The sequence below is a fragment of the Lynx rufus genome, unplaced genomic scaffold, assembly GCF_022079265.1.
Source record: "Lynx rufus isolate CCGP_SWC_20201006 ecotype Redwood Valley unplaced genomic scaffold, mLynRuf1.p SCAF_8, whole genome shotgun sequence".
Classification (NCBI taxonomy): domain Eukaryota; kingdom Metazoa; phylum Chordata; class Mammalia; order Carnivora; family Felidae; genus Lynx; species Lynx rufus.
In genome coordinates, this window is record NW_025814896.1 from 25,938,289 (window position 1) to 26,079,320 (window position 141,032).

The 141,032-nt window shown below is 50.9% G+C and overlaps 4 protein-coding genes across 4 annotated transcripts in view; 1 reads left to right on the plus strand and 3 right to left on the minus strand.

Moving 5' to 3' along the window:
* Positions 1–6,563: 6,563 nt before the first annotated feature.
* Positions 6,564–18,927, minus strand: BPIFB6 (BPI fold containing family B member 6). Its single transcript, XM_047067735.1, has 15 exons — positions 18,828–18,927; positions 17,404–17,503; positions 16,263–16,367; positions 15,642–15,791; positions 15,420–15,483; positions 14,918–14,978; positions 14,029–14,120; positions 13,061–13,237; positions 11,959–12,012; positions 11,159–11,332; positions 10,319–10,386; positions 8,872–8,917; positions 7,950–8,013; positions 7,214–7,290; positions 6,564–6,602 (listed from the first exon to the last, which is right to left on the minus strand). Exons 1-15 carry the CDS (start codon positions 18,925–18,927, stop codon positions 6,564–6,566), a joined length of 1,371 nt encoding a protein of 456 aa, XP_046923691.1.
* A 7,732-nt stretch (positions 18,928–26,659) lies between these two features.
* Positions 26,660–45,353, minus strand: BPIFB2 (BPI fold containing family B member 2). Its single transcript, XM_047069151.1, has 15 exons — positions 45,245–45,353; positions 42,411–42,504; positions 40,481–40,585; positions 39,474–39,620; positions 37,616–37,676; positions 36,219–36,279; positions 31,947–32,038; positions 31,519–31,704; positions 31,243–31,296; positions 30,559–30,729; positions 29,664–29,731; positions 29,434–29,479; positions 28,615–28,678; positions 28,225–28,301; positions 26,660–26,701 (listed from the first exon to the last, which is right to left on the minus strand). Exons 1-15 carry the CDS (start codon positions 45,351–45,353, stop codon positions 26,660–26,662), a joined length of 1,377 nt encoding a protein of 458 aa, XP_046925107.1.
* A 3,580-nt stretch (positions 45,354–48,933) lies between these two features.
* SUN5 (Sad1 and UNC84 domain containing 5) lies at positions 48,934–66,179 on the plus strand. The gene is made up of 13 exons (XM_047067947.1): positions 48,934–48,998; positions 50,770–50,828; positions 51,020–51,094; positions 51,988–52,054; positions 52,964–53,025; positions 56,284–56,333; positions 57,694–57,728; positions 58,289–58,397; positions 62,672–62,750; positions 63,661–63,776; positions 64,279–64,446; positions 64,943–65,029; positions 66,054–66,179. Exons 1-13 carry the CDS (start codon positions 48,934–48,936, stop codon positions 66,177–66,179), a joined length of 1,098 nt encoding a protein of 365 aa, XP_046923903.1.
* A 21,829-nt stretch (positions 66,180–88,008) lies between these two features.
* The window catches only part of EFCAB8 (EF-hand calcium binding domain 8), a 66,498-nt gene continuing 13,474 nt past the window's right edge, over positions 88,009–141,032 (minus strand). The window contains exons 5-26 of the mRNA XM_047068247.1: positions 139,404–139,539; positions 136,305–136,410; positions 136,002–136,086; positions 135,339–135,463; positions 132,345–132,418; positions 129,123–129,253; positions 121,863–121,930; positions 121,393–121,544; positions 119,829–119,966; positions 119,260–119,373; positions 117,847–118,074; positions 117,018–117,088; positions 115,827–116,031; positions 114,753–114,965; positions 113,502–113,636; positions 104,254–104,475; positions 103,554–103,691; positions 96,916–97,084; positions 91,326–91,458; positions 89,950–90,154; positions 89,766–89,864; positions 88,009–88,835 (exon numbers count right to left, since the gene is read on the minus strand). Coding sequence (XP_046924203.1) covers positions 88,410–88,835; positions 89,766–89,864; positions 89,950–90,154; positions 91,326–91,458; positions 96,916–97,084; positions 103,554–103,691; positions 104,254–104,475; positions 113,502–113,636; positions 114,753–114,965; positions 115,827–116,031; positions 117,018–117,088; positions 117,847–118,074; positions 119,260–119,373; positions 119,829–119,966; positions 121,393–121,544; positions 121,863–121,930; positions 129,123–129,253; positions 132,345–132,418; positions 135,339–135,463; positions 136,002–136,086; positions 136,305–136,410; positions 139,404–139,539 — 3,373 coding nt within the window. The 3' untranslated portion in view covers positions 88,009–88,409. The remainder of the gene's footprint in view (positions 88,836–89,765; positions 89,865–89,949; positions 90,155–91,325; positions 91,459–96,915; positions 97,085–103,553; positions 103,692–104,253; positions 104,476–113,501; positions 113,637–114,752; positions 114,966–115,826; positions 116,032–117,017; positions 117,089–117,846; positions 118,075–119,259; positions 119,374–119,828; positions 119,967–121,392; positions 121,545–121,862; positions 121,931–129,122; positions 129,254–132,344; positions 132,419–135,338; positions 135,464–136,001; positions 136,087–136,304; positions 136,411–139,403; positions 139,540–141,032) is intronic.

The following is a 141,032-nucleotide window of genomic DNA, read 5'->3' on the forward strand; positions in this document are numbered from 1 at the left end:
GAGCTTTGTTTCCTGGACCTGCTTTCCCATTGGCTCATGAGACCGTTTCAGAAGGTGTGGCTGACTGGGGATCCCCCCATTAACAGGCCCCATTTCTCTCCTCCTCCCTGGCCTCTATCCTTCCATGTTGGAAGGAATGAGATGGGAGGTGAGAGCAGGGCTAACTTACTAGTTTCATAGCATGGCACTTGTCTTTATGGAGTGACTGCTAATGCGGTCACATATCCATCTAACCCCTCATGTAATCTCTGCTTAAACCCCACTTCCCACTGCCCTTGGGATACAACCCAGGCTTCCTGCCATTCCCCACTAGGTCCCTGACTACCTTTTTGACCTTCTCGGTCTTAAACACCTAAGCCCCTTTCCACCTCAGGGCCTTTGCACATGCTGTTCTTGCTGTTAGGAAGGCTCTTCCCCTGGTTCTTTGCATGGCTGACTCTTCATCCCAGGTTCTGAATAAATGTTGCCAGCTTGGAGAGGCCTCCCTCCTTTACCTTGTCTAAAGAAGCCTGTTTGCCACTAAACATCGCTTGGCGTATTTATTTTAAGGTGCTATTATGCTATCATACATTATGTGTTCGTGTCCTTGTTTGCCATCTCTTTAAGCTCCCCGAGGGCAGAGACTGTATCTAGGGCTTCCGTGCATGATGTGTGCTGGATGGGTGTTTGCTGAGGGGGCAAGAGGGGATGGAAACCCAGCTGCACTTCACTAGCCCACCGTTTGCCCTGGCACAGGCTGTGTCTGCCCAGAGAGGGCGCTTTTCCTCATCTGCACAAAGGTACATATGGGTGCCATGTGCACCAGGAGCAATCTCAGCAGTGTCTGTCTTCTGTCTCCAAGACTCATCCCAGAGTGGCTCCCTGTAACCTCGGGGTCCCTTGCGGAGGGAAACAGTCCCACAATGGGAAACCAGTTGGTTTCCATGGCTTAGAGAAAAATGCACACCCCAGAGCCCTGTCCATAGGACATCCCTGCCTTTGCCCCATCTGAGCCCCAGTTTTCCCGTCTGCAAATGGGCTTTTTCTCCCGTCACCCTCCAGGCAGCCCCCAGTGCCCTCCTATGGTGAATTCGTTCTGTGCCCATTATTCAGATGGGATAGCCGGGTGGTCGCAGGGTCAATGGTTGGGGATCTGGATGAGGCTAGGGCTGCTGCAGGCTGCCTTACCCACACCTGCAGCTCCACGAGGGGTGGGTGGAGGCTCCCAGCCTCTTGCCGGCTCCTCCACCCTCTTGGGCCCCGGGGCGGCCCTTATATGCCCACATCAGCTCTGGGGACACAAAGGGGCACAGCCGCCAGAAATCCGTCAATGTGTCATGTCAGAAGCAAATTGCGGTTTTTCCTGAGGGCCTGGGCTAAGCCTTCCTTCTGGGGGGAGAGAAGGGGGAGCGGATGGGGGCTGGGGTTAGTGCCCAGGGGCGGGAGTGAAGGTCTGGGGCTGTGGAGGCAGCCACCTCCTCCCAGAGCTGGGGGCAGGGTGGGGCGTTCCGCCCGCCTATGGAGTCTCCCTCCAAGGTTCTCCAAGGGCCCCTGATGGCACAGAATCTACCCTGCCTCCCACCTACTCCAACTAAGGCCAGGGGAGAGAAGAAAGGAAGACCCCTGCCACCCCTACCCCAGGCCTGGCATGGAGATGGCCATGGGACCTGGAGAGAGGAACTCTGCACCAACTTGGGGGAGGGGCACCAACTCCCCCCCCACCCCCCACCTCCCAAGGCCCCGTGTCCCCCGGGCTCCAGAACAGGCACTTTTCCCCATTCCTGAGGCTGGTGCCAATGATGGTGGAGAGAAATTCATTCATTCATCCACTCATCCATCATCCATCATCCATCATTCATCCATCCATCCATCCATCTATTCACTCATCCATTCATTCATACGTTCATTCATACATTCTTCAGCAGGCATTTGTGGAGTAACTACTACTTTTTAGGTGCTGGGGACACAGCAATAAACAGGAGAAACAAATCCCCACCCCTGAAGGAGATGACCGATAGAAATACAAGGCAATTTTAAATGTTCTAGTAGCCACATTTTTAAAAATAAGTATTCATTTCTGAGAGAGTGAGTATGAGCCGGGGGTGGGGGGAGGGGCAGAGAGAGAGGGAGACAGAGGATTCAAAGAGGGCTCTGCGCTGACAGCAGCGAGCCCGATGTGGGGCTCGAGCTCACGAACCTCGAGATCATGACCTGAGCTGAAGTTGGACACTCAACCGACTGAGCCACTTGGGCACCCTCACATTTTTTAAAAAAGTAAAAACATACAAGTCCACTAATTTTATTGTTTTTTAAATTTTTTTAACGTTTATTTATTTTTGAGACAGAGACAGAGCATGAACGGGGGAGGGTCAGAGAGAGGGAGACACAGAATCTGAAACAGGCTCCAGGCTCCGAGCTGTCAGCACAGAGCCCGACGCGGGGCTCGAACTCACGGACCGCGAGATCGTGACCTGGGCCAAAGTCAGCTGCTTAACCGACTGAGCCACCCAGGCGCCCTGAAGTCCACTAATTTTAATAGTACAGTTTATTTAACCCAATATATCCAAAATATTATCATTTAACATTTAATCAGTATAAAATTATTGATGAGATGATTTATAATCTTTTTCTCATAGTGTATCTATAAAATCTACCAACAGCACACCGAATTTAGACTCACCACATTTCAAGTGCCCGATTGTCTTTTAGGGATATTGCCACCCTATCGGACAGTGCAGCCCTGGAGGAAACAGATAAACCCGTGATACAGTAAGTCAGAGGCTAATGACAAAAATACAGCAGGGGTGGGATGCAATTTTCAATATGGTGGTCAGAGGAGGGCTCGTACCGGAGCAGGCATGACTTTTGACCTGCAGGCCGAGAGGGAGTGGGCCCAGGATGTCTGGGGAAGAGCCCACCAGACACAGAGAAGGGCAAGAACAAAGGGTTGCGATACTGTGTTCCAGGAACACCAGGGAGGCCTGTGCGGCCAAAGGGCAGTGGGGAGCATATGGCCAAGGACACGATGGGGCCCTACAGGCTACTGTATGGACGTAGGGTCTTAGGCTTTTGTGTGCCATTCTTCTCCGGGAACTGGCTTAGGCATCCCCTCCTCCGGGAAGCCTTCCTGACCCCCAAGCTGGCTGTGATCCCACAGCCCCCTGGGATTCCCTCTGTTAGAGTCTGTGACCTGTAGGGCTGTCGCCTTGTTTCTGGGTGTTTGTAGGTCTGTCTCCTGCATGGAGCTCTGAGCCGCTGCCTGGTGAGATGGGAAGGTGGGATAGTATTTGCCTCATTCACCGCATAATCTCAGAACCCCTGCCTGTACAATGTTCATCCTGATGACTTCAGACGCCGAGCCAGGTTACTCAATCACATCACTCTTTAAAAATCAACTTTAGGGGTGCCTGGGTGGTTCAGTCAGTTAAGCGTCTGACTCTTGGTTTCAGCTCAGGTCATGATCTCACCGTTTATGAGTTCGAGCCTCACGTTGGGCTCTGTGCTGACAGCTCGGAGCCTGGAGACTGCTTCTGATTCTGTGTCTCCCTCTCTCTCTGCCCCTCCCCTACTTGCGCTCTCTCTTTCTCTGTCTCTCAAAAATAAATAAACATTAAAGAACAACAACAACAACCTGAATCAAAGACCTGCTTCCTTCTCTCGCTGTGACCTTGAGCCAATCACACACCTTCTCTGGACTTCGTTTCTTTAAAGGAGGATGATGCATCCTGCTACTGAGTGTGGTGTGCGGAGGAAGGAGGAGACTCACACTCGGGCAGACAGGATTCACGTCCCATTCACACACACGTGTGCCCTTGGGCCGCTCACTTCACCCCTCTGAGCTTCCACTTCCTCATCTAGGGCTGGGAGAGTCTTGGAAGGTGAGCCATGCCCATGGGTAGAGAACCTCCATCCTTACCTTCCCAGGGGGTGGGGTCACAGCACAGGGCTCCCCTTGCCAGCCCGGCCCCCATGTCTGCCCAGGGTAACTGACCACTCAAATAATGTTGAAATCAGAGTGGAGGTGAGAGCATCTGACCCCTCTCTCATTTCCCAGATGGGAAGACTGAGGTCCAGAGAGGAGCTGGCACACACAACGTACCCTTGGTCGTACCAAGGTGAGAGCCCAGGCCTCCTGACTCCCAGAGATCTGTGCCTTGGTTTCTCCACCTGAGCATGGGCCTGGGGAAGGTGGCAGCGAGGCTCCGGTGGCCACGAGCGTACCGTATGCACATCCAAGGGCGGGACTGGGGGAGTGGAAGGGGCGTCTCTGGCATATCCAGGGAAGAGTATCAGCCACCCCAGGATCACACAGGCCTCTGTATCTGCCAGGCCTGCCTCAATGCTGCCATTGTCCCAGCGCTGGGGAAACGGTGGGTGATGGGATTAGGCCTGCGGCAGGAGACAAGGAGACACAGCCCTGGCGTCTGGGCCTGGGCCAGGGAGGACCCCTTCTCCTCCCTCCCCTCTTCTCTCCCTCCCTCCTCTGTGGCAGGCATGGGTCGGGGCCAGGATGGGACAGGATGGACCTGTCCAGGCCCCACAGGCTCCGGGAGTGCTGGCCTCCTGACCAGACTCTGGCCACGCCATACCACCCACAGACACCTATGTGTGCCCAGACATGGACCCCCCACCGTCACAGACCCACCCAGACCCCCCACATACAAAGACTCATCCCCGAGAGGGGGGATAGAGACATTCTAACGGACGCATGCACCAACACCGAGAGATACAGACACATGGCCACCACCCCAGTAATTTCCAGGACTGGAGTACCAACCAATCTCCCCTCATGTACATTTTTTTTCAAAGTTACGGATTTTTTTTTTTTTTTACCTTCTAGCAAAAGACACTGATTTTGAGGGTCCACATAGAAGACACTTGTTTTAAAATGCATTGTTTACTTTATTATGTATAAACTACATTTTCTTTTATTTTTTCTTCCTTTCTTTTATTTTTAATATCTTTTTTAAAAATGTTTATTTATTTATTTTTAAGAGGGAGCATGAGTGGGGGAGAGGCAGAGAGAGAGGGAGAGAGAGAGAGAGAGAGAGAGAGAATCCCAAGCAGCTCCGTGCTGTCAGCACAGAGCCCGACGTGGGGCTCGATATCACAAACTGGGAGATCACAACCTGAGCGGAAATCGAGTCAGACACTTAATCGACTGAGCCACCCAGGTGCTCCTTTATTTCTTTATTTTTAGTTGAAATATGCTTGGCCTATTGCCTTGTGTAAATTGAAGTGTCCCACATTTGCTATTAAGGGGAGTTGATTTGGAGACTAGGATCAGTGCCAGTCTCGGGAGAGGTGATGGGGCAGATATGACAAATATTGGGAGCCAATCCCCCCACAAGTGTTGTCTGTGAGACGTGGAAATGCCCCCGGCACAGACCGCGTCCACAGGAACACACAGACACACAGACATGGGTGGACAGGACACCGGAGGTCTTTTCACACGCAAACCTCTACAAACGGACCTTCCTGTCTGCATACACGGCTCAAACTGCCCCCACCCGTGGGCTCTTCACACACTGACCGGGGCTTGAAAACACACAAGCTGGCGCTTGGTTTTGCACAGTTAGCACCCCTTCCCTGACCCTGACCAGACACACCTGTTCACATCTCTTTCGGCCTCAAAAACTCATCTGTGGCTAGTGCTTATTGAGCACTTACTGTGTGCACAAGAACTTTTCATCGCTTGATTCATTTAATCCTCACAACAATGCTGCAGAAGTTAGTACCGTCATCATTCCCATTTTCCAGGTGAGAAAACAGAGAGGGAAGTGACTTGCCCAGGGCACACAGCAGCAAGGAGGCAGAGCCAGGATTTGAACCCAGACAGACTGGCTCGAGAGCCCAAATTCCAATTCGAGCCCTGTCCTTTGACTTGCCAGGTGGCACTGGGCTAGTAGTTCTACTTCTCTGAGCCTCAGTCTCCTCATCTGTGAAATAGGTACAGTCCTCACCTCCCTTAATTGTTGTGAGGATCGGAGGGGGTGACACAGGAGAGCTGGGAACACACTGGGCTTCTGCAGGCTCCCTGTCGTCAGAGCCACCCTCAAGATAAGATTTGGGGCAAGTAGCTGAGACGGGCTGTGAAGAGTTTTGCTATTTGCTAAACTGTGTGACCTGGTAAAGGGAGCTGGCCCTGTGCCTCAACTTCCTCGTCTGTAAAGTGGGAATGGCAATGGTTGCCCTTCTCTCATAGGGTTATTGTGTGGATGAAATGAGATAGTACAAGTAAAGCCAGAGCATGGCATTCAGCAGGTTTTCATGAGGGAGCCCGTGCCTGCCCCCCAAGGCCGTGACCAGCATCCCTCAGACTCCAAGCTGGTCTGATACCCCAAAACCCACGGAGGGGGAAGAAAAGGCAGACGTCAATTTATTACAAATAAAGAGATCAAACCATCAGATGTTTGTGAGGATCTTTCTCCTGTTTATTGACAAGGCCCAGCCCGGCCTGCCCCGCCTACTCCTCTTCAAAGGAGGTGTCCACTGGTGGGAAGGGGCCAGGCCCACCGGCTCCAATCGGGGGCTCCTCCAGAGGGCACAGCCGGTCGGTGGCACGCGGGCAGACCCTGCCCCCGTCAGTCCAGCTTCAAGTCGAGCACCAGCACCAGGGCATTCTGGCAGGAGGCAAAGGGCCAGGTGGGGATGAGTGGCCGTGGCAGGGGATAGGACCGGTCGGGCTCATGGCCAGGAAATGGAAGCCAGGAGCAGAGGCTAAACTAGACCCGCCTGTGGCCCTTCGTGTCTCCGGGTGTCAGTTTTCTCAACGGTCAGGTGGGGACAGCATCCCTCCCTCTCGGAGTGGAGAGATCAAGTGAGAAAAATGTACATTTAATGCTCCAAGCACAATACTTGGCATGTAACGTAAAGCTGGTATTTATTAAGCACTTACTGTATGCCTTTAGGTGAACTATCTCAATAGCTCTCTGAGGTGGGTACACCCCTATTATCAACGGAAACACGGAGGCATAGAGAAAAGTGAAGTAATTTGCCCGAGGTGACGGAGAAGGAAGGCAGCAGAATCCAGGTTCCCTCCTGGGGAGCCCCTGGCCAAAGGGGGCCCAAGTCCTGAGGGGCAGAGTCTTGCTCAAGGGAGTGGTAGGATCGTACTGATGGCCACTGCCCTCCTCAAGCCTCCTCCCCCCAGGCTGAGAGAGGAAGGCTTTTGCTCCTGATTCATTGGCCAAACGTGTTGACTGACACGGCTTTTCTCAGCTCCTTTCCTCACCTCTACTATGTCCAGCTCCGCCAGGTTGTAATCTATGTCCAGCAAGTCTGGAAGTGGGAACCCGACTTGGAGCACATCTGAGAAACACAGTAAGAGTCATTTCAGCGACTGCTCTGTAGGTGACTACTCCTTAAAACCACTCCTTGGCTGTCTGGAACAGAGTAGTGGGAAACAGCACGGTGAGTGAAGGATGACGTCTGCCAGCCGCACAGGCACAGAGCACATAAGCCTCACCACCGTGTATTTATACCCCAGGCCTGGGTCAAGATTGGACCCATGGCATAGGGTCAAGGGGCAAGGGTCCCAAGTTGTGGGAGGGGCCTTTGTCCCCAGGTAGGTGACATTAGACTACATCAGCCTTGGGGCGCCTGGGTGGCTCAGTCGGTTGAGCGTCCGACTTCAGCTCAGGTCACGATCTCACAGTCCGTGAGTTCGAGCCCCACGTCAGGCTCTGGGCTGATGGCTCAGAGCCTGGAGCCTGCTTCCGATCCTGTGTCTCCCTCTCTCTCTGCCCCTCCCCCATTCATGCTCTGTCTCTCTCTGTCTCAAAAATAAATAAACATTAAAAAAAAATAGACTACATCAGCCTCAAAGACTCAGCAGTGACTATTCACTCCCTTTTAGCCTCCCTTATCTGGGGTCAGTGAAAGGGCCTTGAGAGCACCCAGGTGGCATCCCTTCCTGCTTACAGTGCTTCTTAACAACCAGCAAAATCAAAGCCCACAGGAGCCCTCACCATTGACGACTGGGACATACGCCTCTTGGAGATAATCAGTGATGAAGCCAGTCAACTCCTTCTCCTGGGGGTGAGAGAGGAGAGGGAATACTCACATCCATCGTTCACTTCACTTCACTTCACTTCATCCAGTGTGAGTAACTGGATGGAAAAGTAGGATGTTGAAGTAGGAACATCTGATGCTCAGATTTTCGCAGCCCTCACTTCGACTGGGTGTGGGGACCACAGGAATGAATATTAGAGACATCAAATAATTTGTCCACCTAGCGTCAAAACTGGGCTGGACCCTGCTTAACTGTAGGCTGATGCCCTATACCTCCACTTGGTCCTTGTTGAGTGACATATGGGCCTGGGGTCATAGTGCAGGAGGAATTCAAGACACCGTGGGTGACCTGTGGACTTCATTTTGCTCCTACAGAAAACTCAGTAGTTTCAATCAGTCATTCACTCACCACCACTCTGTACCTCAGTTTCCCCATCTGTGAAAGTGGAATGTAATAGCACCTATGCACAGGGATTCGGCGAGTTTGGGTACAGCCCAGAGCAGAGTGAGGACTCAACAAGTGCTGTTGTTATTATTGTTGACCAGCTGCTCAGGTTCCATCTTGGGCCCTGAGGCTACAAAGACTAATAAAAATGACAGCCGGGGCCCGACCGAGCCAGCCTCAGGCTGCTGCTATGCATGACAGTGTTATTAAAACCAATCCAGGGAGATGTCCAGAATCTATCCAGAAAAGGAGATGGACTCAGAGAGGCTAAGTGACTTTCCCAGGGTCACACAGCACGTCAGCTGCCCCAAGCCCCACAGTGGTCGCTCTATTCACTCTGCTTCCATTTCCGGGCCCGTCTCCGCAGTGCCGAGGGAGAATAGGCACAGTCTTGCCCCCACACCAGGTCAGGCAGAAGAACTTGAGATACTTACACTGAAGGCACCAATCGAGGAGGACTCCCGTGATAGGCTCAGTAATCTGCATGGGGTGTTGCGGGGGACAAGGAGCAGGCAGCACAGTCAGAGCCACTGCCCCTGGCCATGGATAAAGGGGATCACAAATACCCACAACCCCTTTCTGAGGCAGAAGTCCCTGTACAGCCTTCAGACCTGGTGCTCATAAGCCTCTGCTTGGATACTACTTATGACGGGACACTCATCACCTGTCATTGTAGCCCATATTATTTGCCACAGCTCAAATCACTTCCTCATCTCATCGGTCCTGACTCTTCCCTCTGGGACCCCCAGTCACATCTATTGCTCCTGCCCAAGGCCAGGTATGCAGAGGTTTGCTGCCCAACCAGTCAGCTCCAGATCCTTGCAGGGCACAAGATTAGGACCCTTCACGTGACCTCCTTCCCTGCACAGCCTCCAATAAGCACTAATACATGGTGGCACCAGAACAGGCCACGTGATGGTCGTCTGGGGGCTTTATCTTCCCAAATTCTATTCTTTATTCCAGTAACAGACCTTCCATTTTCCACTCTCATTCCAAGGCCTACAGAGTCGCAGCGTGAGCACATGACCCAGACCTGGCCCATCAGAGCATTTCATCTCTGGTGTCAGTGATTGGTTTAGGATTGGCCATGTGGTCCATGCTAAGCCAATGAGAAGCAGTCTTGGTAATTTAGTTAGAACTATTGGACAACAGGCCTCTTTTGTTGTTGGCCTCTTTGCCACCACCTGGAGGGGAGAGGCTGCCTGAGAATGTAGCCAACAAAGTGGACAGCAAAGGCCAAGGGAAGAGGGAGATCCTGAGGACTTTGGGCACCTGAGATCTAGCCATGCCTGAAATTAAGATCTACCCCTAGAGTCTCCAATCACGTGAGCCCAAAGATTCCTTTTTGGGCTTAAGCCAGTTAAGTTGAAATTGTCTCCTGCACTGAAAGAATCCTGGCCGAATACAAGTCAGATCAAAGATTAAGACAAATATAACAATTAATGAGTAACTGGATGGAAAACTAGGATGTTGAAGTAGGATAGTGAGTATAATATACGTAGCCACTGCTCCCATATAAATGTTAGCTGTTGCTAGCATGACAGGCTTCCAGGAGGAGGTGGCATTTGAAGTGGCACAGGGAAAAGCCTATTAAGGGAAAAGGGGACATGGACCCACAATCAGACGTGCTGTGCAAGAGCCTAGTGGGAGCACTGGTGGGAGAATTTGAGAAAGGACTTGAGGACCAGGCTAAGATTTGAGAAAAGATCATGCAGGTAACAAGCTAGTGAGGATTCTAGGACAGGGGTAGTGACCAGAGCAGCCTGGCAGTGTGGGCCATGCTGGATGGACCAGTGGGAGACTACGGAGCAGAAAACCAAGCACTGGTGGTAATGCCCACGCGGGAGTACAGGGACGCCGGCACAGGCAGCAGACTCCTACCTGTCCAGAGAGGTGAGCATCAGCAGCCGGTCCTCACGAACTGAGTACTGGATTTTCAGGTTGAAGTGCTGGTGGGTGGCGGGTGGGGACAAAAGCAAGGAGAAGGCAGTGGTAAAACCAGGGGCCCCACCTTCCCAGTACCATTGCCTTAACAAAGTAGAGGTCTTCCTCTCTGCCCATCTTATCTGCAGGAACTGAATCCAGTAGTCTCCCCTTGCCCCCAGCCCAGGCTCCTTATCTTCTCTGTAGCTGCCCCAGGACAAGACTCTCAGAATACCTAGCACATTTGTAGGTCCTTGTGCACACCGCATTATTGCTTCAGCCTTTGAACATCCTGTGATCTCTACCTGGAGTGCTCTCCATCACCAGCCTCCCCAGCATCAACCCTTTCCCTGGCCAGCTCCTGCTCAACCTTCAAAACACAGCTCAGGCATCACCTCCTCTGGGAAGTCCTCTGTGATTTCCTCAACTAGATTTGGGATCTTCCAAGGATCCCATAATCCCCTGGGTGAGCCCTTCTCTGCCTTTGTAGATGCTAATGAAGGTCGGGGGGGGGGGGGGGGGCGGGGAGAAGGGGGGGAGAACAAAAGGAGAGAGGAAGGAGAGAGAAAGGAAGGACTGAACTCTTGGCCTCAGTTTGTTGATCTTTCTAGCCATTCAAAGGTTTAGTGGCAGAGCCAAGGATCAGACGCCAGGTGACAGTTCCCAGGAGGTTAGGATCACATAAATGACAGTAATTAAGGATTCTTCAATCCATTACTTGGCTATTAACTAAGATCCTACACTCCAGTCTTGAATAGCCACAAGGCTGGGCCTAAATGGGGAACAGATTCTACTCACAGTTTCCAGGAGAAAGAGGGATACAGGAGCCTTCCCTCGCCTCCGAGCAGCAAACATCTCCAGGGTGCCATGGAGGTGCAGCAGGCTCTTGCCTGTCTTCATGGTGACCTTGGGGGGCTTGTTTATCCTGATCTGGGTCACCAAGGGCTTCGGCTTGGGATAGGCCTTAGCTACCTACAGAAAGCAGGAAATTCTCCTCAGGGAATGCCACCTCAGACTGGTGGCTTCAGTTGAAACCAGGAGTCCCTCCTGAAATAAGGCGATTTGTACCTTGGACACAGGAAACATGGCATGCAAGGGCTGGAATGTGTCTATCAGGAAATAAACAAAACAGACAATCTGGCTATTTCTTATTGGACATAGAAAGTAAATCTCACAAAACCTGAGCTGCTTCTATGCTGGACCCAAAGAGCACTTTATGGAGACGTTGGGATGATTCCACATCAATCAAGGGAAATGTGGCCTTGGAAAGCTGCCTCCCAAGGGTGCCTGGGCAGCTCAGTCAGTTAAGTGTCTGACTTCAGCTCAGGTCATGATCTCACAGTTCACGAGTTCAAGCCCTGCATTGGGTTCTGTGCTGACAGCTCAGAGCCTGGAGTCTGCTTCAGCTTCTGTATCTCCCTCTCTCTCTGCCTCCCCCTCCACCCCCAACTTGCACTCTGTCTCTCTCAAAAATAAACATTAAACAAAAAAAATTTTTTTAAGAAAAAAAAGAAAAGATGCCTCTCAAATCCCTTGTCCCTTCAACTGGAAAACAAGGCCAAGTAGGCACGGTGGTCATGGCAGGTCAGGGCACTCACTTTAGGGATGAAGCCAGCCAGTGTCTTAGTGGTTTGTGGGGGCAGCTTACCAATCTACAAAACAAAATCAAGGTTAGGACTACTAAAGCCCTCCCCCACCCTTCCGAACAGAGTCTATAAAGTATGCCCTCTGAGGTTCCCTTCATCATAACCTTATTACTCTGTGATTAAGTAGATAAGGAGACCCTGGCTAGCCCAGACTGTGGCTTATACATCCCAATGCCCATGGCTCTTAGCGTAATGTCAGATGCTGAGAAAATGTTGGATGAAAAAGTGGCAGACAGATGAATGGATGTGACATATGAGAGGGGGTAGGTGGACAGCTTTGTGGATGGCTAGATGAATGGGAAATGGATAAACAAATGAGTGCTGAATGGATGCATGGATGGATGGATGAACACTTATTTAGGAGAATGAATAATAGATGGACAGGTGGGGGGTGGATGGAAGGATGAAAGGAATGATGTATGGGAGGAGAGTGGATATGAAGGTGTGGAATGGTCTGATAAACAGGTGGGAGAATGGATGATGAATGGATTGATTGGTGGGAGGATGGATGAGAAAGTACATGGATGGATGGTGGTTACATGGATGGGGGGATGAATGCCTCGATCAGTGATGACGGATGAATGGATAGATGAGTAGGAGGATGAATAATGGAGAGTTGGGTGGATAGATGGGTGTTTGGGTGACCAAGGTCAGATACATGGACTCACTTATTCAGTAGTACCAGACCCTGTTCTAGGTATGGATGGCATAAAGGGTGGATGGATACTAGCTGGAAGGCTAGAGTCTACAGCATGAATATATGATAGCGAGATGAGTGAATGAGTGGCTGATGACTGGATAAAAAGAAGGTGGATGGATGGCCAGTATATGAGAGTTGTAGGTTGATGGATATATACCCGGCTGTGTCAACAGTTGGAAGGATAGATGAGTAGATGGTGGTTACGTGGACAGAGAGATGGTAGGTTTTGGGGCAAACTGATGATAGAAACCCAGATCAGTCCTGGCATCTCCCAGTCTTGGTGTTGCCCATGGCCCCAGGATAATTCTCAGAATAGACACACCGGGCAAGGACTGTCATTACAGGGCAGCTCACCTTCATATCCTGGATATTCACATTAAAGGACTTCTGCAGAAGGGCAAGCTCTGTGGTGAGGAAGGTGGCCGAGAGCAGCAGCTGTGAAGAGCCTTCAGCATAGCCCTCAGGGAACTCGAGGGCCTCCCCGGCATCAGCAAGCTGGATGGTGTTGCCCTCTTGCTGCTGCACCACAGGCTGTGGGACAGCGGGGAGAGACATGCTTAGCCTTGGCCATGAAGAACTATGGCTGCGGGCAAGGCTCTGTCCTCAAAACTAAATCAGCCTCCAAGTTGGCAAGTCCCTAGATGGGAGAGCCAAGAGCAGGCTACCCTCCCAGTGTACAGATGGGCAAACTGGGACCTGTGAAGATAAGGGAACCAGTCACTAATCGATGGTGGTTGCTGATGGGATTGCTTAAGTAACTTCATTTAGTCTGACTGACCAGTTGGAGCACTCATTGATACAGACCTGCTTTCTGTGTATTCTCAGAAGAGGTAAATAGCAAACAACGTGGGGCCTGGAAGAACCACACCGGAGGGAGACTTCACAGGGAGATGACATTGCGGGATTTTTCTTCCCATTCCTGGAAGAGGCATCTCACCTAGTCACCTGGAGATCTGGAGACCTGAGTGAGGACCCAACTCTGCCACCAGCTCACAGTGAGACCCTAACCAAGTCCTGCCTCCTCCCTGGGCCCCAGTGTTCCCATCTGTACAACTGGGTGGGCCACTCATTGGGAGAAGCAGACAGCCTCGGAGAAGGTGCATGTGTGGGGTCAGCAGTCCTGGAAGTCAGCTCAGGACGAAGGGTTCATGTTGAGAGCAGAAAGAGGGAGAAGGTTTCAGTTTCGGGGAACACTTTCATGGCAGGCCTGGTCTGCCAGGGCCCGAGGAGCCCTCGCACCATCCACAACCCAGTCCAGCCGCCTCCCCTGGCAGAGGCAGGCTGGTGAGAGCCCTGTCCCCTGGTGGCCCCCTGGCACTTACACTGAAGGCTACTTGGAGATAGTTGGCTGTGGTGGTTGGCATGGATGTCAGGACATATTTGACGATGCCCATCTGGCCCACGGGCATGGGAGCTGTGCAAAAGGAGGTTCTACTCAGAGAGGCACCAACTGCGGGCAAGCCATAGAGGCTGGCACCAGTCAGCTGCCACCTGAGCTGGCTTGGGTGCCAGGAACCCTTGCCCTCTGTGTGACCCAAGGCAAGTTACTTGATCCTCTCGGGGTCTTAGTAATTCCATCTGTAGGAGGGAGACCATGGTGGCTGGCCTGGAAATCCTCCTCCCACACACCTCTCTGCAGGCACAGAGCTTGAGAATTCCCGAGGGGTGTTGTGGCTCAGTTCCCACAGTAGACTGGCGTGATTAGGATTACTGGCTCTGTTTTACAGATGAGAAAACTGAGGCTCAGAGGAATGAAATGATTTGCTCCAGGCCACACTACTGAGCACACGAGCCAGTTTTCTTCAGGCCCAGCCATTGGGCTCTCCTCTCACCTGACTAGGGAATCCTATGAATCCTGAGAAAACAGAGGCAGTAAATCCCCTCGACAAAGGAAAGAGTTAGAGGTCACCACTATAGGATTACTATTCAGGGTGTAGGCTTTGTGGATGAGCCTACGATGGCTGCTGTTCTTGGAGTCTAGGGGGTGAGGGGTAGAACACTGGATGGAAGGCGGAGACAAAAAGCCCAGAGTCCCTCAGGGCCTCAGGCCTCCCATCTGGACAGTAGGCAGATGGAGGGACACCATGACCTTAGACCTCCTCAGTCCCAAGCCTGGGCTTGGAGCAGGTGCTTGAACGGAGAACGGGGGCCTCAAAGTCCAGCCATCCTGATGTCCCCATGTGTGAGCGAGGCATGGCTAGGGCTACCCACCATTCAGGTTGGCCCACTTCCTGTTCACATACACCAGGACCGCGTCGATGGCTGGACACATCTGGAAGCAGAGAAGGTACTGGGCTGAGGGGGCCCCTTCATGGAAGGTCTCACTTCTCACAGCTGAATGGTACTCCATGGGGAGACCCAAGAGCCCTGGAGGGACAAGGGCTGAAGGGGAAACCGAGTCTACACATCACATGGAAAATCAATGGCAGAACCTGGACTAGAACCCAGAGCTCCTGACCACAGCCTGAAAATCAGTAGACTCATTCCCCAATGAGAGGAATGAGTAATGGAGGCGGGGCGGGGGGGCAGGCTGTGGTATGTAGTCTGCCATTTTCTCCTTCTGTGCTCGTGGCAGACATCACCAGAGACACCAACAGCCTCAGAATCCTCCTCAGCTACCGTCAGTCAGTCAGGGTCGCAGCCAAGGGAAAACGCACTCGCCATGGTCTGAGCACACCTATGGATGTGGGTTGACACTTGCCCTGGTACTCACCAGGCTAGGAAGCACTTTGTGTAGGGTGCTGTCCAGGAACTTGTTGACAACCTTAGGCAGCATGCTGGACGCAGAGGATGGGGACAGGGCACAGATGGCAGGAAATTAGGCACAGGACATTCAGGGACACAACTGGGGAAGTGCAGTGGCTCGGGAAGTGGGAAGCTGGGCAGGGGTGGTAGCGTGGACCCCAACTTCCTCCCCAGCCACAGAGCCCCTCACTTGCTAGGCAGGTTGGTCTTCACGCTGACCAGGACGACCTCACAGCCCTCACTCTTGAACGTGGGGAGACCCGTTTTCTCATCCTGCAGAAGCCGGTTGGTGGCTGTGATGTTCAGAACTACGATGATCTCCATGTTCCCACCTATGAAGCTGGAGGAGAGGGCAAGCAGGCATCATGGGCATCTTTGCCACTGTGGCCACTCTCCCTGTCTCCTCTTTGCCCTCAGTCTCAGCAGCTCTGGGAGGAGGAAAGGGTGAGGCACCACCCCCACAGGATAGAAAAGAAGATGGATTCGCCCAAGGTCACAAAATGGGTCTTTCCTGTTCCCTCTTGCTTTGGTAACCTCCTACACATCCTTCAAAACCCTACTCAGCTATCATTATCTCCCCCAAAGCCTTTTCTGATTCCCCTCACGCTGCCAGTGCTTCCTCTGTCCTAGGCTAGTCACTGAGTCTGTGATCGTCTGTGCTCAAGTCTGGTTCCCATCAAATGCAGGAACCCAACATGCACTATCTCAGACCACAGTGCCCAGGTGGCTCCCAGTAGGTATGCAATACATGTACATGTAAGAGTAAGACGAGGCATCTCCCTTCCCTCCCGCCCTCCTCTGCTGTACTCACCTCTTGCCAGTGATGGTCAGGCCGGTGGACACACACTGGAAGATGCCCACCCCAGGTAGGAAGCTCAGTGTGATGACAGGCAGCTGCACATCCTTCACCTTCAGACTGGGAGGCAACAGACATCCACAGCAATGAAACCAGGCAGGTGAGAGCCAGGCTCTTAACCTACTCCTCCACCCCCTGGCTGGGGAAGTCTTGCGTTAATCCCCCCATCCCATGTCATACGGAGAAGCCTGCCTGGCCATTGAGAAACACAAGGGCTGGACACGAACCAGTTTGTACACAGGAGTACTTGTGTACGACTTGGCTGGGTGATCTGGGGCTGCACCCTTCCCCTTGGTGGGCCTCAGTTTCCCCACTGGCAAAATGGGGAGGTTTGCCTGGATCAGGGCTTTTCAACAGTGGCACCATTGACATGTGGGCAGAATAATTCTTTGCTGTGGGGGGCTGACCTGTGCCTTGCAGGATGGTTAGCTGTATCCCTGGCTTCCACCCCTGGAGGCACCATATGCACCTCTGCCTACCCTCTCCAGCAAGTCGCGATGACCAAAAATGTTTCCAGACATTGCCGAATGTCCCTTGGAGGCAAAACGCCCCTGGCTGAAAACCACCAGTCGAGATCCAGGATAACAAAGACATGGCCCGTCTAATCCTCCCCTCCATTCCTGAGCTCTTTGGCAGACATTGCTAATTGATCACAGTCTGTGCCACAGAGCCCACCCTCCCCAGCACCTCATTCCAGGCAGCCCCTACCAATCCATCCCACCGAGCGCTTGCAATGGAACCAATTTGCCTCATCATTAGATGGTGGTTGATACCTTTCTGGCTCTGTCATTTGAGAAATTTTCCTTCAATTTCACGTGCATTCAGTGAGTCCCGGCTGCATGCAGGGAGCTGGGATTTGACTTCTCAACCTTACTTCCTCCTCCCAATGCTCACAAGAGGCAGGAATTGTCTCCAGTGGATGACTGACGCCCAGGTAGGAGCAGTGACCTACCCAAGGTCACACAGCAAGCCACCGGCAAAGCAGGGCAGAGGCCCCAGGCCCTGCCCCAGCTCTCCCTCCTGCCTTCTCAGGTCCTGGGCACAGCATTCCCCACCACCCTCTCCCTGCCACCCCCAAAGCCCTTCCCCTTCTCACTTGGTGATGCCCTTGATGGGTTTCATTCCCGGCCGCTTCTTGCCCGCCTCAGCTGCCATCTGCTCCAGGATATGGCTCTCATCCATGGCACTCTGTACCTCTGGAAAAGGGGGGTATCCAGGGAGACACTTAGCTGGTCTCCCCGCTACTTTCCTGCCCTGGGCCAACCTCTCAGGCATCCCAGGCACAGGCCACTCACAAGTGACACCACTCTGTGCCCAGAGTCACTGTTCCCCACCCTGGGCTGGGTGATCCAGAGACCCAGAGAGGAATCATGCTTGACCCCTGTCCTCCTCCAGCCTCACAGGGGAGACAGTTGCCAGCAACGACAGTAACAAGTGACAAGGGCCATAATACACTGGGGCAGCTGGAGGAACCACAGGAGGAGTTTGGGCCAGCAGAGAAGAGCTGGGGAAGGCTTCCAGGAGGCGGTGCCATCTCAGTTGGTCCTGATAGGAGCAGGAAAGATAGGAATTTTCACCAGGAAGCAAAGAGATAAAGGAGGCCACTGCCGGCAGTGGGCATACAAAATGCAAAGGTGGAGAATAGGGAAGAAGGTGGCCGGGTGAGGCAAGGGTGAGAAACCCAACATGGCTGGAGGGTGGGGAGGGGCATGACAGAGACTGGAACAGTTTGCGGGGGGGGGGGGCGTATCAAGAGGGGGCCCTAAACCCCAAGCCAGAGTGGTGACCTTATCCTGTGGCCCAGCCACTCTCAAAGCCGGGGGACTAGGGAACTCGTCTGACAGCTTGTTAAAGATGCAGATTCTGCTGGTTCCCCAGGCCAGGAGGCCCCAACCTTGAATGCCACCATGCCAGAAACAAACACCTGCACAACGGTCATAGGCCGATTCCCAGAGAGGGGACGAACACGGAGCCGGGAGAGCTGTCACCACCTCTTTGCACCTCCGTGCGACTTCATTTCCCTCAAAGTCATGGAGCTGGGAGGTGGGAAGTAAGTTTCACTAAAGCCCCTCCAGGAGGTTTTAATCTCACATTTCATTTCATCTGCCCAAGTAAGGACCGGTCACCCTATTTTACATTTCTTTACATTTTATATTTACAGATGAGCAAACAGTAACGCGGAGCAGTAACACTTTGCCTGAGGTCACACAGCAAATCGGTAGCTGAGCTGGGATTTGGCTCACGTCTGTCTTCCCCACAGCCCTCTTAGGCCACCAGCCCTGCAGTCGGGGCCAGGAGAGGCTCCGGGGAAGCAGGGTTTCTTGTTCTGCCTCCAACTTGCGGAGGGACCTGGGCCAAGTCACCCCATTTTCTCTGGGCCTCAGTTTCCTCCTCTGTAAGATGGCAGAGTAATATCATTGCCGCTCACTTTGTTTTGAGGCTCATAGGGGGTTCACGGCCAAGCAAACATGAGTGATCGCTACCTGCCCCTCAGCCCCGGCCCCGGGCCCGCCAGCTTACCGCGGTTCATGATGTCCAGGCCCAGCCGCAGCAGTGCCCCGGGGTCAGCTCGTGTGTGGGTCAGCAGGCCACAGAGTGCCAGAAACAGGATCCGCAGCATGGCTCCACCTGTGCCGTGGGGCCTGAATTGGTTCCTAGACCCTGGTCCCCTAGACCCTGGTTCCTCCGGGGACCTCCTGTGCTCCAGAAGACAACAGGCCCCCTGGATGGTCTTGGGGGTCCAGGGGCCTCTGAACTCCAGTTCAGCAAACCTTATTTCTGACTTCCAGAGGGGTCGAAGAGTGTCCTGATTGAACACGGGGCCTCTGCGTCACCCCAGGAAGGTCACTTCCCCCTCTAAGCCTCAGTTTCCCCATCGGTCGGCGTGATGCGTGTTCTGACCAGCCCACGTAAAGGGGGTGGTGGGAGGTTCAGCTGCAAGTTTGCATGAGTCCAAGTGCAGCTCAGTGCCAGGCAATGCTGGGGCCACAGAGGGGACTGGGAACTCCCAAGGCAGCATGGGAACGGGGGCCCTCTGCTCCCCCGACCCTGACACTACAGCCAATGGCACCCCCACTCCCTCCAGCTCAGTCTCACCTCCAGAAATCTCAACTTACAGCCCCTTAAGACCCCTTGAGATGAGACATTACCACACCAAAAGAGAAACTGAGGCACACACCCACAGTCCCACAGGCAGTGAGTAGACCTCCTACTCCAGGCCCTTCAAGGTGCCCAGAAAAGCCTCACCCCCAACCTGGGCCCCCAGAAACCCCTCCCTCTCACCTACTGAGACCCGAAATGCTCCCAAGCAGAGGCCAAGTGTTTATTTCAGGTTTGAGCTGTGGCTGAAAAGAATCCAGAAGGGACCGCAGGGCCTGGCCCGTGTCACCCAGAGACGGGGAGCTCTAGTTGGACTCCTAACAGCAGGCTCGGCCACTGAGGGCTGCGCGGATCCAGAGAGAGGGGCGCCTACCGGGGCCGCCTCCCCAGTCCGAGCCCATACCTGCGTTCATTCATTTGCCTCACATTTATTGAGTGCCTACTATGTGCCAGGCAGGCCAGGCTACAAGGTACACGTGACAGAGAGAGTCCTGCTCCTCCTGAATCTTAAAGAGAAGTGATAGAATGGGATAAAATGCATGAGTTGTGTATGTGCGTGCGCACGGGGCATGGGGTGGGGTGCTCAGGGAAGGACTCTGAGGAGATATTTAGGCTGAGATCTGAAGGATGAGAAGCAGGCAGCTTTTAAAAAGCCAGGGAGAGGGCGCCTGGGTGGCGTAGTCGGTTAAGCGTCCGACTTCAGCCAGGTCACGATCTCGCGGTCTGTGAGTTCGAGCCCCGCGTCAGGCTCTGGGCTGATGGCTCGGAGCCTGGAGCCTGTTTCCGATTCTGTGTCTCCCTCTCTCTCTGCCCCTCCCCCGGTCATGCTCTGTCTCTCTCTGTCCCAAAAATAAATAAATGTTGAAAAAAAAAATTAAAAAAAAAAAAAAAAGCCAGGGAGGTGGGGCACCTGGGTGGCTCAGTCGGTTAAGCGTCCAACTTCGGCTCAGGTCATGATCTCGCAGTCCGTGAGTTCGAGCCCCACGTCGGGCTCTGTGCTGACAGCCCAGAGCCTGGAGCCTGTTTCAGATTCTGTGTCTCCCTCTCTCTCTGCCCCTCCCCTGTTCATGCTCTGTCTCTCTCTGTCTCAAAAATAAATAAACGTTAAAAAAAAATTTTTTTTTTTTTTAAAGCCAGGGAGGGGCACCTGGGCGGCTCCGTCGGTTGGGCATCCAACTCTTGACCTCCACTCAGGTCCTGATCTCAGAGTTCGTGAGTTCGAGCCCCACTGTACTGACAGTGTGGAGCCTGCTTGGGATTCTCTCTCTTCCTCTCTCCCTGCCCCTCCCCCACTCTCTCGTGCATGCTCTCTCTCTCTCTCTCTCAAAATAAATAAACAGTAAAACAACAACAACAACAACAACAACAACAATGACCGCCCCAGGGAGACCATTCAGGCCTATGATCACAATATTTGCTAAATGAAAGTGTGATCTACTTCTCTCTCATCCCATTCAATTTGTAAAGCTCTATCTGGGCTTGAATATAATCACTCTTGGTGTTTCCTTGACCTCTATGGACACACACACTCGTGTGCCACGGGCATGTGCCGGGTACATGCATGCCCAGTGCCAAGTGTCTTTGAAAATCATCCCCACGGGAACTATGAAGTTTGGTGTCAGGGTGTCAGAGCTGGTAGGGGCTTGGTGAAGGTCTCCTCCAGCCCCAGCCCCGGCTCCCAGCTGGGGAGACTGAGCCCCAAGAAAGCACCACCTCAGTCTCCACATTCCCAGGCCAGACCTATTGCCAGGCAGTAAGGCTACTCGGGCAGGATTTTTTTGCCCTTGGGGTAAAAACGTCGCGCAGGTATTTCTAGGACAAACGGCCAATGCCAGGGTTTTGTTTCTGACTTTGCTTGACTTTTGCCTGAGCTGTTCCATCCTCTTAGAATGCCCTCCCCCCACCCATCCACAGCCCGCCTGTCCATCAAGTCTTAGTTTCAGTCTTTGCCTCCTCCGCCGGGAAGCCTCCCCTCCATCCCCAACCACCCTCAGTTTCAAAGATCACAGCTTGAACTTGATTGTATTCTTAATCCATCCCCCCCAAGATGAGCGTTCCCTGCTGCCCCCACCCCATCCTTTGCTCACACATTTTCCTCCACCTGAAGTCCCTTCCTCCCTCTCTTTGCCTGACAAATGCCTAGCTGCCTGCTCCCTGCCACTGTTGTCCCAGCTCAGTTGTGAGTTCCTGCAAAGAAGGACCTCCATGGTCTTCCCTCAGCTTCAGATGGAGCCCAGGGAGGCCCCTCAGGTCTTCTGTCTCCTTGATCTTGCCTAAGTCCTGCAGCATCTGAAGATTTCAATGTCCAGTGGCTTCCTGTTAGGTGGGGAGCACTGGGTAGCCGTCAGGACATAGATCCAAGCCCTTGCTGTGTGATCTCAGGCAAGCCCCTTCCCGTCTCTGGGCCCCAGTGTTCTCAACTGTAAAAGACATTCTCTGGGGAGAGCTCCACAGGTGGGGCCTGTCCTTACCTTGCTGAGCCCAAGGATATCCTGCAGATGACCGACCTCTGCCTCCTGACCCAGGAGCGAGAAAGTCCTTATATTCAGGAGCCTGATTAGCTGTTTGGATAATTAAGGGCTTAATAAGGCCCAGATAATTATCTAGAGGTCCAAAGAACAGAGCCCTGATGTTCACGTGATGCTTCAGTCCGTTCCAATGTAAATAGCACAGAGGAGGAGAGTGGCTGGGGAGCCTGGGTGGCTGCATGAGGGTGGGCACTGGGGAGGGGATGCGGTTGCCTTAGCAGGCCACAGGGCTCATGCTGCCCCCTCCCCTGGACTCAGCACCTCCCACCAGGCTGGACACATAGTGGGCACTCATCTGTTTCTTCCACATTGATTGAGAACCTACTGTGTGCCAGGCCTACTAGGGGTGCTGCAGTGAACAGGGTGTTGGGGCTCCTCCTGGAGCCTGCAGTGGGAGACGGGCATGTGACAAATGAATAATCATAGAGCCAGGTCATTCCTGGGGAGGTAAGGGTGGTGGAAGCCACTGAACCAGGGGGATGGGATAGGAAGGGAAGAAAGGGCTTGACATTAGAGCCAAAGATTCCTGGGGCAGAGGGTGTTGGAGCTGATGCCTGAAGGGTGAGCAAAGCCAGCTCTTCAAGGCAGTGGACGGGTGTCTCAGGCAGGTGCCGGCGATGCAAAGGCCTGGTCAGCATTGCCTCGAGCATCTGAGACTCATACAGGGCACCGGGAGCTAATGGCCCAGTGGGGTATCATCAGAGGGACCCTCCTGGAGGAAATGCCAGGAGCTGGCAAATACCAGGTGAGCTTCTCTCGAGCTCCAAACCTAGAGGACAACGAAGGTAGAGTGATCCCAGGGCCACACGCAGGCTGGCCACGGAGCTGGGGCCGGAACCCAGACCTTGGGTGTCCAGCCTCTGGTGTGCTTACCATGAGGCCCTCAGGGGGCCTGGCTGGGGGCCCCTCGAGGGTGAGGGAGAGTCGCAGGGGGCTGCTGGAGGCCTGAGGTTTTCCTCATCTACCCACAGGGAGCCCATAGGTCTGAACGTTGGAGGACGCTGCTGTGCCCAATGTGCACATGGGGCCACTGAGGCCAGAGGGGGCAAGGGCCTGCCCGAGGTCAGCAGGACTGAAGCCAGGTTGGGACAGGAGGAGAGAAGGGCCTGGGCCGGCCCAGCCAGGCTTCACCCTGATCCGAGCCCTGAGCTGGAGGAGTCAGTCTACAGATAGCATCATTTTATCCCTGCTGATCCACCCCCAACAGACAGAGGGACAGACAAGCCTCACCCGCCCTCCCCCTGCAGTGCAAATCCGCCCTGGTGTACCTCAGGTCACCTGGCTTTCCTTGCCTCCCCCTAGGGCCATCCCAGGTACTGTGGGGAGAGTGGGAAGGCTGGAGAAGCCCCCTGCCTAGTGTCAGCGATCTGGGCCCCAGCCCCAGCCACTGTCCCCGCAGTGTGGCCTTGGCTGCTGTTTTATCCTCTCTATAATTGTGAGAAGAATAACAATACGCTTTCCGAGAGGGAAAAGGACCTTCATGTCATCCCCTGTCCCCCCAAGTTCAAAGTAAACTGGTCCTAACTGACTTCCAATGGCCAGGTAGGAGGCAAGCTCCCTAAAAATGAAATTATTGTAAGGAAGCAGAGAGTTTTTCCTGGGGCTCTGGGTCGCCATGTGGCTTCAGGGTTCCCGCGGGGAATACTGGTCCAGCAAGCTTGTGGCTGGACCTCTCAAAGCCGCTCTGACCCAGCTTTCATTCAGCCAATAATAAAAGCAATAAGAGGGCCGTTTACTGCGCCATGACCTGCGCCAGGCATCCTGCTAAGTGTTTGATCTGCACTAGAGCATTTAAACCTTAGGACCACCCTATGAGACGAGCACTTTGGCAATTTTCTCCATTTTACAGATGGAGAAACTGAGGCTCAAGGTCATACAGCAAGTGATGGCACAACCAGGAGTTAAATCTGGATCCAAGGGACTCCAGATCCCAGGCCAAGACCTTCCAAGGCACACCCAAGAAGGCTCCCGCCTGCCCGTCTGACCTCCCTTCCACACACCCCAGGATCGCCCTGCCTGGTCCCCTATAACACCCGCCCACCACTGCTCCAAATTCAGCCTGCTTCCTCCAGGGAATCCTCCCAGCCCCCCTGCTCCCCCTACGTCTCTGACACAGAAGACTGGGCTGGTTCTGAAGTTCGGTGCCATCTTTCCCCTTCCTGGAGATGCTTTGGGGACACAACAAAGGTGGCTCCCCCATTTACCTATGGGGCTTGGTCTCCACGCGGCTTCTTGGGGCTGGGGGCTGGGGCAAGCCCGGACCAAGCATACGCAACGGTCAGCAGCTCACTAACCACACATTTATATGCACCTGCCGTGCTAGGCTCTGTGAGGGAAGCCACAGGCCCCAACGACAGTGGTCTGAAATTGAAGGACGTCAGAGTCACCAGGGTGGAGGGGTTTGGGTGTGGCCAGGGGAGACTGCATTTGAGCTGGTGGACAGGGGCAAACTGGTTCAGATTCAGGTGTCCCAGGGGGAGGAAGAGCAACGGCTCAGAGAGAAAGTGTGTGCAAGGTGTGTGGGGGGGGCGGGGGGACGCGACCCGTGAAGGAGCCAGACCAGACCTGAGAGGGCGCAGGCTCGCCTTCTCTGCCCCACGTGTCAGCAGTGACTGTCCCACTGCTCTGCATGCACCCTCCCCCACTCAGATTTGTTTCAGCGTTTCGCCTTTAGAGTGAGTGTGCCCTCAGCTGCGGGCAGGGGAGGGGCGTGCAAGAGGAAGGGGCTTCCTGCACTTAGTCGTGTGGCCGCGAGACCGTCCAGCTGGCCCAGAATGTGACCCCCTCTGCCACCCTGCAGCCTCAGCCTGGGACAGGCTCTCTGCAGCCCTTTCCAAACAAACCAGACCGCTTACCTCACCCCCCACCCCACCCCTCTGGTGCATCCGATCTGAAAGCCTCTTGCCCGTGCCAGGGCCCGGACTCCCTCTGTAAGCACCCACATGTGTCTGCATGCAGCTGCCACCTCCCCAGTGCTCATCCCTCCTCTCGAAGGAGCATCTATTGTAGAACCAGGCACATCATGGGTACAAACAAAGGCCTATCTGGGTGAGGAAGCTGATTGGATAAATGGGTAGATATGTGGATGGACAGATGGATGGAAGGAAGGAAGGAAGGAAGGAAGGAAGGAAGGAAGGAAGGTTGGATCACTGGACTGGCCACTTAATAGATGGACCCTATATACCGAGCTTACAATCCTTTTCTAAGCTATTAACTTTCTCTCCTGGTTGGGTCTGTATTCTTAAAATTTTTGCCTTTGTCATATTCCAAATCACCTAGCCCTGGACTGGGCCCATTTTAAGTCCAAATAAAAGTAGGATTAATGAATGAATTCACTAAGCAAGCAAATGAAATAACAGCCGTGCTGTCCTGAGCACAATCGCGAGGTTGGATGTCAGGGTCGGGCCTTCCCTTTTCTCAGCGCTGCCCGTGCCCCTCCCTACCACTCAGGCCCTGGGGTCGCTCCAGGCCCCTCCGCCTGTCACACCGAGTCGGGATGAACCTGTAACCCTTAGAGGGTGACCTGTTAGTGTCACACTGTACCAAAGGTCTTGGTGGGAATTCAGGCCTTTTCCCGCAGAGAAATAAACAGAATGTGAATCCCGTATATCTAGGCAGGAAGGAACACTCTGTCTGGCTAAGAGCTTAGCTTATCAAGGGAAGAAAATCACATGGCTTTGGCTTGCCAGGGTTCGCGTCCCTTGGTCTTCCCTAGGCCATCTTGTCGTGCGTGAGCCGCTGAGTCTGAAGAGCTTTCAAAGGGAAAGGACTTAGACACACTTGAGGCCACAGGCCCAGGAGGAGGCAAGTCCCCTCCTTCCAACGGACCCTTCCTGTGTCCCGGTAAGCCAAAGACAGAGACGCCGCCCAAGAAGGCAGTGCACTCCCTGTCACCTGAGGCTTGTGACCCAAGGACACCCCAGATGGGGTTCTGGTGATGGAAGAGGGCACTGGACATCTTATTCCTGGAGTCCTGGAAGGGCCCTCTCCTAGAAGTCTGCCACCATCCCACTCTGAGACTTGCCATGTTCCTCTCCTTGCTGGGCCTCAGTCCCTGCATCTGGCAAATGAAACCCCACGGCCTGCCTGCCTGACTCATGAGGCTCTTCTGAGGTGCTAGGAACAAGATGGGACTTGACACTGTAGAGGGGAAATGCCACCAGCTGAGGACACAGTGCTTAAAGTGCCACTATGACATTGGTAACTGCCAGCCATCTGTGCTGCTCTCCAGGGTCCCCTTTCAAAATATGAGCTTCCCGGGGCAAGGAGGTGAGGGAGTCAATAGATACAGTCAGCAGAGATGTGGTCACATCCTCTTCTGTGGCTTTGGTGGCTCCGGGGACAAACAGGACCCAAGAATCGGACGTAGGCAACTAGCCTCAGGTTTGCACAGAGTTCACTGGGTCTGGCTGGAGGTTGCAGCGAGAAAATGTTTAATGCGAGAGGGGACAGGTCTGTACAGCCTGGAGAAATGGTCTGTGCTCACAGGGATGGAGGAGGGCGGGGGAAGAGGGGAGGGAAGGAGGGTGGGGGAGAGGGAAAGAGGGAGAGGGGAGGGGGGAGGGGAGCTCAGGCACTCAGTGGAGATTAAACAGCCTGGCTGGATCATCTGGCTTGTCGGTGATGGCTAAATGTGGCTTTGCCTCAGTTTCCCAAGTGGCTTGAGGCAAGAGAGACCTTGAAGCAGGCAGCCGGCCCACTCTCAGCTCCCCTGGTGGTCCCACCTCAGCGCTGGTATAGGAGTCCGCTGGATATCACGACGTAGCCCTGGAGGGCAAGGAAAACCATGGGCCAGGTCACAGGCCACACGAGGGCCAGTAGGACCTCCAGCCGCCCCATCAGCCTGGCTTTGAGCTCATGTTCTGCCACTCTTGCTGCAGGTATCCTGAGGGCCGTCTTTCGCCTCTCTGGGACTCAGCTTCCTGCTGTCACTTGGGAGTGGCCACTCTATAGGCCTACAACGAGGATGCAGCCAGGGCACATGGGCAGAGCCCCCAGCATGGGGCTGGGGCTCAGTGCGTGCTTGTGGATGCCGTTGGGACCAGCTTCTCCACGTCCGGGTCTCCCCGGGAGAGCCAGACGCCTTCCCTATATCCTCCCTCCCTGCATTGCAGAACCGTGCCCAGGGCCTGCCGGTCATCCAGTCATTCCTTCCACAAATCTTCATTGAGCCTCTGCCGCAAGCCGAGCCCTGTTCCACGTGCTGGAGACAAGCCAGACCCAGGCCCTGCCCACCTATAGCTCATACATGGTCCGGTGCAGTAGCCATTATTAAACTAAAGCCAATTAAAATTACATGAAATTTACAATTCAGCTTCTTAGTTGTGCTGGCCACATTTCAAGTGTCCAACAGCCACTTGTGCCCAGCGGCTGAGAGCGGCTACCGTGTTGGACAGTGCAGATTTCCATCCTCACAGAACGTGTTTTTGGACAGTGCTGGTCTAGAGACCTTTGACTTTGGACCCAGTTGGCTAGATTGGTGAGCACCCCGGCGGGTGGGTCAGCCACTGACCTTGCCTATCTAGGAGAGTCTCCGGGAAATTTTCACTAATAGCCCAAGTTCCAACATGTGATAGTTGTTCCTTTTTTGGGGGGTGGGGGAGTGGGTCACCCAAGTGCCTTCAGACCATAGTTCTAAAGCAACATGGGCATCATCCCTGGGAAAACATCAGTGGTCCCACTCGGAAGATGTGAATAACACACACAGATGTTGGGCTTGAGGGACCTTGGCTAAGCTTTCTGTCCTTTGTACGTCTTGATGAGTGAATAGAAAGAATATTATCATTTATATCTCAGGTGACATGGCACGAAGTTGTAAGGTCTCACCCTGGGCAGTGAAGATGGAATTTCACCCTGGGCCCACAGTTTCCCATCAGGGAAGGTGATTTTAGAAGGGTCTGGAAGCCCCTGTCCCCCATCCAGCCTATGGAGGTTTGTGTATAAAACCAGAAGAAGCTTGCGTGTGTCATCTTCCACAGACACCAAAGAGGCTGTGCCCCCAGCCCAGGGCATAGATTGTGGGATAACTGAGTCCCCTAATGTGTCCTGGCATATTTGTTGAGGACCCTTGTACCAATGTCTCTAAACATCCGAAATTTTCCGTCTCGTTACAGCCAAGGATTCATGGCATGGTCTTGACAGGAAGAGAGGACATCCCAGGCCTGGCTGACCCAGAGACCCCACTATTCATACTGGCAGGAAAGAAGGGTGGGAGGCACCCCTGACTCGCTGAGCCCAGCCTTCCCCTGAGGGTGGAGGAAGCCCATGTGGTCACATCCAAAGGCTCTCACCTCGTAGACAAAGACCTCAGGGTCGACGTAGTGGAGGTTGACCATGTTGGGGAGGGCAATCCCCATGCCCAGGAGAGCTGCAAGAGGGGAAGGAGAAACAGGTCAGCCAGGGGGCCACAAGGGAGCACCACCAGGAGACGGCCCCGTGCTGAAGTCCTCACATGCCTCGTGACTGAGTCCCACAGACAGCCAGGGAGTGGGAGCCATTATTATTAGACCCATTTTACAGAAGGGACACCTGAGGCTTAGGGAGGGGGAAAAAAACTTAAAAACGCCCACCCTCATAACCTCTGAGCCCTGGCGGTGGGTAGGGGGCTAGAAGGGAACCTGGAGCAGAGGAGGGTCAGCAGGGGACCGTAGGGGTCTGCTGGTGTGGAGGGCGGGGCTCACCGTTGAGGTGATCCAGCAGGGGCTTCTTGAACACAGCGTCCATGAGTGGGTGCACTTGATCTGTCTACAGCCACGTAGTCGGGGAGGCCGTTGGCCCGCTCCAGTGAGGGGCCGAGAGAGATGGACAGATGGGCCACACATGAACACGACGACAGACACAGACAGGCACACAAATGGCAGAGGCATGGGTGTGGGGAGGAGGGCAGGTCATCCCAGTCCCGCCTCCAAGCAGAGCCCAGCTACTCCTGGGGTCAGGACAGCTTTCTGAGCATCTGGCCCCCAGGAACCGCTCTCGGGAGAGGAGACAGACCAGCACCTGGCTGACCCTGTGTGCCCAACAGGTGGCTAGCAGACTGCCCGATGCCAGGGGACCGGCTGCCTTATTGGTGCTGACCAATGGACAGATGGACTGATGGTGGATAGACTGATGGACCGTATTGACTGACAGGCCGGCCAGCAAAGGACGGCGTGGTGGCTAACGACCCGGCCACGGCACATGACTGAAGGAGCAGCCAACCCTGTCCAACGCTGGCTTGTCTGATTACTGACAGACTCAGTGATTCTTGGCCTGACCGGTCATCGACCACCAGGCAGTGACAGGCAGGCTAACTGATGGGCCCCACTGAAGAATCGAGGCTGACGGACCGACTGACCAGCCGACAGACAGCCTGGGCAAGACAGACTGGCCGCTGTCCCCAGGCACCCCAGGAGGAAGCTCGATCACGGTGGTTCGTACAGGTGCACTCATGTGCAAGCACACGGCTCAAGGCCTGCCCAACCCAGTAAGGGGGTCTCTGGAGACCCCAGCCCCACACTCACATCAATAAAGCCCACATTGGAAGAGGCCACGGCGAGCTGGATATCCCTGGAAGAGAAGCAGGAGGGTTAGTGCTGGGGCCTAGTCCCCCCGCCCCGCCCCCACCGTGTACCACGTGCTGCATTCCAGGCTCCCCTGCCCGACACTGATGGGTGACGCTGTGACAAGGGGCTGCAGGCCCATTGCACAGAGGAACACACTGAGGCTGCTGGATCCAAGAGGCCTTCCTTACCCCAGCACAGATGTGGTCCCCCGAAGCTTCAACTTGGACACAGAGAGCTGGAGGCTCAGGTTCACAACCTGGCACGAGGGGAGAGCAAGGTCAAAGAGCACAGAGCCACGTGGGAGTCCTCAGTTGGCCACCAGCTCCCACCCCTTCCCTGACTGATTCAGGTGTTTGTGGAGCCCCCAGAGGTGCCGGGCCCTGCACACAGCCCTGGGACAAACACAGTGTGAACGAGACAGACCAGGTCTCTGTCCTTGGGAACTCTCACAGGCCAGGGGAGGTGAACAATAACCAAAGTAACCAGACAAGGGCCTTGCAGAGAGTGGCAGGTGCTGTGAAGGCAGAGTGGGAGCATGGAGAGGGCTGGTGGGGCCTAGCTTTCTCAGGGTGGTTCAAAAAGCCTGCCCTGAAAAGGGCTGAAACGTTAAAAGAAAAAATTTTTTAATGTTTTTATTTATTTTTGAGACAGAGAGAGACAGAGCATGAGCAGGGGAGGGGCAGAGAGAGAGGAAGACACAGAATCTGAAACAGGCTCCAGGCTCTGAACTGTCAGCACAGAGTCCGATGCGGGGCTTGAACTCACAGACCTTGAGATTACAACCTGAGCTGAAGTCGGACGTTTAACTGACTGAGCCACTCAAACGCCCCCAAAAAAGGGCTGCAACTTTTAAGCTGAGACCTGAAAGAGGAGAAGCCAGCCATGCCAAGAGCTAGGGGAAGAGTGTCCTGGGCACAGGGGACAGCACATGCAAAGGTCCTGTGGCAGGAATGTCATGGCATAGTGAAAGAACAGCAAGGAGCCCAGTGTGAACAGAGCAGAGCAAGTGAGGAAAGTGGTGCCGAAGTGGGGTCTTGGGTGTCACCACCCTCCCAGCCAGCCCCACCAGCTCACATCACTCACCATATCAAAGGAGAAGAGGGACCGGAAAGCTGAGTTGGAAGCCACTGCCCGGACCTCCACGAAGGGCTGCAGCTGAAGCGTGGCATTGTGGGTATGGAGTGTGACCACGGGCGTGGCGCCCAGCTGCACCTTGAGCGCCACAGGCATGGGCTTGGGGAACCAGCGGGCTACCTGGGGACGAGGGGAGGGAGAGAGGGAGGAGGGCACCTAGGGGCAAAGGCTGGGTGGACTCTCCACTCCTCACCCCTCCGTCTCTGCTCAGATGTGACTGGGTCTCAGGCCGGCGTCCTCAGGGACGCCCCGCCTGAAGGGGTGGTAGCCTTGTGATCTGTGCCAGGAGGGACAGGAATTCAGGGGCCGAGGGAGCTTGAGAAGGCTCCTGGACCAGGCTAGGGGTCGGGGCCTCCCCTAGGAGGTAACCCCGAGCTTGGTCTTGAAGATGAATGAGAGAAAAGGAAGCAGAAAAGGCCTTCTGGGCAGAGGGCAGTGCCCGGATGAGGGCATAGGAGGGAAAGAGCATAGGAGCTGGGGGCACTCCTCAGATAGAGCAGGTGCAGCTACAAGGACAGGCACTGAAGCCCGCATGGGGCACATATGAGCCAGCAGAGACCCCACAGCCAGAGACTCCCCCACTCCAGTCCCAGCTGGGCCTCAGCCCCCGAAATGACCGAAAATGTCACCAACCTCGGGGATGAGCTGGCCCAGCACAGATGTGTTGAGTAGGTTGTCACCCGACTCCTGAAATCAGTCCCCACATCACGACAGGTTTGAGGGCAGCCACTCCCCAAGCGAGACCAGCTTTTGCCTCCCCGTAACCCCCATTTAACCTTTCCAACAGCCAACCCGTGGCCCCAGATCTCGAGCTGCCCCACCCACGATTTGACCTTTGCGGGGCCTCCCCAGGCTGGGCCACCGGGCGTGCCTGTCCCACGTGCCCTGGGCAGCAGGTCCGACCCTCACCAGCTGCCCTGTGATGTCCAGGTTGAGGGCACCAGCCTTCTGCAGCAGCAGGAGGACAGAGTCAAACAGGTCCCGGGAGAGACCCACGGTTGCCATGGTTCCATCGGCACCCACGTGCAGTGGCAGCACAAAGGGGGTGGCGTCCACGGGCAGGACAATGGGCTTGCCCAGTAGGAAGAGAACGGCCTATGGGGTTGGGGGGTGGTGAGAGGGAGAAAAGCAATGGGGCCTCAGCGGGTGGTGGCTCCATCACAGAACCTGGGGCTCTGAGATGCCACCCACCTATATGCCACATGCTGTCCAGCCTCACACCTTTGCCCGCATGCCTTGCTCCCGCCTGGAAGGCCATTCCAGCTCCTCCTCCCTCCTGTAGTCCAAAGATGCCAGAAGCAACAAGCCCAAGGACTCCGGGCTGACAAGGCACTTACGTTGATATCCAAGGAAATGTAGTCCTTAGTGATGTTGGGCACACTGATCATGGAGTAGCGAATCTGGGACTCTGGACCCACAGGATTGAGGCCTAAATGAAAGCGGGATGAAGAAGAAAAAATGGCATCCTTAGCCTTACCTACCAATGCCTCTTCTATCCAGAAAACTCAATTATCTGACTACCCAGGCCAAGAAGCCGAGAAGGTAAGAAAAAAAAAGGTCTCTGAGTAAGTGAACTTATGTCACAAAATGCACGCACCCAAGATTCAGCCACTTACAGCCTGTGGACTCTTACTTTACACACAATTCTAACAGTTTTGGTTTCTCGCTTTCCGAATCAATGGAAGACTAGAGACCCCAAGTCAGAAGGAAAGGGAAGGGTCACTCTAGGCACAAATACCCCCTGAAGAAAGCAAGAAGGGACGGCAGAAAAAGAACGGAGCTCACATGTGTCAAGGTCTGGACACTTGACTTACACTGTCCCATTCAATCTTTACCACGAGCCTGTAAGGTTAGGAGCCCGTTTTACACACACACACACACACGCACACACACACACACATATACACACACACACACACACACACACACACAGAGTTTGGTGAGCTCAGTTGTGCCCAGGACTGTATACCTGTCTGTCTCTCTCCACCTGATCACACAGCCTCCTACAGAAAGTCCAAAGGCACATGCCCCTGGGACCATGCACTGTGGGAGCAGAGCAGTGCTGCTCCCCAAGAGACCCTCAGGGAAACTTTTGTTCCAATTACAGTCCAATTGCTATAAGGCAAATTCCCCCAAAGCTCAGAATATTGTGACTGGGAAGGTTGCAAAGGGTGAGTCACTCGTGGGAGCCACATCTCTGGACACGGCTAGGCTAGCCGGCGTGGGAGGTGAAGGCTCAACCCTGCGGTCAAGAAAACCCAGCTTTTAGCAATAGGTCCTCCAAGGCTCTGAATGACCAAAGTGTGTGTGTGTGTGTGTGTGTCCATCAGATTTTGGTCTGATTTTCTAATGTCTCCTCTGGATTTAATTTTGTTTCCTCAGTATTCTGGAAATTTCTTGTGCTTGTAAAAGCAATATAGTATGACTCCATTTCTACAGCTCCGTGGCCATCAGAAGATTGGGGTGGGTGGAGGGGGGCAGCCCAGAGGAATCTGTGGGGCTGGCGAGGTGTTCTGTAGCTCAAGTTTGGAGGTGGTTACACAATTGTATGCATTTGTCAGAACTCAGAGGACTGGACACTTAAAAGAGAAAATTACTGTATGTTTTCAAAATGAATAAAAACATTAAAAATGTTTAAATCCTGCACTGTGGACATACAGAAGGGTTTTTTTTTTTGAAAGATGGAAAAAATATAGCCCAGAATCTCAAATTTATTTTTGTCGGTATTTTCTCCTGCAGAGACTAACTCCCTGCCATCTGTCCTCCCCTCAGCAAAGCTGCACTGAAGCCGTGTGTGGCTTTGGGTCCTTCTGTGGTTTCTTTACAGGGTGGCGTTATAGCTTAGTCAAGAGCACAGCTCTCAAGGCAGGCTGCCTCAGTTTCTCCATCTGTAAAACGGAGCTAATAATACTACAGTAAATATTAGCTTTTATTATACTGTATTTTGCCAGGCATGCTGCTGGGTGATTAAATGCCCTTTTAACGTTTATTTATTTTTTTGGGACACAGAGAGACAGAGCATGAACGGGGGAGGGGCAGAGAGAGAGGGAGACACAGAATCGGAAACAGGCTCCAGGCTCTGAGCCATCAGCCCAGAGCCCGACGCGGGGCTCGAACTCCCGGACCGCGAGATCGTGACCTGGCTGAAGTCGGACGCCCAACCGACTGCGCCACCCAGGCGCCCCTAAATGCCCTTTTAAGCTATGCCTTTTAATGGCTCCTGTCACTCCACGCCGTAGGTGTACGTGACTTGTATAAAGAGTCCCCTAGGGCTGGACGTTTAGATTTCCTTTACCAGATTTTTTTTAATTCCTCAAAGAAAAGGGCAAGAGCTGGTCTTTGCTATGAGCCCAGCCACAAGCATCTTGATGGCACTAACTCCACGAGGGAGAAGGGAGGGACGAATGTTTGTTGAACCTACTGCCCGCCAGGCACTTACCCTGTGCTGTCCCATAGCAGCACATGGGAGAAATAGGGATTTTGAGCCCCGTTTGTTTGGATTGAACTCGTCAGGCTCAGAGAGGTGGAGTGACTTCCTGAGACCACACAGCATTTGAGCAACAAAGCCAGGATTTAACTTCATGTCCTTTGGTTCCAGGTCCAGTTTCCTTGATGTCTCGGTGCCTCCTGTTAAGGTTAGTATGGGGGGGGGGGGCTGCAGCAATGAGGGGAGGAGGCCAAATCAAGGACTGTTCCCTGCGGGGACGGTGAGTCGGGCCATGACGTGTGGGCAGAGCAGTGGGTGGACACGTGCGGAGGAGAAAGCCAGCGTGAGCCAGCTCATGGGTGGTTCTAGCACCGTGCTGAGGATTTTAGACTCGGAGCCTCCAATTTCCCGTCTAGAAACTGGGGGGACGGAGGCCGCCTCACGGGACTGTTGTTGAACGTTTGCCCAAGAAAGCCAAAGCTACCCTGATACGAAAGTCTTCACTGAAGAACCCACCACAGATAAACATGGACCCTGTCGGCCGTCCCTCCTGGCCTGACACCAGCGTGCCGCCCTGCCTCCTGTCCCCGCACACCTGTCCCACGCCGCGCGTGACAGCTAAGAGGTAAAGCCCTGACTCCCATTGCAAGGCGTATCTGCCGACAGTCAACGCCTCTGGATTTTACAGAGGCAGCGATGGTGACATGGGGAAGCACTAGAATCCCGGGCAAAGTGCTCAGATAGAGGAAGGTGTGCTTCCAACAGGAGCATCTTTAAGACAGGTTTGCGGGAAAACGGAGGGAGCCCTGGATTATGCTCAGGCTCGGGAGAACATATAACCCCCAGATCAACAAAGGATGCACTCTTTGACCCCACCAGGGCAGGGCAGGTGATGGCCAGAGTGGGTTTTTTTTTTTTAATGTTTATTTACTTTTAAGAGAGAGAGAGAGAGTGGGGGAGGGGCAGAGAGAGAGGGAGACACAGAATCCGAAGCAGGCTCCACGCTCCGAGCTGTCAGCACAGAGCCTGATGCAGGGATCGAACCCAGAGCCGTGAGATCATGAGCTGAGCCAAAGTCAGACGCTTAACCGACTGAGCCGCACAGGCGCCCCACCAGGGCCAGCGTGTCATTAATGCGGATCAACAACCGCTGGAACAAAACGAGGCCTGCCTGCTTTCGCAGCTTTTAGCTTTGTGTCGTAAGAGCAAGTCCTGACCCAGCCTTGTTCAGGTCACTACTGCAGCCACGCTTCCACGTGGACCATGCACTTGTGGCTCCGAGCCCTGGGAGCCCGGCCGTGGTAGCGGAGGCAGGCGTGGGGGGCAGTGGGGATGTGACCAGTGTTGGCAGATGAACACCCCAGCTCTTGTCCCTCGGGCAGGATGCAGGCACGTTGGCCTCGGCCGCCAAGAGCCCCCCCCCCCGTGGCATGAGCCCCAGTTGCCCACCATAGCGCCTCTGCTCAAGAATACACCTTCCTTCCCCTCCCACAGGCACCCCTCCCCAACCAGTACCCCTAGAACCCACCCCATTCAGGCCACATAGGCTAGCAGCTTGTCTCAGGGTCTGCTTGGCGGGGGGGTTACCCCCACAGGCCTCGCTCCTAGTATACTTCCAGTACTCCTGCATATGAAGACCCCTGGAAAAATCAGAGGCCGACAAGCCAGACGGAAGATGGAGAGGAGAGGGAGGCTCGCCTCTGGATGGGTGGATGGCGGCTGAGAAGGCAAGTGGGGGCAGGGGCACTTGGGAGCAGGCGAGCTTGAGTTCACGTGCTGAGTCAGAGAAGCCTGCCGGAGAAGGTGTCCAGCGGGAAATAGAATACACTAAGCCCCAAACTGCCAGTGGAAAGAGTCTGGCAAAGAACGTGGGAGATGTGGGAACAAAACCAGGGGATAATGGGGTCTCTGGTCTCCAGGCAGGGGAGGAGGCAACTGCAGACTGAATGTACTCCCCCGCCCCCCCCCCCACACGCATGTGCACACCTGCACGCACACGGCAAACATTCGAAGACATGACTCTAGAATTTGGAGATTCCCCAAGTCCATCAATAATTGTTCAGTCATCCTACGGTTGATCTCCCAGAGGTCAGCCCTGACTGGGGGGCCCTTTGAAGGGTCTTAGGGACCCCAGAAGGGGCTCAGAGGCCCCAGTACCCTCCCCCTGGGCCCCAGTTCTTACCAATTAAAGTGCCCAGGTGGACGTTGAGGCCCTGCACCAGGTTGGAGACACTCAGGCACAGCTGTGGCAAGACAGAGGCGGAGGCTGGTTAGGATGGCACTGGGGCTGGAGGGGTGAGGCGGGGAGGGTCTAGGGTCCCAGTCTGGAAGCCTCCTCTGGCCCACCAAGGTCTGGAATCCCTTCCTTCCTCGGCCACCCAGTGGGCATCTTCCAGCACCTCTCCTGGGCACTGAGGATTCAACGAAGTTGGGGCCCATGAGCGTCGAGGAAAGAACGGGGGCAGTGGGACACAGCAGGAGGGGACCACAGCTGGGCCCAGACAATCGGGTCAAGGAGCCTGCTGCACTGGGGCCCAGAGGCCAGCTGGGGGATGGGTGCTGCACACGGTGAGGGCAGGCAGTGGTCAGCGAGCAAGTCCAGAGTTCTGGGCACAGTGGGCAGCCAGAGAAATGTATTAAGCCGGGGTCAGTGTGATAGAAGGTGGGGCAAGGAGAGACCACAAGGCCAAGGGTGGTCACAGCCTGGTCCAGACAGAGCTGCTGGGGCTGGACCAGGGGAGACCAGGTGGCAGAGGAGAGGGCCAGGTCAGGCTGTACTGCCTTCAGCCCTTGGGCCTCAGTCTTCCCATCTGCAAGACGGGAACACTGGGGCCCGCCTCTGTTGGGTGTGGGATGGCACCGAGTGGGTTGATTTGGGGTTGTAGGAACCAAATCAGGAGATGGGGTGGCATGGGAAGGGGCAGAGGTGGAGAAGCGGCCTGCCCTTGGCAGTGCGACCCTAGCTCCAGAGGCACTGTCTCTGACCAATGACAAGGGTGGAAATAGCGACAGGAATCACAGCGCTCACTCTGCCAAAACTGTTCTAAGCTCTTCACAGATGTTAATGTGCTCAACTCCACCCTACCTGGCCGGAGAGGGAGGTTTACTCTCTGTGCTGCACATGTGGAAATGGGGTCCGAGGGAGGTTCGGTGACTTGTCCGAGTGTCACAGCCGGGAAGGAGGGGACCAGGATTCAAGCCCAGGCCACACCTGGCTCCAGTGCCCATGCTCTTGTCCACCTTCCTTTGGTCTTTTTCATAAGCCCCACGGCCCCTGATAGCACTGCCTCCCCGCCACCCTCCGGCATGGAACTGGGGCTGGCCCAGGAGCAGGGGCCTCCCTTCCCCGCAGCCCCCAAATCCACCCTTATTTCGTCCTCTCTGTCACTGCCCCAGACCTTCCCCTCAGCCTCTTTCCTGCCCTCGTGGGAAAATTGGAGAAGTCCCATGGCCTTCTATTTTAGAAAAAGCACTGACAGTCCCAATGCCCCCATGCCTACAGTCCCCCATTCATGCACCACGCCTTCACGGGGAAGCAATGGCCTGGCCCCGGGGAGATCTGGCAGGAGGTCTATTTACCTTGTTCCGCAGGACAGCTCTGACGTGCTTCTGCACCAGGGCCAGCGGCCCCGGGGCCACGCTGAGGGAGAGTCACAGAAAACACTCCTGAGCTCCGGGGCGCCCATTCCGGCCCGTTTCTCCCGGCCCACAGTCTCAGAGACAAGGGTGTCCCCTGAGCCAGGGGAGCCAGTGAATCCCACTCCTCACTCCCATGTGCCAGACGCAGTGCTGGCACCATTGTCCCCGCAGATGAGGAAACTGAGCCTCAAAAAAGAGGTCACTGGCTTGGAGGTTCGGAAGTGGCCAAAACGTGATTATGAGGTCAGGCTCGGGGGAGACAGAGAAGACGCCGTGAAAGCCGGACTCAGCCCCGTCCTTGGCCCGCTGGCTTCATGGCCACTCTGAGCCCAGGGAGCTGGGGGTGCTTCCTGCTCAGGCTCCAGTTCTCGGTGACACAGCCAGGAGAGTCCCTTCCTCATTCTGCGCCTCAGTTTCCCCTCTGAACAATGGGAGATGGGTCTAAGTTGTTTCTCAGCGGGGATCCATAGGACTATAGTTCTTCGGGGTTTTTTACTTTAAGTTTTTATTTAAATTCCAGTATAGTTAACATACAGTGTCATATTAGTTTCAGGTGTATAAGTTAGTGACTCGACACTTCCGTACATCACCCCGCACTCCTCAAGGCAGGTGCACTCCTTCCTCCCCATCACCTGTTTCCCCCCCACGCCCCCTCCCCTCTAGTAACCATCAGTGTGTTCTAGTTAAGAGTCTGTTTCTTATTTTGACTCTCTCTCTTTTTCCCTTTGCTGGTTTGTTTTGTTTGTTAAATTTTACATATGAGTAAAATCATATGGTATTTGCCTTTCTCTGACTGACTCATTTTGTTTTGCATCCGTGTCATTGCAAATGGTAAGATTTCTTTCTTTTTTATGGCTGAGTAAGATTCCAGTGTGTGTGTGTGTGTGTGTGTGTGTGTGTGTGCTATATCTTCTTTATCCATTCATAAATGTTGATCCAAGCCTCAGCCCAAGCTCACTGAACTGCACCTCAAGGGAGGTCAGAGAAGGACAGCTGTGTTTCTAATGTCTTTAACTTCTGGGCTTTCCTCTCCATGAGCAGCCCCTGCCCGTGAGGACGGCGAGGGGTCATGTGTTACACGTGGAGATCATGGGACCCAAGATGGGCAGACTTATGCCCAGCCCCCTCTGGGGGGAGAAAGGCCAGTCCCAAATGCCCACCCAGCTCACATGTGAGAAGGTAGACATCATGCAGGAGGTGAGTCAGGCTACGGGGGTTTGAACGCACTCCGCCGTTTGCCAGCTGTGTTACTCGGACAAGTTACTTAACTGTTCTGGGTCTCCATTTGTTCTCTCATAAAACAAGGGAATACTTACATCTTCCTGGTAGGACTACTGTGATGTCGTGAAGGGCTTAGAACCTGCACAGCACACAGCAGGTGCTCTGGAGGTGGGAGCCCCTGTCAGCTTTAGATGCAGCCCTGACTCACAGTGAGGTTGACGGGTCCCAGCCCCCTGGGCCTCAGAATCCCCATCTCTGCAGGGAGAGACCTCTGAGGTCCCTAAGAGCCACGTTAGGCCAGTGTCCTCCCTGAGCAGTATGGTAATGGCTGTGCATCGTCATGTGCTGTGGGTCGGGGGGGAGCGCAGTAGAGGGGACATGACCTCGCCGTGTGGCCTTGGGCAAGTCCCTTCCCCTCCCTGAGCCTCAGTGTCCTCAACCATAAAACAGGTGTGATACTGGGGGTCTCTTAAGCCCCTTGGGGCAATTGGGTGAAAGCTTGAGCAGGAAACTCGAGAAATGGTACCACAGGCTGGGAAGCTGGGACTCTGCAGCCCCGCCCTCACCAGGCACTCACCTGGAACTGCCATCGGACACATTGGCGTTGCTGAAGAGCGGGAAGCAGGCAGAGATACTGACCACGGGGGTCCCGATGGAGCCCTGGGCCACATGGGCATCGGCCAGCACTACCACGGGCAGCATCAGCTCCAGGGGCTCTGGGACTCTGTGGGACACCATTCCTGAGCCCCAGCGGCACCACCCAGCAGAGCCTACCCTACAAACCCCCCCCACCCACGGCCCGAGCCTGCCCTCCACTTGACGCAGGCAGGTGTGAGATGGCCCCGCCTGGGGCAGGCTCAGAGCCCTCCACACTCCACTCAAGGTCACAGCCATTGCAGCAGATGGCTGCAGATGGCTTGAACTCTGGTTCCTCATACCCTCTCACTGCGAGACCCTGGGCCAGTCACTCCCCATACTGAGCCCCAGTTTCCTCTTCTGTGAAATGGACATACGCGTGACGGTGCCTATCTCTCAGGGCTGTGCTGAGCTTTCTAAGAGGTGGCCATGTGAAAACACCCTGCGTGGAGCCTGGCCCACAGCAAGCACTCATACGGTGTTCGTGTCAGCGCAGAGGGGTTGAAATAAGAGATCCCTCTGGATGCCCACGCTGATGGTTTGGAAATCAAACACACATAAAGTGCCTGGGACACGGGGGTAATTCTGATAGCTACATCTACCGAGCACCTGTAGGAGGTGTGATTTGAATTACGGCAACAGATCCGTTCACTGTGTCCCTCACAGCCGTGCTGCAGAGTTTCATCCCACTTCACAGAGGAGGAAACTGAGGGCTGCAGGAGTGAAATGGCTTCCCCGGGGACACAGCTGTTGAGCAGGGTCCAGGTTCTCAGAAATTCTCTCATCATCTCGCTCCCCAATTGGAGGGTGGGGAAGGAGCACTGGACAGGAAGTGGAAGGCTTGGGTGCAGGTTCTGGGACTTGCTAACTCCCCTCCCCTCACACTGCCCCTTGGAGCTTCCCTGAAAATCCTGCTGCCCACCCCTGCCCCCAGGGAGATTCGCTCACCGAAAGACCTTGAAAGTAAAATTGGCTGCTACCAACAATCGCACCCCGAAGTCAGCAACGAATTTCAGGTGGAAGTGAGGCACACGGATGTTCAAGGTCTGGATCCTGTAGGGTGGGAGTGGAGGTGATGGGGTGGCCTCATTAAACTTTGGAATCACCTCTGGGGTGGGTGTTCTGAGCCACGCTGCTGATGTTATAAAGAAGGACTTTCTGACTGTGGGAACCATGGCATGAGGAAGAGGTAGTGAGTTCTCCACCCTAGGGGGCATGCAAGTCACTATTGGACAACCAGCTGGTGGGGAAAGGATGCAGAGAGGATTCCCAGCCTTGGGCAAGAAGTGAGTGGGATGATTGTTCGGGTCTTGGAGAGATTTTGGTTTCTGGCAGAAGTGGGGAAGTCTTGGAAGGTGGGCTCCACAGAAGGCAGAAACTCCCCTCCATGGCATTCTAGTCAACAGCTTTGGCTTGTAGCCCTCCAGGGATGGGAAACTCATTCCCTTCAAAGCTGCCTATTCTGATTGCTAGCACTTTTTTTTTTTTTTTGAGAGAGAGAGAGCAAGGGGTCAGGGCCAGAGAGAGGGAGAGAGAGAATCCCAAGCAGCCTCCACACCCAGTGCAGAGCCTGGGACTTGATCCAGGGACTTGATCTCACAACCGTGAGGTCATGATCTGAGCCGAAATCAAGAGTCAGACGCTTAACTGACTGAGCCACCCACGTGCCCCCTCTAAGCACTTTCTAGCTATCTTTTCCTTTTTTTCCTAAATGAGTCATGTTTTCCCTCGCACAGTTGGAGGTGGGAATTCAGACAATACAAAATGACATAAATTTTAAAAGTCACATCAAAACTCCACCCTCAAACAGTCTCACTGTTAGCACTTAGCTGACATCTTTCTGTGACTCTCTTTGGGACACAGGCTGACCTAGAACCTGCTTCTTTTCACTTGACCCCCGCCTTGGCTGGCTTCCCACTTCTACAAACAAGGACACGTGTGGCCAACTATAAAACATTAAGGAATCCCTGACTCTTGGGTATTTATGTCGTTCTCAGTTCTCCACTGTAAGCCAAGAGCAGTGCCCCAGGCCTACCCTAAGAGTCTCAAACTGCGGGCCTCCACACCAGCTGTTCTAAGTGTTTTTTGGTAAGTTGCCATCATTCAAAATCGAGAGATTTTTTTATGAAATTTTTTTTAATGTTTATTCTTGAGAGAGAGCAAGAGACAGAGCATGAGCAGGGGAGGGGCAGAGAGAAAGAGGGAGACACAGAATCTGAAGCTGGCTCCAGGCTCTGAGCTGTCAGCACAGAGCCGGATGCGGGGCTCAAACTCACAGACTGTGAGATCATGACCTGAGCTGAAGTCAGATGCTTAACCCACTGAGCCACCCAGGCACCTCCAAAATTGATAGATTTTAAATATATATATATATATATATATATATATATATATATATATATATGACTTCTCTTGGGTATCCAGAGATCTGGCAATAGTCAATCTGTTCCCACATGGATGGGGACAGTTGGCCCAGCCCCTGGGGGTGTCTGAGCTTGAGATGGCCCCCATCCACCTCTGCCTTTGAGTCTCTATTCATTACAGGGCGTGTGGGGGTACTTAGGCTCAGACTTGTGTCTCAACTCAGTGTCTCGCTTTTGGAGGAAGTAGCCAAGGGTCTTGCCAGCCCTGGGGACCCAGGAGCTACAGTCTTGGCTCCTGGGGGCAGAGATCTGCTAATTTAGAGGCCCCAGGACCACCCCCACCCCCATGTCTCCACCTTGGTCCCAGCTCCTCAATCATCTTGTGACCACTCGCCTGAAGGGTGGGCGTACCTGATGGGGGAAGCCCCCCTCGAGCTGGTAGGGAGCACTCCCCAATATGTGGGGCACTCATCTAGTGGACTAAAGCATTTTTCCCAGGAGGTGGGAGCACTCACCTTGTGGGCTGATGCACCTCTCCATTCCAGTCCAGGAAATACGGGACTGTGACGTTCAGGGCCTGCTGGAGCGGGGCTTTCCCAATTTCAGACACTGCAGGGCCAGAGCAGGTGAGGTCAGACTGTCCTTGGGAGCTGCTGAGCAAGACCGCACCACCCACCACCGCCTGCCCCACATCTTGGACAGAGGGGACTTGGAGACTGGAAGGGTGTTACACTTGCTCACGGGCAGGGAGGGGGTGGGGGATGCAGTTGGGTCCCCATGAGTGTTACTCACACCAGGCCCTGCAAGGCATGCCTTTCCCCTTCTTCCTTCTGCTTTTCGAAATCTTTTTTTTTTAAATGTTTATTTAGTTTTGAGAGACAGAGACAGAGAGCGGGGGAGGGGCAGAGAGAGAGAGAGGGAGACACAGAATCCGAAGCAGGCTCCAGGCTCTGAGCTGTCAGCACAGAGCCCGACGCGGGGCTCGAACTCACGGACCGAGAGATCATGACCTGAGCTGAAGTCGGACGCCCAACTGACTGAGCCACCCGGGTGCCCCCTGCCTTTCTAAATCTTGTCTGCCCCACTCCTCATAAACAAGAACATCCTTTGCCCTTCTGCAAGACTCTGATCGAATCCCATCTCTTCTGGAGCCTTCCCCCAAGTCCCCAAGCAGAAGGAACATTTCCCAGTAGAGTGGGACAGAGAGTGGGGGTGCTATCCTTGGGGGGCCAGAGGCTGAGGATTCTGGAGTCCCTCAGATTCTGGGTACAAATCCCAGCTCTGCTACTCACCACCACTGTGGCTGCTCTGTGCCTCAGTTTCCCTGTCTATAAATTTGCAATGATTATAAAGGTACCTGTCACACCGCGTCCTTGTAAAGCCTCAATGCACAGTAAATGTTAGCTTTCACTGCTATTTATTTGTATAATAATAATGACTGTCACTTCTCTAGCACCTCTTTTGTGCCCAGCACTGTTCTGAGGGCTTTGCCTCTCCTCACAGTTCTATGACGTAGGTACTACATTGTGCCCGGTTTACTGAGAGTGAGGACATCTGGCAAGGGGATGCTGGATCAGCTGAGGCGTCTGGCCTCCAAGCCCTTGAGCTTCCTCATGCACCTGTGCGGCCAGGCGAGGGAGGTGCTCACTAAACCATCCAACATGAGTGGGATGAAAACGAGAGGTAATGGTGCTGGAAGGGAGCACCAGATGAAGAGTCCAGAGGCCTGGACTTCACTCAGACTCACTGCGGGAACCAGGAAACCACTGCGCCCCTCTGGGCCTTGGTTTTCTTAGACCTGGAGCAGAAGGCCAGCGGCCTCTATGTTCTCGATACTCCTCTCCAGCCTGACCTTCTGTGGCTGAGCCAAGACTCACACCCAGGCCCCTAGACTCCACCTACAGTGCTCGCCTGACATAGGTTTGCAAGACGGGATTGGAGAGACACTGTTAAGAAGCCACCCAGCGCCACCTTAGAAAGAGGTGTGTGCGGGGGCGCCTGGGTGGCGTAGTCGGTTAAGCGTCCGACTTCAGCCAGGTCACGATCTCGCGGTCCGTGAGTTCGAGCCCCGCGTCAGGCTCTGGGCTGATGGCTCGGAGCCTGGAGCCTGTTTCCGATTCTGTGTCTCCCTCTCTCTCTGCCCCTCCCCCATTCATGCTCTGTCTCTCTCTGTCCCAAAAATAAAATAAACGTTAAAAAAAAAAAAAATTTTAAAAAAAAAAGAAAGAGGTGTGTGCGGTCTGAGCCTCCTGCTGGATTTCCACCAAGAGCACACGCAGGTGCACCTGGGATGGCTCTCGGGGACAAAGGAGGCTCACACAGGACAGGCAGAGCGATGATGGCCAGCAGAAGGCAACAGGCCTCATGTCCCTGCCTGTAGTTTCCACGCACGTCTCCATGCCCCAGTGACAGACTAACACGGGTCACTGACCCCTTTCACTGCCTGCCTATCTGCCCGGATACAAGGTCCCGGAAGGCTGTGTGTGCGCCAGGGGCGCTGCTGCCTCCGTGCTTCGTGGCCTGGGCCACTGAAAGTCCCTTCTATTGTCTGACCTGAGTGCCTCATGCTGTAATCTGAGTTTGGTCTGGACTTGGGAGAAATGGCTTCTGATTTCTCACCCCTGACCCAGCTCTGGTGGGATCCCGGGGGCAACTGGGAGGTAGCTTTTGTCCCTCCCTGGGCCTACGTCTTCTCATTGTGCCCTCCTCGGGGGATGAAGCAGGTCTTAGAAGGACGGGCAGAGTCGTAGGATAGAGACCTTGCCCGAGAGGGGCCCAGAGCAGCTCTGGTCTTCTTCCTGTGAACCCCACAGAGCTCCAGCTCCAGTTCTGTGCCAGACGTGCCTTCCCACAGCACACGTGTGTGCACCTACAGCCCACCCTGCACGCACGCATGTACATGTGCAGGCCTGGCAGCCACACCTGTGTGCTCACACCCAGGCACGTGCGTGGCGCTTGCACACGTACAAGTCAGTACACGTGCTGACACTCAAGCGCACACATGGGCATATGCATCTCCATGAACTCTCAGGCTTGCACGCAGACACGCACGAGCAAAAGCAGACACCCACACCAACCCTTGCCCACCTCGCGGGGCCACACGAGTACAGCCGTGCGTGCGCACACGCGTGGCACACAGGACATGTACCCCCGCTCGGGCATTTACTTAATAAGTGTTTGCCGAGCCGCACTTCGTCAGCCATTATCTGGGGGCCAGGGACACAGCGGCCCAGGAGATAAAACCCAGGTCCCCGTGCGGCTTTTGAGTTCACAGATCCGCAGGCACGCTTGGGACCGTGCCCATGCTCGCGCCCTGTCACACGGGGTAGCCCGGCAGCACGCCTCTTACCGTAGCTCAGCACGGCCCTGTTGAGTCTGACCACGGTGCCCGGCATGGAGGCGCTGACCACAGGCAGCAGCAGGGACAGCAGCAGGCCCACCCTGCGTGCCGGAGCCATGGCTGTCCTGGCCACTGCCTCCCGAGATCTGTGGGCTGGGGCGGGGACGAGCATCAGAAAGCTTGCCCAGAATGCATCCCCACCCCTCTGGCCGTTTGAACCCCACCCCAGCCCGGAGGTCGCAAGCCCTGGGTGGTGATCGCAGCCCTACCCGAGACCCTCACACGTCCGTTTCGCATCTCTGCATTGGGAGGTATCACCTTCCCAGCCTGCTTCCTCAGGAGCCACAGGGAGATCTGGTCTGGAAGCGGGCCCCAAGGCCCAGAGAAGACATGGCTTTGCCTAAGGCCACACAGCAAACTAGGGCCGGCGGTAGGACCCACGCCATGCCAGAGGAGGTGGAGGAGATTCCGGGTGAGGGAGACTGAGAGCAGCCTCCCGCCCCAAGGAGAGAGCCCGGGCCCACCACCCCCAAGCCCAGGGCTGTTCTTCCTGATGCCAGGAATCCAGCCCAGTGTGACAGCCCATCCTAGTGTCCAGCTGTTCGAACCCAGCCAGGGTGGCTCCTGTCCTCACCTTATCCTGTACCAGCTGAGGACTGTCCTAAATGCAGGCCTCTAGCATGGCCCCCAAACCCCTCCAGACCCAGCCCAGCCAAGCGGATGGATCTGTGTCTGACTTAGGAATGAGGGGCCGCTGCTGAGATGGGCTAATGGAGGCCCAGCGAGGTGGCACTTGCCCAAAGTCCCACCACAAGACCGGGGATGGACCCTTCTGTGGAAGGCGCTTGGAAGTCGTATTCCCGTTAAACAGATGGGGAAGTCGAGGCTCCTCCCCGGAGGGGTGCCAGCCCCATTCCCATTCCTACCTCAGGTGGTTTTCTGGGACGGGTGGATTCTCAGCCCCTAGCAGGTGTGGAAGCTGTTTTATGAGGCTCCCAGGTGTGTGGGGCCCACTGCAAAGGGACCCAGGGAGGGGCAGGTTTGCTTGTGGTTGCGAGTGTTTTCCCTGCAAACACGGCCTGTGCCAAAGTGTTTCATCCTATACGTGGTGGGGCGGCCACGTAACCGGGCTGCTGCCGAGCGCCGCAGGACCCTGGGGATGGGCCACCCTGGGGCCTCCTAGGCCAGGAGATCTCTGGAAAGAGGACCACTCTTCGCAGGGCCCCCTCAGCACTCCAGCCGGGCCTGGCCAGGCCCAAAGTCAGGGACACGACTCACCGACCTCTCAGGCCTGGTGGCTCTAAGCTCTCTCAGAAACGTGGCCCTTTCGGGAGGAGCAGGAGGCTACCTGATCCCTGACCCCAGTCGCTGACTGAGCCCTGCTCCTGGCCACACCCTGAACCCTAACTCAAAGGGCAACGGATGAGAGGGAGTCCCTGCTACCTAACACCTCAGGCTCTCTCCGAACGCATATTTCACGCGCCATGGGTGTGGCCTGTCATCTCTTTCCATTTTACAAACTCCAGGCCCCACCTGGGCCATCTGGGGCCCGAGGAGCTGTGTGTATACGTGAAGAAGTTTGTATATATGTGTGTATGAGGGCTGTGTGTGTAGTATGTGGTTGTGTGCGTGTAGTCACACAGACACATGTGCATTAGGTAATAATCACTAGCATCAGAGGAAAGTGTGTGTGTTGCAAGCGTGTGTGTGTGTGTGTGTGTGTGTGTGTGTGTATGGGTGAGTAGTTGACTGTTTCCTGGCATTGGGAGGGTGTATACGTGTTTGTGCGTGTACACACATATACGCACGGGAAGTGACAGCACAACCGCAGGGCGCCCCTATGTTCCTCTGAGTGGCTTAGCTGGAGTGTAGGCACAAGGGGACTTGGAGCCTTCCCCCACTCCAGAGCCCTTCATGGCTCCCGCTGACTCCACACCAGCCCAAACACCAGGCCCAAGCCCACCCTGTGCTGGATCCCCACGAGTGCCCCCAGAACTGACAGGGACCACGGACATCAGCAAGCCCTCCCCTGAAAGGACGGGAGCTCCCCTGCCCTATTCTTATGCCAGCCACAAGCTCCCTAACATCTGACTCCTGGCCACCCGGCCCTCGCGGTAGCCGGGGCAAACAGCTGACGGTGGAGAGGGGCACAAATATTGACCAAAGCCACTCTCAGTGTTTGCTCTCAGCACAAACACTTCCTCTTCCTCGACACATCCAGCACGGGGGACACTGACTGATGACCAGTGGATACAAAGGAGGGAGATTCTCACCAGCCCCTCCTCCCTACAGCAATGGCAAGCGTGGGCAGGCGCCTGCTACGTGCACAGTGTAGCATCCTGGGTGATCTAGCCCCTTGACCCTCCTCCCCAGGGATGGGAGCTGGTTCTGCTCACCTCTGCAGCTGGTGCCTGGAACATACCGGGTGCTCAGTAAATATTCGTGGAACGAATGCATGTATGTGCACTTGGAAGACCCTTGGAACAATTATAGTGGCAGCATTTCAGGGCTTCCCCTTCACCGAAAATTCTTAAAAGTAGTGTATTAGTTTCCTATTGCTGCTGTAACAAATGACGACAAACGTCGTGACTTTAAACACAAATTTCTCGTCTTATATCGCTGGAAGTCAGAAGTCCAAAATGGATCTCGCTGGGCTGAAGTCAAGGTATTGGCAGAGCTTTGTTCCTTTCCAGAAACTCTAGGGGAGGATTTGTTTCTCTGCCTTTTCCAGCTTCCAGAGGCTGTTTTCACTGCATGCCTTAAGCCCTCTTCCTCCACCTTCAAACCAGCAAGTAGGGCTGAGGGCTGCTGGTGCTGCCACCCTCTCCCATCCGCCTCCCTCTGCCATGTACAGGACCCTGATTACACTGGGCCCGCCTGGGTGATCTAGGATATTCTCCTACCTCATGGTCAGCTGACTAGCAACCTCAATCCCATCTGCAGGCGTCACATCTTTGTTCTGTAACCTAACACACAAACACATTCTGGTTTTGTATGCCGGACTCCCTGAGGGACCCTTCTTCTGCAGGCTGCTGGAACTTAGCCTACAATTTGCTCAACTACCATCAAGGGGCAAAAGTGAGTTCCTTTAAGCTTCACAATCCAAACTGGCTCTCCATTGGCAGGGCTGACGGAAAAAAATATCTATAGCCAGACATTTCCACTCTGCTATGCGTTTATTTTTCTGCAGGAGAAGTAGAACTTGATTAAAGCAACCACATATACATTATTTTGTGTTATGCAAAACCTCCACTGGCGAGAAGACAAGCATTATAAACCTTCACAGACAGCCTAAGCAGGTGGCAAGTCCGGGAAGCTGGAGGCAGGAAGGGGTCTGGGGGCAAGAACAAAGCATGGCCTGGATATGGGAGCCTCGGTTCTCGCCCCTGCCCAGGCCCTGAGATCCTAGCATGGCCCTTCCCGTCCTGGGACCTCAATTTCCTCATCTTATAAGTAGAAAGGGAGTCAGAATGGGCTCATCCAAGGGGAAGTTCTAGGGCCAAGCTGGAGACTGGGCAGAGCCCCTCCCCCCCGCTCTGTGAGGTCACAGTGCCCACGACTCCACTTGACCCGGCTAGATCCCACATGACACCTTCCAGGGAACGCTAGGAGGTGGCAGCAGTGGTAATCTCTTCCCCCTTGCCGACTCCCAGAGAGCCCCAGCACCATTTCCCTAGATTTCCTAGAGAAGGAAATTGATGCCACGGTCCTTGAGGAACCCCAGGGACCCGTGTGACCCGCCTGAGAATGCCAGACCCAGGAGGTGAGGACGGCAGCCCCCCTCTCTGCCCAGTTCTTTGTGGTTTACAAAATGCCTTTGCCCTCTCCTTGGAGGTGAGCGGGCGGTCACCGGCCGCACTTGACAGAGGCAGCTACTGAGGTCAGAGAGGTCTGACTGTGGCTTTCCTAAAGTCTCCCAGCCAAGGGAGTGATGGGGCAGTCACCCTTTCCACATGTGTTCATTGAGCACCTACTAAACACTGAGCAGGGGGCTGGGGACACGGGGCTGCGCCAGGCGGAAGTGCTTCCTGCCCCCACGGAGGTCACAGTCCAGTGAGGGAGACGGTAAACGGGCAAACAAGCAGCTCTGCCATCTGTGTGCTCACTTCTGCGCCCCCAAAAGGGGTGTATATCCCAAGAGGGTATACAAACCAGGGGCGCCTGCGTGGTTCAGTTGGTTAAGCCTTCGACTTCAGCCCAGGTCATGATCTCACAGATTGTGAGTTCGAGCCCCGCATCGGGCTCTGTGCTGACAGCTCGGAGCCTGGAGCCTGCTTCCGATTCTGTGTCTCCCTCGCTCTCTGCCCCTCCCCCGCTCACACTCTGTCTCACTCAAAAATAAAATAAAAACATTTTTAAAAATATTTTAAAAAGAGGATATACAGGGGCGCCTGGATGGCGCAGTCGGTTAAGCGTCCGACTTCAGCCAGGTCACGATCTCGCGGTCCGTGAGTTCGAGCCCCGCGTCAGGCTCTGGGCTGATGGCTCCGAGCCTGGAGCCTGTTTCCGATTCTGTGTCTCCCTCTCTCTCTGCCCCTCCCCCGTTCATGCTCTGTCTCTCTCTGTCCCAAAAATAAATAAAAAACGTTGAAAAAAAAATAAAAAAAAAAAGGATATACAAAACAATCTGCTGGGGTGAGGGGACAAATCATCCGAACTTCAGTGTATATTTTTAGCCCACCCTCTTTTAATCTGTAGTCCTCAAGAACGTATAAATATTTGAAAAAGTAAATAATATGTTAGCACACTTGGAGCTATGCACATATATATGTATATACGGTATTATATATATATAAAATTGCTTCATAAATATAAATACATCGGGGGAGTATGATAATAAATGTTTGGAGACCTTTGCCTTAAGAAATAAAGACAATTTGTTATCTCACATGCCAAGAGGTCCCAAGACATGTGCGGTTCCAGAGCACATTAGTTCTGCGGTTCTGCAATGTCCCCTAAGCTACAGGTCCCTGCCACCTTTTTGCTCTTCCTGTTGGCCTCCTCGCCGTCACAGGCCACCAGGGTTCCAGAAGCACGGAGAAACATGGCTGTATAGGGTGCAAGGAGAGTGGACGTTGCTTCCTGTGGGTCTCATTTTAGCAATGAGAAAGCCTTTCCCCCAAGGCCTCTATACCCAGCCCAGCCCCACACCTCACCCCGTGGGAACTCCCCCCACCCACCGCCAGAGCCAGCCACAGCAAAGGCACTGGGAGTGTGACAGCAGGGCTTGGAGCGATCGGGGTTGTCTAAAATCACATGGGGTAGGAGTGGACAAGGGACCAAAATCAGCCTCCTGCCAGTGACGGGAGCGATTGGCTTTGCGGGGATAACCACCTGTGACTGCCACAGCAAACCGAGTCCTCTCCTCAAAACAGACTTGCGTTTGGGGTCGGTCAGACCTGGTATGTCCCTGATTCGCAGGCTGGTGGTCTTGGGCGAACTTGTCCGCCACTCAGTCTCTCAATCCGGAACGCGGGGACCCCACGTTTCTTGAAAAAATTATAAAATGCGATTGTGAATCTTGTTATCCCCAGGGTCGCCCAAAGAGGCCGGAACACCTGCAGGATGGCCCAGGACGCCTTGCCAAACGCGAGTGAGCAGGGAGGGACGAGAGGGGCCCTGGGGTCTTCGTGAACAGCGAGGGCCCGACGCTCAGAGATGTCAGATGCGCAGCCTGGAGTCACCCAGCAAGGGGCGGGCTAGGGAGCAGGCGTGGCCGCACCACGCTCTGGGTGCTCCCCGTGTCTGTGGGCGCTGACGTGACAGGCCCCGTGCTCTCTGCAGGTGATGCCATAGTGTTGCCCATCCGCATCAGTGCCCCGGCCCTGAGCCTGGCCCAGTGCGTGCTGGCCTGTATCTGTACGTATACACCGAAGAGACACCCTGGCCGTCAACGTGGGCCTGGGTGGGGGTAAGGCCTGCACTGGGCTGCAGGGGAGGGAGGGAACCCTGGAGGACTTCCCAGCGAAGGTGGCAGGGGCGTCATTCCAGCCAGAGTCTCTTTGGTGGTCAGGGAGAGGGGATAGGAGGCAGACTTGCTATTTGGAGGGGCTGACTGTCGGCCCTCCGCTACTCTCCCGCCAGCCTGGCCCCTGGGGCCACTGATGAAGCCACGGAATGGTGTGACACGGTGTGCCCTCCCTTCGGGCACGGGGTCTGACCACCCCCTAAAGATCAGCCTTCTATGCCAGTGTTCACCCACCCACCCCTCCATTTCCTCATCACTCAGTCATTTCTCCAGCCATCTGTCCTCATATCCATCTGCTGTAATATCCACGCACCCCATGGGTTCACTGTGTCAGCCATCGGCCACACGTACCTTTATTTGTTACTACTCACACCCATCCAGTCACCCACCCATCCGTCCTTCCATCCATCCTTCCGTCCGCCCCTCCTCTCAACCGTCTTCCTATTCATCCACCTTCCAAACCATTCTCTTACCATTCTCCTGTCCGTTCGCGTGTCTCCCACCTACTCATCCATCCTGAACCCCAACTTTTTACCTAGCTCCATGGTGGGCAACACTGGGTACCTGGGGATAAACCAGACAAGGACTCTGCCCTTGAGAAGCCCCCAGTGTCTGGGAATGGGCACCGGCACGTCCCAGGCTTCGTGTGCCCCAGAGCAGGGCTACCCTGGGCTCGATTACAAAATTGAGAGGGTCTCCCAGCAGTAGGACCTCGCCTCCTGCAAGGGTTGGTGGGATAAAAACAAGGGTGTGGCTACTCCCTGCTCTCCTGCCTCCTTTGTAGCCTGGATCACCTGCCTGGCCTGCTTCCTGAGGACTCAGGCTCACCAGATTCTGTTCAACAACTGCAGGTGAGCGGGGGCAGGTGAGGGGAGGGTGATGGGGGCTGGGAACAGGCAGCCAGTTCCTATGGCAGTCCCCTCACTGGTCTGAACGATCCCTTGATCACCGGACCAGACCAGCCATCCCAAACCTGGCTTTTAGCATATTCTCTCACCTCAGAACCCACTGTGGCTCCCCAGGGCTCCAGCACCTCAGCCCGCAACCTTCTGGAATCCTGTCCCACCCTTTCTTTCCATGCTGCTCTCACTCTGCATCCTGTTGTGGACCCATTGGGCCAGCAAGACTAGGGCTCTCACCCCCTGGGCCCGCCGTTCCTGCTCCCACCTCAGCACCAGGCGCAGGCTGTTTTTCTTCCTGGCATGCCTGTCCCTTCCTTTCCCTTCACTCTCTTGTCCCACACAAACTCCTCCCAAGTGCTGCAAAGCTTTCCCCCTCATTCATCCATTTAGAGCCTGCATCCTAAACATCTTAATGCCTACTCTGGGCCCAGACTTGACCCTCACCACTCCTGAGCTCCCAGTAGGGGAAGACACCAAACCCGGTGTTAAGGGTGAGGGTGGACAGTGTTGACTCTGAAGGTCGTAGGAGGAGGGGACGTTTGTTTGAGCTGAACCCTGAAGGGTGCGCTCACCAGGACAGAAGGGAGGGAACAGACAGTACGTAGCTGGAGACGGGTGTGAAAAGGACGTGGTGGACCACAGTCAGTGTATCTCTGATGGCCCCAAATGCTGGGGTGAGAGCTTTCTTTCCTCCGTGAGGCTGTGCAGTCACAGAACGTGGTCAGCATCTTGGAGGGGGTATCACTGCCCAGGGAGGGCCCTGCGCTTCAGGGTTGGAAGAGGGCAAGGGCCAGGCCAGGACTTGCTAGCCTATGCAAAACCCCACTTCACCTTGACCTCTGCTTCTCTCTCTTCCAGATGCAGGCTGCTCTTCCAGAAGCTCATGGAAAAGACAGGTGTTCTCGTCCTCTGTGCTTTTGGTAAGTCTCCAGGGCCCTGCCCCATCCCAGGTGGAGGTATCCCTGCGCTCTTGCCCAACCTGGGGAGGAAAAGAGTGAAGGCTGTTAATGAGTATTGCTGTGAGGATTAAATTAACTGATGACCAAGAACATGTTTTGAACACTAAGAAAAGTGCTGAAAACTCAAGTTCTCCCCCCAACAGTGGTATGATCGTTATTACTTGTTTCTGAGCTTCAGCGGATTCCTTCCAACCACTGCTGCCACCTCCCAGGTCGCAGCTTTGCTTTCTCGAGCAAAGGAGTCTCCTCCCTCCTCTCGAGTACACTGGCCCAAGGAGGCAGGGCAGTGGGGTGGGGGTGGGGTCGAGAGAATGTCTTAGGAAATTCGAAATTCCTAGGAAACTTAACAAATAAGTTTTTTTTTTAAATAACAGCTTTATTGAGATATAGTTCACATACCAGAAAGATCACCATTCTAAAGTGTACAATTCAGTGATTTTTAATATATTCACAAAGTTTTGCAGCCAGCGCCGTTATCAAATTCCAGTATTTTCACTGCCCCCAAAAGAACCTCCCCCCCAGTCCCAGACAGTTGGTTCCCATTCCCCCTCACCCCAGTCTTAGGCAACCAATCACTAATCTATTTTCTGTGACTATGGATTTGCCTATTCTGGACATTTAATATAAATAGAATCATACACTATGTGGTCTTTGTGGCTTCTTTCACTTGTCATAATGTTTTCAAAGTTCATCCATGGCGTAGCATACATCAGCATTTCCTCCTTCTTTATGGCTGAAAATAGTCCATTGTTTGGATATGCCACATTTTGCTTACCTGTCCATCGGTTGATGGATATTACGGTTGTTTCTGCTTTTTGACTACCATTAGTAACGTTCCTGTGAATGATCCTGTAAAATGTTTGGGTGGACACGTGTTTTAAATTATCTTGGGTATCTATTTAGAAGTGGAATTTCTGGGTTTTGTGGCAACTGTATGCTTAACTATCTAAACAATTGGCCAAACTTTTTCCCAAAGTAGCTGTACCACCTTAACATCCCCACCGGCATGTATGAGGGTTCCAACTTCTCTGCCTCCTCACCAACACTGGTTATTACCTGTCTTTAATTTTATGGGGCGCCTGGGTGGCTCAGTCGGTTGAGCGGCTGACTTCGGCTCAGGTCATGATCTCACGGTCCGTGAGTTCAAGCCCCGCGTCGGGCTCTGTGCTGACAGCTCGGAGCCTGGAGCCTGTTTCAGATTCTGTGTCTCCCTCTCTCTGACCCTCCCTCGTTCATGCTCTGTCTCTGTCTCAAAAATAAATAAACGTTAAAAAAATTAAAAAAAAAATTTTAGCCATGAAGTGTGGTACCTCATTGTAGTTTTTATTTCATTTGTCTAATGGCTAATGATGTTAAGCACCTTTTCATATACTTATTGGCCAATTATAGGTCTTCTTTGGAGAAATGTCTATTCAGTCTTGGCCCATTTTTCAATTGGGTTGTCTGTTTATTATTGAGTTTTAAGGGTTCCTTGTATGGTCTGGATAGAAGTCCCTTATCGGATATACAATTTGCAAATATTTTCTCCCATTCTGTGGGTTGTCTTTTCACTTTCTCTTGATGGTGTCCTTTGCAGCACAAATTTTTTAAATTTTGATGAAGTCCGCTTTATCCATGTTTTCTTTTTCCATAGGTACTTTAATGTCAGGTGCAAGAAACTAGTGCTTAACCCAAAGCTATAAAAATTTACTCCCACTTTTTCTTCCAAGATTTGTATAGTTTTAGCCTTTACATTTAGGTCCATGATCCATTTTTGAGTTAATTTTTGCATATGTTGTGAGGTAAGAGTCCAACTTCGTTATTTTGAATGTAGATATCCAGTTGTTCCATTTATTGAGAAAACAATTATTTCTCTTACTGAATTGTCTGCTACAATATTGAAAATCAGTTGACCATAAATGTGAGAGTTTAGTTCTGGACTCTTAATTTTACTCCCTTGATCTATGTGTCTATCTATTTGCCATCTATCTATTTGTCTATCTATTTGCCATCTCTCTATTTGTCTATCTATCTACCCTGGATTAATTGCTATAACTCTAATAAGTTTTGAAATCCAGCATTACGAGTTCTCCAACTTTGTTCTTTTTAAATTGTTTTGGCTATTATAGTCCCTTACATTTTCATATGAATTTTAGCATCAATTTTTCCATTTCTTAAAAAAAAAGGACATAGGTATTTTGAGGGAGTTTGCATTGATTCATAGATGAATTTGGGGAGTAGTGTCACCTGAACAATATTAAGTTCTCCAATCCATGAACATGGGCTGTCTTTCTATTATTGATATATCTCTATGTTGTCTTTAATTTCTTCTAATGATGTTTTGTATCTTTTAGAGTGCAAAGTTTATACTTCTGTTGAGTTTATTCCAAGTATTTTATTCGTTGAGATGCTATTGTAAATTGAGTTGTTTTCTTAGTATCATTTTCAGATTATTTATTGCTTGTGTTGAAAAATATAATTGATTTTCATATGCTGATCTTGTATCCCGCAACCTTGCTGAACTCATTTATTGCTTTGACACTGAGCATGACATCCAGTCTTAGATACTTTAAGATTCTGTATGCAAGGTTGTGTCATCTGCCTTTTATTTCTTTTTCTTGACTAATTGACCTGGTTAGAACCTACATGACAATGTTAAATAGAAATGGCAAGAGTAGACATAATTGTTTTGTTCCTGATTTTAGGAAGAATGCATCCAATATTTTACCATTAAGTGTTGTTTAGCTGGGGGATTTTCATAAATGGGCTTTATCAGATTGTGGGAGTTCCATTCTATTCCTGATTTGTTGATTGTTTTATCATTAACAATGAATAGGTTTTAAAGAGCTTTAATAATGGCTTGAATGGTAGGATTTAAGGCAACACAGAGATTATAAAATACAGGGAACATTATCCCATTTTCTTCTCTTCATCAATTATCCCCAGTAGAATTGGAGCAGGGGAGAGAGAGGGGACATGGATTATTTGGTTTATGTGAGACACTCTACATATACGATATCATTTGATCATGAAGTGGATATTACTGTTGGTCCCATTTTAGGAGGAAGAAATTCCCAGAGGAGGAAATTGAGGTATAGAGAGATTAAGTAAATTCTTCCAAAGTTGTACAATGTTAGTAAGTGCCAAAGCTGGGATTTGAGTCTAGATGCCTTAACTCCAGAGCCTAAGCTTTTAACCTTTCATCTTAAATGTCTCACTCTCATTCTCCTGGCCCCACAGGATTCTGGATATTTTCTATGCACGTACCGTCTAAAATGGAAGTCTGGCAGGTAAGTGTGTGCTCTCTTCAGGCCTCAGCACTGACTGGCCGCTCCCCAACTAGTCAATGCTGCCTACATCAGCTTCTCTCACTCTCATCACATCTGGAACCTGATCAGTTCCTGACTCGTTCCAGCCCCAAATCTCTGTCTTTGCGATGCCACCCACCTGGAACCCATCTCTCTCACCAAAATGTGACTTTAAAGACCAGATTCAATAGTCCATCCTACAGAATGGCTCTCCTGCCTCTCCCTCCCAGAGGTGACCTATCTTTCCTTTATCAAATCTCCCTCCTAGAGAACGATAGTGAGAATGGAACACAATCCTCTCTACTCAAGGCAGTTTGTTCTGTTCAAATGAAATAAGATCATTTGCTTTGTGGTTCCTGGGGAGAAAGGAGGAGGAAATCATGGCTAGCGCTCCCTGTCAGAGGACAACAAAGAGTCTCAGAATGCTTAAGGAGAAAAGAGATCTGATGAGCTTGTCCTTCCCTCTACTCTTTTCTCCTTATAAACTCCTTCATATACTTCAAGATCCAGCTAAAATGTCACTTCCCCCAGAAATACCAGGTGGAGGTGATGACATTCCCCTTTCCTCCCACAATTTTCTCTAATCATGAATGCAACCATGACATTTTCCCAACTTTTTTGGGTGCTCTTGAAGGCAGAGCCACGTCTAATTCACTCCAGTGATGTCCACCTCAGGACTGGGCAGAAAGTTGCCACTATCAGTATTGGTTAATTGGATGATCAGATGGAAATGTGGAATGGAGGGAGAATGGATGAGACGATAGAAGTGATGGATGTAGGGATGTGGGAAAATGGCTGGGGGGATAGATGGATGGATGAATGGAAGACTGAATGGATGAGAAAATGGACAGATGGACAGATAGGAGGGCAGATTAGCTATATGGATGGATAAATGGATGGATGGATGGGTGGATGGATGGATGGATGGATGGACAGATGGTTAATGGGAGTTTGGATAGATGGGAGGGTAGATAGATTGGAGGATGAAGTGATTGATGAAAGGGTATTGACAATATATAAGGTAAGTTATATGAATGGGAGGGTGGATAGGAGGGATGAGGCAGGTTGGATAAATGGAGGAGTATATGTGTGAGAAAGGGTGGTTGGATGGGCTGGTGGGTAGGTGGAAGGGTGGATGAATGTGGATTTGGATGGATCGACTTAAAATGGAGGATACACTGGATTTTGGATAGATGGTAGGTGAGTGGATAGATGGAAGAGTAAATGGGAAGGCAGATGAATGGATGGATTTATGGTTGTGGGAGATTGAATGGAGGAAGTTCTATTGGGCCCAGATGAGGCCATCTGAAAAAGATCCCTTGTTTCTGCAACACCCTACCAGGATGACAGCATAGATAGTCCACTGCAGAGCTTGAGGTAAGAAGAATCTGCTAAATAATCTTACTATCACCTAAAAACCAGAACTATATCCAGGACCTGTAAGGTATTGGCTAAGAATGTGGGCTCCACAGTCAGATAAACCTAGGTTTAAATCCCAGCTCCCATACTTCCTACTTGGCTAAACTTTTGCCAGTCACTTCACCTCTCTGGGCCTTCAACTCCTCCTTTATGAGATGAGACATAACACTCACCTTGCTCTGGGTAATTATGAACGTTAAAGATGTCAACTGTCCTGAATAAATCACACTCAGCAAGTGGAAGCGGAGAAGAAATTTTAACCAACAGTATACCACCTGGTGGCATCATCCTTAATTGCAAACAAAATAGGAATATTTGGAAGGAAAGAGTTAAATTTAAAGATATTCCAAGTAGGAGGAAGAGACAAGAACCTGCTGGGTAGGGCCAGGGATGGGCCCAGAAGGGCGAGGAAATGTGAAGCTAGTTCTTTGTAGGTTGACTGACACAGATAGAAGCTGAGGGTGACAATAGCAGCATTGCAAATCTGTCACTCCATGTTCTCACTCCTTTCTTGTAAGAATGTACCAGGAGAAGGTGCGGCATCACTCTGGGGAAATCCAGGACCTCCGAGGTAACATGACCCAACTCATTGCCAAGCTCCAGTTGATGGAAGCCATGTCAGATGAGGTGAGATACTAGCCATTCTGCTCCCAAACATCTGACTTCTTTGTTTGATGCCCTTTTTCCTATTTCCCAACTTTTGGTGGAGCACATCCCCCAATAATTTCCTGGGAAAGAGTTAAATAAGAGGCATATTAATTTGCTTAGAACTTGCACATTTGATTGATAGTTTGGCTGGGTATAGAATTCTAGATAGGAACTATTCCCCTGAACATTTTGAAAGAATTCCACTGTTGTGTTCTAGTTATACTGCTGCTGTTGAGAAGTCTGTTAGTGCTCTTATTATTGGTCCATTGAGTGTGATCTGTTTTTTTATCTCTTGGAGTTTGTATGATGTTCTTTTTATCCACAGTGTTGCATATTTAACCTGCTTGGGATTGGATTGCTGAGCTTATTGGATCTGCAGATTTATTTCTTCAATAGTTGCTAAAAATGCTTAGCTATTGTTTCTTAAAATATTGTTTCTTCCCCATTATCTATCTCCTCTCCTAGAACTCCAGTTACATCTATGCTAGACTGTTAGAGTGTGTTCCACATAATTCTTATGCTACTACCTGATGTGTTTGATTTTCATTCTTTTTCCCTATGTGCTTGAGTTTTGATATTTTCTATTCACATTTCTTTAAGTTTGCTACTAATCCTGTATTCTGTTCTGTCCAATCTGTTAAATTTTTCCATTAAGTTCTTAATTTCATATATTGCATTGTTTTAGAATACATATTTGATTCTTTTCATAAATTTTAATTCTATGGTGAAATTCTCCAACATCTTACCTATGTCGTCCATTTTTTCTTTCTTTTATTTAATATATTGTTGTAGTAATTTTTATATCCTTATCTGCTAAGTCCAATATCTGGATCATCTATGATCTTTTTCTATTGTTGTTTTTCTTTGGAGTATCAATCATATGGTATTGTCTTTTCATGTCCAGTAATTTTTTAGTGTTTTTCTGGACATTGTATACAAAAGAACTCTGTGCTCCAGATAGGTATAACTTCAACTAGAGAGAGTTCCCATTTTCTTTGTAAGGAAGATGAGTACACTTATCACTTCTATGTAGATGTTCATTGAGCTGTTTCAAACCTGGGTGGCAATTTGTGTAAGATTTAGTCAGATGTTTTCAGCCTAACCCTTTAGTGCCCTTCCCATGCAGCTTCAAACTTTTGGTAGATATCTTGATGGGAAAGACTGACCATATGTCTGAGGCTTCTCAAGTCTCCAATTAAAAAAAAATTAAAAAAGTTTTTGTTTGTTTTAAATTTATTTATTTAATATGAGAGAGAAAGGGAGTGAGCACGAACAGAGGAGGGGCAGAGAGAGTAGGAAAGAGAGAATCCCAAGCAGGCTCCACACTGTCAGCAACAGAGCCTGATGCTGGGCTTGAACTCATGCACTCTGAGATCACAACCTGAGCCGAAATCAAGAGTTGGACACTTAATGGACTGAGTCACCCAGGCACCCCTCTCAAGTCTCCAATTTTGTCTCCCAGCCCTGCATGAATGCAAAATCTGCAGCCCTAGTGGTAACCTTCTCTGCCAGGGGCAAGCTTGGATTCTCAGCCTCTAATTGTGCCCATAATTGGTTTAGTGCCTCCAGGTGTGGCTACAGCCTCTCAGTATTGATTCACTACTCCTTCTAGGGCAGCGGTTCTCAAAGTGTGGCTCCCATATCAGGAACATCAGCATTACCTGGGAAAATGTTAGAAATTCAAATTAATGGGCCCCCTCAGACCTACTGAGGATGGGAGCCAATCATGTATGTTTCAACAAGCCCTCCGATGTTTCTGATATATACTAAGAAGATGTTTGTAAGGCTTTAATCTCTTGCTTATTTTGTTTTGGGGTCCCTTCACGGAAAGGGGCTTGGTTTCTAAGCATTATGAGACTGGGAAGTTTTGATATGTCTTTCAGAAGCTTTCAAGTTAGCTCTTTGGCCTCTTCAATAGTTCTGGGTTTCAGTTAACATCTTATGGGGAAAACTGTTCAGGTTTGAGGTTCATCAAGTCTCCAATTTTGTCCTTTTAGTCCTGTGTGTCTATTAAAATCTTTGCTGCTTTCTCTTTCACCAATAGCAGCCATTGTCCAGCCTATGCCCATGTCTTCAGCCCATGCCCAGATCATGAAATGCCCCCAGGCATTAAAAAATTGTTCGTGAATTTCGGAATGGTTCTCTCCTCTCTAGAATTTTAATACATCTGGTCCTCATTGCTCCCATAGCTCAGTGGTGGCTTTACGATATGATTTCGTAAACTATCTGGTTTTACTAGTTGTTTTTAGTGGGAACATTGATCCTCTGTAACTTACTATATCTTCCCTGGAAGCCCTACATCTCACCTTACATCTTAAATGTCATGATAATTTGCCTATGGGCTAGCTACCCTTGGGGCCCTTTCAATCTGGAAACTCATGCCCTTTAGTCCTAAAAAGTGTTCTTTAATTGTGTGATTAAATGGATGTATCCCCTCCCAGCCATATTTGGTTTATTCTCATTTTTGAACCTCCTATTATTTGGATGTTAAATTCTTGAACTAATCCTCTTTCTCCCATTTCTTCCTGTTTTCTTCTATTTGTTATGATATGAGAAAATAGTCTCAGCTTTATCTTCCAAAACTTCTATTGAGTTTTTCATTTCTGCTAACATAGTGTGAATTCCTAAGAACTTCATTTTTGCTCTCTGGGTGTTCTTTTTCATAGATCCATATTCTTGTTTTATGGATACAACATTTTTTCTTACCGTTTGGAGCTTAGGTAGGTCATCAACCTTTCTGAGTTTCCATATCAACAAATCCCTGCCCTGTAGCACCGTGGGTGGTCTAGTTACTACTGCCACATAGCAAACCACTCCAAAACTTAGTGGTGCAAAGCAATTGTTTTATTATGCGCAAAGATTCCGTGGGTCAGGGATCCAAACGGAGTGCAGTGGGGATGGTTTGTCACTGTTCCACAATGTCTGAGGCCTCACCTGGGAAGACTTGAAGGCTGGGGGTGACTTGGCATCTGGGTCTGGACCCATCTGGAAGCATCTTCACTCACATGTCTAGAAGTTGACATTGGCTATCAGCTGGGAACTCAGGGCTGTTGACTAATGCAACCATAGGTGGGCGCTCAGTGTTCTGTGGGCTTCCTCACAGCTTGGCAGCTCCAAGAATGAGCATCCCCATGAAATAGAGCTGTATCCCCTTTTAGGCTTAGCCCAGAAGTCACACGGCATCACCTCTGCCATAGCCTCAGGCCCCCCCAGACTTATGGGAGGGAACCTTAGCCCCACCTCTCAATGGGAAGAGTGTTAAAGTCATATTGAAAGAAGGGTGTGGAGTGGGAGACCTGGTTGTGGCCACAGTTTTGAAGAGTTTAATAAAAATAATAGTCAGCATTGGGGCGCTTCGGTGGCTCAGTTGGTTAAGCGCCGACTTCGGCTCAGGTCATGATCCCACGGTTCATGGGTTCGAGCCCCACCTCAGGCTGTGCTGACAGCTCAGAGCATGGAGCCTGCTTCGGATTCCGTGTTTCCCTCTCTGCGTCTGCCCCTCTGCCACTCGTGCTCTGTTTCTCTCTGTCTCTCAAAAATAAATAAACATTAAAAAAATATAGTGGCCAGCATTTACTGAGTACCAAGCATGCTAAGTGCTTTGCAGCCTTTATCTGGCAGGAGAGTGTAGTAGCTCAGAGCCCAAACACTGGAACCAAACTGCCTGGCTCTGCCTCTTACCAGCTGTGTGACCTTGGACACCTTACCCTTTTGTGCCCCAGTATTCTCATCTTTAAAATGGAAGTGATAATAGCACATACCTCCTGGGGCTGCTGTGAGGGGATAAGAGTGAACTTCCGTGACACTGAGGACAGTCCTGGCACACGGTAGCAGCCTTACAAGCGTTAGCTCTACTCCTCACAGCAGCAGGAGGAGGATGTAATTATCATCCCCATGTTACAGACAAGAAGGTCAAGACTCAGAGGGGCGGTAACCAGCCCAAAGCCCCACAGTGGTAAAAGTCTGTCTGACTCCAGACGCCCTGCCCTTAACTTCCCTGAGACTCTGGTCCCACGTGTGACCCCGTCGTAGACCCGGTGGTTGGGGTAGCGATGGCACCGTGTCACCCGGGCCTCCTCACAGTGTAGTGACCGGTGGTCTTGTGCCAGGACCAGCCACGGCCTCCACAGGCAGGGGTAAGCAGTTAGGGACACGAGGATACCTGCAGCCACCTGTCACCGGGTGCGAACCCGCACGTGGACAGGATCTATAAGAACACACCGGCACACGGTTTGTGTTTTCTGCCTTCTCAGCAAAAAATGGCCCAGAAAATAATGAAGATGATACAAGGAGATTATATTGAAAAGCCAGACTTTGCCCTAAAGTCTATAGGTAAGCGACTCCCCCTCACCGCCCCCGCCCAACAGCCTGCCTCAAGGGTCCTCAGAAACTCTTCAGTGGGTGGATTTCAGTTCTGGTCTGGTATCCTCTGCTCCTGGCAAGTTCACGCTCAGAGCTAGCCTCTGCCCCCCCAGACGGCTTTTTTTTTTTTTGCTACAATTTTCTATTTTCTCTAAAGGGGGCTGAGGTGGGGAGGAGAGGCCCTCCACTCCCCCCCCACCCCGCCCCTCATCTACTCCCCCCCACCCCGCCCCTCCACTCCCCCCTCTCCAAACCCAGAGGCTGGCAGAGCCGGGGAGACTGACCGTCTAATAAAACCAACACAGGCCCAGTTGTAGTTGGGAATCAGTGTTGCGGGAAACCGAAGCAGGTGACTGGCATGGAGGGGACCTGGGCAGAGACCTGTGCGGAAGGATGTTTGAGTTGAGACCTGGCGAGGAGGGAAAAGTCTTCCAGACCCAGGGGAACCCATGTGAACGGTCCTCCTGTGACAGCGCAGCAGGAGTTGGGGGGGGGGGGGAACATGCGGAAGGAGGAGAGGTGGGGCCGGCCAGGCAGCACCAGCTGACCCAGGCCCAGGGGCACGTGGGGTCAGAGGGCACTGGCTTACGCTCCCGGGGCCTCACTCGACCTCTCAGAGCCAGAGTGCCCTCCTCTGTGAAGCAGGTACAGCAAGAGCCACGGAAATAATAATGAGGCTGGCTGGAAGGACTTTGTTGTATTGATTCACTTCAACCTCCCAACAGCCCCGTGAGGTGGGGGGTGTTACCACGATTGTGGCTTCTATTATTACTCCCATCACCCAGGGAACGTCTGAAGTTTACAGAGGGCCAGTGACTCACCTAAAGTGTTCGCCCGGCACGTGGTCAGTGCCCAATCTGATACCGTCACTCCCACACAGGGGCCTCCATCGACTTTGAACAAACGTCTGCCACATACAACTACGACAAGGCTCGCTCCTGCTGGAACTGGATCCGGCTATGGAACTACGCGCAGCCCCCGGACGTGATCCTCGAGGCAGGGGGAATGGGGGGCCTGGGCGGGAGTGTCAGGGTCCTGGGGGCAGGACCTGGAAGCAGACACTGGGGGTGCGCACAAAGTGGGTGGGGGCCCGGGGTAGGGCTAGGGATAGGAACAGGAGACAGAGACGCGATAGGAGCAAGAGGCAAGAATAGACAGCAGGAACCACGGGGGACTGGGCAGGAGCAGGGGCGGGCGCCGGGCAGGAACAGTCTGCTTTGGCACCGGAAGGGGGCCCTTCAAGACTTGAGGGTCAAGGAACTCTCGCAGCCCCAAGCAGGCCCCTGCCTGCCCTGCACTGGGCTGACGGGAAGGCTCATTCTTACTGTCAGCAATCAGGGGGGCTTCCTGGAGTTGGTGGCGCTGGAGCCAAGTTCTGTAGATGGAAGGATCCGGCTCACCCAGGAGGCAAAGGAGGTCTAGGGGAGCCAGAGTGGGATGAGGAATTCACCTTAACCCACCCACCCAGCATAGCCCCCATCGCACCTGCCCCTTCCAGCCCAACGTGACACCCGGCAACTGCTGGGCCTTCTCCGGTGACCGAGGCCAGGTGACCATCCGAATGGCCCAGAAGGTCTACCTGTCCAACCTGACGCTGCAGCACATCCCCAAGACCATCTCACTGTCGGGCAACCTGGACACTGCTCCCAAGGACTTTGTCATTTACGTGAGCACGCCCCCACAGGGAGCAATGCTTAACTAAGGAGACAGCCTCGTCTGGCGGGATTGCAGGCACTCTGTCTGCACAACCCAGGCAGGCTAGAGGGGCTGGATGAGGCTTAGTTAAGGCTGAGAATGGCCAGGTTCGGCATTGATCACAGCCTTTAAGGATAGGAGATAAACAGCCACTTTATTTCAACCCAAGCTTTTCAGAGCCCATTTAGTCTTCGGAGACACTGATAAAGAAACCGAGGTCCAGCAAAGGGTCAGGGAAACACCCAAAACCTACAACTCAGTGGCATAATTAGAAGAGGACCCTCAGCCTTTTGATTCCCAATCCAGTGCTCTTTCCTATCTATTCCTCTGTACTGCGATGCAGTGGTGCCCAAAGAGGTAGGGAGTTCCCCATCCTGGGTGGTATGCAAGTCTCAGCTGGAGAGGGGCAACACCCTCTGAAGGCCCTGCCCGCACCTGACCCTCTTGCCTTGGTTCTGGTTCCACAGGGCATGGAAGGCTCTCCCAAGGAGGAGGTGTTCCTGGGGGCGTTTCAGTTTCAGCCGGAAAACATCATCCAGATGTTCCCGCTCCAGGTACCTGAGAAAGGCTGCCTACGTTGAGCACACAGCAAATGTGCACCATGTGCAGGGCTTTCCCCGGGAGCCCCATTTCATCCACCGACAGCCTCGCAGTGCACACTTGTCACTAACTCACGTGACAAACGAGGAAACCGAGGCTCAGAGTATGGAGCCACTGCCCAGGGCCAAAAGTGGGACCCGGAGGAGACCTGTCCAGCTTCTAGCAGTGCATTGTCTCCCTGACTTGCCCAGGAGCACTCCCGTGGCAGTTCCTCCCGTGGACAGGAGCTCTTGAACAGGGGGACCACTTTAGCATCTCCGTACTGGGAGGCCCCATCATCAGCACCTGATCTAGCCACAGCAGGGCAAACTGAGGCCTGAAGGGGAGGGAGTCAGGGACAGGAGCAGGACACAGCGGGGTGGCTGCTAGGATGGCCCTGAGACTCAGTGGAATGTCAACACTTGGGAATCAGTGATACTGCTCCAAATCCTGGTACCACAAATCTGCATGACCTTGGGCCATTCCCTTCGTCTCTGCGCCTCAGTCTCCCCTGGTATAATTCCCTGGAAGGTTAAGAGCATCCAGAGAGATCTCAGAGGCCAAGCCCCAGCTTCTGCACCGGGCTCTGTCCCCTCTCAAGGAGGAGGCGTGCTCACCGAGCATCTCCTACAGGCCAGCTAGCTCCAGGGCCTGGTCTCATGGGAAGATATTACTGCCCCCCCCCCCAGCCCATCTTACAGAGCGGGGAAACTGAAGCCCCAAGAGGGGCAGTGACTTGCCCCGGAGTCCCACAGCCATCTGTCCAGGGCCCCGAGGCTGGGACACTTTCCCCATCACGGTATATCTGTCTTTCTCACCTCAGTACCTTCCATCCCAACCCCTGAGTACCAACTTCCTGTGCGGCTTCGGGACAGTTCATTCCGCTCTCTGAGCCTCAGTTTCTCCACCTGTGAAATAGGAGGGTTCCCTTCCACTCCCAAACACCTCTCTGGACAGGCAGAGTGGAGGCCAATGGCCCCATGTCTGTGACTCTTCCAGAACCAGCCTGTCCGAGCTTTTGGTGCCGTCAAGGTGAAGATCTCAAGCAACTGGGGGAACCCACGCTTCACCTGCCTGTACCGAGTGCGCGTGCACGGCTCCGTGACCCCACCTCGACAGCTCTAGAGAGCAGCCTTCTCAGAGCTCCTACCCAGAGAGAGATTAAAGTTTATTCTTCGCAGCCCAGCCCAAGTCGGAATGTCTTTTTGGCTCCAAAGAGTGAGGGTGGGCTAGCATGTGACATCTGAGGCCACACTTAGCAATTCTCAGTCTCATCCTGGGTGTCCAGGCACCCTCACAACAGCTTCATGAGGCCCCATTTCACAGATGGGGACAGTGAAGGCACTGAGCAAAAACTTGCCAGAGGTCACAGCTCACAAAGGGCAGCACCAGGATTCAAACCCAGCCAGTCTCATCCTTGTACATACGTCATCTCCCTGGCTTCGAGTCATGCTCTGCCCCTGACCAGGGGCGACTTTGGGCAAGACCCAGCCCTCTCGGGGCCTCACTCTCCAGGTGTACAACAGGAACAAGATTATGGCTGTTGTATTAGATGAGGTGGGAGATGAGAGGTCCCACCCTTGCCCAGCACAGAGTGTTTCAACATCACACAGACCATTTACTGGGTGGCATCAGACAGGACACACACCCTCTCTGGACCTCAGTTTTTCCAGGTATACACATATCTATTCCATGTTGTGCCTCCAAAGATAGTATGTAAACAAAGTAAAAAGACAACCCAAGGAATGGTAGAAAATATTTCAAATTATATAAGGGATTCACATCCGGAACATATAGACTCCTAAAACTCAACCACCACCACAACAAAAAAATCAATTCAAAAATGGGCAAAGGGGGCGCCTGGGTGGCTCAGTTGGTTAAGCGTCCGACCCTTTATCTTGGCTCAGGTCATGATCTCTCATTTCATGAGTTCGAGCCCCACATCAGGCTCTGCGCTGACAGCAAGGAGCCTGCTGGGGATTCTCTCCCTCCCTCTCTCTCTCTCTGCCCCTCCCCCACTCGTGTTCTCTCTCCCCCCACCCTCTCTCAAAATATATAAATGAACTTATAAAAAATGGGCAAAGGACTTGAATAGACATTTCTCCCAAGAAATATGCAATGGCCAATAAGCACATGCAACGTCACTAATCATTAGTGAAATGCACATCAAAACTCCAGTGAGATCCCACCTCACACCCATTAGGATGGCTACTACAAAACAAAACAAAATCAATGCTTATTGTTGATGAGGATGTGGAGAAATCAGAACCCTTGTGCACTGTTGATGAGAATGTAGAAGGATACAGTTGCTGTGGAAAACAGAATTATTGGGGGCGCCTGGGTGGCTCAGTCGGTTAAGCGTCCAACCCTTTATCTTGGCTCAGGTCATGATCTCTTGGTTTGTGAGTTCAAGCCCCACCCTGAGTCGGGCTCTGTGCTGACAGTGCAGAGCCTGCTTGAGATTCTCTCTCTCCCCATCTCTCTCTCTCTTTCTCTCTCTCTGCTCCTCCCTTGCACGCTCTTACTCTTTCTCAAAATAAATAAATTAAACAAACTTAAAAAAAAATAGAATTACCATACGATCCAGCAATCTTGCTTCTAGGTTTATACCCAAAGGAATTGAAAGCAGAGTCTCAAAGAGGTATTTGAACACCCGTGTTCGTCACAGCATTGTTCGCAACAGCTAAAACATGGAAGCAACCCCAGCGTCCAACAGCAGGTGAACAGATAAAATTTGACATATACATACATACAACGGAATATTATTCAGCTTTCAAGAGGAAAGACATTCTGGAACATGCTACAACATGGATGAACCTTGAGGACATTATGCCAGATGAAATAAGGCAGTCACAAAAAGACAGACGTGGTGTGATTCCACTTACATGAGATCCTTAGCCAAATTCACAGAGACAGGAACGGCTGCCAGGGGCTGGGGGTAGGGGAGAATGGAGAGTTAATTGTCTAGTGGTAGAGAGTTCTCGTTGTACAAAATGGAAAGAGCTGTGGAGATGGCTGGCGGAGACGGATGCACTTTAGTATGAATATAGTTAATACCACTGAACTGTAAATTTTAAAAGTTAAGATGGTAAATTTTATATTGCGTGTATTTTACCACAATAAAAATTTGAAAAAAAAAATCTATGAAATACCTTAAATCCTTTAACGGAAAAAATTTGAGATACTTCAGAAACATAAGAAAATCCTATAAATTCTGATAGCACATTCTGTCATTACTGTATACTATTAGAAACGCAGATGTAAATTTTTTTAAGTTGCTGTTCCCTGAAGCCGTCACTCATATTTTGCATGCAATATCTTTGCCTTAGCTGAGTCCCACCTGTTTAGTATTTACTCAAGAGCTTACAGAAATGCTAAACACAGGGGCGCCTGGGTGACTCAGTTAAACATCCGACTTCAGCTCGTGGTTCGTGAGTTCGAGCCCTGAGTCGGGCTCTGTACTGATGGCTCAGAGCCTGGAACCTGCTTCGGATTTGTGACTCCCTCTCTTGGCCCCTCCCTGCTCACACTCTGTCTCTCTCTCAAAAATAAAGCATTAAGAAAAAATTTTTTAAAAATGCTAAAAACAGTACCTACCGTGACTCTGTCCACAGAGCTCTCACACGGAGCATGGCACACAGTAGGTGCTGGGTAAATGATCACCAAGGTAATTGTCAACCTCCATCCCCATGCAGGTGATAGGAGGCCCAGTCCTCTGGGGGGAGAGGGGGTGACACTGCCCCTAAGCAGGGCCCCAGAAGGGGACAGGCTAGCCAAACCGGAAAGGGCACAGGGACTGGAGTCTGCAAGGGAGGGAATTCATACGAGAAGGGGCAGGCAGGTGTAAAGGCTGGCAAGGGTCCAGCTGGGCATTAGAAGGATGGATGAATCGGAAATGTGCTTGTCTCCTGGGAGGGCATGCTGGACTGGCACATGCCCTGTGCCACAATCTGTCCCTCTGGACATCCGCCAGGCTCCTCACTAGCACCTGGCCCCAGGACCTGCCATCCAATGGTCTCCATGGTGGGATGGGCTTCAGGGGTCACCTCATAATCCTGCCACTCTCTGGCTGCTACCAGCAATCAGCGGACCAGGGAGAGACAAGTATCCAACCTGGCATTATTTCTGTAGATTTTATGAGAACCATTCTTGTTATTAAAAAGCTATACCGTACCAAGATTTGATGAAAAGCAGAGCCATAGACACCCCGCTTCCTCCTCCAAATGCCCCTCCCAGCCTCACTCTGATGTTCTACAGATTTTCTTCCAGTATTTGTCTTTTAACTTTGTTTAGAGTGTATTTTGTTCAGCAGGGATTTTTGAAAATTTTATGTAGTTAAATCATCTTTTCCTTTATAGATTCTTAGTTGTATGCATTGTCAGGAAGGACCTGCCCAGTTCCAAGATTCTAACAATATACTCCTCCTCTTTCTTCTACTAATCTTATTATAGATATTACATATGTAAGAATAGATATGTGATAGATGATGTATATGCTCTGTGGTGCACACACACAAGGTTCAGATGTATAAAAGCTCTTCAGTGCATCTGGAATTTATTTTCGTGCGTGGTGTGAGGTAGGGGTCTAGTTTAATTTTTGCTAAATTACTACCCAAAGGCCACAGTATGGTATCATTATTGAATAGACTATCTTTCTTCCGTAGCTTGGAAACAGAGTCAATGCACAACTTCTGGTCTCTTCTTCACCGAACCCCCCGCCTCACCCGCACCAACACCATACCTTTTGAGTTACTCTAGCTTTGGAACACGCGTTGGTGTATGTGCTTTCATGAGCACCTCGCTCTTTATTTCTGTTTCTCAGACTCTTTCTCTGCCAGACAAACTTTCCAATCAGCTTGTCAGCCAAGTGGCATTCTTTTTGGGAGAGTAAAGCTCTTGCCCATGTCAGGTCCTCGCTTCCTGGAACATGGAATCTTCTCTCTGTGTCTTCAGATTTTCCTTCAGCGGCTTTAGCAACGTGTCATTGCTTTCTTCGTATGAATTCTGCGCTTTTTTGGTCAGATTTAATCCTGGACGTTTTACCAGCGGTAGGGAGATTGCCAATGGGATCTTTACCCTCGGGGACGTTTTCTATGGTTAGGGCAGCTGTGGAGGAAACCCCTGCTGTTTGACATTCACGTGGCACTCCTCTCCTCCATGGTCCCCACCCTCTGGAGGATTCCGGTAGATTCTCCCCAGTGTTCTGGAGGGACGTTCATGTCACCCCCACAAACAGTCCATGATGCCCAAGTGTGCTCATACCCACCACCTCATCTCGTCCCCACAGCACCCCTGCAGATGAGGAACCGGGCCTAGGAGAGGCAAAGCCACTGCCTCAGGTCACACAATGAGTTATGGCGGGGCTGTGACACCAGCCCAGCCCTCAGGCCCCAGAGCCCTCACTCTCCCTTCAACTCTTCCCACAGTCATTTCAAATTCCAGCACCTTCGGGTGTACCGACCGTGGAACCATGAGTAGAAGGCAGGATTCCTGCGTTTTGTCCCAGCTGGGCCCCGAGAGCTGTCTGGTTGCCTCATCCCACCCAGGTCTCCCGTGCAATGACACAGATGGCACGGAAAGGCAGTGCCTAAGGCGCTTGATCCACGGGGAGCCTTGCTCTTCGTGAGGGCACCCATGGCTTCAGCCCGGCCCCCCTGCCTGGATGATCAGGCTTCCCTTTATTCACCTGTGTCTCCCCTTCCCCTGCTGCACAGCCCATCCTCCAAGGTCAATGGGCTCTGGGTTGGTACCGTCCACAGTGCACTTAAATGCACAGATAAGGGGACAGGCCCTGAGAGGGACCCAGTCTCATCCAAGACCCACAACAGAAACCCATTAAGCCCAGCAGGGGGCAGGGGCTGCCCCTTCCCTGGAGGGGCTCCTTGCTGTGGCAGCATCCTGCAGGAGAACAAAGGCCACCCCTAGGCTTCATTCCCCCCCACCCTCAGTCCAGGTCCACAATGCACAAGGCTGGCTGCCTGCCCGCCACTTGGCCCACCCACGGGACTGGAGCAGAGGAGTGGGCCGCCGGCCAGGGTGAGAGTCAGCTCTCTGCAGCGACCAAGGCAGAACCGGAGGTATAGGGTGCCAAACCACGCCGCTAAGGCCCCCAGAATGGCGCCTCCACCTCCGATAAGCCTAGCTCAAGCCGCAGGATTTGAGCTAATCCCACTAATACCTGGACGCCAGGCTAGGTAAGGCAGATGGGAGGGGACTCGGCTTCTCCAAGACTCAGAAACCCCTGGACCAGTGATGACACAAAGCCCTGCCCTCACCCCTGCCCTGTGCTCTCTCACTGTGTGACCCGGATGAAGTCACCTTGTTAGCCTCGGTTTCCCCATATGGACCCAGGAGAGGCTAGTCCTCACCTCATCCCAGCCAGAGATGGCCTGAGGCCCCCAAAATGCTGGTCCTCCTTGACCGCGGTGGTGGGTATAAACCCCTCACATACAAAGTGAAGGAAGTAGCACATTACCCTCAAGTCAAATCCGGCTCCAAGCCCCCATACAGTTTTCAGGTCACTGTCACCCTGTCAGGACTCTGGGGATGACTTAGCCCAAAAAGGAGGAGTCAATACCATGCATCATGGTCACAGGCAAGGGTCCGAGAAGGAAACGCTCCATCTACCCCTCTTCTCAGTCACGGGGCCCAAGGGTTTATGGGAAGCTCTGGGAAGCCTGGAAGTCCGGCCTAGACTCTGGGGCCCCCAGCACCCCTACATCCTCCTGGTCTATGGACACACAGAAGCTGCCCCTTTACCACAATGGTGGCAAACCACCTCCTGGCCTGTTCCGTTCTCGGGGGCAGTTCCAGGGGCTGGGCTCCAGGAGGGTTCAGGCCAGCCTCCTGCCCAGGGTCAGCGAGCTTCTGCCCCCCAACATGCAGCCCTGAGTCCGCTGAGCCCCTCGGCTTTTGCAGTGGGTCTGAGGTGGGAGAGGAGAGGAGGGGGAGGCCTGGTCCGTCCCCAGGGCTCAGAATAGCAAAGCTCCCCAGTGACCTCTCCTTTCTTTCCTTGCCAGCCTGTTCACCATCAATGCCACCAGCCAGCCATGTGTCTGAGGGAGGGTCTGGACGTCCAGAAGGCCCCTCTCGGGTGGGACAGAAGTTCCCAGATGGTCCTTTCCAAACAGCACAGATAAGCCAGGTGGCATCCCAGGAGGTTCTGAGACCCTGGGCTTTGCAAGGGTGGGTGGAGATACAAAGGACAAATGACAAGCACCCTTCATGGAGGGCTGGCCCTCCTGGGCCTGGAGCTGGGCACCTGCTGTGTATCTTCACGTCCACGTGAGGGAGGTGCCGTTGGAGGAATGGACCGGAAAGTGGCCCGCGTGTGGTCACACAGCTTGTGAGCCACGGAGCCGGAATTCAAGGCTGGCTGTCTAGCTCTGGAGTCGCTGCTGGAGGCGCTGGGAGGGATCAGGGTCCGTGGCTGTGGGTCCACAGGGAGGGGGAGGCAGGAGGCGCCGGGGCCCCTGCAAGCTGGCACGGCTGGTTCTCTCCCGCTGCCCCTGTGAGGAACTGAGGGAACACCTCCACCCCACATGGCCCTCCTGGGCAGAGCTGGGCCGGAGCAGGAGGTAGAAGTGGATGCCACCCAAGGAAGGACTTTCTAACAATCCAATCGTGCAGGGACTGAGCCCCCTGTCCCAGGAGGTGTGCACGCCTGTGTGGGGTGGGGTTACTCCGGAGCCCAGAAGTCCGTGGATTCTCAGACCTGGTTTTAGAGGTGGCTCCTTCTTCCTCCTCCCTGAGGGGTCCTCAGCCCCAGATGGTGTGTCGAGGGCCACCCATTTGGACTTTGGCATTTCTTATTGGAATCACCAGAAGGGGCTGCTTCACTTTCCAGATGAAGCTGGAAGAGATTTAGCCATAGGATTTAGGCCCATGGTCACCTAGCCAGCTAGGGGCAGAGCCAGGTGTAGGGGTCAGCCCGGCCTGGGTGCAAATCCCACTCTGGCTTCTGTGCTGGGTGGCCTTGGCAAGTCACTTCCCCTCTCTGAGCCTCTACTCTCGTCTATAAAGTGGGAGAAAGACCACCCACCTCTCCAGGAGCTCGGGGGACCTTACAGTGCACAGGGCGTCAGGACAAACACCAGGGATTTGAGTGAGACGCCTCCCTTCCCCACACTTCACTCCTGCAAACGGGTACAACCGGCCTTCTCCTCCTGAATACCTCCCCACTCCCCTCCCCTCCCCACAGGGCTCCACCTCCCTGGCTCCGCTCCAATCTGACCAAACCCCTCTTACTTGGAGTGACCTCCAGACTCCTCTTTATCCACAAGGCCCTGCCTGCCTGGCTGACCTCCTCTCCCCACCTGCTTCCCCCCACCCCCCACCCCTCACCCCTGCTCGCTCTGCATCAGCCGCCTTGCTGCTACTTGAAACTGGCCTCACTCCCGCAGCACTGTGAGGTCTCAGCTGTGCCCCGCCCGAAACTCTCTTCCCCTGAACGTCACCCAGCGGGCTCCTGGGTCCTGCAGGTTGCTGCTCAGCTGCTCAGAGAGGCCTTCCCTGATCCTGTGTCCAAGTTCACGTTCTGTCACCTCCCACCTCCTCATTGTCTTGCCCACCCCCGGCTTTATTGGCTTCTACATCGTTTGATCATTTTTACTCTTCTCCCTCGTTTGCTGCGTGTGAGGTCCGAGTTGGTCTTATCCCTGCTGTGTCCCCGGAGCTAGCACAAAGCCTTTATATGTGGGTGCTCCAGAAACAAAGCCTGCTGGGTGAACCTCACACAGGAGGGGTGCTGACACCACTGAGCTGCGGTGGGGACAGCATAGGCTCAGACTCTGGGAATCCGGGAACAAACAAGGGCATTCACTTGCAACAGAGCACTGGGGTAGCACGAGGCCCATTAAGATGGGCAGGTTTGGCACAGCCTGGCCTCCCCCAAGTCTCAAGGGGACACTCCCTGAGGGTCCTCACCAAGTCTAGGGCCAGGATCTTGCCAGTAGCCTTGCTTGGAGAACATGGGGCTCACTGCAAACAGGCAGGAGGGAGACAGGTCTGGAAGGTGGAAGGCCTGGGGTCTAGCCACATCTCCCTCTGGACCTCAGTCACTGCACCTGCAAAGGACATGCTGATTTCTGCCCTCCGGCCTCCTCCGGGTGATGAGAGGTAGGAAAGGTCTCTAGAGAGGCAGAGTGCTGTCACTTGTCACCCAGGAGGACTGAGGCACCGCAGGCCAGGGCCCTAAGACAGCCCCGAGCTCCTGCATGCAAGTGGGCCAGGAGTCAGGGGGTGCCCGTGCCCAGGGGGCTCACTTGGACAATCTTCATGGTGATGCCACCATCTCAGTACCCAGGACATGAGCCAGAAGGGTCCCCGGCACCAGGCAGAAGTGCTGGCGGGACCGGCTGCCCTGCGGTGCCTTGCACTGCCTGCCCGGCACTGCCTTGGCAGTCATAAGAGATGCCGCCCCTGCGACAAGCCACGCCTGTCACCTGCTTTATCTCCCCGCCACAGGAAGTTGGTGCTTCTGCTTTCCTCCACTTGACAGATGAGGCCACCGAAGGGCAGTAACCTGCCCGTGTCACACAGCAACTCAGGATTTGGACCCAGATCAGTCAGGCACCAAAGCCTGTGTTCTCAAGCCACCGAAGGACACAAAGCTCGCCTCCCCCCAAACCCTGTGAGTGGCATCAGGACGGGACCCTGCATTCCTAAGGTGTCTATACCCTGCAGTGGGTAGGGAGGGATCCCCTGTCTCAGCGGGTTTGGAAGAACATGTGGCTTCTCCCAAGTCCCAGCTTCCTGGGGCTCAGGCAATGAAAGGGCAGGCAGGAGGTAGGTCTGGAAGCTGATGTGTCCACGGTGACCGTGAGTTTGCACCCAGAAGCCTTACACTTGACTTTGAGGACTGGGTCCTGCAAAGGAGGGTGTGGCAAGGCAAAGAGAGGCTGCCGAGTGATGCCCCGCCCCCCAGGGCCCTCCCAGCCTCAGTTTCCTGTGGGATGTCCCGTGATCTGCCTAGAAGTACAGCTCCCTGAACCTGCTCTGTGCCGCTCTCAGTCACTCACACCTCAGTGGGGAAGGGTCCAGCAAAGCCTTTCCTAAGGGCCACTGAGGCAGGGATGGTGAGGGAGGGAGCAGGAAGACAGGGTGCCCCTGTGCAGCCCTCACTACCTGGAGTCTAAGCAGCAGGACCGGGGAGCCATTGGCCACTCACTGGCTTCCCAAGGGCCATATCTTCATAATCACCCATCTCTCCTCCCACACTCTCTGCTCTAGCACCAGGGGCCCCAGGGGAGGGCACGGGTGGCACTGAGGGCCATCCACTGCCGACCTCAGGCTCTATGGGAACCCAGAATCTCTGTTGCCAGGCCACGTCCCCTTCTCCTTCCCTCCAGGGAGTTCAGCCACCAAACATTTATCCTCAGTGTATAAATATGGAAACTGAGCTTCTGGGAGGTTTAGTCACTGGCCTCGGGTCATTCCAGGAAGGAGTAGAGAAGCTAAGATTTGAGCACGAGTTGGTCCGGCTCTGCAGCCCGCATTCTGCAGCGCATCAGCTCAATCCCGAGACACCACCGGCTCCAGGATCCTCAGGGCACATCCCACTCCCTCACTCCCAGCACCTCTAATGCCTTAGGGAGCCGGACAAAACTACATAACTCCTCAGAGCCTCAGTTTCCTCATCTAAAAATTAGCATAAAAATACCCACGAAGGCGGAGTCCATGTAATATGCTCAGTCAAGGACAACAGGTGGGTTTTCCTCCCCTAATGATGTCCCTTCCTGGACCCTCCCCCCACAAACACACACACACACTTGAGACTACCTCTCCCACCACTGCCTTCCCCTCTAGACAAACCTTTCATCCCCCACAAACCTTTCACCTCTTCCCAGCCTCTCAGGCAGAGCCCCAGGAGCCACTTACCAAGGCAGGGAACATCAGAAGATAACTTTCTTAAGTGAGTCACAGTCAGGGTGCTGTTGGGGACAAGCCAGTGTCACTGTCTTCAGGGCCCAGGACCTCCTGGTGCAAACCTACGTCCTGCCCTTTCCCAGACAGGAAGATAGGGTGCCCAAGTGCAAGGACTCCTAGCCCTGGCTAGTGAGATCAGCTAACTCAGTGGCCCCCACTGCAGCCATTCCTTTGGGCAAGTCTGTGAGCTATCTCTCTTCTTGCTAACTCAATAGTTTTTTTTTTTACATTAACTATTTCCCTTTTTACTTAAATACATTTGTTTTTAAAGGGAACTGTAGCTGCCTAGTATGAATGGAAAATCAGAATTATTCTCCAGAGATACAAAGCAAACTGAAGAGTGAATAAACTTTCCCCAAAACGTAATTAAACTGTAGCTGGATGCTAAAGGCCCTGATCTGCTTGCTCTCCCTCTCCCCTTCTCCCCCTCTCCTTCCCTTCCTGCCTCCCTCCACCTCTTTAAAAAGACAAGTAGTGAACATCAGAGCTATTTTTGAAGTATTATCAGCACCACACATAGACTTCCTTTTCAGCTTCATGAGAAGGATTAAAGAAAAATTGAAAACTGATGCCTCTAGCTCTTCTAATCAAGGGGGGAAAAGAGAAGATACAAATTACCAATATAAAAATTTAAATGGGACATCACTACCTATCCTACAAACATTAAAAGGAAAATGAGGGAATATCATGAACAATTTTATGCCAATAAATTCAACAACTTAGATGAAATGGACAAATTTCTTTAACAACATAAATAACCAAAATGAACTCAAGAAGAAATAGAAAATATGAATGGTCACTTATCAAAGACATTAAATTTCAAGTCCAAATGTTTCCACTGGTGAAATCTATCAGACATTTAAGGAAGAAATATCAGTTCTGACAACATCCACTCATGATGAAAACCCCTCAACAAAGTAAGTTTAAGGGAACATACCTCAACACTCAGTGGTAGAAAATTAAGATCAGAAACGAGACAAGGATGTCCACTCTCACCACTTTTATTCAACATAGTACTGGAAGTTCTAGCCACAGCAATTGGACAAGAAAAAGAAATAAAAGGCATCCAAATTGGTAAGGAAGAAAAAGAAGTCAAACTCACACTACTTGCAGATGACATGACACTATATATAGAAAATCCTAAAGACTCCACCAAAAAACTATTAGAACTTATAAATGAATTCAGTAAAGTTGCAGTATACAAAATCAATGTACAGAAATCTGTTGTATTCCTACACACTAATAACGAAACAGCAGAAAGTGAAATTAAGAAAACGATCCCATTTATGATTGCCCAAAAAACAATAAAATATCTAGGAATAAACTTAACCAAACAGGTGAAAACTATAAAACACCAATGAAAGAAATTCAAGACAACACAAAGAAATGGAAAGATACTTCATGCTCATGGGTTGGAAAAACAAATACTGGTAAAATGTCTACGCTACTCAAAGCAAGCTACAGATTTAAAGCAATCCCTATCAAAATACCAACAGCATCTTTCACAGAACTAGAACAAATAATCCTAAAAATTTTAGGGAACCACAAAAGACCCTGAAAAGTCAAAACAATATTGAAAAACAACAAAAACAACAACAACAACAACAACAACAACAACAAAACTAGAGGTGTGACAATTCCCAGACTTCAAGTTATATTACAAAGCTATAGTAATAAAAACAATATGGTATTGGCATAAAAATAGACACATAGATCAATGCAACAGAATAGAAAACCCAGAAATAAAGCTGCAATTACATGGTCAATTAATCTTTGAGGCAAGAATATGCAATGGGAAAAAGAGTCTCTTTAACAAATGGTGTTGGAAAAACTGGACAGCTACATGCAAACGAATGAAACCGGACCACTTTCTTACACCATACACAAAAATAAACTCAAAATGGTTTGAAGACCTAAATGTAAGACCTGAAACCATAAAAATTCTAGAAGAGAGCACAGGCAGTAATTTCTCTGACATCGGCCATAGCAACATCTTTCTAGATAATGCCTCCTGAGGCAAGGGAAACAAAAGCAAAAATAACCTATTGGGACTACACCAAAATAAAAAACTTCTGCACGGCAAAGGAAACAGTCAGCAAAACTAAAAGACAAATGGGAGAATATATTTATTTGCCAACGACATATCCGATAAAGGGCTAGTATTCAAAATATATCAAGAACTTATACAACCCAACACCCAGAACAACCAAATAAGCCAATTTAAAAATGGGCAGAACACTTGAACATACATTTCTCCAAAGAAGATGTACAGATGGCCAACAGACACATGAAAAGATGCTCAACATCACTCATCATCAGGGGAAGACGTCAAAACTGCAATGAGGTATCACCTCACACTTGTCAAAATGGCTAAAATAAATAACACAAGAAACAAGCGTTGGCGAGGAGAAAAAGCAACCCTTGTGCACTGTTGGCGGGAATGCAACCTTGTGCAGCCACTGTGGAAAACAGTATGGAGGTTCCTCAAAAAGTTAAAAATAGAACTATTCTATGACCAGTAATTGTACTACTGGGTATTTACCTCAAAATAAAATTTAAAAACACACTAATTCAGAGGGATACATGCACCCCTGTGTTTGTTGCAGCATTACAATAGCCAAATTATGGAAGCAACCAAAGTGTCCATCGATAGATAAATGGATAAAGAAGATATGATATGGGACACCTGGGCGGCTCAGTCAGTTAAGCATCGGGCTCTTGGTTTCAGGTCAGGTCATGATCTCGCAGTTTGTGGGTTTGAGCCCCACATCGGGATCCACACGGACTGTGCAGAGCCTGATTGGGATTCTCTCTCTCCCTCTCTCTTCCTCTCCCCCACTCTCTCTTTTTCTCTCAAAATAAATAAATTTTAGGGGCGCCTGGGTGGCTCAGTCAGTTGGGCATCCAACTTCATCCCAGGTCATGATCTCACAGTTTCTGAGTTTGAGCCCTGCGTCAGGCTCTGTTTGGACAGCTCAGAGCCTGAAGCCTGCTTCAGATTCTATATTTCCCTCTCTCTGCCCTACCCACCTTGTGCTCTAACTCTCTCTCAAAAATAAACAAATACTTTTTAAAAATTGAAAAAATAATTTTGTTAAAAACTTAAAAAAAAAATGTATCAAGGCCGCTGGCCAGCTCAGTCAGAAGAACATGTGACTTCTTTTTTAGGTTTATTTATTTACTTCGAGAGAGACAGAGGGAAGGACAGAGAGTGAGGGGGAGAGAGAGAATCCCAATCAGGCTCCACACTGGCAGAGCAGAGTCTTACGCAGGGCTCGAACTCACAAAACCATGAGATCATGACCTGAGCCAAAACCAAGAGTCAGTCTGCTCAACCGATTGAGCCACCCAGGTACCCCAAGCACGTGACTCTTGATCTCAGGGTCATGAGTTGAAGCCCCATTTTGGGTGTAGAGATTATTAAAAATAAATAAATAAACTTTAAAAAATATATTTTATTTATGTATTTATTTTTAATTTACATCCAAGTTAGCATATAGTGAAACAATAATTTCAATTATTGCCCCTTACCCATTTAGCCCATCCCGCCTCCCACAACCCCTCCTGTAACCCTCAGTTTGTTCTCCATATTTATGAGTCTCTTCTGTTTTGTCCCCCTCCCTGTTTTTATATTCTTTTTGTTTCCCTTCCCTTATGTTCGTCTGTTTTGTCTCGTAAAGTCCTCATATGAGTGAAGTCATCTGATTTTTGTCTTTCTCTGACTGACTCATTTCACTTAGCATAATACCCTCCAGTTCCATCCACATAGTTGCAAATGGCAAGATTTCATGCTTTTTGATTGCCGAGTAATACTCCATTGTATAGATATACCACATCTTCTTTATCCATTCATCCATCAATGGACATGTGGGCTCTTTCCATCCTTTGGCTGTTGTTGATAGTGCTGCTATAAACATGGGGGTGCATGTGTCTCTTCGAAACAGCACACCTGTATCCCGTGGATAAATGCCTAGTAGTGCAATTGCTGGGTCGTAGGGTAGTTCTATTTTGAGTTTTTTGAGGAACCTCCATACCGTTTTCCAGAGTGGCTGCCCCAGTTTGCATTCCCACCAGCAGTGTAAAAGGGTTCCTCTTTCTCTGCATCCTCGCCAACAAAAGATAAATTATTTTTAAAAAGAGAAGATATGGTATCTGTATACAATGGAATACTATTCAGCCAGAGAAAAGAGTGAAATCTTGGCATTTTCAACAACATGGATGGAGCTAGAAAGTACAATGCTAAGTGAAATAAGTTGGTCAGAGAAATACAAATACCATTTGATCTCACTCATATGTGAAATTTAAGAAACAAATGTGGGAATGCAAGCTGGTGCAGCTACTCTGGAAAACATGGAGTCTCATGTTTTCATACATACGTATATATACATATATATTCATATTCATATTCATATATGTATATTCATACATACATACATATATATACATATATATACCACATGTATATATATACATGTATATATACATGTGATATATATACATGTGGTATATATATACACACACACACACACACACACACACACACACACACACAATGGAGTATTACTCGGCCATCAAAAAGAATGAAATCTTACCATTTGCAACGACGTGGATGGAACTGGAGGGTATTATGCTAAGTGAAATGAGTCAGTCAGAGAAAGACAAAAATCAGATGACTTCACTCATATGAGGACTTTAAGAGACAAAACAGACGAACATAAGGGAAGGGAAGCAAAAAGAATATAAAAACAGGGAGGGGGACAAAGCACAAGAGACTCATAAATGTGGAGAATGAACAGAGGGTTGCTGGAGGGGGTGTGGGAGGGAGGATGGGCTAAGTGGGTAAGGGGCACTGGGGAATCGACTCCTAAAATCATTGGCACTAGATGCTAACTAATTTGGATGGAAATTTTAAAAAAAATTTAAAAAAAAGAAACAAAACAAATAAGCAATAGAAAAAAAGAGAGACAACCCAAGAAACAGACTCTCAACTACAGGGAACCAACTGGTGGTCACCAGAGGGGAGGTGGGTGGAGGATGGGGGAAACGGGGTGAAGGGGATTAAAACTATACTTAACCATGATGAGCACTGAGTAATGGATAGAATTGTTGAATTACCATATTGTACACCTGAAACTAATATAACACTGTATGGTAACTATACTGGAATCAAAATAAAAAACTTAATAAAAAAAGAAATACCACTCTATGCAAATCTTTTAAATGAGAAAACTAAAATCAAAATATTTGTTCTAAGTGTACATCGACTGTTATTTAACCCCACATCCACCTAAAATCATCTCACGTACCATATATGGTTCAAGGTCCTCACTTTGAGAAACACAAATCTAATTCAAGCCCCACATGGTAAACTGAGGCTAAGAGAGGCCCAGGGCTCGCCTGAGGACGCCCAGGATGTCTGGCAAAAATGGACATGAAGCCAGACCTCCTTGAGCCTTTTCTTCCTGTGATTCTGTCGCTGGGATAAAGATTCAAGAAGCTGCAAACTGAACATGCCAGGGCCTAACAGTCAAACCCTGTCTGGGCTTCAATACCAGGAGCTACACCGGAGGCAAGGACCCAGGCCTCTGCGTACCCGTCTCCTGTAAAAGCAGAGTAGCTGTGCCCCACGTTGCATGTGTGAGCATTCCAGTCTGGGGGTAGAAATCAGTGCAGGAAGCCAGAGTGCCATTGGACAAGTCAAACTCCTCTCTGGGCCTCAGTTTCCTAATCCATAAAATGGAGCAATCATTTTGCCTGGCAAGGGCTGTTCTGAGGCTCAGACAAGACCGCAGCCATTAGGCCGTGTAAAGAGGTACAGTGTTCTCAACAAACATCGGAGGGGCGTTGGCAGGTACCATTTCAGGGTGGTGTCACCCATGTGAATTTCCATGTCAGTTTCCTGCCCTCAAGGGTCCAGCTCCGGCAGGTGCCACGTCTCTGTTTATTCTATCTTGATGGAATTCTTTCCAAAAGGGATGTGGCTCCTCCCGGCACATAGAGGAGCTGTTAACCCCTTCCCCACTGAACCATGGAACCATCTTCGGCCTACACACCTGATTCTTTCAACGTGTCGGTGCCCTGCAGTCGACTTGCCCCTCTCCCTAAGCCTCCAGCCTATACCTGTAATAACAGTGATAGTAATAATAATACAATAAAACAATTACGGGGCAGTAAGTACCTTCAGAGAGTCAAGATAATGTGCTGATCAAAAACACAGCCTATTTAAAAAGAACAGAAAAGGAAAACAAAACAAAACAAAACACAAAGCAGGCTCTGCAGCCAGGCTTGTTCCCAGGTTCGAATCCCAACCTCACCACTAACCAGGCACATTTCTCTGTGCCTCTCCATGCCTCAGTTTCCTTATGTAGCAGATTTGGATAATATCAGTATCCACTTGTTTAAATTGTGAAGATTAAAAGTAAAGACTTTAGGGCGCCTGGGTGGCTCAATCAATTAAGTGTCCGACTTCAGCTCAGGTCATGATCTCGCAGTTCATGGGTTCGAGCCATGCGTCAGGCTCTGTGCTGACAGCTCAGAGCCTGGAGCCTGCTTCAGATTCTGTGTCTCCCTTTCTCTCTGCCCCTCCCCTGCTCACATTCTCTCTCTCTCTCTCTCTCTCTCTCTCTCAAAAATAAACATTAAAAAAATATTTCAGGGGCGCCTGGATGGCTCAGTTGGTTGAGCATCCGACTTCGGCTCAGGTCATGATCTCGCGGTTTGTGAGTTTGAGCCCTGTATTGGGCTCTGTGCGGACAGCTCAGAGCCTGGAGCCTGCTTCAGATTCTGTGTCTCCCTTTCTCTCTGCCCCTCCCCTGCTCACATTCTCTCTCTTTCTCTCTCTCTCTCAAAAATAAACATTAAAAAAATATTTTAGGGGCACCTGGGTGGCTCAGTTGGTTGAGCATCCGACTTCGGCTCAGGTCATGATCTCGCGGTTTGTGAGTTCGAGCCCTGTATTGGGCTCTGTGCGGACAGCTCAGAGCCTGGAGCCTGCTTCGGATTCTATGTCCCCCCCTCTCTCTCCGCCCCACCCCTGCCTGTGCTCTCTGTCTTTCAAAAAGGAATAAACATAGAAAAAAAAAATTTTTAAAGCTATCATTTCTCTAAAAAAAATTATTTTAAGTAAAGACTTTAGAACATGTAAAGTCTTTTGAACAGTAGCTGGCACATAGTATGTGCTTCATAAATGTGTCATTATTACCACAGATGCAGCATAGAGGGCTGGTTAGGAGTATGGCTACTTCCTAGCTATGTAACCTTAGTCAGTTACCCAACTTCTATGAGTCCTATTGTCATAATGGTTAAATGTGATCACGCTTGGTACAAAATAACTACTCAATAAAAAGTTGTTACTCTTCCATGCCAGGCACTGCGATAATCTCATCAAATTCCCACTACAGAGGCACATTCTATCCTACTTCAGCAGGGACTGAATTCTAATTGCCCATAGCGGTAATGTGCTTTATTTTCTGGCTGCCTGTCTCTCTAAACAGAGACACCCATGAACTGACTTCAGAGTAAAACTAACCTCTTTCAGGGGGATTGGGCAGCTGGGACAACTGAGTTGAATCTCAAGTGCTGGCTGAGATCGATTGGAAGGGGCTGCCTAGGAAAGGAGTTTGAAGTCATATGCGGGCTCTGCAAGAAAGTGCATGATCCAGTGGTGTTGTCTTCCAAGGGCAAGAGGGAGGAGGGAAGGGCTACAACACATGCCACCTATTCATGCCCACCCATCACCCTGAAACAAATAAAATCGAGAGGTCCCGGGGGACTTTATTCTGTGTGTGAAGAAGTAACGACTGAGAGAAGGTTGGGAGAAGATGACGTTTCTGTCCAGTTTTGCTGGCTTCTGTGATGGAGTGGGCAAGGAGAACACTGAGGCTGGATGGGCCAGATGGGTTGGACACTCCCTTTCCTGACCTTTGACCTTGCCTGCCACAGGAGGTGGAGGTCTCCTGTCATAAGGAATCTTTCCACCACTTTTCCATCTCCAGTGTCCAAGGGATGCCCCACCCAAAGGCAGCACCCCCAAATCCTAAGCATCTTAGCCCAGAAGTGGCAGAAACACCTAAAATCCCTGGTTGGAAACCTAGCTGTGACGTTTCCTGGTTAGGTGGCCCTGGGCAACTCATCCTGTGTGAGCCTCCATTTTCTCATCTGTATAATGGGGATAGATGATCTACGACATAGGAACCTTGCGAGAAACTGTGTGTAAAACATCTGGCAAATTGGAAAGTTACTTCGCCCCCCTCCTCCCCGCCCCGTCGCATCCCGTCAACAGCCTCCAAGGAGAACTACAGGTTCCCCACCTCCCTCACTCCCCGCCACTAGCCCGACTCCTCTCCTGGGGAAAGAATGAATCCCCTCCTCCGCGCCTCTGAACCGGCCGGGGGCTGTAACTGCATCTCGCTCCACCAGGGGGCGCTCCCTCCCCAGCAGGCGTGCCCTCACTGCCTTGTTCCTATCGAAGTCATACCAGCTTTCCAAGGGGGGAAAAAATCATTGAATTATGAGACACATCCCAACTTCTGAAACCTTAAAAACCTTGTTTTTAATACAATTTTAAAATTATGTCTGAGAATTGAGGAAATACGATAGTTTTTAAAAGCTCTTGAAGTCGAAAGGGGGGAAAAAAGGGTTGTGAAGGAAAAGCAGCCCAGAGCAGCCCAGAGCCCCTCTCCTGCACAACCCCGAGGCTCCCACAGTCAGCTCCTGGCCAAGACAGTCTGCCACCCTCTCGTCCAGGCCACCCATGGTGCCTGCCTGCCCCCAGTCTCCCAGAACCACTCCTGCCCCCACAGTCCATCACCACTAGGCAGCCAGAGGGGGCTTTTCAAAACACCAGTGAGACTGTGTTGCACCTTTTATTAAAATGCCCTCAGGATTCCCAAGAGAAAAAAGCCCCGTGTCACTGGCCCTTAGGGTCTCTCCCCACAGCCCCTCCCTCCTTCCGTTCACTCTACTGAGCCACACTGGCCTCCAAAAATGCCAATTCGTTCCCACCTGGGGCTCCTTCCCTGGCTGTTCTCTCTGCTGGAAGGCCCCCTCTCTACCGCCCCCACCGGCACTGGTCTGGAAACAGGTCACAAAGCCCAGACGGCACCGCTCAACAGGAAAAGGCCCGGTGACCCCGGGCAAGGATGCACCCTCCCTGGGCCCCCGGCTGCCTCTCATGTGCTGGACACGTGATGGATGTGGTGCGTGTCCAGGACCTGGGCGACATGCCGTTCCACGTCTGCACTTCGTTCCCCGGCCCAGGACACAGCGGGTGCCATGTCTGTGGTGAACTTGGCACCCTGAACACCCGGCCTCGGTTGGGCCTTCGGAACAATGAGACCCCCAGCCCGGCTCCCAGACTCTCCTCGCTGCCCCACTCCCAGGCCTTCACCCCGGCAGTTTCCCTTGACTGGCACCACCACCAGCCGGTCCAAGACCTGCCTCCCCTCCCCGACCTCAGTCAGGATCCACTCAGCATCGAATCCAGAAAGAAGCCCAGATACCAGAACCGGGCAGGACCTCAAGGCCCCGGTCCTCTGCTCCTTCCCAGCAGCCCCTTGGGGCTCACAGACAGGGTCTGTCACTGGGGAGGGACGCTCCACAGTCCATCTAGGGCTAGCAAATAGGGGACACCCGGGCCCAGAGGAGAGAAAACCAAGGTGAGAGCAATCTCAGGGGACCTCCTGGTAGGTAGACTTAAAGATAGACTTTGAGCTAATAGTAGACAAACAGTTATCCAAGGCCTGCTATGCACCAAGTACGGGGCCAGGTGTGGGAACAAGATAGACATGGCCCTGCCCTGGGGGCGGGGGTACTGTGGTGAGAATAAAGCAGGGTGGGGGGGGTGGTAAAAAGTCCAGGGGTACCAGGCCCTGAAGCGATATTTGAGGAGGGCATAAAGGAGAGGCCATTTGATGGGCCAGAAGCCCTACTCAGGCAGAGCAGACAGCAAACACAAAGGTCCTGGCTGGCTCTGGGCTAAAGGCCCCCTCCCCCAGGAAGCCACTTCAGATTGCTTCTCCTGGTCCCCCCTGTATCTGCACACTGTCCCACGAGCTCCGCCTGCCTCCCCCTGGATGCCCAATCCTTGCGCTCAGTAAGAGAATCTATTGGATACACTAATGAGAAGATGCATCCACGCTACAGAGGCGTGGTCTGTGTCCCCAGTAGGCCGAGGCTGAGCGTTCCTCATTCTGGTGTCCCCGGTGTCCAGGGCAGTGCCTGGCACACCGCAGGTGCTCAATAAGTGTTGAACAAGTGTGAAACAGGGAAGCGATGCCGGAAAACAAGGTCGAGGATGGCTTTTCTGAGGGCAAGGCTGTCTCCAAGCCCCTCGGTGCTCTCTCGTGCCCCATCTGCTGGTGGAAGGACGCCCACCCTCAGTCTGCCATTGAGGTCATGACCCCTCAGGCCAGCCGGGCCCGGGAAAACGTTTCTGTTCCACTGGAAACAAATGTCTGTTCCTTTGTCGGACTGTTAGCAGTACATCGTGAGGGGGCGCACAGGAGGCACGTGCCTTCCTGCCTCTTTCAAGAGCAGTGTGGTGGTAGCCCTAGATCCTGAAGAAAGCGACACAGAGCAGGGCTGAATGCAGCCATCACTGGCAAGGGTCGCGAGGAATTACAGCAACACAGCGATGTCATTTGCTCATCCTGTGAGAAAGGCTGCATTCAAAGCCGGGATGCCAAGGTTACGGGCCCGTGTGGGTGTGAGCATATGAGGAGGGAGTGAGCGGGAATCGAGGCTGTGAGGGCACACGTGTGCGTAAAGACAGAAAAACATCTAGAGGAAAATGCGCCAAACTGATCTCTGGGAAATAGAATCCAGATGGTTTTTATTGGCTCTTACGCTTTTCAGTATTTTCTTGATTTTTCTATACTCAGCCTCTGCTACTTTTAGAATCAGAGGAGAGCTAAATATAAGTAGTTTTTTAAGGCCAGTGATGCAGAAGGCAGAGAACAGGCAGAGAGGAGACTGGTGTGGCTGTGTAGACACCTGGGCCTGGGGAGGTGAAGAGGGGTGCTCAGGGAAGCACAGATGACCAGGAGACAGGACACTGGGCCACCAACCCAGCTTCCTCACTCACCAACTCCAGTGTGACACTGGCCTCCAGTTCTCCATCTGGGCTCTAAGCTCCATCTGACCCCGATGCTCCAGAATTATCTGTCCCATATCCCACCTGGGGTTTGGGCCAGGAGAGGCAGGGTGGGAACAGCAGGAGAGACAAAGCATCACTCACATCACCGTAGGTAGAACTCAGCCCCGCCGTGCGTTCTGGGCCTGGGGTTCTGTATCGTGGGTGCCTGCCGGTTGGAGGGGTGGCCAGTAAGCCCCCACGGCCAGAGACAAATCCCCACGGGCAGCAGCAGCTAGGGTAGGAGTGGAGACTCAGACTATTATTTTCTTTAGTGCCTACAATGAAACACGTGGGCAAAGGCAGTAAAATGTTGTTGTAAGGGGCTGGGTCCTACTGAGAGGAGGATTCACCGAGCCCCAGAGTCTCGCGGAAGTCTTCCCCTGAGGTTGACCTGTCCTGACCCCTAGTGTCCAGCCAGATGGCCCCTAAGTCAGCATCTGAGGTCCGAGAGGGGACCCCGAACCTCCCTCCAGGTGAGGGCTGTGCACAGGCCTTTAAGAAAATTCCCCAAGGCCTGGTAATTGCCACATCCCATCCCTACCCCTCACTACCCTCCTCCCCCCATGTCCTTCCCTCCCCCTCTGGGCAGAGGCCTTGACCCTGCCACGGCTTTTACCACCGCCCTGAGTTCTCCACCCAAGACGCCACCCAGAGCAGCACACAGCAGAAGGATCAAGGGGCTTTGGTTCAGAAAAACCTGGGTCCAAAGGGACAGTCACAGAGCCAGGCCAGGATGCCCCTCCACCATCCTTGAGGGGCAGGACAGTTTGTAAACACAGAGTTCCCTGGGGTGGAGTGCCTGGTGGTGGGGGAGAACAGGCACAAGGCAGTGCAGGAGACAAACCACCTCCGGATGGCTGCGGGGCCTCACTCCAGCCATGAGGCTGAACCAACTTTCAGATGCAAACCGCTCACCCTAGTGGCATGAACCACTGACCACAACACCAAGGAGCCTCCGAGGCCCTGTCCCTATGCTTCACCTGCTGGACAGCTGGGCCAGGTGTCTTGGGGGAGGGGATTCTCCCTGCATCCAGCCAGGGCCTCATCAGGGGAACGCGGCCAATCTCCAAGACAGCCTGGCGCTTAAGGGGGTAAAGGGACACACAGCCTGACCTCCCGGCCTGGAGGCCTCTGATATCTGCAAATATTTATTTTCTTCTCCAGGACTCTAGTGAAGAAGGAGGTCAACAGAAGGAGGTCTGTATCCTCTGGGTCTGGCAGGGGTGAGCCAGGGACAGACAGGACCCCCATGGGCCTGGTCACTGTGCTGGACGACTGGAGACACGGTGGGCCACCTCAGAACCCGATGCGGGAACTTTTCATGGAGGACAGAAGGGTGGTATTCAGGGGTCTTGAGAGCTGCTTGACGGACGAGGCAACAGGCATGGGGGTGGCCGACCTCTGCACGATGTACCTGGATGCCTGGGACAAGACCGAGGGGGAGGACTGGAGGTACGGGGAGGTGGACAGGCCGGACTCCAGGAACCTGGAGCCTGAGGCTGTCCAGGAGAGGGAGTCGCTGGGAGAGAGGGAGGCAGTGGGCGAGCTGGTCGTGGTGTTGGGCACGGTCTCCCTGTCAGCATCCGGGTCCTTCTGGCGGTTGTGGGTCACCGGGTGGGTGCGCTGGCCCTGCTGCCCCAGGACGTTGTGCAACACGAGGTCAGACGTGTGGGTGGGCGACAGGTCGTTGAAGTGCAGGCTTTGGTAGATCTGAGGTGAAATCTGTGGGGAACAGAGCAGGGGAGTTTGAGGGGTTCACCCAGAACCAAGAGCAGGCTCACGGGGAGGATGGGCCAAGTCTCCAGAGTACCGTGGCTGTCACTGATGTCCACAGCCTTCCGGAACTGCAAGCCCACTGTGCTCCAGGCCCGGCAGCCAGCCCTTCTCCTGGGGTTGGCAACAACGCTTTGAGGTCAGCACTGGACCGTCCCCATCTTAGAATGAGGCCTCAAGCTGGGCCTGATTGAGGCTCAGGTGGGAGGAGCCCCCCAGACAAGCTCCCACCTCTCCTGTCAGCACTCACCAAGCTGCGCTTTGAGGCCCATCTCCAGAAGGCAGGGATGTGGCCTCCCTTCGCACTGACCTCTCCCAGCCCGGGACAGAGGGGTTCTCTCACTTCACTCGGTGCCCATCACAGAGGGAGGAAGTTCTCATAAACGCCCCTATGGCAGATGCCTCTGAAAGGGGCTGGAGTCTGCCCAAGCAAGAGGCTTGCTTAGATGGGGCTCAAAGTCCCCGGCTCTTTCTTTCCCCAAGCAGAGCCCCCCTTCCGTTCCCTGTGTCTCTCACATGGCACCGGGAGACCCTGTGTCTGCTCTAGAGTAGCCCACAGTACAGAGACTAACAACCAACCAAACGCACAGCCACAGACTTTGGGAAATTCTTTGAAGGCTATCAAAGTCCCAGGCCCACAGAGACCCTCCTCCCATAGGCCCGATGAGGTGTGTCCTCAAAGACAGAACCTGTGTCCATGGCCTTGGCCAGGGCCTTGGCAAACAAATCAACCCAACCAGCTTCATCCCAGAATTCTGTTAAAGGGCTGGTGCTTCCCTCGCCCCCATGAGAGGGCCCTGTGGGCTCAAGGGAGGCTGCTAATGGAGCTGGGATCCCCAGCCTCCAGCATCTCAGGGAGCGAGCCCCACCCTGCCTCACCTGGTACTTCATCCAGCCATACTGCACGTTGGTGGACCGGAGTCCAGGACTCCGTGACCGGTCCTTAGGCTTGTACGCGGCTCCCACAACTTTGCTCTCCTGCAGGAGTCACGGGCAAGAGTGAGGCCTCAGGGCTGACGGCTGAGGGCCCCTCTATGCCCCCGGGTCCCCCACCCAGCCTCACCTGCTTGCCCTTGGACTCCCACTTGCACCAGCTGCTGTCAACGTCTTCCTGGGAGCGCTCTCCAGCCCACGGGGACGTCTGGGTTATCTTCTGCAGGTTGGCCCAAGCTTCAGCCTCCGTGTCTGGCTTCCCATTCAGGAGAGCCACGAGTGCCGCCTCCTCCTGCCGCTGGTACACCAGGGCCTCAGCCAGAGCCCGCTCCTCCCTGATGGAAGGCGCTTTCCTTCATAAGATGCCCTCACACCACAAGCAGCCTTCCCGGGGAGCACAACGGGTTTCTCCTGCCTGGGCCCGATCCTCTTCTACCTTCTTATCCCTCTCCTGAGGTCATACTGCCCAGGACCAACACTAAACAGGTGTCCAATTAACATCAGCAAAGACTAGATTAAACGGACCCCCAACAAGTCCTGAGACCTTTCCTAGCACCCTGAGCTCTTCCCATGGAGGTCTAATACCCCATCTTGATCTTACCTGGTCCCCCCAAATGTGGAATATTTAAACATCCTCTCCCTTCCAGGGAAACCCTACCTCTACCTTGTTTGATAACCCCACATAGGACCCTAAAGAGGTATGCCTTGACAAGAGACTAGGAGCCACAAGGACTGTACGGGTGCCTGGAAAACTCCTACTGACATATCAAAACCCAATTCCAGAATCTCTTCTCTTATGAAGCTTCTCTTTTACTTGATCCACCCAACGAGGTGATTGTCCTCTGAGCCATTCCTATTCTTCATAGTCTCATCACTTATCAGATAAAACAACAACCATGAGTTTGCGTCCCAATCTCCCCAAGTGGACTCTGAGTTCTCTGAGGCAGGACTTGTATCTGGACCTCTAGAACCTAGCACAGAGTCTGGGGGTCAGCAGGACCTTGATAAATATTTTTTTGGGATGACCCCAAATTATCTGAGACTTGGTCAGGAATAAGAGTGGAACATGGGTGGAGAAGGAACCTGTAGAGGAATGAAGCAGCAAGCAGCCTGACTTTCCTGTGGATCAGGGAAATAACACAAGTGTGTGTTCAGGACCAGAGCTCTGGGCACTGTCCTACCAGGGACCTCTAGCCACATAGAAATGGCCCCAGCAGGGAAGCCAGCCCTGGCAAATCTGAACTGGGCTCTGGGGCAGAGGCCCATCTAACGGCTTGCCTTTCTATACTTTCTGCTGATTTGTACCACTCAAACTTTCAGTGAACCTGGGCTCTTAGGCCATAGCTGCCACCTGTAGAGTCAAGTTGCCTGCAAGTCCCAAACCTTTGGCCTTTACCAAATATACCCAGTGCTACCCAACCCAGACGAGGCTGCCTGGGACCTGGGGAGGCTCCCACCCTCCCCCTCCTTGGGCCAGCAAATACCAGCTGGGCTGTGATAACTCACTGCAGCTCTGAATGGAAGGCCTTCTGGGCAGCAACTACAGTGTCATCCTCCTCCTTTGAGTTTCTTCTCAGTTCAGGATCACCAACCATCTGAATATCCCGCAGCCTTTTCCAGACACTCAGGCCGAACGTCCCTGTGATTTAACCAGAACCAACTCAGTCACAAGAAGTGGCCTACCTCCCTTTCTCTGAACCTGCTACCCCTCACCCTCCACCCTCAAGACTCAGCTAGCAACCCCTTACCCTTGGCCCACACTTCATGATGCTTACCACACGCCAGGCATTATGCCGGCTACTTAACAAATACCTGAAGGAACTAGCCTTAGTCCTACAATACGCTTGGAGCTCAGGCCAAAGCATCCTGCCCCACATGTAGGCTGAGATGGAAAGACCTCTATGGCAATGAGGTCAACTGAGTGATCTTCAGTTGGGCTTAAGCAGCTCATGTGTAAAGTAGCAATGACATAAAGTGATCAGGCACCCACCAGACATGAGATTGGGGTGGCACTAGAGAGGAGAAAGGCTGGAGGAGAAAGCAGGTAGTAAGAACAGAGAAACATGAGTCCTGCTTTGGGGCAGGGCGTGGTGAGTAGTAGGCCATTGTCCTGCTGCAGAATTTCTAAAAATTAAAAAATATAGTTAAAAAGTCATATTTTAAAAACTCTTGGGGAGCTGTAGAAGCAAAAAAAGAGTAGATGAACTAGGGGTGCCAGGGTGGCTCAGTCAGATGAACATCCGACCTTGATTTCAGCTCAGGTCATGATCTCACAGTCTTGAGATTGAGCCCCGTGTCAGGCTCCGCACTGGGTGCAGAGCCTGCTTGGGATCCCATCTCTCCCTCTTCCTCTGCTCCTCCCCCACTCGTGCACATTCTCTCTCTCTCTCTCTCTCTCTCTCTCTCTCTCTCTCAAAAAAAAAAAATAGATTAACTAAAATTATAGAAAGGGGGATGGTGCCTGAGTGGCTCAATTGGTTAAGGGTTTGACTTCAGCTCTGGTCATGATCTCACATTTCATGAGTTCAAGCCCTGCATTGGGCTCTCTGATGTCAGCACAGAATCCACTTCAGATCCTCTGTCCCCCCTCTCTCTCTGCCCCTTCCCTGCTTGCTCTCTCTCTCTCAAAATAAATAAACATTTAAAAAATTTTAATAAGAAATAAAAAAATAAAATTATAGAAAGGGAAGAGTCCTTCCAAGAAGAACTGAAATTGAGATCTGATTCCTTCTCTGGGAGTCTGGGCACAGGCTGAGTGAGAATCAGGCTCGGCTTAGGCAGAAGGAAGCTCCTGGAAGCAAAAGAAACCATCGGAGCTTCTGCCAGCCATTCTGGCTGGCAGGATGGGATCAAGTCTAGTGAAATCCCAAATGCATAGACATGTTTTCCATAGGACATTTGCTGAGCACTAGGGGAGCTGAGGACCTGGAATTTGGGTTAGACAGATAGAATGAGGTTGTTGGGAGACAAAGTCCCACTGGAGGAAAAAACCTTTGACAAACACAACAGACTTCACCCTTGAGACGATTTCACAATGGAAGATGGAAGAAAACCAAGTCTTCCTAAAGCTGCAACCTAGACCCAATCCAGCTCAGTTCCTGACAGCAATGAGATGAGCAGCCTTGTACAGAGCAACGAGCACATGTGCTGGAGGAAAATCCATCAACTTCCGTCTCTGTGGTTCTTTTATACAAAGTCTAGAAAAGTCTTGGCTTTGGTTTGAGGAGGGGTTGTTTCATTTTGGGGGGTTTTGGAGAGGTAGGTTTTTTATGCATTTAACATATAAAAAGACAGAAAAGTATAACCAATAATAAAGAGAAGAAATAGGCATTAGAAATAGACCCACAGATAATTCTGACACAGGAGTTAGCAGATAAAACTTTATTGCAAATAGTTATATAAAATGAAGGAAAATATGAACAAAATGAAGGGAAAGAAGGAGAATTTCAACAATGAATTGTATTCTACAGGAAAGAACCAAATCGGTATTCAAGAACTAAAAAAAATATGAAATTAAGAATTAACTGAATGGATTTAATACCAGGCTGCATACAGAAGGAGACAGGACTAACGAATTGGAAGACAGGTCATCAGAAAATATCAAACTAGAAGGCAGAGATAAAAAACAAACAAAAACAAAAAGAAACAAACAAAAAAACAGAAAGAACAGAACAGAGCATAAGAGCCATATGGGACAGAGTCAAATGTTCTAACATACATGTAAATTGGAACTCCATAATGGGAGGAGAGAGAGAATGGGCAAAAGCAGTATTGAAGAGATAATATTTGACAACTTTTCAAAACTGGTGAAAAATACCAACCTCCAGATTTAAAAAGATCAGTGAACTCCAAGTGGGATGAATACAAATAAAAGCACACTAGGAACGTCATAGTCAAACTGTTGAAAACCAAAAGCAGTCAGAGAGAAAAGAAAAATTACTGTCAAAGTAACTTATAGTTGACTTAAAAAAAAATTTTTTTTACATTTATTTATTTTTGAGAGACAGGGTGAGACAGAGCACAAGCGGAGGAGGGGCAGAGAGAGAAGGAGACACAGAATCTGAAGCAGGCTCCAGGCTCTGAGCAAGAGTTCAGCACAGAGCCTGGTGCAGGGCTTGAACCCATGGACTGCAAGATCATGACCTGAGCCAAAGTCGAACACTTAACCGACTGAGCCACCCAGGCACCCCTACAGTTGACTTTTTGAGAGAAAATATGGAAGCCAAAGACGATAGAAAAGTCTCTTTTTCAATATTGAAAGAAAATTAACTTCCAGCTGAGATTTCTATGTCCAGTAAAAGAGTCTTAACATTTTAAGACAAAATAAATATGTTTTCAGATACAGAAAGCTTAAGGATCAGTACAGATGGACTCTATAAGAAATAATAAAGGAACTTCTTCAGACTTAAGGAAAATGATAGCAGACAGAACCCCAGTATTTCAAGAAGGAATAAAGAGCATCAGAAATGGTAAATATGGGTAAATATAAAAAGAAATAGGCTGCTTACAGTAACATTAATAACAGTGCCTTGTGGGAAGACATAACATATTTGAAATAAAATATATGTTAGAGATAGCATAAACAGTGGGGAGAAGAAAGTAAGATTCTTGCACAAGAAGTGGTATCAGGTCAAGAGTGTATATTATAACCTCTAAAGAGTCTCTAAAGAACACGGAAGAATAATATAAAAACATACAACTAAAAAGTTAATAAAGGCATAAAACAAGATAATTGATTTTTTAAGTTTATTTATTTATCTTTGAGAGAGGAAAGCACAAGCAGGGGAGGAAAAGAGAGAGATACACATGGAATCCCAAGCAGGCTCCAGGCTCTGAGCTGTCAGCACAGAGCCCAACACAGGGCTCAAACTCATGACCCACTAGATCATGACCTGAGCTGAAGTCAGATGCTCAACCGACTGAGCCACCCAGGTGCCCCGATAATTGTTTTTAAATACTTGATTAATGCAAAAGAAGAAAGAAAAGGAAGAATAAAGGAACAAAGAATAGAAAAACAGTATCAAGATGATAGACTGAAATCATATAAGTAATTCCATTAATATTTGAATGGACTAGATATACAATTAGAAGATAATATTGTCAGGATGAAAAAAATAAAACCAAATACAATGCTGTTTAAAAGAGGCACATATAAATATAAGGACAGAGATAGGTTGAAAAGTCATGTTGGCAAATGTAATGAACTTCCAGTGGTCAGATGAATAAATTCTGGGGATCTAATGTATAACATGGCAACTATAGTTAACAATACTATATTGTATACTTTAAATTTGCTAAGAGAGTAGATATTAAGAATTCTTACCTTGCACAAATACTATGTGAGGTGATAGATGTATTAATTATCCTGATTGTGGCGATCATTTCACAGTGTATGCATATACCAAATCATCATGTTATACACATAAAACACCAGCTTACTCAGTCTTTTTTTTCTATATTTCTATTACTATGTCTTCATAGTCACTAACCCCTTCTTCTGTAGTGTCTAATTTGCTATTAATCCCATCCAGTGTATTGTTATCTCAGACACTGTTATTTTTAATTTCTAATTTCAATTTGGGTCTTTATATATATATATAATATTATATTATTAATATTAATATTATATATATATATATAAAGACCCAAATTGAATATATATATATATATTCGAGTTCTCTCCTTAACATTTTGATGTTTTCTTCTACCTTTTGTAACACATGAAGTATATTCATAATATTATAGATTTACTTATATTATATATTATAATATTATATCTATATTTCATATAATACAGATGTAATTTATAATATTACAAATATATACAATACATACTAGTATATTATGTATATTATGTATAAATTATAATACCTCAGGGATTACTATTCTTTGCTGCCTGCTGTCTAATGTCTGGAAACTGTCACATACATTTTGTTCATGTTTTTAGTTGTTTAAAGCGAGAATGTAAATCCAGTCCTTGTTAGTCTATCATGTCTGGAGCCAACAGAAACGATAGGCAATAGAAACAGACCCAGAAGTGAACCAGATATTAGAGTTATCAAAGACTTTAAAATAGCATTGGCAATATGTTCAAGGATATAAACTATAAAATGAGGAATTCCATCCAAGGACAGGAATAAAATAAAAATAATCAAAGAGTTTTTTACCCATATAAGAGCTAAAAATGCGAGGAAAGGAATAAACCTTTGATAAGAGACAAGAGACCAAGGCTGCTTTCAGCCCTGACAGAGTAATGAGAGGAGGATAAGCCCAGATGAGTGCTTAGTGAACTTTGAACAGCCTCACATGGCATGACATACTATAATCCAGGATGTTCAAGCCACAGGGCAAGTCTGTAGCTACCCACCAACTCTTTCCCTCAGGCCTTCACAGGGTATATAGTGGCAGTCCAGTGAAGGCTGGGGGCAGAGCAGAAGAGCTGAGACATAGACCATGCAAGTATCAAGTGTAAGAAAGCATACAGTGCTTTTTCTGTGATGGCTATAAGGATATATGTATACTTTCTGAAAATTCATCAAGCTGAACCCTTTTGGTTTGTGTGCTTTACCTTATATAGGTTATAACTCAACAATTAAGTTTATTTTTCTATTATTTGAGAGAGAGGGAGAGAGTGCACATGAGTGTGCAGGAGAGGTAGAGAGAGAGAATCTCAAGCAGACTCTGCTGTCAGCACAGAGCCTGACATGGGCTCGAACTCACAAAGTGTGAGATCAGGACCTGAGCCAAAATCAAGAGCCAGACACTTAACCAACTGAGCCACCCAGGCACCCCAAGTTTATTTTTAAAAAGAGAAAGGAATGTGCCTTCTCAGATACGTGATTTGCAAAAATATACACAGGCAAATAATGTTGGGTGGATGGGTGGGGGGTTAGATGGACAGCTGATGGATGAATGGACACACTGCTGAACGGACAATTGGAAAGGCACATATCCTGTGATACTATTTGAGCAAAGGCAGCTGCTATGGCTTGAAACTCCACCCCATAGGATATAAGGTTTATGCCAGTTTATGCTCTAACAGGGACAGGACCACAATGGGCCATGTGGCACGGCTGAACTTCAGTAGGACCCATACCAACGGTGTCACCGGAGAGTTTCCGAGCCTTGACATTACAGTCCTGGCCAGCACTGATAACCAGCTGGAAGGTATCTACATACAGGATGTCTGCCACACTGTCCAAATGGTCCTTCCAGGTATTCAGAAGCTTGGGAGGAACCAAGGAAATGGTCTGGCCAGCCACAACCTACAGGGGACAACACAGGAGAACTACTTATCCCAAGACACAGGTTCACCAGAGGGCACATGACATTGGAGGCAGCAGAGCCCTCTGGAAGGATCCTGGGACACGGTCCCATGGCCCACGTCCCAGGGTCCTAGTTCTAGACATGTTCCCACATTAGCTTTCTGGTGACTTCAGGTAAATCCTGGTACTTCTCTGGCCCTCACTGGTCCCTTTGGTAAAATCATAAAAAAGCATTCGCATATTGCTATATTGTTTACCAGATGTGTCTATACAGATTATTCCATTTGAATGTCATAACAACCTTACAGGATGTGTATGAGTCTCACCATTTCGTAGAGGAGAGAACTGAGCCCAGAGCCACATAGTGGTGAGGCTAGGACAAGAAAAACGGACAAAGGATGTGAACAGACAATTCCCAAAACTATACATGACCAATAAAATAAGGAAAGACGTCAACATCAATAAGCAAAGATAGCTTCATTAAAATTAAAGGAAACCATTTGTATCTAAAAATCAGCCAAAGGTTTGTTTCACTTTGAACATTTATTTATTGAATGCCTTCTCTAAGTGAGGCACTCTGATAGACCCAGGGAACGCTCACTTGGATGAATACCGCTAATAATAAATACTTTATGTTGGCAAGGATAAAGCAGAATAGGCTAATAATGTGCAAAACTCTATAAACTTTCTGGAGTGTAGTTTGGCGGTACACATTAAAAGCCTTGGAAAGATTTATGCTTTCTCCCCATATTATTTCCATGAGATAAATTACCAGATGCACGAACAACTACAAATAAACAAAAAAAGATTTGTGAAAAGGAAAAATTGTTCTACCATTTTTCTACCTTTTAAACACAGTTTTATTGAGATATAATTCACAATTCACCCATTTGAAGTGCTCGCTTCACTCATTTTTAGTATATTCACAGAGTTTGCAACCACCATCACATTCAATTTTAGACCATTCCATCACTCCACAGTTGGTATAAATGGAATCATGCAATATGTGGTCTTTTATGACTGGCTTCTTTCACTTAGCATAATGTTTTCAAGATACATCATGTTGTAGCGTGGATCAGCACATCATTCCTTTATGTATCTGTTCAACAGTTGTGGACATTTGGGTTGTTTTCACTTCTAGGCTATTGTAAATAATGTTGCTATAAACACTCGTATATAAGGTTCTGTGTGGACACCTCTTCATTTTCCTTGGGTGTATATTTAGAGGTGGAATTCTTGGGTCATATGGTAACCCTATGTTGAACTTTCTGAGAAACTTAAATCGTTTTCCAAAGTGGCTGTACCACCTTACGTTCTTACCAGCAATGTATGAGAGTTTCAATTTGCCCACAACTTAGCCAACATTTATTATCTACAGCTATCCTAATGAGTGTGAACGGGGATCTCATTATGGTTTTGATATACATTCCCCTAATGGCTAATGATGTTTGGCATCTTTTCATATACTTATTGGTGATTTGTGTATCTTCTTGAAGAAATGTCTATTTAGATTCTTTGCCCATTTTTAACTGGGTAATTTGTCTTTTTATTGTTGATGTGTAAGATTTCTTTGAATATTCTGGATACTAGTCTCTTATCATGTACATTATTTGCAAATATTTTCTCCCATTCTATATGTCATCTTTTCACTTTCTTATATGGTGTCTTTTGTAGGCCAAAAGTTTTTAAATTTGACAAAATTCAATTTATTTGTTTGTTTTGTTGTTTGTGTTTTTGATGTCATATTTAAGAAATATTGGGGCGCCTGGGTGGCTCAGTCGGTTAGGCGTCCGACTTCGGCTCAGGTCATGATCTCACGGTCCGTGAGTTCGAGCCCCGCGTCGGGCTCTGTGCTGACAGCTCAGAGCCTGGAGCCTGTTTCAGATTCTGTGTCTCCCTCTCTCTCTGGCCCTCCCCCGTTCATGCTGTCTCTCTCTGTCTCAAAAATAAAATAAAAGTTAAAAAAAAATTTTTTTTTAAAAGAAATATTGCCTAACCCTTGCGCCTGGGTGGCTCAGTCAGTTAAGCCTCTGACTTAGCCTCAGATCATGATCTCATGGCTCTTCCAGCCCCACATTGGGCTCTGTGCTGACAGCTCAGAAGCTGCAGCCCACTTTGAATTCTGTGTCTCCTTCTCTCTCTGCCTCTCCTCTGCTCTCTCTCTCTCCCTCTCTCTCAAATAAACATTAAAAAAATTAAAAAATATATTGCCTAACCCAAAGTCATGCAGATATCTCCCTATGCTTTCTTCTAAGAGTCTTATAATTTTAACTCTTCCATTTAGGTCCATGACCACTGAAAGTTAATTTATGAAGTAAAGTATGTTTTCCTTTATGTTGTGTGTTCATTCTTTGCTGTGGATATCCGGTTTTCGCAGCACCATTTGTTTAAGAAGATTATTCTTTCTGGGGCCCCTGGGTGGCTCAGTCAGTTAAGCATCCAACTCTTGATTGTAGCTCAGGTCATGATCTCACTGTTCGTGAATTTGAGCCCCACATCAGGCCCTGCACTGACAGCATGGAGCCTGTCTGTGATTTTGTCTCCTGTCTCCCTCTCTCTTTGCTCCTCCCCTGCTTTCTCTCTCTCTCTCTCTCTCTCTCTCTCTCTCTCTCTCAAAAATAGATTTAGAAACATTTAAACAATTATTCTTTCCTCCATTTGATTGTTTTGGTACCTCTGTCAAAAATAAATTGATCAGAAATTTGACAGTTTATTTTTCCACTCTTAATTCTATTTTATTGACCTATATGTCTATGCTAATGCTAGCACCACACTATTTTCACTGTAGCTTTGCAGTAAGTTTTGAAATTGGGAAATGTGAGTTTTCCAACTCTGTCTTTTTTCAAGATTTTTGGACTATTCTAGGACATTTGCATTTCCATATGAATTTTAGGATCAGCTTGTCAATTTCTGCAAAATAAGGAGTGGGGATTGATAGAGTACACTGAATTAATTTGGAAAATATTGTTATATTAACAAGATTAAATCTTCCAATCCATGAACATGGGATATCTTTCCATTTATTTAGGTTGTCTTTGATTTCTTTCAACAGTGTTTTGTAGTTTTAATAGTACAAGTTTTGTACTACTTTTGTAAATTCATTCCTAAATATTTTATTCTTTTTGATGCTATTATAAGCTGGATGCCTTTTATTTCATTTTCTTACCTACTTGCCCTTCCAGTAAAACATTAGTAGTTGAGGAATTTCCCTTCTACTCCTTGTTAATTGAGCACTTTTATCAGGAAAGGGTGTTGGATTTTGTCAAATGCTGTTTCTGTATTTATTGAGATGATTATGTGTCTTTTGTTCTTTATTCACTTAATATGGTGTATTACATTGATTTTGGATATTAAACCAACCTTGCATTCCTGGGATAAGCCTCACTTGGTCATGATGTGTAATCCTTTTCATATGTTGCTGGATTCAATTTGCTAGTGTTTTATTGATGGTATTTGCATCTGTATTCATAAGAGATATTGGCCTATAGTTTTATTTTCTTGTGATGTCCTTGTCTGGTTAGGTTATCAAGGTAACAGTGGCCTCATAGAAAACTCTTTGGCAAGGGGCGCCTGGGTGGCGCAGTCGGTTAAGCGTCCGACTTCAGCCAGGTCACGATCTCGCGGTCCGTGAGTTCGAGCCCCGCGTCGGGCTCTGGGCTGATGGCTCAGAGCTTGGAGCCTGTTTCCGATTCTGTGTCTCCCTCTCTCTCTGCCCCTCCCCCATTCATGCTCTGTCTCTCTCTGTCGCAAAAATAAATAAACGTTGAAAAAAAAATTTATTTTTTTTATTTTTTTTTATTTTTTTTTTTTTCATTTTTTTTTTTAATTTTTTTTTTTTTCAACGTTTTATTTATTTTTGGGACAGAGAGAGACAGAGCATGAATGGGGGAGGGACAGAGAGAGAGGGAGACACAGAATCCGAAACAGGCTCCAGGCTCTGAGCCATCAGCCCAGAGCCCGACGCGGGGCTCGAACTCACGGACCGCGAGATCGTGACCTGGCTGAAGTCGGACGCTTAACCGACTGCGCCACCCAGGCGCCCCGAAAAAAAAATTTAAAAAGAAAACTCTTTGGCAAGAATTCTTGAAGAATTGACATTAATTCTAATTTAATTATTTGGTAGAGTTCACCAGTAAAGTCATCTGTACCTGGGCTTTTCTTTGTGGGGAGTTTTATTACTAGTTCGATCTCTTGTGATATTCAAGTTTTCTATTTCTTTAAATTTTCTATTTCATTTTGAGCCCATTCTGGTAGTTCATATCTAAGAATTTATCCATTTTCTATCATTTTTTTGATAATGAAAAATTAAAAACTGTGCTAATGTCTGACAATAAGTTAAATAAATGATTGTACCTCTATACAGTGAAATATTACTTCATCATTAGAAAGGCTGATTTTCAAGAATGTTTGATAATATAGAAAATTCTAGTTACATACAGTATAATCCCAATTTGTTTAAAATATATCATTATAACACTAAGTGCAGATGGTCGGGAGCACAGATTCTGGAGTCAGACTTGAGTTTACGCCCGGGTCCAACACTGGCAGTTGTGTGAACTTAGGTCCCTCCAGCTCTTCAGTTTTATCTTCCTCATCTGAAAAGTAACATCTCTCTCCCAGAGCAATTATGGAGAATCAGTGAGAGAACACATAAAAGCACTTATCACAATTCTTGAAACACATTAAGCAGTAAATAAATGACACGCATTGTTGTTAATATAACGATTATATTAACATTACAGATTCCTCATATAGTGAACCCATGGGTGACTTACTCCCAACAGATTTGAATGCAGTGACATTTGACATTTTCTTCTTACTAAAACCAGACTAGACATAATATCTTTGTTCAGAGATTCAAAAAGCACCTAAGACTGCAAGATGGCTATCAGAACTGCAAATGCATACAACCCTTTAATCTAGAAATCCCACTTCCAGGAATTTATCCTTCAGGCATATTTTTCACACATATGAAACAACATTCGCTCTTCACTTCTGTTAAGAACAAAAGATTGAAAACAACCTCAATGTCCCTTCAAAGGGAATTATATCAATAACATGTCCTATGGTTTACTACACAGCTATAAAGAATAATGTACTCATATGCAAAGATCTCCAAGATATATTATGGAATAAGAAAAACAAGGTGAGCACCAGTGTGTATGACATGCTACCTTCATGTAAAAACAAGGAGAGAACTTTACACATTTCTGTTTGCATAAATAAACACTGGAAGAATAACCAAAAATCAGCAGAAGTGGAACAAGAAGTTTTTCTTGGTTTTGGGCAGCGGGGAATAGGTGTAGGACTAACAGTCCTTACTACAGGCCTTTTGCCACCCTGAGTTTTTAAAATCTTCGCTAGTGTATAACATACATATAGAAAAGTGTACATATCATAAATGTAACGAATAAACTTTCACAAACTGAACACAGCTGTATGACCAGACCCAGATTATGAAACAGAACATTGTCCATCCACCAGAAGTCCCCCTCATGGCTCCTTCCGACCAATCCATGCCCGCACAAAGATAATCACTTCTAATAGGGTATGTTTGTTTTGTCTGTTTTCATACTTTATATAGATCGAACTATGAAATTTACAATATATACTCTTTCATGTATGACTTCTTTAACCTACTTTGTTCAAATAATTACCCATTTTGTAATGAATAGTTGCAAACCATCCATTTCTAATGCTGGGTATTATTCTATATGGTGTGTATAGCACAATTTATATTTCAGTCTACACTGATGGACATTTGGGTTGTTTCAAATGTAGAGTTATTGCAAATGGTAATTATATCAATGTTCTTATTCATTATCTTTTAGAGCACAGGCTTCTCTTGGATATAAACCTAGCAGTGGAATTGCTGGATCATAGTGTAGACACATATTCAGTTCTAGTGGGAACTACCAAACAGTTCCCCAAAGTGATTACACCAATCTACATTCCTGCCAGCAATGGAAATTCCAGTTGATCTACATCCTTGCCAACATTTGGTATTGCCTGTCTTTTTAGTTTTAGTCATCCTGGTAGGTATGTCGTGGTATCACATTGTGGTTTTAATTTGCATTTTCTTGATAACTAAGGAAAAGGTTCTCAGCTTCGTTAGTCATTAGGGAAATATCAAGTGATTTTTGACTATGTAAATATATTACCTACTCAAGAAAATACATAAACATTTTCATTATCTTAAAACGAATTCATGAGTCCAGGGCCTTCATCGCAAAGATTAAAGCCCATAGAAGCGGTGTGTGTGTGTGTGTGTGTGTGTGTGTACATGTGCATGTGTATGCAGGTGTGTATACTTGTGTTTGACTGGTTAATGGTGACTTCTGGCTAACAAAAATGTCTCCACATCAACCAGACAACATTGAACAAGAAACACGAAAGACTCAGAATCTCAGGAAGAGAGCCATGGCCCCAGATCATTAGTGGGGTTCAGATTCCCCCAGAGTCTTCCTACCTCCTTCTCCTTCAAGGGGATGTAGTGTGGAAGGTTGATCTGGACCCGTTCAGGAATTAAGAACTGGAACTTGCTTGTTCCATTGGGTTGAAGTGGACACTTGTCACTGAATGTGCAATAATCTTTGATGTCCCAGATCTAGGCACAAAATGTGGGTTAGTGGCCCAGCATCCCTTGACACCAACACCAGCTCACGCTGTGGGCCCCTCCCAAACTACTTGTCTTCACTCTGAGGTGTGAGTGGAGCAGTTCTCACTCACACCTCTGAGATACCCAGACACTCGGGTCAGAAGGGGTCCAAGGGAACTTGTAGGCCAGACCTATTAGCCGGCAGGCAGAGAGGGTGTGACTGGCCCAAGGACAAGACATTCTTGCCCCATGGCTCACCATAAGTTATGAAGTTGGCTGCTGAGACCCCTGTTCATAGAGAGATGCATAGCTGGGGGGTGAGGGAGTTGTAGGAAGAGAACGATGGAATAGGGGACCCACCGGGAGAGGCTTCTTGGAGGGCCTTTTGGAACCACGTCCTCACTCATTTCCTGGGCACACCAGAGCAGAAGAGGACTTTTACTGCCCACTGTTTTACAAATGAAACCAGTACCCAGAGGGAGCAGAGACTAGGCTAGCGCCACATTTAGCGAAGAGGTGGCCGGAGCTTGGCTGACGCCGCCCCCTCAATCTCAAGCCAGTTCCTCCTCACCTTGATGTATCCTTTACAATCCCCTGTGACGAGGATCAAGTCTTTTTCATCAGTGGCCATGGCGCCCACAACCACATCCCCCTTGTCTTCGAAGTCCACAGGGAACTTCCCGAGCAGACCTCCGCCTCCATGGATGGACCAGGCATAGATGTGGCCATCCACGCAGCTGCTCAGCAGGGTGGCTATGTGTGGCAGGCGAGGCCTGGTCTGCAGGAAGATGATCTGTGTGAGAGAGGTGGGCCAGCTCAGCAGTGCTGTGAGCCGGGACTCACCCTGGCCACTGTTACACGGTGCTGAGGGGCTCAGGCAAGTCACCCCGCCCCTGCTCCCCCAATTTCCTAGATGCCCAGTGAGGATGGTGATGATCCACCACTCTTCCTACGTAGCTGGTAATGAATACTGGCTGCACTATGAGCTCCTTGAGGGGAGGAATTGGTGTCTTTTTTGTTCATTCTTTTATCTTTAGCAACTACAGTCGTGTCTGACACATGCTACATGATCAGTGAAGATTTGTTGAATAAAGACATACAAATCTGAGGCACCCCAAGACTCAAAGAAGAGTTTCTAAGACCTGTAACTCCACTCAAAGCGATTTGAAGAACACACTCGTTCTCCTTCATACACGTCTATGGTAAGATGCTATATTTTCCAGCCAACTGCCAAGAAAGCATCTTAACCAAATTCTTGCTCAAGTCTTGTTGTGATCATGCCTTTTGTTAATTCCCCCCTCTGCTCACTTTCACCTTACATGTCACTCTGTGGCCCAGGCAGGGGTGATGGGGGCGGACAGCTATCATGCATGGCTGGCATGAGAAGAGAGCTGCTCTCCTGGCCCCCATCCTACGTGAGGCAGAGAGCACAGGCGGTAGAGTGAATCAGACCAGACGGGGGAAATTGGAGGCTATATCAGAATTCCTGCTATATCAGGAATATCCATTCCTGCTATATCAGAAATTACAGTGTGGTGGCTTATGTGTCCCCAAAACATGTCACCAACAGCAAAAATTCTGAAATATCCTGATTGTCACACATGTCCAAAACAAAATGCTTAACCTACTTCCTGTTGGCCCAAATGCCAGGAGTCCCTAAACCAAAGACAAAGGACAAGCATTTCCCCCATTTTATGCAGGTGTACTTGCACGCAGTACAAAACGTGGATGGCACAAATGAGAAGAAACTTAAATCACCCACAAAATGCCAATATCCAGAAATAATCACCGTGAAGATTTTAATGCAATGTCTCTTTTTTTAATGTTTTTATTTTATTTTTTTTGAGAGAGAGAGAGAGAGAGCATGAGTGGGGAAGAGGCAGAGAGAGAGGGAAACACAGAATCCGAAGCAGGCTCCAGCCTCTGAGCTGTCAGCACAGAGCCCGACATGGGGCTCGAACTCACGGACGGTGCGATCATGACCTGAGCCTAAGTTGGACACTTCACTGACTGAGCCACCCAGGCGCCCCTAATGCATTGTCTGTAAAGACTTTCATTATATTTTTTAATCATTAAATATACATGCAAGAATAGACGAAAATACCAATGGAAGAAGAGAGATCCCAGAAATAGACTATAGAAGACTCTAATATTATATAAGAATGATAGAATTTCAAGCCAGTGGAGAAAAGATAAACTATGCAATAAATGGCTTTGAAAAACTGGCTATCAATTTAGAAAAACAGTTTTAGATTCATATATCACACCATACACAAAACTACTTAGATGGGACAAGAAGATGACTAAATAAATATATAATTATAAATGTCTAGAAGATAATATAACAAATTTTTCTGTGATCTTGGGATAAACAATGCCTTTCTCTCTTGTCACAAAGGAAAATAACAAAGATGGCTAGATAAAGACTAAAACCTCAGTGTGATATCACAAAGACAGATGAGGTGAAAATATCTGCAATACACAACAGCAAAGGATTCACTTTCCAAAGCACATCTAAGGAGCTCTAATAAATTAATGCCAAAAAGAATAGACAAGGGATATAAGTGGATGCTTAATTCATGGAAGAAATACAAATGTCTAACGAACATATAGAAAGCTCAATATTACGAATAATCAAAAGAACTTTTTTTTTTTTAATTTCCACCCACCAGACTGGCAGGAATTAAGAAAAGGCTAATATCCATTCCTGGCTTAGTGTAAGAACAAAGGCAGACTCACACACTGTTGGAGGGAAGTCTTCTTGGAGAGCAAAATGGCTTCGTCCATTGAAATGTAAACTGTGCTCACTTGGTAAGCCATCAATCATACTTATGGAAAATCTAGCATAACTGCACAGATAAATCTATAAGGATTTCAATCACACCTTTGTTTACAATAGCAAAAAACTAGGAACAACTTAAATGTCTAATCAACTGGGCATTCATTACATAAATTATAGTGAATCCAAAGAAATATACCGCAGCCAGAGGCAGATTTACCAGTGAAGTTCATAAAGCTTAAGGCAAAGTTCAAGGTCAAGTTCAAGGCCCTTCCAAGGTCCTGGGAAGAATTAGCAACTTGTGGAGACTTATAATTGTCAGCTGTAAGTTTTAAAATTTATTGTCCTTTCTCATCCAGATGGCTAACAGACACATGAAAAAAATGTTCCACATCACTCATCATCAGGGAAATACAAATCAAAACCAGTGAGATACCACCTCACACCTGTCAGAATGGCTAACATTAACAACTCGGGCAACAACAGATGTTGACAAATCACTAAATTTTTTTAAGGTATTTGTTTTTTTGTTAATGTTTATTTTTGAGAGAGAGAGAGAGAAACAGAGCACGAGTGGGGGAGGGGCAGAAACAGAGGGAGACACAGAATCTAAAGCAGGCTCCAGGCTCTGAGCTGTCAGCACAGAGCCCCATGTGCGGCTCGAACTCACAAGCCGTGAGATCATGACCTGAGCCGAAGTTGGACTCTTAATCAACTGAGCAACCCAGGTGCCCCATGAATTGCTAAATTCTATTCTTGAAATCATTATTATAATATATGTTAACTAACTTAGATTCAAAGAAAGAAAGAAAGAAAAATTTCTAAATAAAATGTAACCACATTGATCTCTATATCAAGAAATAATAATAATAATAATAATAATAATAACGATAATAATAATAATAACAACAATAGTTCTAGGAATAATTTTTTAAAAAGTATCTCCTGGGGCGCCTGGGTGGCTCAATCGGTTGAGCGTCCGACTTCGACTCAGGTCACAATCTCACGGTTCGTGAGTTCGAGCCTCGTGTCAGGCTCTGGGCTGATGGCTCAGAGCCTGGAGCTTGCTTCTGATTCTGTGTCTCCCTCTCTCTCTGCCCCTCCCCTATTCATGCTCTGTCTCTCTCTGTCTCAAAAATAAATAAACATTAAAAAAAAAAAGTATCTCCTCTGAAAGACTTTACATACACAAATCTATAAATGACTAAATGATGTAAATATTTCGGAGTTTCATGAACTTGAGAGTAAATTTTAAAAATCTTATCACAGCTCCCTGCTGCTGTATTTCCAGACTGGAGGAGGGAGGACATAGGGTAAAGAAGGAAATAAAAAGTATTTAAAGTGCGGCCTCTCAAAAAAAGAAAAAAAGAAAAAGAAAAATTGTCATTTCTTTTCTCATTTTAAGTAAATTTTCACTTTTGTATCTCATTTTTTATTCATAATTTTGTGTTATTTTCCATAAATGTGCCAACCAAATTGTGTAAGTTTTAGGCTCAAAAAAGCATAGATTGGCCCTGTCTATGAAGCCATTAACAAGAATGAAGTAGATGGATTTATATGTATTGACAGCAAAGGTTGTCCGCTCTACATTGTTAGATTAAAAAAAAAAAAATCCAACAGCTGAACTACAGTCTCAAATGCTCCCAGTCTTGTTTAAGAAAAACAAAACCAGGGGCGCTGTTTGGCTCAGTCGGTTAAGCGTTCAACTCTTGATTTCAGCTCAGGTCATGATCTCGCGGTTCGTGTGTTCGAGCCCCAGATCGGGCTCTACGCTGACAATGTGGAGTCTGCTTGGGATTATGTCTCCCCCTTTCTCTGCCCATCCCCCGCTTGCACCATACCTGTGTGTGTGTGTGTGTGTGTGTGTGTGTGTGTGTGTGTGTGTCTGTGTGTATCTATAGCAGGATAGATCTATCAATAGATCGAGATATAGGCATATAAAAATAAATCTTGGAGTGCTTGGGTGGCTCAGTTAAGTGTCCGACTTCGGCTCAGGTCACAATCTCACAGTTTGTTTGAGCTCTGTGTCAGGCTCTCGGCTGACAGCTTCTGACAGCTCAGAGCCTGGGGCCTATTTCAGATTCTGTGTTTCCCTCTCTCTCTCTCTCTGCCCCTTCCCTGCTTATGCACACTCTCTCTAAATAAATAAATACAATAAATAAATAAACATTTTTTAAAAATCTCAAGGATGCACACTTAATTTTTTTATCATTGTCATTATCACTGTTAAAGTAAATTTTGTCATACTCTAGATCAAGTATTCTCTTAAAATGTGACTCCTCATAGCTACACAGGATTCACCAAAATGATGTGCCACAAAGATCTTCCCATTTCTGAACTGGGGAAAACTGAAGCTTCCTTCCCAATCCTTTCTGCACCAGCCCTGGGACAGCTTGAATGGGCAGGCCGAAGGTGCGTGATGGGGAGGGACCTTTGCAGGCTCAGAGAGGGCCGTGGGCCTGCGAGAGCACACAGTCGGGGCTGTGCGGCCAGTGATCAGGAGTGGGCACAGGAAGAGGGGCACAGTAGGATACCCCACCCTGGACAGGATGGAGCGGGATCCATGTGGTCGGAAGGCAGGTAACCAACACTATGCCTTTTGCACTCTGCACCTGGCCCCTGAAGCCTCAAAGATAGTCTCCTGCCCACTTTGGAAAGAGCTTCCGGACTGAGGTTGGACATTCCAGTCTCACTCCACCCAGTGGTCTCAGACAGTTCTCAAGTGCAGGGGGACTAAAGGTCTGCCCGGAGACCCCTTCAGAAGAAGCTGAAGCTACCCATGTCTTTCAGAGGGATTTGCCACTCCCCACCTATCTGGTCCTTTACCACTAAGGAAAGGGCCAAGGACTGGGGTTCATCCACAGATGGTAAGAGACACGGCTGTGCCTGGATCTATTTCCTGTCTCCTTCCACGTGCCCTTATCTGCCATACCCCGCAGTCTTCAGACACGGCCAGACAGGAACAGTGGCAAAGGAGACCTGACAGGTAAGACTCCCCCAGGAGTCCTTGCCCCAGTCCACCCTCTCTCTCATCCACTAAGGAAAGGCTGGGACTGAGGGTGACCTAGGAGCTCCGGACCCTCTCCAGGACAGCATCCTGAGAAGTTCCACGGTCTACCACCCAGTAACCCAGAGGGAAAGGACTTTGCTGCTTAGGAAACAATGGGGGTGGAAGACAGAGTTATTTGGAAGCCAGGAAGGAGAGTCAGCATCAGGAAACAATAGATGCTGGCGAGGATGTGGAGAAATGGGAAGCCTCTTGCACTGTTGGTGAGAATGCAAACTGGTGCAGCCGCTCTGGAAAACAGTGTGGAGATTCCTCAAAAACTTAAAAATAGAACTACCCTACGACCCAGGAATAGCACTACTAGGAATTTACCCAAGGGATACAGGAGTGCTGATGCACAAGGACACGTGTACCCCAATGTTTATAGCAGTACTTTCAACCATAGCCAAATTATGGAAAGAGCCTAAATGTCCATCAACTGACGAATGGATAAAGAAGATGTGGTTTATATGTACAATGGAACACTAGTTGACAACGAGAAAGAATGAAATCCTGCCATTTGCAGCAAGATGGATGCAACTGGAAGATATTATGCTAAGTGAAGTCAGTCAGAGAAAGACAGATATCATATGTTTTCACTCATATGTGGATCTTGAGAAACTTAACAGAAGACCATGGGGGAAGGGAAGGGGAAAAAATAGTTACAGACAGAGAGGGAGGGAGGCAAACCATAAGAGACTCTTAAATACAGACAACAAACTGAGGGTTGAAGGGGGTCAGGGGAGAGGGGAAAATGGGTGATGGGCATTGAGGAGAAGGGCACTTGTTGGATGAGTACTGGGTGTTGTATGTAAGTGATAAACCATGGGAATCTACCCTAAAAACCAAGAGCACACTTTACACTCTGTACATTAGCCAATTTTACAATAATTTATATTAAAAAAAGAAGAAGAAGCAGGCCAGCCTTAGACATGACTGCCAGCCCCCCCCCCCCCCCACACACACACCAGCCATAGTACCTGGAATTTCACCAATAGACATTCAGTCCTTTGCATATAATCTCCAAAGATCCTGTCAAGATTCATGATACAAATCCTATTACACTCAGATCACCAGGCCAGATTACAAAAAGCCAAGGAATTGCCAACAGTAACAGCACAAATAGTCAAGGATGCAGACTTTGCAAACAAATAGATCTGGAATCAGGCCTTGGCTCAGCCATTTTCTGACAGTGAGAATCTTGGGCAGGTCACTTCACCTCATTGAGCCCCAGTCTCTTTATCCACAAAATGGAAATAATAATAGTACATACCCACCAGGGCTGTTTGAGAGAGAGAAAAATAATTCATGTAAATGTTGAAGCTCACATCTAGCAGATACTAAGAGCTCAATAAGTATTAACTACTCTGATATTATTAATAGGCTGGAGTATAACACAACGTATCAAAAGCTTCCTAAGAGTGCATTTCTAATCCTGGGAAATAGACAAGAGAGCTAACAAATTCGTGTACAAAGATGTCCATCGCAATGTGAGCTATAAAGGCAAAACCTAGCAATCTAACCTTCTACCAGCGAGAGCAGGCCGGCTGGATAGGTACCACCTACACCAAAATACCACGCGGCTGCTAAGAGAGGGGCCGTGGCCTCCCAACCACTGGCAGGGAGAGATGCCATGAGGTGTTGGGTGAAAAAGAGCAAATGGCAGAGTAGTGTATGTATAATCTGATGCTATTTGGTGAAAAAATATTTAGAGGTACATATACACATTTGTACATGTATATACTTGCGTATGCACAGAAAAATGTCCACAAGGCTACAACACACCTTAACACTAGTTACCCCTGGAGATGGAGGAAGAAGGTAAGTCATTGTTTTACTTTAGACACCCCTATAAGGCTTGAATTTTTCATTTTAAGTGAAGGACATGTACCACTTCCTAATTAGAGAGAAACGCTCTTTCTTGAACATTCCAAATAAGCTCTTCTGTGAGGGCCTTTGTGCCTACTGCTCCCTCTGCCAGGGTCACCATCCTTCCAAATGACAGCAGGCTTCAAGCTCTGTGAAAATGTCCCCTCCTCTGTGAAGCCTTCCCTGATCCCCCTATGTAAATAGCTATGCCCTCTCTACCTCCCATGCCACCCCCTACCCTCGCCTTGGCTTTCTGGGTTCTCTGCTGCACTTGCTCACCCTGTGACTTACCATTTATTTTACTAGCTAGTTAATCGTCTGTCTCACCCCACTACAATGTCAGTTCCGTGAGGGCACAGGTTTTCGTTTCTGTTGTTATTCACTGCTGCCTGCCCAGGGCCTGGCACATGGAAAACACTCAATGAATAACCGTCTGGGCCCTGATGGGACCAGGTCACAGTCAAAGGTTGGGCTTTGAGTCATCTACTTCGGTCAGACTCAGAGGCTGAAAGGGATGGGATCTTTTGAGCAACTCTGGTTCCAGGAATCCACCCTTTCAATGCACTCGCACAAGTGCATAGGGGCATCTGCACAAGGATTTTCCATGCAGAGCTGCTCAAAGTTAAAAACTGGAACCAACCTACATGTCTATCAAGAGAAGGCTGGCTTAAGAGTCTGTGATACATGCAAATTATGGGGCACTATGCAACTGTTAACAAAAAAAAAAAAAAAAAAAGATAAGTTAACAAAAGAATAAGCTGGATCTAAATTACTGATACAGAAACATATCCATGGCATGTAGTTAAATTTTTAAAAAGCAAATGGCAGGACATAGCTATAATTTTACATCACTGGTCTAAAAATAAAAAGGATGTGAGCATGTAGACAAATTTAACACTGAAGAAGAAGGAAAAAAAAAGAGGAAGGCTAAACCAATCTACCAATTCGAGCGGTGACTAGGGCTGCTACTATTGGGTACTGTGCGGCTGCTGCCTTTTTTTTTTTTTTTTTTTTAACCAACTAGAATCGCTACTTTTAAAAGGTTTTTTAAAAAAAGGTTTTTGAAAAGTAATCTCTACACCCAACGTGGGGCTCGAACTCACAACCCCAAGATCACGAGTCGCATGCTCTAAGCCAGGCAGGCGCCCCTAAGGCACTTTTTTTTTTTTTTTAATTTTTTTTTCAACGTTTATTTATTTTTGGGACAGAGAGAGACAGAGCATGAACGGGGGAGGGGCAGAGAGAGAGGGAGACACAGAATCGGAAACAGGCTCCAGGCTCCGAGCCATCAGCCCAGAGCCTGACACGGGGCTTGAACTCACGGACCGTGAGATCGTGACCTGGCTGAAGTCGGACGCTTAACCGACTGCGCCACCCAGGCGCCCCAAGGCACTTTTTTAAAAGAGGGGAAAGCACATTTGCAACGTGGAGGAGAGACTGTCCAGCTGCTCGCAGCTCTCTACTCCGCCACCGCAGGACCCAGCCCTGCCGGCACTGCCCCCCTATTCCCAAGTCCCTGGCGCCCTGGAGCTGGGGAAGGGGACGGTGCTGCCACACCTTAACACAACTATGATTTGGGTTTTCACTGGGCCCCTGGTAGGGTCTTAGGAAACCCGGACAGCCTCCAAATTACCTTATGTTTGCACATCAAAGCTAGAAGGGGCCTGAGTGGTCACTTCATCTAGTGGTGACGGCACACTGAGGGGCATCCAGGGTCAGAAGGGGGAAAGGTGCAGGAGGAAGGAAGAAGAACAAAGATGACCCAAGCCCCACTCACATATTGTACGAAACACCCTCCCAGAGCACAGGAGGACATTTTAACAGTGGCTTCTGGCAATGCTGCTTCTCCTACATCCCAGGCCATCCCACCAACCGGGCGCGGGGGGGGGACCCTGCACCCTCCTCCACGCATATACTCAAGGAGCCTCCCCCAGACAGAGTGGCCCTGAAGCCAGAGTCCTGAGTGGTACCTTCACCTCCACCATGCCTCTCCAGGTCCCGGGGAGAACCAGGTTGGCCCCTTAGGCTCATAGGCCCTCCCCTTCCAACCCATCCTGATTGATCCTAGACCCACCCACCCCCCAACCCCAGCTCATACCCCAGACCCTGCCTGAGCGTGGCCCACCTTCTCCACCGATGCATTGGATTGCAGCAGAACCTTCTTCTGGAACTCCCCTCCTCTCCTTTGAGCATCTCTGAGAACTGACTGTCTGCCATAGGGTATTCTAAACGGCTTAGGGCTTTCAGCACTGAGAGGTTTCTGGAAAGCAAAATGGGCCTCCCAGGTCATCATGGGGGCGGCAGGGGTGGCGGGGGGAGACCAGAGGCAGATGCTGAAAGAACGAGCACCCCAGCCCCCCGTCAGTAAACACACCGACCTGTGAAAGGGACAGCCAGGTGTCTAATGGATCCTGCAATAAAGACACGCCCATGCTGGGGAGTGAGTAACCAGGAGCTTCCTCTGTTGGGGCAGAGACTTCAGTCTGCCCTTGGGGAAACCCTCTCCTTGTCCTGGAAGAGATACCCTGGCCAAAGGGGAGGACTGGGGAGCGCATACTCATGGTTCTGGAAAGTGTGCGTGCGGTGGCGCAACCCCGACACTCCAGAGGTGGTCCGAGCGTCCCTGTAGGAACGCACAGTGCGTGCGTCTTACAGCAGAGCGGGCCACGTGGGATCTAGGTCTGTACTGCTTACGCCGGACAGGCATCGCGTGGAGCCTGTCTCGAAGGTGGAGCTTCTCTCTCAAGCCTCAGTTCCCAGGAACAGGAATCGGACTTCAATCGCTGAAGTATTCTGACCCCAGACCCACACGAGAGATACCGTATCCACCGCTGAGAGTCGGAGGCCAAACCACCCTGCTCTATCTCCTTACTCCCACAAAATGAGAGCATCAGTCAAGCCTGGGAGGGTGAATCCTGGAGCAGAGAGGAGGGCCCAGTCTCCTCTGCCTCTGCTGAGTCTGCCTCTGCTGAGGCCTCAGGCCTCTGGAGCTTGGTCTCCAGGGAGATGAAGCTTGGGCGGGGAGGCTGGCGGGCCCCAGTGGCTCATCTCTGCAGGTTACACACGCTGGAGGACCGAGAAAATAGCCCAGGATCGAGCCTGTGACTCTAGGTTCCCTGGGTTGTCTTCCCTCCAGGTCCTGCCCCCAAGCTTGTAGACGCTGGGGTCCGGTATTGGCCATGCTCTGGGAAGGGGCCGTGCCCAGGTTGGAGACAGCAGAGGGCGATGGATGAAGTGAACCTAACCAGGGAGGTGGCCCGCCTGGCTGCAGTGCTCAGAAGGAGCCGAGGGACCTAAAGGGGCTCTGGAAAAAGTGCCTCCATGTAAGAAAACACACACACACAGCGAAGCCACCTGGTTCGGCTCCCGCTCCTACCTGCGGGGGCACGGGCCTCTCTGGCTCCCTGTCTCTGGGGCGTTTCATCACTGGAGGAGCTGACATCACGTTTCGCTGTAGGTGGGCGTTGGCCGCAGTCTTGGCCCTGGGGTCCGGGGGCTGTGTGGGGGCTTTGTGTGCCCACTTCTTGGGCTCCGCATAGGTCCTGCTGGACCTGAAACCCTCTGCCGGGGAGTCGTTCACTTCTTGGATCTGTGCCAGGGAGACAACCGCCCTCGGAGTGCTGCAGTGTCCCAGAGGGAAATGCAGGGCTTCCTGGGCCTAATGCTAACATCGCAGGGCCCTCCAGGCACCCAGGGCTTGCTCCCTAGAAACCGAGTACCCTTAGGGGCATCAAACCAGAGATTATAACCCTGTCCCTGGGCCAACCGCGAAGGCCCTGAGTACCCACAGTCAGGAGACTGCTCCCGTGAGGGACTCAGTCTCCCCGTCTGTAAAATGGACAGTGGATTCCAAACATTTTGGAGGGTTTTTTTAATCTTAAGGGAAGCTCCAAAGTGTAAAAATAGATAAAAAGCTGAACTGCTTTAGGAGCCACTGCAGTAGCCTCAGAGAATTTCTCCGTGGCATGTTTGGAAAATTATCGGATGAGGTGACCCCAAAGTCCCCTTGTAGCTTTGATCTGCAAAGATAGGGTAATTCTGAGATGGTGTGGGTTTCCTAAGTCCCTACCATGAGCCCGGTGAGCCCAGAGTGGTAACGCGTAATAGTGATGGGTAAGATGTGAGCCGCCTTCAAGAAGAGAGTCATCTACTAGACAGAACAGGACCAGCAGTCCACAGGCTCTGCAGTCAGACTACCTGGGTCCAGACCTATCCCTTCTTGACTGAGCAACTTCAGGCAAGATGCTTAACCTCTCTGTGCCTCACTTTCCTTGTCTGTCAAATGAGGATAATTACAGAAACTAGCACCCACTTACCCAGCTCCCAACCTCCTCCGAAAGAAGTCATCCCATCCCTTCTCCTTCCTGGGGGTCCTTCCTACCCCCGGGCCCTACAGCTGACTCTGGCCCACCGCTGAGAGAGAGTGGGGGGTGCCCCCTGTTGACCATACCTTCTTGGGCAGCAAAGGCAAGGGGCTCTTAGAGGCGTTGAAATTGAGGATGGGCTTGAACAGGTTGGCGTTCCAGAGGAGGACGTCCCCGTTGTAGGAGGAGGTCCCGAGGAACTGGTTCTGGTACTTGGCCATGCTCAGGACATCTTCCTTGTGGAAGTTCTGCCAGTGGTGGCACCGAAGCATCGGCTTGGTCTCGTGGAGCCTACACACAGGGCCAGAGGCGGGAGGGCAGAGCGCTCGGCCTTAGTGCCGCACCGGGTCGGGGGATCACCGAGGCCTTTAGATTCCGGGAGGCGACTCAGAAGAGGACACTCAGGTGGAAGCTCTGCCCCGCTGACCTCATTCACTAAGCACCTACCATGTGTCTACTACAAAGGCCCTGTCCTAGGGGCTTGACATCAACTAACCTTACAGATTCGCCCCATTCAGACAGCTGAGTAAGGATTAAAGCAGGGAAGCCATGGCCCTGGAAAGGCCCTCTGAAGAGGAAGAGGACTTGCACATTCTGTTCCCTCTGCCTGGAATGTTCCTCCCACCCCAAGTCCCTTGCTGCTTCATTGAGAAGATCCCACTCCACCCACAACAGCTTCAGATGAGCGTTTCCTGACTGCCCCTGAGACTAAATCCAATTTCCCTTCCCTTCCCATAGAAACCTATACTTTTGGGGTGCCTGGGTGGCTCAGTTGGTTAAGCGTCCGACTTCAGCTCAGCTCACGATCTCGCGGTTTGTGAGTTCAAGCCCCACATCAGGCTCTGTGCTGTCAGCAAGGAGCCCGCTTCAGAACCTCTGTTCCCCTCTCTCTGGCCCTCCCCTACTCACTCTGCCTTTCTCTCTCTCAAAAATAAATATTAAAAAAAACCAAACCGGTACTTCTTCCCACCCACAGCACTCAACAGACTTTACCATTATAAATGAAGTTATTTGGTTAGCATCTGCCTCTCTCTAGGAAGATGGGAACACATTCTTGCTTATACCCACCCCCAGCATGTAACACAAAGCCTAGAACATGTTATACTCAAGGAACGGTGGACAAACGGATGGATGAGCAAATGAAGCAAGGGACATTACCCACCATGAATTTCTTGCTTGCCTTCCAAAGCGAGTGAAGCTAGGAATAGGGGAACCCACCCGAAGCAGAGAGAACCGTCAGCCGCCCTTAGCTCCCCACACACACCCTTGCCACTCACGTGAAACAAGTGATTCTCTTACTCCATCCTGTCACGTAGAACACCTTGTTCATGTGGACAATCCCACTAACCTGTTGACGATAAAAGAAAACAGAGCCCCTAAGGTGCCTCAGAGAAAATGGCCCTGGGCCCCAAATGTCTTCTTAATCATACCGAGCAAGAAGTCAACCCTCTCCACGATGATAAGAGTTCTCTAGTGATACCACCATACGTTTTTCAGAGCGCTCTCACATCACCTGATTTCACTTGATAGACTCGGAGGAGGTAGACAGGGTAGGGATCCATGGCCATTCAACAGGGGGATAACTGGGAAGGTCAAATAACTGATAGGATCTGCACCAGTACTCAGATCCCTGGCTACTTGGCCAAATGCTCCTTCTGAGTTGGTTCAAGGACTTTCATAAGAGTTAGTAGTGGGCTCAAGTCCTAAAGTGAGACTGCTGGCTTTGCTCCATGCCACACCCACAGACTGTCTTTATAACCCCGTCCCTTTGACCCGGCATTTCCCAGACAGGAGTGAGCATGGGGCTCACCGGGCCCCACTGCTGGAAATGCCATCCAAAGCTCTCATACCTGGGGCGAGGAGTGCCAACAAATTAAAAGAACAAGGGTAGCCAGCCCTCGTAGAATCCTTATTAAGGACAGGCACTGTTCCCTACCTTCACCTTATAGGCAAGAACACAAAGGCTCAGGGAGGCAAGAAGCCAGGCAATCTATACGCACAGCCTTAAAAAGAGGCATAAAAAGATAGTGCACCCCCAGGGTCATGAGAGGTACGCTTTGCTTCTCACAAGGCACCCCCCGGGCACCTCTGACACACCAGACCGACCTCCAGCTGGTCCGGGTTGGGGAAGGTCAGCAGGCATTCGCCAACGGCATAGTTCCACATCTTTATGGTGCCGTTGCACAAACCCGTAAGCAGGCGCCGCTCTGATTCATCCAGGCACATGGTGGTCAGCTCCACGTGCTGGTCCCCAGTCACACAGAACTCCATCATCCTCCTGCCCGTCGTGATCTCCCACACTGTCACCAAGCTGCTCAGGCAGCCGCTCACTACCTGTGGGGGAGCACACGGCTGGGGCTCCTGGAGAACAGAGTGTCCCCACACTCAAGGGTGGCCTCCCCCTGTCACGGCTGGGGCCAGCCCAGCCCCCCCACTTCCCCGCTATGCACTGAGAAGACAGGCATTCAAGGCGTTCCTGCTGCTGGATAAGCCCCTCTTGAAAACAGGCCTTCCTCTGCTCTGGAGCACAGGCCAGTGCAAACTGGCACAACTCTTTTAGAAGGAACCACATTGGTGAAATCCCCTTTAACTCAGAATCTATCCAGAGAAAATAATCTCTAAGTCAGAAAAGATGTTTACTGAAGCATCATTAATGGAGGGGGAAGAAAACAACGGGAAATACACTAACTGCTCCCTAAGAAAGGAAATGCTGAGAACAAAAGATAGTCACTCCACTTCAATGCAACAGTAGCAGGTGAGCCTGTTTCAGACCAACCCTCTTGCTGAGAACAATCTAGAAAAACTGGGGATTTTTTTTTTAACTGTTTGAAGGCATCGAAGGGCCCTAAGGTGTGCGGGATGGTGGTGCCGGGAACCAGCCTGAGAGAGAAGTGCAGAGAGGTGAACGATGGCCTCGTGCAGCCAAAGGCTATCTCTGCAGCAGATACAGCCTGTCCTGCTCAGAGCCCAGGCCAGAAAAAGGGTCCCAGTGGAAGTGGGAAGAGGGCCTGGGAGCCCTTTCTGTCCCCACCCCTCAAAAACCATATGCCCAGTTGTTCTGCTCCACCCAGAGATCTCTACTTGGGATGAGGGTGCTAGACTTCCCTGGACTTCCCTTCCCTGGACTGGGCTTTCTTGGATAATGACACCCAGGAACAGCACCCCCCTGGGGAACCTCGCAGAGCGGCCCACACCTAGTGTTCCACCTCATACTCTGCGTACAGAGGCGGCACGTCCAGAGCTGACCTGCGGCAGTGGCCAGGGGCTCGCAGGCTGGGGGGAATGAGGTGATCCACTGACCAAGTGGTAGAGCCCCTGCCCCCCTCAGGCCGCTGACCCCTCTTCGGGGTTGCTTCTCACCCCCAAGCAGCTGTCCCACACCACCATCAATGCTATGAATTCCACCCCACCCCACCACTGTGCTGACCACTCTCCGGGCACGACGGGAGGTCTGGGTCCTGCCCCGCGTCACCCAGCACTCCTGCCAGCCCGAGAGACGGCCGGCCCCAGACCGCTCACCTGCTTAAAAATCTTACTGTAGAGGATGGCGCACAGGGGTGTGCTGTAAGTCGAGGTCTTCTCCCCTGCTTTCCCAGGCCCCTTGGTCTCCAAGTAGCCTTTTAGGATCCCAATCTGCAGGTGAGGAGAGGGGCAGGCAACTGGGCACTGGGTTCTGCCCTCAGTGACTGGCCCCAGGGGAACACTTCCAATAAATTGCAACATTAAGACATCCTGACTGTGCGTAGGCCTGAGCCCAGCAAGGCCTCCTGGTTCCTCAGCATGCCTGCCGATACCTCTCACCTCTACTCTGTGGGAGTCCCAACGTCCCTCATAACTTCTAGGAAGCAAAAAGCGTCAATCTGGTGTCTTCTCCTCCGGGGAGCCTTCCTTGACTATGCCCTGCCTCAGGCTAGGCTAAGGACCCTTTCTCTATGCTCCAAGAAGCACCGGGCATAAATCTCCATCACCACGCGGAGCATTTTCTGCGGACATTCTCTGCTCTTCTACGGCCTAGGTTCCTTGAGGGATGGGTGGCGTCTGATTAACGTAGTCTCTGCCCCTGGCCTCCCTCCCCGCGCAGCACTCACTGAGTAGGTCGTGCAGACGAGGCTGTCTTCGTTCTCGTGGAAGTAGGCGCTGGTGATGGGGCAGTTGCCCAGGGCAAAGAGCTTCCCACAAAAGGACTGAAGGCATATGTAGTCTTGCATGTCCCACACGCGGATATTCTGGGGGGTGGGAAGAAGGCAGAGGCCGAGAGTGGGCCCTGGGGGACACGGCCGGCCCCTGAGGCCTGGGATGTGAGCAGGGCCAGCCGCGCGCAGTGTAAGCACTTCCCGTATGCGCCCGCTGCACAGATCCCGACCGCGTAACAGAGTTGCCGTTCTTACGCTCAGATGAGAAAGTTGGGGCAACCCCCCCCCCGCCGCCGCCCCGAGGCTTCTTTCCCCCATGGCCTCCCCTCAACGGCTGAGGATGAAGACCAAGCGAGACGGCACGCGCCCCTGCAGACCCTCACAGGCTCCACTCCAGCCGACCTCGGCTAACGCCAGGCAGGACACACAGTGGCTACCAACGTAGTTGCCGAAAAAGCCCACCTGTCTCCAGGGCAGCCCGTCAAGTTCATCGCAAGTGGAGGAGCTGTCCCTAGAGAGGCTCCACGAAGTCCCTCTGGGACACACGTTGCTTGGAGACACCAGCAGTAAGTAGGGAAGGGCAGGGACTGGGACCGACCGGACTCCAGTCCATATCTTGGCTCTGCCCATCACTACTGTGAGGACTGGGGCCCGCCCGCCCCTGCCCCCTGCCCCTCCAGCCTCAGATCCTTCAGCATAGGCCATGACGCCCGGTTCTGGGGGCTGCCGGGAAGATGCCAGACAACAGCCAGTGTGGGCCGTGTTAGGGAGGGTGGCCTGGCTGACCCAAGGGTCCCGCCAATTCTCAGTCTCCTGAGTCCCAGAAGACACAAACTTGTGCCCGGATGGAGGGCACCTGGAGCCGTTGGCCTTCATCCCCACACTGACCAGAACACCCGGCAGCCCAGCAGATGGGGGGTACTCTGAACCAATCGATGCGGGGCAGCAAAGGGACAGGCCCTGAGCGAGGGAGCCCCAGGCACTGGAGAAGTTCCAGTCAGGCCCTGAGAGCCAGGGCAGCCGAGAAGGGGTCACTAGGAGAGCTGAGGTGTGAGTCTGGGTCCGGGGGCAGAGGGAGGGCGAGGGAATGGCTCCCACGTATCGCACACCTACTATGCACCAGACATGACACCGCGGCTTTACCACCAGCTCTTCTCCTCTAACTCCCAACAACCCATCCTGTGGATGAGGGGACGGAGGCTCAGGAAAGGGAAGGGCCTGGCCCAGGACCGCAGAGTAAGAAGCCAGGCTGGGCCACACGGGAACCCAGCTCTGGCGGACCGCTCAGAGCGGGCGCAGGCCTCTGGCGGGGGCTCTCGAGACCCATGGCCCCTTCTTGGTGATTCCACCTGGGGCCTCTCCCTCTCTGCCCTAGCCTAGGTGTGCAGCCACAGGCAGGGAGGTCACACCATTCCCCTGGGCCCCAGCTGACCGAGCTAGATCAGCATCCCTGGGCCAGCGTCCTTGCCGGGGAACAGGCACCAGCGGGTGTAAGAGCCATGCTCCACGAGGACAGCACCTTGTCCTTGGAGATACTGAAGAGGATGCTGCTGTTCTTGCTGTTCATGAGGATGTGCGTCACGGAGGTCTGATGCCCCTTCATCAGCCACATGGGCCTTTTTGAGAAGAAGGGGTTCCACAGGCGGATGAGGGGGTCATAGCCGCCAGTCACTGGGGTCAAAAAAATGGGTGTTAACCACTGGGGTCCTACACTGAGAACTTCTCCTGGGACCATGCCTTGGACCCCAGGCAGGTGCAGCAGATGGGGGGGGAAGGGGTGGTCGTGACAGTCTGCCCCCCTGCTGCCCTATCGTGCTAAGCAGAGACTGAGTCACCACCCCACCCCAGGTGCCCACAGGTGGGGACCAGAGCAGCAGGAGAGGAACCGGGCCCTGCAGTTCCTCTGCAGCTCTGATAGTCCCACGCCCCCAGCAGCCTCACTCCAGTTCCTCCAGGCCAGCAGCTTCATGTGCCTTGAAGATTACTTACCCACCAAGTTCTTGTCTGGGCAGTAATCAAAGCAAAGAATCCCTTTTCTTAAGTTCAGCACTGAAAACCTACAACAGCAAAGGGGGAAGGCTGCAGGCTGGGAGCCAGGGCCCTGGGGAGTCTCTGAGGCTGGGGTGGAGAGGAGCTGGAGGCAGGGCCACAGGGAGGCCAGGGAGAAGTCATCACCTCTCCCATGAAGGGCAGGAGCAGCCTCAGAGACCCTGTCCAGGGCTCACCCTGCAGCCAAGTTGGGACTGAGCACTGTAGCCAGAGCGGCTGCCGCGGGTCTCGTGGAGGAGGCGCCCACCCCTCACCTGTAGGGGAAGCAACCCCAGGGCACGAGCAACAACTCAGTGCTGGGACACATCTGCCTCGTTCCAAGGGCAAACCTAATGTGATCCTTGCTCCAACCGTACTGAGACGGGTGTTCCCCCAACCCGTGATAAAAATTTTTAAAAAGAAGAGGATTCCATGGGGCACCTGGGGAGGGCTCAGTTGGTTAAGCATCCGACTCTTGATTTAGGCTCAGGTCATGATCTCACGGTTCATGAGTTCGAGCCCCACCTCGGGCTCTGTGCTGACAGTGTGGAGCCTGGAGCCTGCTTGGGATTCTGTGTCTCATTCTCTCTCTGCCCCTCACCCACCCATAATCTCTCTCTCTCTCTCTCTCAAAAATAAATAAACACTAAAAAGAAAGAAAGAAAGAAAGAAAGAAAGAAAGAAAGAAAGAAAGAAAAGAAAAGAGAAAAGAAAAAGAAGGAGGAGGAGGTGGATATTCCAAGGGCCGAGGGAAGGGAAGAAAGCTACCGAGAGCTGTGCCCCTACCTGCTCTGTGCTGGTTCCTGTTTCGTGTATCACCCGCACCCCTCACATAATCCTAGAAAGCGTTGTCAGCCCTGTACCGTGTCATGAGGACACAGAAAGCAGAAAGTAAGGAGTTTGCCTAAGGCCACAAGGCTGGCAAGGTGGGGGCATCAGTATTCAGACCCAGGGTGAGTGTGGCAGGAAAGGAAGAGGGCAGCAGGGCTAGATGGGGCTCAGGAGGGCCAGGGTGAGGCAGGCAAGAGTTTCAGGAAGACCAGGCCCCAGAGTACTTTGCATCTGCTATTCCCTCTTACCCATCCATCCCACTCTGCCAGCTCCTTCTACTCAAACTCTCCCTTCTAATGAACTCAACTCAGAGGCCCCCATCAAACGGTACACCAGCCCCGTAACACAGCACGCCCTCCTTGAACCTGCCCCTCAACTGGTTCCTTTGCCACTCCCCAGGGCTCTAACCCGGTTGCCTGGGGGTCATCCTGCAGCCTCCCTCGCCAGCATTCCCATCATCCAGCTGGGCCCTAAACCCTCATGGCCCACGTCCCACCATCGCCCCGGCCTTTGCTTAGTTCAGGCCTCCTTCATTTCTGTGCAGCCTCCCAGCGCGTCTCTTGACCTCTAGTCCTGCTCCCCCTCCAAACCTGCTCTCCTTTCTACTGCCAGAAGCATTCCTCGAAAAATTGAAACTTCAAGAGGAACATAACAAATAAACATATTTCATTTGTTGTCAAACCAGATACATTTCCCTGTGTGCATATACACACAGAGAAACCTTCTGGAAGAACGGTCACTAGAAATTATTTCAGGCTGACTCACTCACTGGTGCAACAAAGATTTGCTGGCTCCTGTGCCCTTCCAGGATTACCGGGGACATAGATGTGATGCCCCTGCCTTCGTGGAGCTTTCCTTCCAGAGAGAAACAGCAGGAGCAAATAAATGAACAGAGACAGGGAGATGGACATTCACAAATCATGGTAAGTCCTGCAGGGAAATAAACAGGTGGCTTTGATAGGTGAGCCGAAGGAGACCAGTCTGCGGATGGCTGCTGGGCAGAGAAGGGACTGGAAGCTCAGAGGGGATGCAGGGAAGAAGGCCATGGCAAGCAGCTCAGGTGGCTTCAATTAGGTGGCGGTGCAGAAGTGAGAGAAGAAGGAGGGGAAGCAGGGGAGACGCTGTGGGCCGGTCTACACGCTCGGCTACCTGCTCCCTCGGGCTCCACCAGGGCTCTTCCACTCAGATTCACTGCTGGCTGCAAGCACCTCAAGAACTCAGCTCAGGCTGGCTGCCAGGGAGCCAACCTCTCAGGCCCACGCTGCCTCGGAAGCTGAGGCTTTTTCTGTTTTTTTTCGAATTAGAAAACAGTTAATTTTTTTTTTAATATGAAATTTACTGTCAAATTGGTTTCCATACAACACCCAGTGCTCATCCCAACAGGTGCCCTCCTCAATGCCCACCCCCCACCCTCCCCTCCCTCCCACCCCCCCATCAACCCTCAGTTTTTAAGAGTCTCTTATGGTTTGCCTCCCTCCCTCTCTTTTTTTCTTCCCCTCCCCCATGGCCTTCTGTTAAGTTTCTCAGGATCCACATAAGAGTGAAAATATATGGTACCTGTCTTTCTCTGTGTGACTTATTTCACTTAGCATAACCCTCTCCAGTTCCATCCATGTTGCTACAAAAGGCCATATTTCATTCTTTCTCATTGCCACATAGTATTCCATTGTGTATATAAACCACAATTTCTTTATCCATTCATCAGTTGATGGACATTTAGGCTCTTCCCATAATTTGGCTATCGTTGAGAGTGCTGCTATAAACATTGGGGTACAAGTGCCCCTATGCATCAGCACTCCTGTATCCCTTGGGTAAATTCCTAGCAGTGCTATTGCTGGGTCATAGGGTAAATCTATTTTTAATTTTTTGAGGAACCTCCACACTGTTTTCCAGAGCGGCTGCACCAGTTTGCATTCTCACCAACAGTGCAAGAGGGTTCCCGTTTCTCCACATCCTTTCCAACATCTATAGTCTCCTGATTTGTTCATTTTGGCCACTCTGACCGGTGTGAGGTGATATCTGAGTGTGGTTTTGATTTGTATTTCTCTGATGAGGAGCAACGTTGAGCATCTTTTCATGTGCCTGTTGGCCATCTGGATGTCTTCTTTTTTTTTTTTTTTTTTTTTTTAATTTTTTTTTTTTCAACGTTTATTTATTTTTGGGACAGAGAGAGACAGAGCATGAACGGGGGAGGGGCAGAGAGAGAGGGAGACACAGAATCGGAAACAGGCTCCAGGCTCTGAGCCATCAGCCCAGAGCCCGACGCGGGGCTCGAACTCACGGACCGTGAGATCGTGACCTGGCTGAAGTCGGATGCTTAACCGACTGCGCCACCCGGGCGCCCCTGGATGTCTTCTTTAGAGAAGTATCTATTCATGTCTTCTGCCCATTTCTTCACTGGATTATTTGTTTTTTGGGTGTGGAGTTTGGTGACTTCTTTATAGATTTTGGATACTAGCCCTTTGTCTGATATGTCATTTGCAAATATCTTTTCCCAGTCCATCAGTTGCCTTTTAGTTTTGTTGATTGTTTCCTTTGCAGTGCAGAAACTTTTTATCTCCATGAGGTCCCAATAGTTCATTTTTGCTTTTAATATCCTTGCCTTTGGGGATGTGTCAAGTAAGAAATTGCTGCAGCTGAGGTCAGAGAGATTTTTTCCTGCTTTCTCCTCTAGGGTTTTGATGGTTTCCTGTCTCACATTCAGGTCCTTTATCCATTTTGAGTTTATTTTTGTGAATGGTATAAGAAAGTGGTCTAGTTTCATTCTTCTGCATGTTGCTGTCCAGTTCTCCCAGCACCATTTGTTAAAGAGACTGGTTTTTTTTCCATTGGACATTCTTTCCTGCTTTGTCAAAGATTAGTTGGTCATATGTTTGTGGGTCCAATTCTGGAGTCTCTCTTCTATTCCACTGGTCTGTGTGTCTGTTTTTGTGCCAGTACCATGCTGTCTTGATGATTACAGATTTGCAGTAGAAGCTAAAGTCTGGGATCGTGATGCCTCCCGCTTTGGTCTTCTTCTTCAATATTACTTTGGCTATTTGGGGTCTTTTGTGGTTCCATACAAATTTTAGGATTGCTTGTTCTAGCTTCGAGAAGAAAGCTGGTGCAATTTTGATTGGGATTGCATTGAATGTGTAGATTGCTTTGGGCAGTATTGACTTAGAGGCAGAGTTTGGGGTGACAGTGCCAGACCCCACCTGCGGAGGCCACGCCCCAAGAGGTCCTCGCCTGGAACTCAAGACCAGCAAGCAGTCAATGGTGCCACCTGCTGGCTGACATGTGTACTGCATGCAGACAACCAGAAGCACAGGGGCAGGTTTGTGTATAAATACATTCTCCAACCTGCCCCCCAAATACATCTCAGATCTCTCTGTCTCCTCTCCATCGCCCGATTCCAGGCCATCACCATATGTAGCCGAATTATTACAATGGCGTCGCCACTGGAGTCCCCATCTCCACGCCTGCTCACTTCACTTACAACAGAGTGGCTCAAAGGATGCCGGTATGCATCAGACCTCACCGTTCCTGTGCTCAAGACCTAGAAACTTGTTTATATCTCTTTCCAAATAACTGTAAAAAGACACGTTTGAGACAAATGGGGGAAGATTAACTTGGACTAGGTACTAGTGATATTAAAGCATTATACTATTTTCTCTACTTTGGTGTGTGTAAGGAATTTTTAGTAATGAAATGTTTAAAAAAACAAAAACAACACACAACAAAAAACAAGGGCGGGGCGCCTGGGTGGGTCAGTCAGTTAAGTGTCTGACTCTTGGTTTCGGTTCAGGTCATGATCTCACGGTTGGTGAGTTCCAGCCCCACATCGGGCTCCGTGCTGACAGTGTGGAGCCTTGAGATTCTCTCTCTCCCTCTCTTTCTGCCCCTCCCCCATTCACTCTGTCTCTCTCTCAAAAATAAATAAACTTAAAAACAACAACAACAAAAAAAAACAAGGGTATACCAGGCAGAGAGAAGCAATTCAAAGGCCCCGGGGGGCAGGGAACGGCTGAACCACAAGGGGTCCCCGTGTAGCTGGAGTGGGAAGGTAGAAGGGGTGAGATTAGGGAGGCAGCAGGGACAGACCACGGAGGCCTTCATGGCCAGGATGAGGTAATCCTGTGATATCCACCTGCCATTTAGACCCAATAAAATAAGAAGCTGAATGAAACACATATCACAGGCATGAGGTAATACTTCCATCAAAGCAAAGATGAGCCTCTGCTGGAAAACAGCTCCAAGCGGAACCCCACCACACTGCCCCACTCCAAGCACGGAAGCCAGGACCGAAACTTCCCCACCACATCAGCCTCCTCTGAGGCCCCCTCCCCCAAGCAGCCGTTAGCTCCAGGGCTCGGGTGGGGATGTGCACAGAGTACTCTGGTTAACAGGACACTGGACACACAGTGAGGCCTGGAACACGTCCCCCGCTCAGACGTCTGCTCCAAGACAAATCACTTCCTCCCCCTGAGTCTCAAGTTTCCAATCTACAGAATGAGGAGTTCAGATTAAATTAGCCCTACCATCCCAGGACTGAATTTCCCTCTGGCAAACAACCAGGACAGGAAGGGACAGAGATGGGGCCTAAATGGCCCTCCATCTTCCTGCTGTGCCTCACCCAGCTGCTCCCCTCAACACAGGCCTTGAATCTCCTGCTACTCCCCCCAGGGAGACGGGGCTGCCCCTCATGGTTCCACGTGCCCAGGAGCAAAATGTCACAGACCTGAAGGGTCCAAGGAGTAAAGATGTGCAGCAGGAAGAAAACAGCAGAGGCAAGAGGGGGGAAAAACCCTCAGGGAAAAAAAAAACACCTACTGTGAAATGCACAGTGAGAGGTACACACGAAAATGATAGAGGTGAGACATTTGAGAGCAGAGTGAGACAGTGAGGACTGAGCAAGGATAGGATTGCAGCTTTATTTATAATGTTTTTACTTTTTTACAGGGACACATAGGTACATAGACTTGTGTGACTAATCAGTATTGTGAAGGAAGGAAGGAAGGAAGGAAGGAAGGAAGGAAGGAAGGAAGGAAAAGAAAGAAAGAAAGAAAGAAAGAAAGAAAGAAAGAAAGAAAGAAAGAAAGAAAAGGAAGGGAGGGAATAGAGGAGGGAAGGAATAGAGGGAGGGAGGGAGAAGAGAAAAGGAAGGAAGGAAGGAAGGAAGGAAGGAAGGAAGGAAGGAAGGTGAAAGAAAGAAAGAGAAAGAAAGAAAGAAAGAAAGAAATTAAGAAAGAAAGAAAAGGAAGGGAGGGAATAAAGGAGGGAAGGAATAGAGGGAGGGAGGGAGAAGAGAAAAGGAAGGAAAGGAGGAAGGAAGGAAGGAAGGAAGGAAGGAAGGAAGGAAGGAAGGAAAGGGAAAGAAAGAAAGAAAGAAAAGGAAGGGAGGGAATAGAGGAGGGAAGGAATAGAGGGAGGGAGGGAGAAGAGAAAAGGAAGGAAGGAAGGAAGGAGAAAGAAAGAAAGAAAGGACAGAAGAAAGAAAGAAAGAAAGAAAGAAAGAAAGAAAGAAAGAAAGAAAGAAAGAAAGGGAAGGGAGGGAATAGAGGAGGGAAGGAATAGAGGGAGGGAGGGAGAAGAGAAAAGGAAGGAAGGGAGGGACAGAGGAAAGGAAAAGGAAAAGGAAAAAAAAGAAAAGAAAGAAAAGAAAAAAGCAAAGAAAAGAATTGACTCTGGGGTAGAGGAACTTAGAACAAAGGAACTAGATTAGAACCATCTCCAAAGGGTAAGTGCTGCCAATCAATGACCATATATCACCAACAGCAGTCATTCCACTAAGCCTCGAGACTTAGGCTAAGACTAAGGGAAAGGAGTGGGGCCACCACCGCCTTCTACAGACGGGGGCACCGAGTGAGGAGCACGAGGTAAAGCAACTCACAGTCACTCCTTCATTGAGAAAATATTTTCCTGCCGCCTGCTCACACTATGTGCCAGCTTCTGCGCTGAGTGTTGTGTATAAATAAACTGGTGGATAAAAGAAACCTATTACGTTTTTGCTGCTGACAGTGAAACCAGACTCCATAAAAGTTCTTGTAGCGGGAAAAACAATTGTAACTGTGCGCTAATTGTGGTGATCGTTTCCCGATATATACAAATACCAAATCATTCTGTGGTACACCCGAAACTAACATAATATCATATGTCAGTTACATCTTAATTTAAAAAATAATACACGGTAGAGCCCAACTACTAACCGCCATACCCCACTGTTGGCCCACAGGACACGCGCGGCTTCCTCAGACCCAGCAAGATCCGCGGGATGCCACCATCCTGGGGGCGGGCCCACTCTCAGCAGGGATGGCCACATGTGGCTGAGGCGAAGCTAGACCCTCGAGGCACCATCACACCACCCCCTCCCAGCCCCACCGCCCCAGCCTGGAGAGAGATGCTCCTTACTTGGGGCTTTCTAGACCTTTGGACGGCAATAAGGTCAGCACCAGAGAGGACTTCTCAATGGCTGAGCAGGAGGCCACCATGTTCAGCTGGGGGATGAACTTGACCTGCTGGCACCAGTTGGGATGAAGAGCCTAGAAAGAGAGTGGCAGTGGTAGGGGCTGGAAGGGCCAGGAAGTCACCACGTCTAATACCCTCTAGTGATCACAGCTCTGACACAGCAACATGGCCCCAGGATCCCAGCCTAGTCCTGTGGCATCACTTGGTCAGTGAGACAGGTGAAAAGCGCCCAAATTTATAAGTTAGAGGACAGGCAAGGTCAGGCCCATGTGACATCACTGTCACCGCATCCCACGCAGGAGAGAGAACGGATTGGAGTCAGCCAAGCCCTCAGTTCCTCTTATCCACAGGGAGCCTTGGATGCTTCCCCGTGGGAATGTTATCTGGTGCAAGTTAGGCAACAAAAGGCTGAGACCCACAATCCAGGGGGCAGCCTTGATGGCACAGGCTCAGAATTCTCTAGCTTTGGCTCTGCGGGTCAGCCCTGTGCTTGGCCTCCGCATTGGGGACCTCCCTCTTCAGGACAACATGGAGGGGGCTGCGGGCACTGGGCTAGGTTTTGCATATGCTGCCTCACTGAGCATCTATCATGGCAAAGGTGCCAAATCCAGGGCACCAGACAGAATGTGGCACACTCAGCAACTGGGACAGAAAACCAAGCCCAAGATGAGATTCCCACAGAAGACAGAAAAGACAGTATTTGTGGGTGACTCTCCCTGATAGGGTCCCAGGGCCTGAGGGATCCAACCTGAAAAGAAGCATTTAGGAGCCTGGGACCACACAACTCAGTCTGCCCCTAGTGTCAGATTCATTCATTCATTCGTTAGTTTATCTGTTCAACAAATGTACTGGGAGCCCACTAAGGCCCAGCCCTTTTAGGCACTGGAGACAGGACAACAGGCCAAGTGCCTGTCCTTAGGAGCTGTCAATTCCGAGAGGGTAACAGGATGAGAAACGAATGGGTGGACAATACAAAGTTGGAAGGTGGTAAGCTGTGATACCGTGATTTGTAATAAATATGTATTTGGGGGCGTCTGGGTGGCTCAGTCGGTTAAGCATCCGACTACAGTCATGATCTCACTGTTCGTGAGTTTGAGCCCTGCATTGGGTGAGCTCAAACCCTGCTCCGGCTCCACACTCTCTCTCTCTCTCCCTCTGCACCTCATGGGATTCTTTCTCCCTCCCTCTGCCCCTCAATTGCACGCTCTCTCTCAAAAATAAATAAATTAAAAAAAAAATTTTTTTTAACGTTTATTTATTTTTGAGACAGAGAGAGACAGAGCATGAACGGGGGAGGGTCAGAGAGAGGGAGACACAGAATCTGAAACAGGCTCCAGGCTCTGAGCCGTCAGCACAGAGCCCGACGGGGGGCTCGAACTCACGGGCCGCGAAATCATGACCTGAGCCGAAGTCGGCCGCTCAACCGACTGAGCCACCCAGGCGCCCCTAAATTTTTTAAAAAAGAAGTATATGTCTTCATGCCCATTTCTGGCACAGAACTCCTAAATCCCTCGGAACTTCCTAAGTGGTAAGAAAGTGTTCCTACTCATTACAAACCCGTGTCAACCACACTTGAGTTTACATTAATGAGGTGACTTTTGGAAAGCCCTTGGGGATGGGGACTGGTTGCCAGGGAAACCAAGCAGGTTTCAGCCCCACCCCCCTGGCCCCTGGGGAGAGGAGAGGAGCTGGAGGATGAATTGGTCGTCAGTGGCAATGATGTGATCAATCATACCTATGTGATTAAACTCCAAAAAAAACCCAAAAGGACAGGGCTCAGAGAGCTTCTGGGCTGGTGAACATGTGGAGGTGTGGGGTGAGGCTTGTGCCCAGAGATGGCAGAGAAGCCCCAGGCCCCCGTTCCCCACACCTTGCCCTCCGCATCTCTTCAATCTCACTATTCCTAAGTTGTATCCTTTTCTAATAAAGCGGTGCTCTAGTAAGTAAAATGTCTCTCCAAGTCCCGTGAGCCACTCTAGCCATTTAATCAAACCCAGAGAGTGAAGGGAAGCTTTGATTTATAACCAGCGGGTCAGAAACACAGGTGACAACCTGAGCTTGTAAGTGGCCTCTGAAGTGGAGGGCGGTCTCGTGGGACTGACCCTTAACCTGTAGGGTCTGACGCTATCTCCAGGTAGAGAACTGTAGGCCACCCAGCTGAGGTCTGAGAATTGCATGGTGGTTTGGGAAAAACACATTGCAGTTGGTGTCAGAATCGTATCAATGCTGCAGCGGGAAAGGCCAAGGGCAGAGGCAGGCAGCAGGGCTGTTCCGGGCTGGCTGGTTAGGGCCCTGAAGGGAGAAGAGAAAGGAGCAAACAGGGACCTAAGGGAGAACCCAGCAGCCTGAGGGATAGAGCGTGGCAAGGCCCTGAGGCGGGAAAAGGCTTGGCGTGTTCAGAGAACAGCAGGATTGCCTGTGTCTCTGCGGCTGAGTAAATGGGAAAAAGAAAGGTAGAAAGCAAGATGGGGGGCAGGCAGGGGCCAGGTCACCTTGTGTCCTGATGGTCATGGTAAGCACTTGAGATTCTGTTTGAACATGATGAGAAGCGATGGGGGATTATTTTTTTAATGTTTTTTTTTTTTTTAACTTTTTAAATGTTTTCTTATTTATTTTTGAGAGAGAGAGAGAGAGACAAAGCACAAGCAGGGGAGGGGGCAGAGAGAGAGGGAGACACAGAATCTGAAGCAGGCTCCAGGCTCTGAGCTGTCAGCACAGAGCCTGACGCGGGGCTCGAACTCAGTAACGGTGAGATCATGACCTGAGCTGAAGTCGGACACTTAACCTAGGCGCCTACTGGGGGATTTTGAGCAAAGGAGTGACATGGCTGGTTCTAGCTCATAATTCCTCTGGCTGCTGAATGGAGTAAAGCACTGCATGGAGAAAGGAAGGTAGAAACAGCTAGAAGCCACTGCAGCCATTCAGGAGAGAGGCGGTATCTGCCAGGACCAGGCTTGAGCACTGGAGGTGGCGAGAGAGACGAGCCACCCCCGGGGACACCTACGTTCTCTGCACAGAGAGCTGGAGGACCCGACAGCTGCCTTCATCCTCCCAGTGACCAAGCCTCAAGGCTTAAGACTGAACCCAGCGGGCGAATCCACTTTTGAGTGGCTCGTGGGTACAGATAATCACCATGGTAACGGGCCGAGGAAAGCGATGACTTACTTTCAGCCAGTAACTTCTATACAAAGGGGACTTTTCATTTAGGAGCTTCCGTGCGGAAACGTTGGTCCAGTGATCTGGTAGGAGAGAAAACCGAGGTCCACATCACCAGCTCCCCACCTTGCCAGATGAGCAAAAACCTCAGAGGACACCTCGAGTTGGTTTGCCACTCCTGTATGTCTCAAAATTTTTCCATCCAAATGCTCATTCCAGCCTTACCGTGTCCTGGTGAGCTCAGTGGGATGAACTCGACACAGAACACAGACACAGGCAGGTAACACTGTTGCCCAGAGCCCTATGCCAGGGCTCACAGAGCTGGCCCCACATCTCGGGCCTTCTCCCTCTCCCCACATGCTGCAATCTAAATGAGGTGATTCTCTCTCTCTTTTTTTTTTTTTTAGTTTTTATATATTCATTTATGTTTTTTTTTTTTTAATTTTTTTTTTCAACGCTTTTTATTTATTTTGGGACAGAGAGAGACAGAGCATGAACGGGGGAGGGGCAGAGAGAGAGGGAGACACAGAATCGGAAACAGGCTCCAGGCTCCGAGCCATCAGCCCAGAGCCTGACGCGGGGCTCGAACTCACGGACCGCGAGATCGTGACCTGGCTGAAGTCGGACGCTTAACCGACTGCGCCACCCAGGCGCCCCTATTCATTTATGTTTTAAAGTTTATTTTGAGAGAGAGAGAGAATGCGCAAGTGAGGGAGGGGCAGAGAGAGAGAGAAGGGGAGAATCCCAAGCAGGCTCCATGCTATCAGCACGGAGCCTGATGAGGGCTCAATCTCACGAACTGAACTGTGAGATCATGACCTGAGCCGAAATCAAGAGTCGGACGTTCAACCGACTGAGCCGCAGCAGGCGGCCCCCAAGGTGATTCTCATTCAGGGAGCTCCAAGTCTGCTGGAGTGGAGAACAAATTGAGACCCTAGGCTCTATTCATTCTGAAAAGGATCATTTGGAAGTCTACCATCATGCTTCGAACTACATGCCCCACCTTGTCTTGCAAACACAAGTTCCAAGGGGGGCACCCAGCAAGTGTGCCTGGAGCAATCACACTGAGCACAGCCTGGCCCTCATGGCGGCGTTCAGGGTCTCCTGGCCCCCGCAACCTCCCACGGCCAGCCAGCGGCCTGGGAGCCTCCAAGGAAAGGCCCCGGGGTACAGGGAGATGGGGCCAGCAGTGATGGGACAAGCACGGGTCTCCCTGTAGAGCAGGCTTTAAGGAGGTGGGTCCCAAAGACTGGGACAATCTGGGCTCAAGTCTGAGAGAAACTCCCAGGTAAAAGGCAGAAAAGAGAAGGGGACCTGGCGGCTTATGCCAAGCATTTTATGCTGCAAAGTCACCAGCCCCATCTTGCAAGGGCAGGAGGAAGCTTGAAAAGGAAGTCCCAAGGGGTGGAGTGTTGCAGAAGTGGGGCAGGCACGGGAAGGCGGAAGCTTAGCCAGGGGCCTCACTTCTAGTGTCTGCCTCGACCACGAGGCCGGGAGAGCCCTGGGAGGTCAGGGTAGGGAGTCCCCCTGTCCTTACTGTGCACCTCACCCCATATGCCCTCCTCCCACCTTATAGAAAAGCCATGAATTGAGTATGCTCATCCCTGTTTTAAAGGGAACTGAGGTGCAGAGAGGTCAAACAACTGGTTCCAGCTCACACAGAGCTGGTCTGTGCAACTCCTCCCAAGTCAACACACGGGTGAGCCCACCTTCATGTTCCTCCCCAGCCTTCAGGCAGCGTGTGGCATGGAAGGACTCCTATCCTACACTCCGGCTTCATCCATACCCGCTCCGATCTCCCATCTAGCACAGCTCAACGACTACCACAACTTCCCACGCCATTTCCCAGGGTGCCACAGCGTGACCGCGGCCGGGCAGGGCAGGCACCAGGAGCAGAGGCTGATGAGGCAAGGATATAGGAGGGTGCCAGCCCACTGCTGTATTCAGGGCGGGATCTATCTTCCATCCGGCCAGTGGGGGGGGAGTGGGTCACCAAGGCCGGGGAGCCCTTGCAGGGTGTCCGGCTCAGAAACTCTGACTGGAAGCCCTAGGGACTGCTCTGGTGTCCTGGATGGAAGGGGAGTCAGTGTCCCCATGGGCTGGGGCCCCTGGTGGCCCGGGGCCTCCTCTAGATGGATATGAAGCAGACTGGAGGCCTGACACCACGCACCGAGGGCTCGATCCTGGACAGGGTCCAGTTCAGGCGTGTCCCTGATAGTCCCAAGCCCCAGAGCCTTGGGCCCTAGTGCCCCTGGCAGAACAGCCCTGAACAGCGTCCTTCAGTGTTTAGTGAGTTTAGGGTATAGCCCAGCAAGGGGTTAAGGTGCAGACTCGGGCAGACTGCCTGCTTCGGGACACTTACCCTGTGGGGCCTACACAAGTCCTTCACCCCCCGAACCTCCATTCCTCCTCTCTTCATGGGCTGTAACAGCAGCAGCTCCCTGCTGGCCATGGGCAGGGGGAGGGCCGTAGGAGGCAATGTGCCCAAACCACTTGGCACGCAAATGCACAGTAAGTGTCACTGTGCTTATTCAGGTTCATGGCCATGCTGAGCCAGGCTTTCCCCCAGGCCCCACTGAGCCCACCTCCAGGGCAGCCCTCCTGCCCCACCCCCACCCCCCCCCACCAAAAGCGGCTCCCAGCTGAGAGCAGAACCCTCCTCACGACCTTGGCGAAGGTTAGTGCTGGCATCCCAAGACCCGGAAGGGGTGAGTGACTTCCACAGGGTCACACAGCTGGCACAGGTTGGTCCTTGCTGGGAGGAGGCGGGTCCAGAATCCTCTCCCCTCCACCTTCACCTGTGCAACCTCCCACCTTCAGAGAGATTGCCCCGCTTCTCAGCCCCCTCTGGCTCTTGCGGTCACCTCCTCACCCCACGTACCACGGGCCACTCTGAGCTGAGCCTACGGGTGTACTCCTCAGCTGAGCTGAAGTAGCCAGAGGCTCCTGAGCTGGGAGGAAGGGCCATCTCCCCACCCGCACATTCCCCAGCATCTTAGCTACCCCATTTGGAGGTCCTGGGGAGGATTCGGGGGTTGAACAGCCCGTGGGTCACATTGCTGGAGGTGAAGACAATGACATTGCCTTTGGTGTCCCCATAGCAGAACACACCTCTGTGACAGTCAGACCTGAGGAAGGTGGAGACAGAAGAGGCGGGGCTGGGCGCAGGGCTGCAAGCCTCCACCTTCCCGGCCCCCATCAGCCTCCCTGCACCTGGGAGCGAGGGGCAGTTCCCACACGACTTGCCAGCTTTGCCCTCAATGGGTGACAAACATGGGCCCGGCCGCCCAGACCCAGATGACCGGTGAACTGGGGCCAAAAGAAATCAGTAATTTTTTTTGAACACTAAAACAAACGAATTCCTGGTCCTCCAGCTGCTTGTTACCAGCTCACCATCCTGCGGATGGACCACGGCATTCCCAGAGCCCTCAGTCACGGCGGGACAAGCCCCTGCCAGGGTTCGATGGCTGACTTGGTCGGGCAGTGGGAGGAAGAGGGGCAGACGACTGAGTAACCCCCAAGGCGGGGCAGCTTGGCGAGGAGGACACAGGCACACAGGGTGGGAATCATTCCGGGGCTGTTTCCAGAGAGGTTATCTGGGAGTCCCAACCGCACCGAGTGATGCGGCTCCTGCCAAGACTGCACCTGTCTCCCCCTGAGACTCACCAGTAGTCTATGGTCAGGACACAACTGTCCAGATCAGTGAAGGTGAAGGCCCGGGCACAGTTGTGGTTGCTGATATCAAAGAACTCTGGGGGAGAGACGGAGGGGGAGGGCATGCATGGAGCCCAGGCCCACGTCCCAGGCCTCGGGGGCCTCTGGGGACAACACGCAGCCTCTGCTTACCAGCCACAGCACCCCCAGAGGGCTCTAACCCACGCCCACAGTTGGCCCGGTGACGGGTCCCCAAGCGCAGACGCACGCCTTCCAACGGCTGACGGCAGGCCTGGGGCGCCGTCAGGGACTCACCTATCTTCTGGTCGGTAGATGCAATCGCTATCAGGTTCATGTTGTGGAGACAGACCATGTCGATGACCCACATCTGCTGGTGGTGGGGCTGCTGGATCTGGTTAAGCTGGCCAGGGGAAGAGCAGAGGCGACCGAGCTGGGGAGGCTTGCCTGGCAGAGCGCACCAAGGCGCAGGGTCCCGTGAACCCTCTCCTGCCACCCGAGGCCCTGGAGGGGGCAGCAGAGCTAGTTTGGAGCCCAGCACTCCTACCAGCTACTGATAGGGCCTTGGACAAGTTCCCTAGCCCGAGCCTCAGTTTCCACATCTGCGAAACGGGCTTAAAGAACACCCATCCTCACAACCCCTTTCTAGAGCCACTTGACAAGCTTCCTCAGAGTTTTAACTGTGCATGACTCGTGATCCCGGGATCTATTTCCAGGACACACCTGCAGATGTGTTCACACGTACTCACAGAGAGGTGTGTGTGAGGGCAGGCCCCGCCACACCGCTGTGATAGCAACAGGCCACAGACCACTTGGAAAGGAGAGCGGATACAAATCCACACCACAGGACACCACCCAGACATTACACAGAAGGGGACTGTGCACACGCCATACAGAAGAGTGTCCAGGATCCATCATCAAATGAAAAGGCAAGGTGGAAAGCAGCACTATTGTGTGTTACCATGCGTATATTTAAAAAGGGGTGCGGAGGGTGCGTGTACAGGCTAACCGTGAAGAGTGCCCCAAAACTGGTCACAGCGGTTGCCTCCAGGAGAGAATTCGGGTGTGGGAGAGGGAGAATGACTTTCCACTGACTGCCCCTCTGCAGGTCTGGCTCTGTCCCCCACCCCAGTTTTTTTTATTAAAAAAAATTTTTTTTAATGTTTTTATTTATTTTTGCGACAGAGAGAGACAGAGCATGAGCAGGGGAGGGGCAGAGAGAGAGGGAGACACAGAATCAGAAGCAGGCTCCAGGCTCTGAGCTGTCAGCACAGAGCCTGATGCGGGGCTCGAACCCACAGACTGTGAGATCATGACCTGAGCCGAAGTCGGATGCTTAACCGACTGAGCCACCCAGGCGCCCCATCCCACACCAGTTTTATTGAGATATAACGAACATGTGACATTGTATTAGTCGTTGCTTGTTTGTTCTGTCTGCACTTTGTTTACCATCTGCAGATGTCCCCCGGCTCAAGTGGCTTATTGACAAGAAATCACCCAGCCGGGCTGTGAGGTGCCAGCCTCACGTAACACCCATGCAGACGGAATTCGAGCGGGCCCTCGAGGTATGGGACACCACACACAAAGTCATGTCCGCAGAAAGGGGCTTTGGTGTCCAGAGAAAAGAGGAGGCCGGCCTGACAGGCTCAGGGTCAGGGGGGATGAGAGATGAGTTAGGGGTGGTCAGCTAAGACATTTGTAGTTTACTCCCTGTAAGAAGGCCACAAACTCTGGACTGGAGAAAGCAGACAGCAGTACAGACTGAAACAGAAGGGAGGGCGGAGAATTAAGGCAGCTCCTCTAGGTGGCTGTGCAGAAGGGATGGCGAAGGCAGGGGCAAGAAGTGGACTGTTCCATCACAACTCAGAGACACCAAGAACAGAGAGGTCCCTGCTGGCGGCTGGGCAGTGAGGACAGGGGGCCAGGCCCCCTGGGGCCTCTAACCCACACACAACAGATGGTATGCCCATCACCTCCACGTTCCTTCGAGAAACCCTGAGCCCTAGGGAGTTCCAGTGACTTGCCCAAGGTCGAACAGCTGGGAAGTAAAGCCCAGCCCCCCTCCCACCCCAAACTCCAGGGCTTTCCATCTGCATGACCATGGATGGCATGCAGTGGGTTTCACGGATGGTGCTTAGTGGATCACTCTTGCCAACATCTACTTTCCCGAGCAGCCCCTCAAAGAGGAATGCTGGGCCTTCCGGGGAGCCTCCCTCTGCCCTCCTCATCCCTCCCAGACTTGGCCTCTGAAGGATGCTGAGGTGACCGAGTAGCAGCCACAACCAGGAGCTCAGGCTATAATGTGCCCTCTCACACACAACAAAATAAACACACAGAGAAAAAGGGTGGAAGGTGCCAGAAACTCCAGCCTCAGGAACTCGGGTGTGAGTCACCCCTGGTCCTGAGCTACCACGTACTCAAGAGTCACTTGACCTCCACAGACCTCAGCTGCTTCCAGAACCCTCCAGCCCCAAGGGATGACCCCTGAGGCACCTGTGAAACACTCTGCTCTTTCACGGGCTTAGGAAAGCCTTCATGCTGCCGGCAACGTTCTCAGTAAGCCTTTCTTCTCTGGAGAGCTGCGCCTTCCTCATTTGCTGGAGGATTCTGGACTGGCCTGGCAACACTAAGTACACAGCCAGCTTTCCTGAGTGTTTTCTCACTCACTGCCCTCAGCCAGGAGCTGACAGCACAGAGACAATGATGAGGTCAGCTTGTATTTGTCGGCACTTGCTGTGTGCCTTGCCCTACTCTGAGGACTGTATGCGTATTAAGTCATTAAATCCTCCCAGCAGCCTGAGGGGGTAACTGTGACCCCACTTGACCGATGAGGAAACTGAGGCACAGGGAGCTATCTACGAAGTGTCCACGGTCACAAAGCTGGAAGGTGGTACAGTCAGGTTCTAAGTTGGACTCCAGAGCCCACACAACCACTGCAATTTCCTGCCTGGTCCAGGTAAAGGATTTGAGTCAGTAACACTTGGTGACAGAGGGGACATGACAGGGAAAGGAAAGGTAGCGGACTGCTAACACGGGAACCTTGGTAGATAGCAACACCATTCACTGAGATGAGGCACAGGAGAAGTAAGCCTGGTGGCCAGGGAGAGCTACAGTGACATTCTATTTGGACAGACTGGGTGTGAGGTGTCTGTCTGTTGGACATCCAAGTCGAATGGACGTCCAGATGCAGTCCTGCTTACAGAAGAGAAATGCGAGGGTCGCAGTCCCACGTGAAGCAGAGCCTGGCCCCAGGAGCAGTGACTCCACGTGCAGGCTGCTTAGACTGTGAACCCCCAAATGAGCCCACTCGGGGCCCAGGTCACCTTCATTATTGGGGTACAAAGGCAAAGGCTCTCCGACCACCCTGTGTGTGCTCCATGTGTGGGTCCCCCTCACCCTAAAGGAGTTAATCAGCGAGAAGTTCTCAGACCAGATCTGCAAGATCCCGTCCTTGGTGACAGTCAGGAGATGCCCAATCTTCTTGAACTGCTGGATTAAAATCTGCACCTTCACAATCTCACATCCATGGTTCCTGTGGAAGGTGACAGCACAGAGAAGGACCCAAACAAAAACAGAATGAAAAGCACAGAGGGGGAAGGGCAAAGCAAGACAGACACACACACACACACACACACACACACACACACACACACACCACCACCACCAAGAAACTCAAGCTGGCTCCTCCAGAGGTGGGGCTCTGCTGGGCGGGCTTCTACCATTATCAGCCATGGCCGAAAGAAAATGACCCAAGTAGGCCGCTGTATGAGATAGGGCTCCACAGGCAGTGGGCTCTCCTTTCAAACAACCAGCTGGCTTCCTCGTGATGGGATGGGGTCAGAGAAGGCAGAGAACAGAGGTCTTTTGCAAACCTTCCTTTATAAGAAAAAGAGTCTACGGGTGGTGAGTGGAGGGGGGATTGTGACTGAAACCTTCAAAATAACAGTTTTCGGCATCTCAGGGTAGAGAAGGGAATATAAGCCAAGCATGAGGTAGAAGTGGATGAGGGGACAACGTATCCAATAGAGCCCCACATACCCAACTCCTCATCTCCAAGGCCATGTGCTGAGCACAGCAAACAGCTCCTGCGGCAGGCCAGGACTCACAGGAAGCCACCGTGAAGCCTTCCCAGCAAGCTACAGTCATGCCTTCCAGTGCCTTCTGTCCTGCCCCAAGTTGGCTAAGCTGGCTGTCTGGCTACTAAAGGGCACCGCCATTTTGACTTCTGGACACGGCTCAGCACACGCTCCTGGTGCTCCCATGCCTCCAGGCCCCGGCAGGGCAGGAAATGTCACCTCACCTCACAGGGACCCAGGGATAAGCATTTTCCTGGAGTTATGTCCTGGCTATGGGCGGAGCTTCAACTAGAACGTAGGCACCTCGATCCCTACTCCGGCCAGAGCCCTTTCCAAAGGTTGCTGTGGACACCGTGTGACCTGTGGCTGAAGGCGAACCCACACTGAAATTCTACCTCAAAACATTCTCAGCAGAAGAGAGGGCAATGTTGTGTCTGGACATGGCTCTTTTCTCTCCCACCCGCAGCCCCCAGCTCTGCCCAGTCTGCCCTCCATCACTCCCAGTGCCACCTATGGCATCAGGCCCACGAGACTCTGAGGGGTAGACGCAACAGGTGAGAGCCAAGAGAAGGGAGGGGGAGCCCTCGGGAGGCGTTATCCCATGAGGCCGGCACCCAGGAGATGGGCGTTTGGTGAGCTTGGTCCAGGCTGAGGAAAGGGGAGCCAACTTTTAAGGTGAGTTTTTCATGAAAATAACTAAATAGGATTTGGCTATTTTCTCTGTCAAGCTGGAAATACTCTCTGGGAACAAATAAATAGGGGAAAATAGGGACAGGCTTCTTGACGTTTTTGGTTCTGGCCCTTGAAGCACCTTGGGAATCTAAATGCCCCGAGGAAACAAAGATCCGTGAAGGTTTGGCTGTCTCTAGCAAAGTTTTAGGTCAAAACATATGGTTATAAAATCCTTCATTATTCATATTTGCTGACTATTCCTCAATTAAATTTTGAC

Bases quoted from the DNA above. Each gene is read 5' to 3' on its own strand.
- BPIFB6 (XM_047067735.1), bottom strand. From the start codon at position 18,927: ATGCTGCGGATCCTGTTTCTGGCACTCTGTGGCCTGCTGACCCACACA. The intron at 15,792-16,262 runs GTGAGTACAGCA...CCTCTCCTCCAG, and splicing joins CTGACCATCACTGGCAAGAG to CTTCATAGGTGGGAACATGG. The intron at 14,979-15,419 runs GTGAGTACCAGG...CTCTGCTTCCAG, and splicing joins ACAAAGTGCTTCCTAGCCTG to ATGTGTCCAGCCATCGACGC.
- BPIFB2 (XM_047069151.1), bottom strand. From the start codon at position 45,353: ATGGCTCCGGCACGCAGGGTGGGCCTGCTGCTGTCCCTGCTGCTGCCT. The intron at 39,621-40,480 runs GTGAGCGAATCT...GGTGTCCCACAG, and splicing joins TTTACTTTCAAGGTCTTTCG to AGTCCCAGAGCCCCTGGAGC. The intron at 29,732-30,558 runs GTGAGTGATGTG...CCCTCGTGCCAG, and splicing joins CCCTCTTCTCCTTTGATATG to GTTGTGAACCTGAGCCTCCA.
- SUN5 (XM_047067947.1), top strand. From the start codon at position 48,934: ATGCCACGGTCCTTGAGGAACCCCAGGGACCCGTGTGACCCGCCTGAG. The intron at 62,751-63,660 runs GTAAGCGACTCC...ACTCCCACACAG, and splicing joins CTTTGCCCTAAAGTCTATAG to GGGCCTCCATCGACTTTGAA. The intron at 64,447-64,942 runs GTGAGCACGCCC...CTGGTTCCACAG, and splicing joins CCAAGGACTTTGTCATTTAC to GGCATGGAAGGCTCTCCCAA.